The following is a 144,179-nucleotide window of genomic DNA, read 5'->3' on the forward strand; positions in this document are numbered from 1 at the left end:
GCAATGCACTGCGCCAACGCAGTGCATTGTGGTCCGCGCGCGCGTCACTCGAATTTTGACGCGAACGGCCAAAACGTTCGGAATTCGCCGAACGGACGAACAGCCAATGTTCGAGTCGAACGTACATTCGACTCGAACACGAAGCTCATCCCTATTCACCACCAGTGAATATTTAGAGTAAGTCACAGTCACTGCTTGATAAATATGCACACAAAACAAGAAATTTGATTTTGGAACAGTAACGCAGATTGTCTTATGTTTAGAGACACTAAAATGATAATGAACTCCAAACCGAAATCATGCAAATCTTCAAAGTGTTTATTTGACATAAATACATTTCTATTTTAGGATACCGAGAGGAATATTTAGTTCCCCTTCTGGTTCAGGACTTGAAAATGTGTATATACATATTATACTAAAGAGTGGAACCTCATCAGTATGATATAGTGTCAGCATTGCAAAAGACATACTCAGCAGTGTATGTTTTCATCCGTAACGAGCGTGAAATCGCCAGTCATATGTATGTACAACATTATATGTATATGATTTACATTTACATGTCCGCGTGAGATTTTTGCATAATAAATGTCTCCTCACAGCAAGCGCAAATGATTGGGATTTCACAACCGCAAGGAAAAAAAAAGTAAATTAAACTTCAACTGAATAATTTATTCATTGCGTGTTCAGAAAGCCAACTGCTACCCACCGCCACTCTAATAAACGAAGCCCTATTAAACAAAGCCCTTCTAGTTTATAAAGGAAACCTGTCAGGATAGAAATATGAGGGCTGCCACTGCTGATGTCTCCCTGAAAATGCTTGGCTTGGCCATAATTATAATAAGAGATGAGCAAAGTCTATCTAACAAATTTCGACAAAATTCTCATTTAACTCAGATTTACTCTTTTTTTCTTCATTTCTTTTTTATTTTTTTTGTTCTGTATTGAAGTCAGTTTTATTTTTACTTATTTAATTTTATTTTTTGTTTTCTATGTATTTGTGTTTTTCCCTTTATTTGCATGTACTGTTGCTTCAATTTGCTTAAAGTGGTGTTGCCACCAAAAAATTAAAAATTGTTTAAAATTCTTAAAAAAATAAAATAATTGGAACATTTTTTTTTTTTACTCACCTCTAAATACCTGTTGCTAGGGGGTCCCTCGTAGTCTGCCTTTTTCCTTGCCCGGGCTGGTGACATCACTTCCCCTCGCGTCGCACAGTCATCTGGGACCTGTCACGTGTCCCAGGTGACTGTGCGGCGTATCACGGCGCCCTGCGCCACTCGCGCATGCGCAGTGGGTTCCCGGCTGTGAAGCCACAGCCGGGTGCCCACAGTATGAATGACGGCGCTGCGAGCGGAGTGGAGAATGAGGGAGGGCTTCGTTCCCCCGCATCCCTGGACCCTGGGACAGGTAAGTGTCAGATTATTAAAAGTCAGCAGCTGCAGTATTTGTAGCTGCTGACTTTTAATTTTTTTTTTCTTTAGGGGCACCCCACTTTAATATATTTTATACTAAAAAGGTTAAATTATAACCCTATTGAGGCATCGGTTTACGGCATGAGAAGAGCTCTGGGTTAGTTGAAAGGAGCTTCAATAAACCTCAGGAGCCATTTAAAGCCCATTGTACCCTTAAAGTGGTATTAAACCCACAATCTAAAATGTAATATAATGCAGCTTACCAATCGTTAGATGTGGTGGCTGCATTAATTTACTTTTTTATGCTTTTCTGCCTCTAATTTCACCTGGTGATCTGGCAAGTAACACACTTCATGTATTAGAGTACCCCCACTCTGGATGAAGGTGCACATTGGCCGCCTTTGGACAGCAGAATTGTCAGTCTGGTAGGTGGAAGAGTTTTAGATTTAGATAAACGAACAAAATGAAGCAGAATTCTAGCTAACACTCTTTGAAGCGGAGGTTCGCCGATTTTTTTTTTTTTAAAGTCAGCAGCTACAAATACTGCATTTAAAATAAGGACACTTACCTGTCCAGGGCGCCCACGTGGCACCCAAGGCTGATCTATCCCTCGGCTGTCGGGTGCTGCCGCCTCCATCTTCAGTAAGGGAATCAGGAAGTGTGGCTTCACTTCCTGATTCCCTACTGCGCATGCACGACTTGCGCTGCGCTATCCCACTGGTCCCTGCTGTCTTCTGGGACCTGTATGTCTCCCAAAAGACAGCAGGGGGGGGGGTGAAGGAGGTGCCGGACATGGCGTAGATATTCGCGGGTGGCTCAGGTATCTATGCCCGGAAGTAGGGGTGCAACGGATCGTCACCGATCCGTGATCCGAACGGTCACCCTGCTCGGATCGGCACATGCCGCGATCCGCAGAGCGCTCTGTGGTCTCGGCCTTAGGAAAGGCCACGGCTTCGGCCTAGCTCATAAGTGGCGGCCATTTTTCTACACCCAGCCTGTTTACACTGTGATCGCTCCGACGGAGCGATCACTTGTAAACAAACTGGCGTCATGTCATGACGCCGGTTCCTCTCTCCCCTCTCTGTACTAATCTGTACAATGGAGGGGAGAGATCCTGAGATGGAAGCAGCCATCCCTCCATACCCTGCAGTACCCAGCAATACTCTAGCAATACTCTGCAATACCCCAATGCTCTAGCAATACTCTGCAATACCCCAATGCTCTAGCAATACTCTGCAATACCCCAATGCTCTAGCAATACTCTGCAATACCCTGCCAATACTCTAGCGATATTCTGCAATACCCTGCCAATACTCTAGCGATACTCTGCAATACCCTGCCAATACTCTAGCAATACTCTTGCAATACCCTGCCAATACTCTTGCGATACCCTGCCAATACTCTTGCCATACCCTGCCAATACTCTTGCCATACCCTGCCAATACTCTTGCAATACCCTGCCAATACTCTTGCAATACCCTGCCAATACTCTGTGATAACCTGCCATGCTCAGTCATACCCAGCCACACTCAGCTATGCTCAGCCAATATTACAGTGGGGGAGATTGTGGATATTACAGTGGGGACTATTTTCACAGGTTTTTGCAAATTAAATTATTATTTGCTGATCTGAAAAACGATCCGATCCTTGACTCTGATCCGAGGAACGATCCGATGCGTGATTTTTTTGATCCGTTGCACCCCTACCCGGAAGTGGGAGCAAAATACCTGTATTAGACAGGTATCTGCTCCCCCCTCCCCCCTGAAAGGTGCCAAATGTGACACTAGAGAGGGAGAGGAACACCAGAGCACAGTCCAAAGCACACTGACGCAAGAAAGCCATCTAGGGGAATGTCTTTTTTTATGATTTATTGCTAGAACTTGAACAATGAGAGAGGGTGCAGACTATAAAGTTCAATAAGAGGACATTCTCTTCTGTGCTGCACTCCTCAAATATTGATTTTCTGCGAATCCCCAGGATACAGTTCCCTGCAACAGGCTGAAGGAAAGCCAGAGATAGGTACCCTATAAATAAGAATTACTTGGCTCAGATATCCCAAAAGTGCATGACCACCAGGATCTTGTAGAACAGTCAGTACTCAGGCCAGGGAGCGGTCGTGCCCATTCAGCTGGCTCCAGATGCCGTCTAGTGAGGCTTTGCAGATCTGCCAGGTGGAGTCTTGGGGTGTTCAAGATAACTTTAGGTTTAGGCCCCCAGCTCTGCTACAGATGGGACCTTGAAGAGCATCAACCTGAGTAGAATTTTCCACTGGGGAGGGGGGTAAAAATCTCTTCAACAGGAAGACCTTGCTATTGTGGAGTTCACACTATTTATCAGCCTCTCCAGCCACCTACTGGGCCACCCCATCCCAGGGATTGGCTGGAATTCAATAGGTTTTAAACTAACTATTTGACTCTACCCTCCCTGAACCCACTAGAAAGCAGGGGGATAGTCAAACCTGCAAACTGTGAGAACCAGAACAGCCTAAATACATCAATAGCCACTCCAATGATTATAGATGAGCCAAACAAAAGAAAAAGTTTATCCAACATCCAAGCAGCCTATCTAGGAGGGTGCTACATCTGTTAACATATGTTTAAGTGTTACTAAACCCAGGACCCTGCATTCACTATATCTGGTCTCTGGTAGTACACAGAACAAGGAAATTCAATTATTTAAGTAAATATAAACTGCTAAATGCCTTTTCTGATCAGCAGTATATAGCAGTGTTGTGACTTCTATGAGTGTCTGATTAAACCTTATACTCTGACTGTCCAATAATGCTGCAGGAATCCCGACCCTTTGTCTGGGTAGTTCTGATTGGCCCTGTGCTGTTCACATACACCCTCCCAAGGAAAAAAAAACTCTTTATCAATACACACCAAACTGAGCATGTGCGAGTGACTCCAAAGGCTCTGTCTTGTAAGCAGTTGGATTGGGGACAGTGGAAGAAGGGGAGGATCAGAGAAGACCGGAACAAACAGCATTTTTTACACAATGTGGAGGATTAACCCCTCAGTTCCACAGTGAGAATAACATCCATGCTTTGCTGCATATACAGACTGATTTTGCTGTTGTGGGTTTAGTAACACTTGAAATTTCACCTTTTTTTATTGACTTCAATGCAGTTCAGCAAGATTTTTAGGTGTTATTTCTGCTACAACAAAACGGTTAATTTCTGATAGTTGTTTCCTCCTTTTCAATATGTAAATAGGCAGAATGGATGCAGAGGTCAGCTCTTATAAGGGCTTGCCCATCCTCATACCCTTAATTTGCCTGGTATAGTGTCTCCAACATTGTGAGGGTGAGGACACATACCTGCATGACTTTGATGAATAAGCTGTTGTCTCACATTGTCAATGAATTAATCGTGCGTGTGGAATGAAGGCATGCCTCCTGAAAGTGTGTCTGTGTGATTTTCATAGACAACGGGGGGTCTGACAACTAAGAGCCGCACGGAAAAAATTAGCACTGAACATCACAAGAATGACAAGATGTGGGAATCCCAGGAGAGGACGGTTCATTCTCTGACAATCACAGGATACACTTCCCTGGGCTGGAGGAAAACTATGAGGAATATTAGAAGCTGAGCATAATTGTGGATTAAGCTCCATATGCCAGCCATGGCAAAAAAAAAGTCATCTCCATTTTCACAACACAGAAGAGGGGAGAATGCAGGGAGTAAAGCTCGAAGGAAAATGAGACTAAAATGTAGTTCTTTGGCATTAACTTGACTCTTGTATTTGGAGGAAGGAAAATGCTGACTATGACCCCAAGAACACCATCCTTACAGTCAAGCATGGAGGTGAAACATTATGCTTTGGGGCTGTTCCTCTGCTAAAAGTAGAGGCCGACTTTGGCATTGGATGGAGCTGTGTATTGTACAATCTTGGGCGAGAACCTTCTTCTGTCCTCAGCCAGAATACAAAAAATGGGTCATGGATGGGTCTTCCAGCATAACAATGACCCAAAACATACTGCCAGAGCAACAAAAGAGTGGCTCAAGAAGAAGCACATTGAATTCATAGAGTGGCCTGACCAGTCTCCAGATCTTATATATATATTTGTTGCATGTACAATGTTGCATGTACAATTTTCTTCAGCTCAGATGAAGGGAGAACCTTGTAGTGTTGACCCCCCGAACACTTGATGGTAGTGGGGTTTAATGTGTTTATACATCAAAATGTGGTTCATTTAAAATGAATCTAAAACCAAAACATATTTATGTTCATTTTAAATAGAGTAGGGAATGGTTAAAACTTCTGCCTTTTTCCATCTGTATCCCATTAGAGCAGGGGTGGCCAACCCGCGGCTCTCGAGCCGCATGCGGCTCTTTGGTCGGTTTCCTGCGGCTCTTCGGGCTGGTTCGGGCTGTGTCGATCGGTTTCCTTCGGCTCTTCGGGCTGTGTCGATCGGTTTCCTTCCGCTCTTCGGGCTGGTTCGGGCTGTGTCGATCGGTTTCCTTCGGCTCTTCGGGCTGTGTCGATCGGTTTCCTTCCGCTCTTCGGGCTGGTTCGGGCTGTGTCGATCGGTTTCCTTCGGCTCTTCGGGCTGTGTCGATCGGTTTCCTTCCGCTCTTTGGGCTGTGTCGATCGGTTTCCTTCGGCTCTTCGGGCTGGTTCGGGCTGTTTCATTGCGGTGACAGGCAGCCCGAGTCTCTGCACTCCTCCGCTCCTCCCACACATCAACAGCCAATCAGCATGTAGTGTCCCCCAGCCCGCCACATTTGAATACATAGGCGCTGGAGTGAGGCTGAAGGGGGGCAGAGGAAGGAGAAACACGCTGTATCTGAAGCCGATGAGATACAAAAAGGTATGGCCACAAGTGTGCAGGTTACTGATCTGTCCTCCCTTCTCCCTCTGTCTTGCTCTGTACTTTTTTTTTTTTTTTTATAACGTTTCACCTGAACACTGATAAGATCTGCTCAGCACATTCTCGGTCTGTTGATAGTGTGACACACTGCTGGCTGTTAACCATTTCAGCTTCTTTTCACTTATTTATCCAGCATGCGTATGATGTGGCTCTTTGTGGTAACTCGGTAAAAAAATGTGGCTCTTGGTCTTCGTCTGGTTGGCCACCCCTGCATTAGAGAGATTCCCTTTCACTTTCTGTTACAAAGACACAACAGAAATTTAGAGGAAACCCCTTGAAGACAGCTGGAACTGGAACAAGTGTCCACATTGGAAGATTTCTCCTCTATTCCTGTTTTGCTAGCAACTCAAAATGTTGGCTTTGCCTCCACTTCCAGTCCTGGGGACAATGGTGACCAGAACAAAAAGAGAAAATAAATATCCATAACGGGCACAGAGACATTGTGAACCTGAGATGTGTTCAAACCCTACCCTTGTCTAGTCAACCCCCGCGACAAAAAATTGGCTTTAGATACACTTTAATATTGGAGGTTACCCTATGGGTTGTGAAGTGAACCTGGGCTTTCCCACTGTAGGGCCAAGCAACCAGTTTAGCTCAATGGCAGGCCAGAAGCTGAGAAATGTGTATACTTACCAGTTCATCTTCTAAACCAACCCCCTCCCTTCCCCCTTTTAACTCCAAGGAAGTGATGGGACATACCCAATACTCCCATATACAGGGGAACATGTAAGAGCGCACCACCTTTCCTACCACAGGACATGGCTGGTGCTTGGCCTGTATGAGTAATGTAGAGACTTACTTTAATGCAGGAATGTCCAACCTTTTGACCTTCCTGGGCCACATTGAAAGAAGAGTAATTTTCTTGGGCCGCACATAAAATACACTAACAAAAAAGAGAGCTGATGAGCAGAAAAAGACGGGAAGATGATAGGTTAACAATCACTGACATAGATAATGCACCTATCTGAATAAAAAAAACGTCATTTTTTTGTAATATTTTTTATTATAAAAGTAAAAGAGGGGAACATAAAACTAGTGCAATATCTGACACTGTTTTAAAAAACGAAAGCACCAATATCTGGTTGGATGGATTTAGAAGCAATTCTCAATAAATTCTCAAGGTGCCAATCAGATATTGTGGTTCTAATTTTGCCCTTAATCCTTGAAAATAGTTGCTCACAAATATAGGTGCTGCAGAAAAACTGATGACGTGAATAAGGCGTGATTGTGAACAGTGGGATTTATTATTTCAGGAATGGGGATGAACTCCGTGTTCAAGTGGAACCCATGTTCAAAATTACAAACAGATTCTACTTAATACAACAAACCTACACAGTCCCTGTCCTGTTTGCACCACCTGTATACTGCTGTTCTGAGTATATAGGGCCTGGGGGCCCCACGCCTTTCCTTTTTTTAATTTGGGTACGGGGTTCCCCTAAATATCCGTACAAGACCCAAAGGGGCTGGTAATAGGCAGGGGGGGCTACCCATGCCATTTTTCTCAATGATTTTCATCCATATTGCCGTAACCAGACATTACATTAAAACCGCAAGCAGTTTTAAATTACTTTTTTTTCCGTTAGAAATGTAATTTTTTGCAGGGACTGTTCTAAACATGGGAAACTTCACAGGCATACTATAGACACCCCCCAGGCACGATATTTAAAGGAATATTTCACTTTTTTTTCACTTTAAGCATCATTAAAATCAGTGCTCCCCAAAAAAATTGACGTTTTTAAAACTTTTTTTTGCATTGATCCATGTCGCCTGGGGCAGGACCCGGGTCTCCAAACACTTTTTAGGACAATAACTTGCATATTAGCCTTTAAAATTAGCACTTTTGATTTCGAACATTCGAGTCCCATAGACTTTAACGGGGTTCTAAAGTTTGCGTGCATTTTCGGTCCGTTCACAGGTTCTGGTGCGAACCGAACCGGGGGGTGTTCGGCTCATCCCTATTCAGGAAGATGAAATGTATAAAAGCCCAGTAAGGAGACACTGTAACATTTTTCTTTGGACGCATGTGTTCACAAAGTGTAAAGGCAATTTTTCTTTTTCTTTTTTTTAACAATGCAAAATTTGTACTTTATTTATTTATTTTTTTGTTTGTTTTCTGCTCAATTTAAGGGTTTTTCTATAATTTGTAGATGTATCCAGTTCTCTTGTTTGCCTGTACATTTGTCCAAAATGCAGTTGGTTGCTGGTAGTTTTCGGTTTTGTGGATTTTTATTTTATTTTGGCATGGTTACTGTTGGTGGGAGATAAGGTGTTTATAAGGCAGAAGAGGATTAGGTTAGTATTAGGGGTTACTTTAGGGGTTTAAAGCAGGGGTGTCCAACCTGCAGCCCACGATGGCTATGAATGCAGCCCAACACAAAATTGTAAATTTACTTAAAAATTTAGATTTTTTTAAAATAATTTATTGGCTTGGACACAATCATTTATAACAGACAACTGGATTACAACATTTAGAAGGCTTTCAGGATTTTTTTTTTTTTTTTTTACAATTTGTAATTTTTTTTTGTCATTTTCAATTATGTTGCAAAAGGGAGTAATGCCCCATCACTTCATTCAGTGGGCTGAACTAAGCACTTTGCGGTTACATTTAACATGTTGATGGTTTACTAAATAGGATCTAAAGACAAAGCTGTTTTTATTTTTGGATGGAGTAGGGTAGGTTAAAACCCCTGTCAAGGAGTTGGGGAGATCTTCCTTCTCTTCCTGTCCACAGAAGTGGAAGTGAGAGAAAATTTATTTTGATATCCACATAATTGAGTCCCCATTGGAAGATTCCCTCCCTATACCTATTCTGGAAACATCTCAAAACCTTCCCAGTGATCATAGCCAACAGGACAAACAGAGAGGGTGAATCTACCCAGTAAGGACACGGACAGAAATAAAAACCTGATGGGGGTTCCAACCCTTCTACACTTTATCTGAAACCAAAAAAAGTTTTGGCTTTAGATACACTTTTAGGATTACTCCAGAAAATGTAACACTGCCTTCTACCAGTAAGCTGCACTGCAGGTAAAATCTGGAATTGTGACTCCTGTTTCAGGAAAAGGGTGGAAGGATGTACATGGAAATCTCAATTTTTCAATTTGTTTTAGGGCATCAATGTTTTAGAAGTGTCTCTTTGGAAACAGGCTGCTTGACGAGGACTTTTTCCATGGATTGCACTATAACATGCTGACCCTTTATGGCTGTGACATGAACCTGGGCTTCCTGCAAGCGGTCATTGCTTTTCTGAAGAATGAGAGAGTCCACAGCAAACTTTTCGGAAGCGTTTTCAACCTGGAGCACCAACTGCCTGCAAAATATGGAAGTATCAGTTTCAGTAGATCATCACTTTAATAGTGTGTTACAACATTGAATTTAACATTAGCATTTTAGGCCCTTAAAGTAAACCTTTGCAAAGAGAAATATAGAGGCTACCATTGCCTGACTTTAATGCTGACCTGCCGGCATCAGTACTTTTTGAATCACTGACCAACCATCAATGGTATCTGATACCTTCAGATGTTTTGAGCACTGGGTCCTTCACCATGCACTGTGGTTCTGCCCCCAACCTCTCGATTAATATTGTGTCCTCTATATGTGGCGCAGTGCTGTTCATTGCGACTGATACCCCAACACATTGTACAGTAGAGACCCTAGCACTACAGTGCACCATAACTCTTACACCAAGTGCTCTGGTGTACTGCATTGCTAAAAAGGGTCATGTATATTTTCTTAACTAGTTGTGCTGCGGTGGCAGCCCATTCATAATACATGGGCTCCCTTTATGCAACACATGCTAATGCATGCCATAATGCATGCACTGCCAGCCAGGCAGCTAGCACCCTCTCACAGTCTCCATCACAGATCCACCCCATCCTTGACTCCACCATGGTGAGTTGCTACTACTGCTGGCCTGGTCCTAGAATTGACTCTCTCCAGGCTTTCTCCACCTTCTGGCTGCTCTCTGCCTGGCAGGTAAGGGGGGGACTCTGCTGGACACACATGAATGTAAGGGGGTACTCTCCTGGCAAATACGAGTGGAGGGGAACTGATGGCACACATGGATGTAAGGGGGGACACTACTGGTACACATAGGTGTAAGGGGGGGACACTGTTGGCACACGTGGATGAAACAGGGGGCACTGCTGGAACATATGGATGTAAGCGGGGACACTGCTAGCACACAAGATGTTAGAAGATGGGCACACATGAACGTAAGGGGGACTCTGCTGGCAATATGGGGGGGGGGGGGAAACTGGTGGCACACATTTATGTAAGGGGTCAACACTGCTGGCAACTAGTTGTGCTCCGGTGGCAGCCCATTCATAATAAATGGGCTCCCTTTATGCAATACATGTTAATGCGTACCATAATGCATGCACTGCCAGCCAGGCAGTCGGCACAGTCTCCAGCGCAGATCCCCCCCATCCTTGCCTCCACCATGGTCAGTTGCTAGTACTGCTGGCCTGGAGCTAGAATTGACTCTCTCCAGGCTTTCTCCACCTTCTGGCTGCTCTCTGCCTGACAGGTAAGGGGGGACTCTGTTGGGCACACGTGAATATAAGGGGGGACTCTACTGCCAAATATGGGGGGTGACCAGGGGACAACTCATGGGGCCCCGAGCAATAGGAGATTATAGGGCCCCCAGGCAATCAGAGATTATGGGGCCACACAGTATACATAAACACACACACACACACACACACACACACACACACAGCATAAAATCCCACAGGTTACACATACATGTACACACAGTATACACAGATATGTTTCTATTGGCTGAGAAGGTACTGGAGAGGTGGGGCAGCTATAATCTTGCGATTTTTAGACCAAAAGGATTTCAGCAAGGGACATTTCAGGTGGCAGATGTAAAAAAAAAAAAAACACAGATTTTTACATACTGTCCCTGGTTTTACTGAGGCTGGCAACCCTGATGCCCTCGGCAGTGCCCGAGTTGCTGAATGGTCAGTCCGCCCCTGGGGGTGACTGTTGGCACACATGGATGTAAGGGGGGTCACTGCTGGCACACATGGAATTAAGGGGGGCACTGATGGCACACATGGAAGTAAGGGGGGACACTGCTGGCACACATGGAAGTAAGGGGGGACACTGCTGGCACATATGGAAGTAAGGGGGACACTGCTGACACACATGGAAGTAAGGGGGACACTGCTGACACATATGGAAGTAAGGGGGACACTGCTGACACACATGGAAGTAAGGGGGACACTGCTGGCACACATGGGACTAAGGAGGGACACTGCTGGCACACATGGAAGGGGAGACACTGCTGACACGCATGGAAGGGGAGACACTGCTGACACACATGGATGGGGGACACTGCTGACACAAATGGAAGTAAAGGGACACTGCTGGCACACATGGGAGTAAGGGGGGACACTGCTGCCACACATGGAAGTAAGGGGGGACACTGCTGCCACACATGGAAGTAAGGGGGACACTGCTGCCACACATGGAAGGGGGACACTGCTGACACACATGGAAGGGGGACACTGCTGACACGCATGGAAGTAAGGGGGGACACTGCTGACACAAATGGAAGTAAGGGGGACACTGCTGACACAAATGGAAGTAAGGGGGGACACTGCTGCCACACATGGAAGTAAGGGGGGACACTGCTGCCACCCATGGATGTAAGGGGGACACTGCTGACACACATGGAAGTAAGGGGGACACTGCTGACATACATGGAAGTAAGGGGGACACTGCTGACACACATGAAAGTAAGGGGGATACTGCTGACACACATGAGAGTAAGGGGGGACACTGCTGGCACACATGGAAATAAGGGGACACTGCTGGCACACATGGAAGTTAAGGGGGGAGACTGCTGGCACACATAGATGTAAGGGGGGACACTGTTGGCACAAATGGATATAAATGGGGACTCTGCTGGGCACACATGGATATAAGAGGTAACTTTGCTGTGCACTCGTGAATGTCAGAGGGGACACTTAAGCCGCGTACACACGGGCGGACTGTATGGCCAACTTAGTCCGTCAGACAATCCGACGGACAGTCCGTCCTACTTTCGAATGAACGGACTTGACCACACACGGATGCAAAACAGTCCGTCGAAAGTTTGCGCGATGACGTGTACAGCACGTACGACGGGACTAGAAATAGGAAGTCCAATACACAGCAATGCAACCTTTCGCCGTGTAAATCCTTTCTGAGCATGCGCCATACTTAGTCCGTCGAACTAGCCTACTCAAGAGCGGATTGTCCGCTGAAACCAAAGTCTGACGGACAATATTACGGAAATTCCGAAATACTTAGTCCACCAGACTGCACGCTGAAAAAGTCCGCTGAAGCCCACACACGAGCGGACTGTCCGCTGAAATGTGTTTCGACGGACTAAGTTGGCCATACAGTCCGCCCGTGTGTACGCGGCTTTACGGGCACTTTTTTGAAGGTATATAAAATGTATCTTTTTAAGCTCATGAATATTTATAAAAAAAATACAATATGGCACTTATACAGAAAATGTTGGAGGCCTCTGCCTAGGTGTATTGGGGTGTCATTTAAAATGAAAAGAACTGTAGTGCAGCAACACATGCTAAGTGTTACGGCAGTGAGCGGTAATGCATACATTTCTGCAATGATGGAGTGTAAATGGGTCCTAAAATGTAAAAGTAATTTTCTGAAGAAAAATCTTTTTATTTTTTTTCTGAAAAGAAGTCCTTACACTAGCTGCAAATCTACCTTCAGACAACAATAAACAGAGAGGCAGAGACAAATGCACTGACCCCGAGTTCAAAAATAATACGTTATGCCATTATTGGTGAATGGAAGAAGTGTGTGATGTCCTATGGCCTAACAAGAAATCTTTAGGTCTAAACAGGACTATAATTGCCTTGTCGATGTTTCTAAACAGACTAATGCACATGGTCACATCTCAAGATTCCCGGTCTAGGAGTGTGGAATTGGCGAACATCATACTAGGAGAAACAATCAATTAAATAACCATATTAAGCATGATCTGCATCTATTCTGGCTATGTAACAGGAACTCAAGTCAATTTCTGGAAAAGAACAACCCTAGCGGTAAAAAATATAAAAAAAATAAAAATAAACAAAGAACAAAAAACAAAAAAAACATGCATTTAAGATGTCCCCAAGCCTCAAGCACATGTTGAAGATTTTAACAAAATTATGACTTATGTTCGACCATTCCACCATCTTAGTCTTAAGTGAGCAAATCATAATTCCCGCATTCTAAGTCTGATCTTTATTAGATGTACTCAGCTAATGGGATGAAACTATAAAAAGACTACAGTCAGATTTAAACCAGATCATCACCAATAGGCCAGTGAAAAACAAAAAAAGAAGAATCCAGCCATGAAAATGGTGGCATGGGATAGAAGGAGAGGAAAGAGTGGTGCATTAGCATGAGGGATACAGCAAAAGAGAAGGCAAGATTTGAGCTTTAAATATTTATCATCTGCGTATATAGAATACCATACTGGGGGTATAATCAGATGGGGCAGGGGTCTGCTTTAAATCTGACTGTAGTCCTTTTATAATTCCATCTGATGTCGATCAAAGTATGGAATCATGATTTTCTCACCTAAGACTAAGATGGTGGAATGGTCAAACATAGGTCATAATTTTGTTAAATTCTTCAACATGTGCTTGAGGCTTTGGTGACATCTTGAAAGCATGTTTTTTTAACTAGTTAAGGACCGGAAAGATTTTCCTCCTTAATTGCAAGGCCATTTTTTGCGATACGGCACTATGTCGCTTTAACTGACAATGCGACGTTGTACCCAAACAAAATTTAGGTAATTTTTTCCCCACAAATAGAGATTTCTTTTGGTGATATTTGATCATCTCTGCATTTTTTTTTTGTTTTTTTTGTGCTATAAACAAAAAAGACTGACAATTTTGAAAAAAAAAAAATATTTTTTTTTACTTTTTGCTACAATAAATATTCCCCAAAAATAAAAATATTTCTTCATCGATTTAGGCCAGGGATATGCAATTAGCGGACCTCCAGCTGTTACAGAACTAGCATAGCAAGACTCTGACAGCCACAAGCATGACACCCAGAGGCATGATGGGACTTGTTTTGCAACAGCTGGAGGTCCGCTAATTGCATATCCCTGATTTAGGCCAATATGTATTCTTCCACATATTTTTGGTAAAGAAAAATAGCAATAAGCGTATATTGATTGGTTTGCGCAAAAGTTATAGCATCTGCAAAATAGGGGATATATTTATGGCATTTTTATTATAATTTTTTTTTTATTAGTAATGGCGACAATCTGCAATTTTTAGTGGGACTGCGACATTGCAGTGGACAGATCGGAGACTTTTGAGTCTTTGCTAAAAATAGCCACTGATTACTATATAAATGTCACAGGCAAGGAAGGAGATAACACTAGCGGGCGATCAATGGGTTGAATGTTCCCTAGGAAGGTCTTTCTAACTGTGGGGGGAGCGTAGTGACTGGAGGAGGAGAGAGATCGCTGTTCTTAATTACTAGGAATAGCAGATCTGTCTCTCCTCCCCTGACAGAACGGAGATCTGTCTGTTTACATTGACAGATAAAAACATTCAGGGGCAACCACAATTGGAAGCGCTGAATGCCGATAACACTGAAGAACTCATTCAGCAAGATGCTCTGGCAACACTCATGGAGCTATGGGATGATGGGTTGCCTGGCAGCATTCCATGGGAAAACTATGGTATTCCTGAGGTGGCTCACACACATGGACTTAGGTTCAAAACTTCAAACTTAAATCCATGTTCTTTCCTTCAGCTTGTAAAAGTCCCTATGTTGAGACTTATTATCAGGCTACCTATAGAGATCTAATAAACTTGTGCAACACCAAGTCCTGAAGTCCCTCAAACTTGTCTAGTGCTGAACGCATAGCTCTAAGTGCCCTAAAGAATAACAACTGGTTGGTCATCAAACAGGCCAACAAGGGGGGGGGGAGCCTGGTTATCCAAGATAGAACGGATTATGAGAAAGAAGCTTATCGCTTACTATCCGATCAGAATACTTACAGTGGCTTAAGAGGAGACCCCTTGCCAGGGTTCCAAGTGGAACTGAAATTTTTGGTAGGGGGAGCTGCAGATGGGGTATTGTGTAAAAGGGAGAAACAGTTCCTCCTGCCCCACATATGCAGTACCCCCTACTTCTACCACCCACCGAAGACTCAAAAGTCCACCGTATGTCCTCCAAGCAAACCCATCGTAGCTAGTACCGATATCTTTACCTCTGGACTATCTCATTATATTGATTTCTTTTTACAACCCATAGTCTCAGGTTTAGCGCCATACATCAAAGATTCAGGTCATGTGATTGAGACCCTCCTGAAATATGAATGGGAGATAGACTACCCGTGGGCCACTTTGGATGTGATCTCCCTCTACACCTCGATTCCACACAGTGTAGGCCTAGAGGCACTCCAACTTTTTCTTTCCAAAGATCCCAATATGAATTATTATTATTATGCTATAAGTTTTTGCTTGGAGCACAACTATTTTGTGTTCCAGGACAGGTTCTATATTCAGAAGCATGGAACAGCTATGGGAGCAAACTTTGCTCCCTCATATGCCAAAATCATCATGGGCTATTGGGAAGAGTGATATATATGGACACATAACCCTTTCGCCAGACATATAATGTTCCTAGGGCTTTATATTGATAATATTTTGATTATCTGGAATGGGAGTTTTGAGTTATTTGAGTCATTTGTTACTCATTGTAATGACAATATTTTGGGTCTTAGTTTTACACATATGATAGATTCCACCAACCTATTGTTTCTATACTTGGTATTATACTGTGAAGGTGGGTCCATTTGCACTAAAAATTATTGCAAACCCACTAGTGGCAACTCGTACTTACATTATACGAGTTTCCACCATCCCTCTTGGATAAACAACATTCCAAATGGACAGTTTCAAAGGCTAAGAAGAAACTGTACCAACCATGGAGAGTATGAATCACAGAATGTGTCCCTAAAAATCAAGTTTTTGCAAAAGGGATACCAAGCAGAATTAGTGCAAATGGCTCACAATTAGTTTTTGGAAACTATACCACCTCCCAAGATTCATGAAAAGCCAGATGTTAAGACCATCAGGTTTGTCACAGAATGTAACAGAAAATATAGATCCATTCAGAGTGTCATCAAAAAACATTGGCATATTCTGCATATGGATCCGAAACTAGGACCCATTCTACCCCCAGCGCCACAGATCACATTTAAAAGAACACCTACTCTGGAGAACATTGTTGCCCCAAGCAAACTTAAAATACTGGTTACATACTGGGGGAATTAAAGTACCGTATATACTCGAGTATAAGCCGAGATTTTCAGCCTCTTTTTTGAGGCTGAAAGTGCCCCCCTCGGCTTATACTCGAGTCATCGCTGTCTGCCCGCTCGATCAGCGTGTCAAGCAGACAGACAGCGGCCATTCTGATTCAAAAGCCGCGCCTCCGGCTCCGCCTTCGCCTGTGATAGGCGGAACACTGAATTTCCCAGCAGCCTGTGTTCCGCCTATCACGGGCATCCGCTCATCCTCGTACTACGGACGAGGATGATACGACGTCCGTGATAGGCGGAACACAGGCTGCTGGGAAATTCAGTGTTCCGCCTATCACAGGCGAAGGAGGAGGCGCGGCTTTTGAATTTTACAATGGCCGCCGACGAAGAGGGCACGGGACGGAGGCAAGGCAACGCACGGCACGGGACAGGACGGGACGGGACGGGACGAAGGCAAGGCACGACACGGGACGGAGGCTCGGGACAAAGGCTCGGGACAAAGGTAGGCTGGACACACACACACACACACACACACACACACACACACACACACACGGATGGAGACACACACACACGGATGGATGGATGGATGGAGACACACACACACACAGGGATGGATGGATGGATGGATACACACACACACAGGGATGGATGGATGGATGGAGACACACACACACAGGGATGGATGGATGGATGGATGGAGACACACACACACAGGGATGGATGGATGGATGGATGGAGACACACACACACAGGGATGGATGGATGGATGGACACACACACACACAGGGATGGATGGACGGACACACAGGGATGGACGGACACACAGGGATGGACGGACACACAGGGATGGACGGACACACACACAGGGATGGACAGGCATGTCTCACCCTCGGCTTATACACGAGTCAATAAGTTTGCCAGTTTTTTTGGGGGTAAATTGGGGGCCTCGGCTTATATTCGGGTCGGCCTATACTCGAGTATATACGGTATATATATAGCACATGGCATTATGCATTGGGCACCATCTGTCCATTTCCACATGGCTTCCAATTACTTATTATCCTTTCTTTTTTTTTTTATTACATCTTATTACATCTTTACATATATCATAATTATATATATAACATCCATTAGGTTCTCATTAGGTTTTGACACTTTGAACTATGGGAACATTAATCATAAACAAATCTTATCATGAATACTATTGGGCTAGGTTTCCACTATTGCGACCCAAAAGTCACGCAATTTGCAATGCGATTTTTGATGCAATGTCATGCAACTGGTGAGAATCAAGGGAGAACAAGTCGCACTAAATAACAAATAAGTACAAAAACCTTTTTTGAGTTGCTGCGACTTGAATCACACCAACTAGAACGGGGACCATTGAAATACATGGATTTTGACTTTTCATGCAACTTCACATGTGTCAAGTTGCACAAAAACTCACAGCAGTGGAAACAGATTCACAATCTCTATTGATCATGTATCATATACAGTATAGCTTTTATTTAATACTTCCTTTTTTTCAGAATTTATTGAATACTTTCTTTTTGGGAATTATTTTTATTAATTATTTTTACTTGTAACTTATATTTATTATTATTTTTTACATGTAGTTTTACCTTTTTTTCTTTATATTTTTTATGTTACTTTACTACGTATTTTTTCTCAATTGGGACAATTGTTACATTTATTACTTTTTATTCATATTCTAACCATTTTTTTGGTCCATTACTTTTACTTTTACTGTTGCCCTTGTCTTTGTTTAAGTAGTTGCAGTGTATGTAGATTAAATAATTGTCATCAGGTTGCTTCAATAATGGAGTTATGCTGCGGTGGAGAAACCAATCATAGTTCCGTTAAATTTGTGATCCTTCCCGCGGTCCACCCCTATTTAAACCCCATTTGCTGTCTATGTCCCATGACCTGAAGAAGGGCCACGCCTCAATACGCATTGTCAAGGCGACAGCTATCCTCTCTCTCCATTCTCCTTGGCTTGCTCTCCACCCTTTGTGCTTCATGCCTCGTTTTGGATTTGTGTTCCCCGATAGTAAGATGTCACGCTCAGGTGTTTCCATCCACCAGCTCCGGCCGGTGGTTGTTCCGGCGGCCTCTCGGCCCCTTCCCTGTTCCGTGGCTGTTCCATCATCCTACCACATATCATTGGGGATTCGACCAAGGCCTCATATTGTCTATCTGGCACTGCACACGCTGGCTTGCCTCCTAGTGACATCCAAGAATACATTAAGGTTCTGCCATCGCAGCATTGCTTCACCAAGCCAGTTCACCACGACTGTTGCTCATTGTACTGTCACAGTGAGGCGCACACTTTGCAGTTGCTCCATCTATGCAAGGAGATTTTTGCATAATTGTTCTTCTAAGTATATATCATTATTAAATTGGCACATGATTTTATCTCATTGAGCTTTTTGATTGTTTGTCCTTTCAAGACAGTCCCGATCAGCGCTTCCAATTGTGGTTGCCCCTGAATGTTTTTACTTGTATTCACACCCCTCCTGGTGGTCTCGCCCACACAGCTGCTTTTTGGGCTCTTGCTGGACATTCACAAGGTTCCCAGTGCAACATATGTCCCATTTTCCTGGCGTCAGACTGTTTTTGTCCTTTTATTACATTGACAGATCCCCGTTCTGTCTCTCTCAGGAGTGACCGCGGGCGGCCAGTGGACGTTGCAGCCTGGGCTATTGCATCGGCTCTGGCGTTGCACTGAGGGTGCGCCCCTAGAGCTCTTGAAGAGGCCAATGTACAATGACGGCGATTCACCCAGGAGAGCCAACCTGCTGCAGTACTACTGTGGCGGCTGGTCTTCGAGTGGTTAATTGAGATTGGGACAGTATGTTACAGAAGAATAGCAAACGACATCTGATCATGTAAGTCACATGCACCATACGAGATCTGACACAAGCACCGTACATGATATTGGGCAATGACCTGGGAAACACTAGTATGTATTTGGCTGTCATTAGATTAGGGTGAATAAACAGAATATGTGCCCCCTTAAATCAGATATCCCTATCAGAGTCCCCCTTTACATCATTAGTACTCATCAAAGCCCCCTTTTGCACCAGGTTCCCATCAGAGCCCCCTTACATCAGGGTCCCCTTCAGAGTGCCACCTTACATCAGATGTTCCCATCAGAGTGCCCCCTTACATCAGATGTCCCCATCAGTGTGCCCCCTTACATCAGATGTCCCCATCAGTGTGCCCCCTTACATCAGATGTCCCCATCAGAGTGCCCCCTTACATCAGATGTCCCCATCAGAGTGCCCCCTTAAATCAGGTGTCCCCATAAAAACTCCGCCTGACATCAACTGTCCTCATCAGAGTGCCCTCTTACATATGATCAGTTCCTCCTTACATCATGTGTCTGAACCAGAGTGCCCGCTTACAACTGGCTCAAGGATCAGTGGATGCACTCTCAGAGACCTGGGAGGGAGCAACTGTAGCACTACCCCCATAGGAGTCACTGATATCCGGGTCCTCACTGCTGCACAGCCAGTTACATAGCATTTCTTTTATTCTCTCAAACACATAAAATCAGTCCTTGTCTTGTTTTTGTTGTTTTTATTAGGGGTTGATTACTTGGATGGGGTAGGGAATTATGGGATGCCCAACTTGAAAAATGTCCAGAACACAGAACGAGGGACAACGTCCTCCCTATTTACAAAGAATCCTCTTCTTCCTTCCTCCTGCACACTCTTAGTTACTTATGTAAAGCTCCTGCTGATCCACTCTTGAGAGAACTAACAGTTTTAGCTAGTTCAGCAAAGACCCATTAAAGACAGCCCCTTTTGGCACAGTACTACGTTGGAGTGAACAGAAACACACTTCCTCCTGCCTTCCTGTGGCCACTGATCCCAGGTCCACTTGCTTTCAGAAATGCTAACCCACCTAGCTGCCACCAGCTGCACCTGGCTGTTTTCCTTCCCAGTACTCCTGACTGGCTCTCTGTACCAGTCCTGCCTAACACATATACATGGAGATTCCCCAGGGCAAGATCAGATGAAGACTTGGTACAACACGGTCTTCAAGAGAAATCCCTTAACCCGTCCCTGCACTGTGCTGATCTACTAACTGCCTCTCCCTTCTCTCTCTCTTGCTGTCTCTCCGGCAGGAATCCCTCCAACTGCCTCCTGTGGTGAGATCCTTCCAGGCCAGCCTCCCAAGCTCCAGCCCGAAGTAAACTCCACCCCCCCGGTGGGGGTCCCTCAAGGGCCACTGACAGCCTTCCTCAGCATTGCTTCCACCCGTCTCTCTTTGCTGGCATGACCCATGTCTATTTATGGGTTATTCCAGTTCCAGTCCCATTCCTAGGCATTGGCTGAAAGCCCATAAATATTCAAGGAAGCTCCTCCTCATCTCTGCCCACTAGTTCTAGAACGTTCTCCAACTTTCCAGATATCAGGGGGAGGCACCAGAGAGTTGCCAGGATGAGTCATCCAGCCCTGGCCTCTAATAGCCCTGACCCAGATTCAGTGACTCAGGTTTATCTCTGGGCCAGAAATGCCTTTTCCTACTCTCACTTTTAGTAGCACACACTAGAGGGTGCTACACAACGAAAATCTGGTGGGGCGCAGCCCACCCCAGCACCCCCTTAGATCTAGGGTGCACCTATGCGGCTGGGGCCACAACACCATTGCCTCTGGGAAACCCGGAAGAAGAAAAAAAAATGTTTTTATACAGTATCTTTAATCCAAGGAATGACTTGTGTGATGTTTATTGATGGCCATGCAGTGATGCATGCACAATCTGTTTTTCTTTTGGGGGGGGGGGGGGGCAAAAGATTTACTTAGGGTAAATGCATTGCATGGGGGGACTCCTGCACGTGCACTCCTGAGTCCTGCTGTTGCATCCATTGACACAGACAGCAGGACTCGTCCCGCCCCCCGACTCCCATATCACTGGATTTGATTGACAGCAACGGGAGCCAAACCTTGAGGGTTTACAACCCCATTAAGGCTCCAGGCAGATATTAAAGGTAAAAATTAATACAGCTCTGTAATTATTTATTTATTTATTTTTTAATGTAAGCAGTATAAGTACTTGAAGCCCTTATATCAAGGGCCGTGGACTCCAGCTCTGTGACTGGCATGCGCGCGGGAGTCGACGGTCATGGCGCGCTGCTGAAGAAACGGCGCGATCGTGCACTTTCTTCAGTGTGCATGGGCCGATGACTTTGGCGCAATCGTATATGGGAAATATCTCCTAAACCAAGCAGGCGGCAGAGTGGCACTCCTGCGCAAACCACCGTAGCTGTAGGGTGGGCGCTAAGGAGTATAGGCAGGGCGCGCACTCCTGCACATCCTTAAGGAGCCGATGCTCGTGCCCAGCGGCCTCAGGGGAGAGAAGACAGATTGTGTGTTCCTGGTATATAGGAGCAACGATCGGTCTCCTCCCCAAGTCAGTCCCATCCTCCCACAGTTATAATACACAGCCAGGTAACACATTTAACCCCTTGATCGCCCCCTAGTGTTAATTCCTTCCCTGCCAGTGACATTTATACAGTAATCAGTGCAGTTTTATAGCACTGATCGCTGTATACATGTCAGTGGTCCCACAAATGTGTCCAAAGTGTCCGATCTGTCCTCTGCAATGTCACAGTCCCCATAAAAATCGCAGATCGCTGCCATTACTAGTAAAAAAAAAAAAAAAAAAGCCATGAATCTATCCCCTATTTTGTAGATGCTATAAGTTTTGCGCAAACCAATCAATGTACACTTATTTTTGGTAAAAAATAATCACAATATGTAGAAGAATATTGGCCTAAATTGATGAATATTTTTTTTTTGGGGGGGGGGGGGATATTTATTATAGCAAAAAGTAAAAAATATTGTTTTTCAAAATTATTTCAAAATTGTCGCTCTATTTTTGTTTATAGCGCAAAAAATAAAAATGGCAGAGCTGATCAAATATCAGCAAAAGAAAGCTCTATTTGTGGGGGGAAAAAAGGACATACATTTTCTTTTGGTTACAACGTTGCACGACCACGCAATTGGCAGTTAAAACGATGCAGTGACGTATCGCAAAAAACACCTTGGACAGGAAGGGGGTAAATCCTTCCGGGGCTGAAGTGGTTAAGGTGCTACTGAAATGCAGCAGAGGCAAACAGAGTCTCTCATCCTGCCAGACAGGACTGTGCTGTAGAGAAAGCTGTGCTGAGCTCAGTAGTGGCCCCTCCAGGCCATTCAAGCTGTGTGCATGCGCAGTGCACTCTCTCCTTATCTAGCTGAGCTCAGCCGCTCAGAAGAGAAGAGAGCGCACTGCGCGTACATGCAATTTGAACAGCCTGGAGCGCCCACTAGGGGGCGCATAACTATAGTGTTGAGTGTGCCCTGCATATCATACCTGTGTTCCTGGAGACATTTAATGAACTGTTTCTGCTTTTCCTGGTCGTCTTTTAAACCTTGCACAAATTTCATTTTCCTTTGCACTTCTTCCTGGGATCTGATTAATCGATCGTGTCTCATTAAAGTTTTTGTAACAGAAGTGTGCTGGCAGTTGAATTCCCTGGCTGATGCATTTTCTAATCTTCTGGCCTCCTTTTGATAAAGAAAATGTTTATTTCTATACTTGACGTTGTCAATAAAGTTGGCTTTATCCAGGAGGTTGTACTGTGCGCTTTGCTTTAGCTTCATGCCGTCTGTCTGATGTTGCACTATGGCTTGTTTTTTTCTTGCCTCCAAAAACTCTTCCGTGTGATATTTTGCTTGTTTTTTATCAGCCTGCATCTGAACAACCACATTTCTTTTTTGTATTAGTGTATTATATTTCTTCTGCTTCTCATAAGCCTTGTCTATAGCATGTAGAGGTAAGAGGGTGACTAGTTGGCCTTCCTGCATGGCACGCCTCTTAGACATTGGACATTTCACCGGACTCGCCGGATCCCGCTTTGCTTCTATAATTGAGTGGATTTGTTGAATGGAGGAGCGGATATCTTTTGCTGACTTTCCATTGGATAACAGAAGGTCTTTGGAAGGGTCTGATTGGTGGAAAAAAGTTTTAAGCCCGGAAAGGCTAAATTGCTTCTCATTTACTTGTTTTGCCTGCATTAAATCTATATAATAATAATAATAAAAATAGTATTAAAACATATGTAAACCCTCACTTTGTTAAAAAAAATAAAAAAATCACATTAAGTTTAAAACAGAAATAAAAGGTAAAACATGTGCGTATAAATATAAATAACATTATAAATTGTTTTTTTTATAACTTTATAAGTGATCACATACCCTCTGTTCTCAGTTGCATAAGGAGTTCAAAGAGTTGAGGGAGAAGAAACAGTAGCACACTGGTCTTCCCAGTGAATAGCTGTGTGTGTGTCTGGGTGTGTGTGTGTGTCTGCACAAGTCTGGTCATTGGAGGAGAGTAGACATGTGCATTGCCAAAAAAAGTGTTAGTTTTTGTTTAATTTGTTCAGTTTTGTTCTTTTATTGTTTTTTGTTTTTTCGTTTTTTGGGTCATGATGATTTGTTATTTCTAAAAAATTAGTAAATTCAAAAATCCGAAAATTCGAAAATTTGAAAATTCGAAAAATAAGAAAGAAAATCTGAAAATGTAAAAAATCCGAAATAATGTCTAACTAAACTAACTAATAATAGCTAACTATTAAATTATAGGTATTGGAATTTCCTTTTAAATTTGGCTTACTGAACGTAATTAGTAGGGATTTATCCAAAGTTATGAACTATCCGATATAATGATTGTTGCATCTAAACGAATGGAACGTAACAAATTAATAATAATAAATAATAATAGTAAAAAGTTTTTATTATTATTTATTATTATTAATTCGTTCCATTTCATTCGTTTAGATGCAGTTTTCGTTATTTCGGATAATTTGTAACATTGGAATAAATTTTGTATTTATTACGTTCAATAACAGACAAATTTGAAAGAAAATTCCAATACGTATAATTTAATAGTTACATAGTAGGTGAGGTCGAAAAAAGACACAAGCCCATCAAGTCCAACCTATGTGAACCTATGTGAGTTAGTAATAGGTATAATTTGTTTGTTGGTTATTATTTCTGATTTTCTCATTTTTGGGTTTTTCGAATTTTCGTTCTTATTTTTGGATTTTTGTTCTTTTGAGTTTTCGGATTCTAGAATTTTAGTATTTCCTGAGTTTTCGGATTTTTGAATTTCCGTATCTTCGAATATTCTAATTTTTGATTCCCCGAATTTTCTAAATTTCGGAAAATTTTGTTAAACAGGTTTTCGTTAATTAGAATATTTCCAAATTAACGTATTTGTCGGATTTTGTCAAAAAATTTATTTGGAATGAAACGAATTGCATATGTCTAGAGGAGAGTAGGCTGAGTTCCCAGCACAGCCAGAAAACTGACCAGGCTGTGTTCTCATGCCAAGGGTGGCCAGTTTTTTTAATAGGAAAGCAAAGGGACTTGCAAAAACACCAGGAATTGTTAACACGAACAGAGCTGCGCAAAGAGAACAGGATACTTTTTCATACAAAACATGGTACAGCAGGTACCTATCAATAATATGAAATGTTGGGATAACATATTCTTTAACACACTGGCTTTTGTATTTGGAGAAGAAAGAAGGAAGATAGAAGGAAAAAATGTGAGAAGAAGGCAAGGAAGAGAATAAAATGGTAAGGAGGGAATGGAAGAAAAAAAGCTAGGGATGAATAAAGGAAGAAGGAAGGGAAGGAAAAAGACCTCTTGCAATTGGAAGTAATAATTTAATGATGGTCAATTGGTCATGGGGAGGGTTTTGCTGGCATAAAGATTCTGGGTAAAAAACACAAGCTAAGTTCTGTAATGACCTCAGCTAAACACACTAGCACTACAAGTATGTATGTGTGTACAACTCTTCATCTTTCCCTAGAAAGGTCGTGTATCTAATTATTGCTGCACTATGGATGTTTATGGAGCTGTGTGCATTGCCCCATAGACAACAGCAGGCCTGTATTCTGATCCATAAAAAAGAAGACAAGAGAAAAACAAGGGAAGGGGAAAAAGTAATGAAGAAGGGAAGGAAGAAGAAAAGGGAAGGAAGGAAGGAAGAAGAAATGAAGAAGGGGAGGAAAAAAAGGAGGGAAGAAGAAATGAAGAAGAAGGGAAGGAAGGGAAACAGATAGGATGGAAGAAATGAAGATGAGAAGGAAGGAAAAGGTTGAAAATATGAAATGAAGAATGGAGGGAAGGGAAAATGGAGAGAAGAAACAAAGAAGGGAGGGAAGAGGTAAGGGAAAGAAGGAGAAATGAAGAAGGGAAGGAAGGGATAAGGGAGAAAATAAGAAATTAACAAGGGAAGGAATGGAAAAAGGAGAGAAGAAGCAAAGAAGGGAGGGAAGGGATAAGGGAGAAAAGAAGAAATGAAGAAGGGAAACAGGATAGAAGAAATGAAGACAAGAGGGAATGAAAAGGATAGAAAAGAGGAAATGAAGAAGGGAAGGAAGAGAAAACGGAGAGAAGAAACAAAGAAGGGAGGGAAGAGGTAAAGGAGAAAAGGAGGAATGAAGAAGGGAAGGATGGAGAAAAGAGGAGAGGAAACAGAGGAGGGAGGGAAGGGATAAGGGAGAGAAGAAGGAATGAAGAAGGGAAGGAAGGGAAAAAGGAAAGAGGAAATGAGGAATGGAAGGAAGGAAAAAGATAGGAAAGAAGAAATGAAGAAAGGGAAGGGAGAGAAAAGGGGACAGAAGAAGAGATGAAGAAGGAAAGGAGGGAAAATAGATAGAAAAGCAGAAATTAAGAAGGGAGGGAAGGGAAAAGCAAGGAAAAAGGGGACAGAAGAAGAGATAAAGACGAGAAAGAAGGAAAAAAGATAGAAAAGAAGAAATAAAGACAAGAAAGAAGGAAAAAGATAAAAAAAGAAGAGTTGAAGAGTGGAAAGAAGGAAAAAAGAAACGAAGGGAAGGAAGGAAAAAGATACAGTAGGAAAGAAGAAATTATGAAGGGAAGGAAGGGAAAAGATAGGAAAGAATAAATGAAGAAGGGAAGAAGAGGAAAAGGAATAAAGAATGGAGGGAAGGAAAATGATTGGAAAGAAAGAAGGAAAGGAAAGGCAAAAGGAAAATGAAAACATAATGTGGGTAACAGCATACCCTGATCTTTGTGGGTTTTATATTCACTCGTGTACGTCTCGTGTCCACATTCAGTCACACTTTGCGCCGGCTGCTGTTGATTTTGCTTCCTGAGATCAGGAATAGTTTCTGCTTCAGATAAGACCTGCATATTAATAGAGATATTTAAAAAAAAAGGATAATATGGGCCCCTGTGGATAAAGGGCCAACAAAGAGTCATACAATTAGGAGAGCTTGGAATGTGGGGCTCGTAGCTACCTGCTGCTTTAGGAAGACATTCTAGTTCAAAGCAGAGACCGTAATGGTTTTGTGTCAACCATAAATTTAAAAAAAAAATGTAGCCAAAACCAAAAGATTGTTTCTTTAAAGTAGCCCAGTTTTCGATCCCTTATTGAAATAAGAATGTAAATACCTACTTCTCCTGCTGCCTATGCCACTGAACAGTGCTTCGTCGTAGAGGAACTGTGCCCCAAGGTCTGCTGGGAAACCATCACTTCCGGGGAGTGTCAGTCCTGTGTTCTGCAGAGAGCTTAGTGTTTCCACCAACTTCTATGTCAGCACAGTTCCCAATCAACATGACAGCCAATCACGGTGATCACATAAGACTTGAGGTTCATTTATAAAATTTACCACTTCATTTTATAGGTGCCACTGCAGCCTAAAGATGGCAGTGTAGTTCTGCTTAATACTATAATTGTCAGATGCAATTATTGTGTTAACAAACTGAATTAAATTATTGTAGAAAAATGTATTTATAAATGAACGTTTTTTTCAATGCATTTGTCAACCTTAAATAAAGAACCTGTGAGCATGGTAATTATTAAAACAGCATATAAAGCCTTATATGTACTTACAAATCATTTAGGTAGACAAATTAGTCATAGGATTATTGTCAACCAGCACATAATAAAGCCAGCCATGGATGGATCAACTCAAATGGTTTAGCAGGAACCAGCTGAAATTCAGTTCATCTATGGGCAGGCTGGTTGCACTGAAGTGGAAGGAAAGAAAATTCCATAATCTACACCTTAACCTTAACACTAATAATTATAAGTGTAACACACCCCTTGTAAGAGCTGCTGAGTAAGGGTTCCCCACTGCTGCACAGCCAGTTACTTAGCATTTCCTTCATTCACTCTATCACAAAAAAATCAGTCCTTGGCTTGTTTTGTTGTTTTTATTACGGGATGATACCTTGGATGCGGTAGGGAATTTATGGGATGACCAACTTGAAAAATGTCCAAACACAGAACCAACAAAGAAAAGGGGGTCCCCTGGGGGTGGACTTTTAAGGCACGTACAAATTATAATAGTATACAAATTATTTTATTACATAAAACCAAACAAAAGGTAATTGAATATACAGTATATATTAAAAAGTACACCAACAGGTATATATACAACCAGTATTGATGCCATGTCGTATCATTCATTTGAACAGAAAACACCCTACGCGTTTTGGAGCTTGGAAAAGCGTGTCCTTCTTCAGGGGTGTGAGGATACAATGTTTCTATAGAATCTAATAGATGGCAAGGAACAGGGTAGCACAGTTATATAGTATCTAAACAGGCGGTGACACACGGGTACAAAAAATAGTTAGACACAATTTCAAAATACTTACAATACTGTTAACATATATGACAATAGCCGCTGGGCACCATTTGATAAAAGAACAAATAATTGTACAGGACCATATGGGTATATTTGACTCCGCCAATGCTTGAGGTATATGCCTCAGTCTATCTCTATTCAATAAAGTGTTGTAGAGATCCTGCAGGAGTGGTGTGAAAACAGGTCTGCAGTCCCCTGTTGGGGAAGAAGATTTTTTTCATATGAACTGGGACTTTTATAGTTGTTTTACCCAGAATAACACCTGGATAGAAAAAATGAGAAATAAAAAGTAATGATAGTTGCCGAATTACTATCATTACTTTTTATTTCTCTTTTTTTTTTTGTCACCACCTGTTTAGATACTATATAACTGTGCTACCCTGTTCCTTGCCATCTATTAGATTCTACAGAAACATTGTATCCACACACCCCTGAAGAAGGACACGCTTTTCCAAGCTCCGAAACGCGTAGGGTGTTTTCTGTTCAAATGAATGATACGACATAGCATCAATACTGGTTGTATATATACCTGTTGGTGTACTTTTCAAATATATACTGTATATTCAATTACCTTTTGTTTGGTAATATGTAATAAAATAATTTGTATACTATTATAATTTGTACGTGCCTTAAAAGTCCACCCCCAGGGGACCCCCTTTTCTTTGTTGTGATGTTTTAGGATGTGGCACAACAAATTTACGTGACCCTGTCATACCCTCTCTTTTGTTTAAACACAGAACCAAGGGACAACTTCCTCCCTATTTACATGATCTTCTCCTTCCTTCCTCCTGCACAAACTTGGTTCTTTTGTACAGCACATGCTGCTCACTCCTGGTGGAACTAGCAGTATATTGCTAGCTCAGAAAAGGCCCATTACAGGCAGGAACTCTCAGTCCCTTGGCAAAAGTAGCACAAATGGAGTGAACAGCATAAAATCTCTCCTTCTGCTTCCCTGTGGCCACTAATCCCAGTTCCACTTGCCTGCAGAATGTTAGCCAGTCCTGCCCGAATTTCTCTCTGCACCAGTCCTGCCCGACTGACACACAAATACATGGAGATTTACCAGGGCAAGGTTAGATAAAGACTTGGCACAACCCGATCTTCAGGAGAGCACTGTTACAGCTGACAGTCTCTCGACTTGTATTGTCCCTTCACCGTGCTGATCTACTCATTGTCTCTCCTTGTTCCTTCCCGTTGCCTCTCCGGCATGAATCCTTCCAACTGCCTCTTGTGGTAGGATCCTTCCAGGCCAGCTTTGCTGAGCTCCCAGCCTGTGGTAAAACAACTCCTTGGCAGGGATCCCTCAAGGACTATGACAGCCTCCCTTAGCACTCCTTCTCCGTCTTCCAACCGATCCCCTTGCTGGCATGGCTCATGTCTATTTAAGGGATTTTTTGGTTCTCTGCCAGGCCCCCCAATGTGGGGATTTGCCAAAGGCCTCTAAACATAAAGACAACCCCTCCTAGCCCCCTCATACTATTTTCTAGAATGTTTCCTCAACATCTTATAAACGGGGGGGGGGGGCATCAGAGAGCTTCCAGGATGAGTCATCCAGCCCCCTGGCCTCTAATAACCCTGACCCAGATTCAGTGACTCGGGTTTATCCCAGAGCCAGACTGTTTTACCTGTACTACACTTCTAGTTGCACACACCAGAGGGTGCTACATAAGGGTGTTTACACTTACTTTTCTTTTAGTCCCCCTGCAGAGTCACACAAATACTGTAGCTGTGGAGCCTGCTAGTGAAGTCCATCTAAGGCAGCTTCCTGTGATGGTGTGGCACCAATGCTGCACTGCTCTAGTGGAATGGGATGATGCTGCAGGAGGCGTGTTTATCAGCATTGTCACTGCTGATTTATAAGCCTATAGCTTGTCAGTCATCACCTGGCTACACCTAATCCTGCCCACTGCTATCTGGATTGGAAGCACTGCCTCTGTTCCTGAAACCCTCCCACTGGGAGCTGCAGTGTCTGGAAGGGGAAGCGTGTGAGACGCAAATGAAGGACACCAATTTACAAGTATCCAGCTCCACTGTCCACTGCTGTTACCAGGTAGCCTGAAATATTCCCAAACTTGGTCACCATGTGAATATGTAGTCAGTGGAGCCCTGTCCATAAGGGGCGCAGGGTTGCCACCCCCCTAATCCATGCACCAAGCCCCTAATCTACATTAAAGGGAATGCTTGTCTTGCACCTCAGGATTTACATGACTCTAATGCCACGTACACACGACCGGACTTTCTGGCAGAAAAGGTCCGACGGTCTTCCCGACGGACTTTTGGTGGAGTGCCGACGGACTTCCGAACTAACGTACTTGGCCACACACGAACGGACTAAATACGTTCGAAAGTCCGTTTGTTTTGAACGTGATGACTTAAGATGGGGCTAAAAAAGGAAGTTCAATAGCCAGAAGCCAATAGCTTCCCGTGTCGTATTTGGCATACAGACGAAAGGTTTTCTCAATAGGAATTGAGTCTGTCGGACAGATTTGAAACAGGTTCTATTTCTAGGTCCGTCTGATTTGTTTTTTGAAAAACGATCAGATTAGCCCACACACGATCGGATTGTCCGACAGACTGATTCTGTCAGACCTAGTCTGACGAAAAGTCCGGTCGTGTGTACGCGGAATAACTGGCATTATCTATTTGAACCCTATGATGTCCATATGACCCTGCAATCTATATTAAGGTTGCAATACCACCCCACTACCTTTGCCCTTTATTTCCCTTGGATATTTGATACTTTGGATGCAGTGACGGCTGCTCATTTGGGGCGCATGGGCGCCGCCCCCCCCTAATCCATACGTCTGGCCCCTAATCTACATGCAGGGTGATGGACGCATGGATTTAAATCTTTTTTTTTTTAAGCACATGATTAGAGCCCGAGGCTCTAATTGGCTTCAAAAAATGGTTGGCTCGGGGCGCAGAGCACTGCGTCCTGAACCCACCCAGTTATGTGACAGTAGCCAATTAATATTCACTATTGTCTTCCCGGTTCTCCAATCAGGAAGTGGGTCTTAAGACCTGATTGGCTGAGAGGAGAAGGGATTGTATTGGGGCTCAGAGGAGAGGAGACGCAGGGTGAAGCCACCGAGGAGGAGGAGACGCAGGAAGGAGCCGCCAAGGAGGAGGAGACGCAGGAAGGAGCCGCCAAGGAGGAGGAGACGCAGCAAGGAGCTGCTGAGGAGGAGGAGACACAGGAAGGAGCCGCCAAGGAGGAGGAAATGCAGGAAGGAGCCGAAGCTGCCCGCGTCCTAGATGGGGTAAGTGGGGGGCGGAAGAGCGAGTGAGGGAGACGACTGGGGGGGGGGTCATGGGGGTTTGACTGATCGACCGAAGGGGGGTAAATATTTCTATAACTTTATAGAGCACTGGATACATTGGCATTATATGCCAAATAAAGTAAATAAGCTGCAAATAAATAGTAAATTAAAAAAATGAAGAATGCACAACAATATAAACACTGGGGGTTTGTCTTACAGATACCCTTTAAATAAATGCACAGGATATACTGCATGTACATAAGCCTGTGTCAATATCCAGAATTACCGCATACCGCCTGAGAGGTGGAGGAAGCGATCACAGCAGATCGTTTACACATATGCAAAGGCACACATTAATTTTTCGTTTTAGTGTACAATGGAGAATTTATGAGTCTTGCTCTCATCATAGTTTTATTGTTTATAGATTGGAACCAGGTTCCGCTTGAGGAGGCGGAATGAGTATTTAAACTTAAGCTGATAAATCCAAGCAGCTTAAATAGCTTTCTTCAAATGAATTCTGTATGCTTTTAAGCCAGCCATTGCCTTATAAAACGTCTACAGATATGAGAGGAAGGGGGGAAAAAAGCTACAAGCAAATATAAATTAGTAACAAATCATTATATGGTGATGAAATACACAGAATTATGTAGATGAATGTGTAACATGACCACCATTGAAGGACAGGATGGTAGAAAAGTGCACATCCAGTATCTCACAAAAGTGAGTACACCCCTCACATTTTTTGTAAATATTTTATTATATCTTTTCATGTGACAACACTGAAGAAATGACGCTTTGCTACAATGTAAAGTAGTGAGTGTACAGCTTGTATAACAGTGTACATTTGCTGTCCCCTCAAAATAACTCAACACACAGCCATTAATGTCTAAACTGCTGGCAACAAAAGTGAGTACACCCCTAAGTGAAAATGTCCAAATTGGGCCCAATTAGCCATTTTCCCTCCCCGGTGTCATGTAACCCATTAGTGTTACAAGGTCTCAGGTGTGAATGGGGAGCAGGTGTGTTAAATTTGGTGCTATCGCTCTCACTCTCTCATACTGGTCGCTGGAAGTTCAACATGGCACCTCATGGCAAAGAACTCTCTGAGGATCTGAAAAAAGGAATTGTTTCTCTACATAAAGATGGCCTAGGCTATAAGAAGATTGCCAAGACCCTGAAACTGAGCTGCAGCACAGTGGCCAAGACCATACAGCGGTTTAACAGGACAGGTTCTACTCAGAACAGGCCTCACCATGGTTGACCAAAGAAGTTGAGTGCACGTGCCCAGTGTCATATTCAGAGGTTGTCTTTGGGAAACAGATGTATGAGTGCTGCCAGCATTGCTGCAGAGGTTGAAGGGGTGGGGGGTCAGCTTGTCAGTGCTCAGACCATACGCCGCACACTGCATCAAATTGGTCTGTATGGCTGTCATTCCAGAACGAAGCCTCTTCTAAAGATGATGCACAAGAAAGCCCTCAAACAGTTTGCTGAAGACAAGCAGAGTAAGGACATGGATTACTGGAACCATGTCCTGTGGTCTGATGAGACCAAGATAAAAAGTATTTGGTTCAGATGGTGTGAAGCGTGTGTGGGGGCAACCAGGTGAGGAGTACAAAGACAAGTGTGTCTTGCCTACAGTCAAGTATGGTGGTTGGGGTGTCATGGTTTGGTGCTGCATGAGTGCTGCCGGCACTGGGGAGCTACAGTTCATTGAGGGAACCATGAATGCCAACATGTACTGTGACCTACTGAAGCAGAGCATGGTCCCCTCCCTTCGGAGACTGGGCCGCAGGGCAGTATTCCAACATGATACTGACCCCAAACACACCTCCAAGATGACCACTGCCTTGCTAAAGAAGCGGAGGGTAAAGGTGATGGACTGGCCAAGCATGTCTCCAGACCTAAACCCTATTGATCACCTGTGGGGCATCCTCAAATGGAAGGTGGAGGAGCACAAGGTCTCTAACATCTACCAGCTCTGTGATGTCGTCATGGAGGAGTGGAAGAGGACTCCAGTGGCAACCTGTGAAGCTCTGGTGAACTCCATGCCCAAGAGGGTTAAGGCAGTGCTGGAAAATAATGGTGGCCACACAAAATATTGACACTTTGGGCCCAATTTGGACATTTTCACTTAGGGTGTACTCACTTTTGTTGCCAGCGGATTACACATTATTGGCTGTATGTTGAGTTACTTTGAGGGGACAGCAAATTTACACTATTATACAAGCTATACACTCACTACAAAGAAAATAATAATAAATAACAATAATAAAAACGTTTTATTATTTTAATTTATTTTTCATTTTTCAGGAAAATTCATAAATTCGAAAATCCGAAAGTAAGAAAGAAAATCTGGAGCATAACGAATTAATAATAATAAATAAAAATAATAAAAACGTTTTATTATTATTTTTGGGTCATCCGTTATGATTGCAATCAGTAAATACGTAAATTCGAAAATCTGAAAACAAGAAAGAAGATCTGGAACATAACGAATTAATAATAATAAATAATAATAATAAAAATGTTATTATTATTTTCATTTTTCAGGTCATCCATTATGATTGCAATTCTAAAATTAGTAAATTTGTAAATACGTAAATTCGAAAATCTGAAAGAAAATCTGGAACGTAATGAATTAATAATAATAAATAACAATAATAATACTAAAAAAAAAAAAATTTTATTATTATTATTATTATTAATTATTATTTTGTTATGTTCCATTTGTTTAGATACGACATTCGTTATTTCAGATAATTCATAACTTTGGATAAATTTGTATTCGTTACGTTCACTAACAGGCAAATTTGAAAGGAAATTCCAATACCTATAATTTAATAGTTAGTAATTTATAATTGGTTTTTAGTTATTATTTCAGATTTTCTAATTTTCGGGTTCTCATTTTCATTCTTATTTTCATTTTTTTGAGTTTTCAGATTCTCGAACTTTCGGATTTTAGGATTTCCTGAATTTTCGGATTTTTGAATTTCCGTAGCCATCAAATATTCAAATTTTTGAATTTCGCAAAAAAAAGTTAATATTAGTTAGTTATTCTTTGGAATTTTCTGATTTCCTTTATTTTTGGGATTTTCAAATTTAACTTATGATTTTACGTATTTACGAAACAAACAATAATAAAAACTTTTTACAATTTTTTTTTAGTTTTTTTGGGTCATTCATTATATGACCAGAAAAACAAAAGAAAAAAAAATAATAATAAAAAATTTTTTTTCGCCAACTTTGTCCGACCGTGTGTATGCAACAGTTTTGGACAAAATCCGACGGATTTGGTTGTGGAAATCTCCGACCGTGTGTACAGGGGCTAAGGTTGGGTTAGATTAGGTTAGGTTAGATTAGGTTAGGTTAGGTTGGGTTAGGTTGGGTTAGGTTGGGTTGGGTTAGGTTGGGTTGGGTTAGATTAGGTTGAGTTAGGTTGGGTTGGGTTAGGTTGGGTTAGGTTGGGTTGGGTTAGATTAGGTTGAGGTTGGGGAAAGGGGGGCAAAAAGGATAAATGCACTTATCCTTTAAAACATTGAAAATGCCCTCTGAAATTACATTAACGTGTTAAAGCTTATATGGTATTTAGTGATTGGGTTTTCAGATTTTCTTTCTTGCAAAACAAAAACAAACAAATTGTTTTTTGTCAGTGCACATGTCTAGTAAAGACCTGCGCTGTTTGATGCAAATAAATAGCAGCCCACAGATCAAGGCAAGTATGCATCTCTGGAGGAGGAAGGTGAGTTAGGTTGGGTTAGGTTGGGTTGGGTAAAGCTGGCCATACACCTATAGATTATCTGCAGATTTTCTATGGTTGGATGGAAAAAGTGCAACAGGTTTCTCCATGTTCGCTAAACTGTGTGGATGGAGGAATCTCCCACTTTTTCCATCTAACCATAGAAAATCTGCAGATAATCTATAGGTGTATGGCCAGCTTTAGATTAGGTTGAGGTCATGGGAAGGGGGGCAAAAAGGATAAATGCACTTATCCTTTAAAATATTGAAATTACATTAACGTGTTAAAGCTTATATGATATTTAGTGATTGGGTTTTCAGATTTTATTTCTTACAAAACAAAAACAAACACTTTTTTTTGGCAGTGCACATGTCTAGTAAAGACCTGCACTGCCTGATGCAAACAAATAGCAGCCCACAGATCAAGGCAAGTATGCATCTCTGGAGGAGGAAAGTGAGTTAGGTTAGGTTAGGTTGAGTTGGGTTGGGTTACATTAGGTTGGGTTGGGTTAGGTTGGGTTGGGTTAGATTAGATTAGGTTAGGTTGGGTTAGGTTGGGTTAGGTTGGGTTAGGTTGGGTTAGGTTGGGTTAGATTAGATTAGGTTAGGTTGGGTTAGGTTGGGTTAGATTAGATTAGGTTAGGTTGGGTTAGGTTGGGTTAGGTTGAGGTCGTGGGAAGGGGGACAAAAAGGATAAATGCACTTATCCTTTAAAACATTGAAAATGCCCTTTGAAATGACATTAACGTGTTAAAGCTTACATGATATTTAGTGATTGGGTTTTCATACACTTTCATCTTTAATGATGGAGGCCGGGCTGGATGAAGCTGTATGGAAAGTCGTTGACTTTTTTTTTTTTTTTTAGGATGAAGATAAAACACACAAGCAAGTATTGCAGCTCACCTGTCGTACGTCCCGCTGTATCTTCCACAAATCAACCGTAATACGCTTCACTGGCGTTGTATCCGGAGTGCTGTTTACTTGTCTCATGGGCTGTTAAATGTTTATGATAGAAAAAAAAGGCCTCATGAAGCAACGTCCTTACACCAGCAATGTCACAGAGTCTAATGTCCATGGCTGTACCAAGGTCAGAACACTTTACAAACTTCCATGGATGCTAAAAGCAGAACATCAGCCAAACCTGTCCGCATTTAGTGATTATTTACCTAAATTTCATTTTTGGCAATCAATATATTGCAAAATAATGATTAACTCTGATAGGTTTCTACTGAAAAAAAAAAAAAGTAGTATATACGGCTCTATTTAACCACTACAATACTGGGCACTTTCGCCCCCTTCCTTCCCAGCCCAATTTTCAGCTTTCATCTCTCTCGCACTTTCAGTGACAATTGCGCGGTCATGCTACACTGTACCCAAATGAAATTTTTATCATTTTGTTCACACAAATAGAGCTTTATTTTGGTGGTATTTATTCACGACTCCGTTTTTTATTTTTTGCGATATAAGCGCAAAAAAAGCAGAAATTTGGAAAAAAAAACAATATTTTCTTTTTTCTATTTTAAAAGAAATCCAATAAAATCTAATTTTGTCATAAATTTAAGGCAAAATGTATTCTGCTACATGTTTTTGGTAAAAAAAAATTCCGTTAAGTGTATAATTGGTTTGTGTGATCACGGACATATGTACGCAAATGATCATGTACATATGTGTGCAGATAATCATTGGAACATGTGATTTTAGTGGGACATATGTGGGGGACATGTGTTTTTTTATTTGGGGACATGTGTGTTTTGGGGACATGTGTGGTGACATAGGTTTATACTAGACTAGTGATCAGTGAGTAAAAAGCTGTAAAAACAGCTCATACTCACTGATCATCAGCCGGCTGCAGCGAACTGCTCTCCTCTCCTCAGCGAGGACTTCCGTGTGAGGGGAGGAGGAGCCGATTGCCTAGCAACCGGCTGTTTGTTTACATCATATGACGGCCGTGATTGGACACAGCCGTCATGTGATCAGAAGGGCCAATCACAGAGCCCTCCTGCCGATCCGAGATGTGCCATGTCCGGGTTACACGAGCGCATCAGGAACGTGCCACTGCGCGGGCACGCGTGCGCGATCCCCCTCCTTCTGATGGACGTTCAGGAACGTCCAGTCAGAAGGAGGCGGCTCCCACCCAGCCGTATATGTACATTGGCCGGGTGGGAAGTGGTTAAAGAGTAATTCCACTTTTATTGAGAAAAGAAAACAAACAAAAAAAAACACTCTCCTCTGGGCAATATTGACAAAAGTATTGGGACACCTGCCTTTACACGCACATGACCTTTAACCACTACAGATCCGCGCTATTGCCAAATGACGGCATTAGCGCGGACCTACATTTCCGGGACTACGTCTATTGACGTCGTCCCGGATACGAGCGGCCTGCGCGCCCCCTGAGGGGCGCGCGCGGCGCGCTCTGTGATCGGCGAGTCCGTGAGACTCGCCTGATCACCGATCCGTGCAAGGGGTCGATCCCGACCCCTTATCACGTGATCAGCTGTCAGCCAATGACAGCTGATCATGTGATAGAACGGAGCCGGTAATCGGCTATTATTCCTCCTTGCGCTGACAGCGCGAGGAGAGAAAAAAAAAGCCGATCACCGGCGGCCGTGATCGGGACATCAGTCCCGATCACGGCCAGCAATACAGCTGACCACCTGCCCCCTGCCAGTGCCCACCTGCCCACCGCCGTGCCATCCTGAATAAAAGTAAGTGCCCCCCATCAGTGCCCATAGTGCCCACAGTGCCACCTACAGTGCCACCCACAATGCCACCCACAGTGCCATCCAGCAGTGCCACCAACAGTGCCACCCACAGTGCCCACAATCTGCCTCAAAGGTGCTGCGACCCAGTGCCGCCCATCAGTGCCCAGCAGTGCCGCCCATCAGTGCCCAGCAGTGCCGCCCATCAGTGCCCAGCAGTGGCACCTATCAGAGCCACCTATCAGTGCCACCTATCAGTGCCCATCAGTCCCATCTATCAGTGGTACCTATCAGTGCCCATCCGTGCCACCCATCCGTGCCACTTATCCGTGCCACCCATCCATGCCATCTTATCTGTGCCCATCTTTGCCCATCAGTGCCGCCTTATCTGTGCCCATCGGTGCCGCCTTATCTGTGCCTATTAGTGCCGCCTTAACTATGCCTATCAGTGCAGCCTATCAGTGCCCACCAATGCAGCCCATCAGTGCCCACCAATGCAGCCCATCAGTGCCCACCAATGCAGCCATCAGTGCCATCTGCTAATCAGCGCACTTCAATGAAGGAGAAAAATTACCCGTTTGCAAAATTTTATAACAAACTATTAAAACATGATTTATTTATTTATTTTTTTTGCATCTTTTTTTGTTTGTTTAGCAAAAAATAAAACTCCGAGCTGTAACTAAATACCACCAAAAGAAAGCTCTATTTGTGGGAAAAAAATTATAAAAATTTCATTTGGGTACAGTGTTGTATGCCCGCGCAATTGTCATTCAAAGTGCATCAGCGCTGAAAGCTGAAAATTGGTCTGGGACTGAGGGGGGTTTAAGTGCCCAGTAAGCAAGTGGTTAATGTTATCCCAGTCTTAGTCCGTAGGGTTCAATATTGAGTTGGCCCACCCTTTGCAGCTATAACAGCTTCAACTCTTCCGGGAAGGCTGTCCACAAGGTTTAGGAGTGTCTATGGGAATGTTTGACCATTCTTCCAGAAGAGCATTGTGAGGTCAGGCACTGATGTTGGACGAGAAGGCCTGGCTTGCAGTCTCCACTCTAGTTCATCTCAAAGGTGTTCTATCGGGTTGAGGTCAGGACTCAGGACTGTGCAGACCAGTCAAGTTCCTTTCACCCCAAACTCATTCATCCATGTCTTTATAGACCTTGCTTTGTGTACTGGTGTTCAGTCATGTTGGAACAGGAAGGGGCCATCCCCAAACTGTTCCCACAATGTTGGGAACATAAAATTGTCCAAAATGTCTTGGTATGGTGACACCTTAAGAGTTCCCTTCACTGGAACTAAGGGCACAAGCCCAACCCCTGAAAAGCAACCCTACACCATAATCCCCCTCCACCAAATGATTTGGACCAGTGCACAAAGCAAGGTCCATAAAGACACGGATGAGCAAATTTAGGGTGGAGGAACTTGACTGGCCTGCGCAGAGTCCTGACCTTAACCTGATAGAACACCTTTGGGATGAATTAGGCTACTTTCACACTGAGGTACTTTACAGGCGTTTTAGCACTAAAAATAGTGCCTGCAAAGCGCCTGTAAAGAGCCACTCCTGTGACTCCAGTGTAAAAGCCCAAGTGCTTTCACACTGGAGCGGTGCACTTGCGGGACATTAAAATAATCCTGCAAGCAGCATCTTTGGGGCACTTTAGGAGCAATGTATATTCCACTCCTAAAGTGCCCCTGCCCATTTAAATCAATGGGCAGTGCCACCGAAGCACCTGCAAAAGTGCCTGGTAGCGGCCGAAAAGCACTGCTAAAATGACGGCAAAGTACCAACGCCCCCACCCCAGTGTGAAAGTGCCCTTAGAGTGGAGACTGCACATCAGTACCTGACTTCATAAACGCGCTTCTGGAAGAATGGTCAAACATTCCCATAGACACACTCCTAAACCTTGTGGACGGCCTTCCCAGAAGAGTTGAAGCTGTTATAGCTGCAAAGGGTGGGCCAACTCAATATTGACCCCATGATTTTTTTTTTTGTATATATAAAAAAAATCTATAAAATCAATAAATAAAAAATCAAGCAACTTTTTGGCCGATATGTTTCAGCCACCGAAATTTTGGTGCATCTCTACTTGAAAGGTTCTTTTGGGGAACGTGGCGGGGTTTGCATCCCTTTAGGCATGATTTCCTATTGGAAGAATCTCACCAAAAATAACATTTTTGTTGCAGCGGATGCCTGAAATCTGACTTGTATCTTAGTGCAGACTTCTTGTAAAATCAGGGATCCAATCACACTAGCAGGAAATGATATATCTGTGTATAGAAAGCCTCAAGGAAGCCATATTGCATTTTACAGAGAATGACAGCAATGCGGAATTGGAAAGCTGATTTTTAATAGCATTCAATTACAATATGACTTGTGTTGCAATTGTATATATTATTATTACTATATTATTGCTTTTTTATTTGCTATTTTGTCCCCACAAAAATGGAGTTACCCTTTAAACCTGTCTAAGTAGAAGGAAGCCACCATTGTTGCTTTTTTAAATTATTAAAGCCTTGTTTTTTTTTTCTTCTAAAAATAATAAGCATGTTATACAGTACTTACCTACTCTGTGTAATGGCTTTGTACAGAGCAGCCTAGATCTTCCTTTTCTCGGGTCCCAAGCCGGTGCTCCTGGCTCCTCCTTCATCCCTTCTGTTGGGTGGCCCCCACAGCAAGCAACTTGTTCTGGGGGCACCCATGCAGACGTGCTCCCAAGCCCCGGCTATGTGTGTCCATTCCCTCTGTCTCCTGATTGGCTCACTGGCTGTGATGAGAGCCAATGGATCCCACTGCTGCCAAAAGCCAATCAGGAGTGTGAGTCCCCAGGGAAGCAAGGCTCTTGTGGACTACTGGATCAAAAGGGGGGGGGGGGGTCAGGTAAGTATTAGGGGGGCTGCTGCACACAGAAGGTTTTTTACCTTTGTGCATAGAATACAACCACTTTCAGTCTAAGTAGAAGGAAGCCACCATTGTAGTTTTTTTTAAGTCTAAGTAGAAGTAAGCCACCATTTTTGGTTTTCTTAAGTCTAAGTAGAAGGAGAGCACCATTGATGGTTTTCTTAAATCTAAGTAGAAGGAAGCCACCATTGCTGGTTTTAAGTCTAAGTAGAAGGAAGCCACCATTGCTGGTTTTAAGTCTAAGTAGAAGGAAGCCACCATTGTTGGTTTTCTTAAATCTAAGTAGAAGGAAGCCACCATTGCTGGTTTTAAGTAGAAGTAGAAGGAAGCCACCATTGCTGGTTTCCTTACGTCTAATTATAATTAAGCCACCATCATCTATTTTTTTAAGTATAAGTAGAAGGAAGCCACCATTGCTGGTTTTCTTAAGTCTAAGTAGAAGGAAGCCACCACTGCTGGTCTTACGTCTAATTAGAAGTAAGCCACCATTGTCTGTTTTTTTAAAGAGTAAGTAAACCCTGATGGGTTTACTTCCTCTTTGTCTCCCTGCAAAGGTAAAGCATAATGGACTTCTATGCATCGCATAGTAGCCCATTATGTGTCACTTACCTGACCACGGCCCCCTGTAGCACAGAGTGACCATCTTCTTCTGGGTATCGCTGCTCCAGCCACTCACAACGGCGGAGCAGCGATGACGTCACTCCCACGCATGCGAACGGGAGCCGCCACTTACAGCATATCGCTGTTAGCAGCGGCATGCCCAGTGCGCCTGCACGCCGCTGTCTACAGTGCATGCGCCTTAGACAGCGCTGTCTGTCTTTTTGTAAATATCTCCTAAACCATGTAGGTTTAGGAGATATTTCTTGGACCTACAGGTAAGCCTTAATCTAGGCTTACCTGTAGGTCAAAGTGGTTTGTAAGGGTTTACAACCACTTTAAGTATAAGTAGAAGAAAGTCACCATTGTTGGTTTTCTTAAGTCTACATAGAAGGAAGCCCCCATTGTTGGTTTTCGTAAAGATAAAAAAAAAAACACACTTGCTGAGCGTTGAGGCAATGCATGCATTATTGCAACATGTCACTGAGTCACTGAGCAGGAACAAGTATACGATAATTAATTTTGACTTCACTGGCTGCATGCTTGCTCCAAATTGGCTGCTCAGGCAGCATTGAAGCATTTCAAAAGCTGGTAAGCAATGCACAGGGCTTTTTTTTTCCAGGGGGAACTTGGTGGAACTCAGTTCCACCACCTCTGACTCAGACCCTTGGGGGTGGCCTGCTCACCACAATCACTTGTAAACACAGAAGTCCGGTTTCTGTGTTTACAGCTCTGCACTCTGTGTGCAACCCCCCTGTACGCTGCATGTAATGCAATCCTTTAAGATCCTCCTACTGTTCGTTGACTGACCACACCCACTATTTGATGTGATTTGGAGGGTGTGTGTGTGGACGGGTGGACGGGGGGGGAGGGGGGTCTTGGGGGTCGGGGTTGAGTTCCAGCACCTATTGCTTGAGAAAAAAAAAGCCCTGGCAATGCATATGTTTCTTTTCCTATCTCATAACACGGAAACGAACAAAGTGCCAGGGACATGGGAAGCCCCATCTTCTGGATGCCCTACCTGCTTAATGGGAGCCATTCTTCTGCTGTTGGGGAGGTCGGAAACGTTATCCATCAATCTGGATTTTACAAGAAGTCTCTTCCCATCCTCCTCCTGACTTCTCCTCCGCTGGGAATGCAATTTTGTTCTCTGCTTCCCCGGCTGAAAAATAAGGCTACAAATATACACGCGACATATTATTTTTAGTATACCGTGCAAATATTCTAAGCCCCGGGTAATGGATGGGGGATGAAGAGTCACACTGTGACCCTCCACATCCATAAAGAAAAGTTCCGATGGCAGCCATAGCGCAGATTGGATTTTGTCTACCTTATTTTATTTTGTATATGGATACTTCATTTTTCTTTTTTATACCCCTATCACTCCTCCCGAACTCCCAGCGCTCTATTTAGCTTTGAGCTATGTCTCGGCTTCCTTCTTCTCTCTCTCCGAGCTCCTCCACCGCGCCTGCTGCTACTTACTCTTCACTCAGACAGGCGGCTCCCAGAGGAAGACTCTGGAGTATTATCCAGATCATGGGCTCAGCTGACACTACAAGGCAGGCCCAGGCTGTCAGCTAAACAACAGCAGCAAAGCGGCAAAACACCGCAGAGGTGAAAAGTGCTCGCCGAAGACCGGGGAACTTTTTTTCATTCTGCATTTAAAGAGACCCTGTCACCAGTTCTGACTTTTCTTCTTTTTTTTTTTTATAATACATATCTGTGTCAATTTTGTTTTACTTAGCTACTTTTTTTTTTTTAATAAAGGGCTTATTCTCACTACAGCTCGAATAAAACAGCTTTATCACACATTTGAGCTTTTTTTTCCCCTTTTCTTTTCCTCTAAATTCTCCTCCATGTTAGCCTAGCTGTCCATGCACACTATAGGAATTTTACGGAGTATTAACTAGGTATTTTAAATAATAAAATTATTATTAGTATATTTATGTAATTTAAAAAAAGTTATTTGTTTCATTGTTGAAAATGCAATCTATCTATCTATCTCTATAGAGATAGATAGATTCATATTCATTTAAATTCATGATATTATTTAAGAAATATATATAATACAATTTATATATATATATATATATATATATATATATATATATATACATATACATATACACACACACACACACACACACACACACACACACACATATACATACATAATACACAGTAGCGCAAAAAGTGAGTACACCCCTCACATTTTTGAAAATATTTTATTATATCTTTTCATGTGACAACACTGAAGAAATGACACTTTGCTACAATGTAAAGTAGTGAGTGTACAGCTTGTATAACAGTGTAAATTTTCTGTCCCCTCAAAATAACTCAACACACAGCCATTCATGTCTAAACCGCTGGCAACAAAAGTGAGTACACCTCTAAGTTGAAAATGTGCAAATTGGGCCCAAAGTGTCAATATTTTGTGTGGCCACCATTGTTTTCCAGCACTGCCTTAACCCTCTTGGGCATGGAGTCTAATAGAGCTTCACAGGTTGTCACTGGAGTCCTCTTCCACTCCTCCATGATGACATCACGGAGCTGGTGGATGTTAGAGATCTTGCGCTCCTCCACCTTCCGTTTGAGAATGCCCAACAGATGCTTAATAGGGTTTAGGTCTGGAGACATGCTTGGCCAGTCCATCATCTTTACCCTCAGTTTCTTTTGCAAGGAAGTGGTCATCTTGGAGATGTGTTTGGGATCATTATCATGTTGGAATACTGCCCTGCGGCCCAATGAACTGTAGCTTCCCAGTGCCGGCAGCACTCATGCAGCCGCAGACCACGACACTCCCACCACACTGCTTGACTGTAGGCAAGACACACTTGTCTTTGTACTCCTCACCTGGTTGCCACCACACATGCTTCACAACATCTGAACCAAATAAGTTTATCTTGGTCTCATCAGACCACAGGACATTGTTCCAGTAATCCATGTCCTTAGTCTGCTTGTCTTCAAACTATTTGCGGGCCTTCTTGTGCATCATCTTCAGAAGAAGATTCTTTCTGGGATGACAGCCATGCAGACCAATTTGAAGCAGTGTGCGGCGTTTGGTCTGAGCACTGACAGGCGGACCCCCCACCCCTACAACCTCTGCAGAAATGCTGACAGCACTCATATGTCTATTTCCCAAAGACAACTTCTGGATATGACACTGAGCACGTGCACTCGACTTCTTTGGTTGAACATGGCGAGGCCTGTTCTGAGTAGAACCTGTCCTGGTAAACCGCTGTATGGTCTTGGCCACTGTGCTGCAGCTCAGTTTCAGGGTCTTGGCAATCTTCTTATAGCCTAGGCCATCTTTATGTAGAGCAACAATTATTTTTTTCAGATCCTCAGAGAGTTCTTTGCCATGAGGTGCCATGTTGAACGTCCAGTGACCAGTATGAGAGAGTGAGAGCGATAACACCAAATTTAACACATCTGCTCCCCATTCACACCTGAGACCTTGTAACACTAATGAGTCACATGACACCGGGGAGGGAAAATGGGCTAATTGGGCCACATTTGGACATTTTTACTTAGGAGTGTACTCACTTTCGTTGCCGGCGGTTTAGACATTAATGGCTGTGTGTTGAGTTACTTTGAGGGGACAGCAAATTTACACTATTATACAAGCTGAACACTCACTACTTTACATTGTATTAAAGTGTCATTTCTTCAGTGTTGTCACTTGAATAGATACAAAAAAAAAAAATGACAAAAATGTGAGGGGTATACTCACTTTTGTGAGCTATACTAATATATATATATATATATATATATATATATATATATATATATATATATATATATATATATATATTTATATATAAAGAAGGCCAGTATGGTGGCCTGGATTTATGGGAGGAGACTGGGGGGTATTTAAGCAGCCCAGTGGCCCATACTCTTTGCCGGTTCCAGTGCACGATACCCTCCCACCCTCCTCTTTTTTAGGGCACTTCTCAGCACATGCTTCTCCATAACTACCCATTACTTACCGTATATACTCGAGTATAGGCCGACCCGAATATAAGCCGAGGCCCCCAATTTACCCCCAAAAAACTGGAAAAAATTATTGACTCGTGTATAAGCCGAGGGTGAGACATGCCTGTCCATCCCTGTGTGTCCGTCCATCCCTGTGGGTCCATCCATCCCTGTGTGTGTGTCCATCCATCCCTGTGTGTGTCCATGCATCCGTGTGTGTGTGTGTCCATGCATCCGTGTGTGTGTGTGTGTGTGTGTCCATGCATCCGTGTGTGTGTGTGTGTGTGTGTGTGTCCATGCATCCGTGTGTGTGTGTCCATGCATCCGTGTGTGTGTGTGTCCGTCCATCCATCCCTGTGTGTGTGTGTGTGTGTGTGTGTGTGTGTGTGTGTGTGTGTGTGTGTGTCCGTGCAGCCTACCTGTGTCCAGCCTGCCTGTGTCCGTCCAGCCTGTGTCCGTCCAGCCTGTGTCCGTCCAGCCTGTGTCCGTCCAGCCTGCGTCCGGTCCGGCCCGTCCCGTCCCGTCCCGGCCCGTCCCGTCCCGTCCCGTCCCGGCCCGTCCCGAGCCGAGCCTCCGTCCTTCAGCTCTTCGTCGGCGGCCATTCTAGGATTCAAAAGCCGCGCCTCTGTCGGTGATAGGTGGAACACTCAATTTCCCACTGACTGCTGGGAAATTGAGTGTTCCGCCTATCGGATGTCCGTGATAGGCGGAACACTCAATTTCCCAGCAGTCAGTGGTCCGCCTATCACGGACGTCCGCTCATCCTCATACTACGGACGAGGATGAGAGGATGTCCGTGATAGGCGGAACACAGACTGCTGGGAAATTCAGTGTTCCGCCTATCACCGACGGAGGCGCGGCCTTTGAATCCTAGAATGGCCGCTGTCTGTCTGCTCGACACGCTGATCGGGCAGACAGACAACGATGACTCGAGTATAAGCCGAGGGGGGCACTTTCAGCCTCAAAAAAGAGGCTGAAAATCTCGGCTTATACTCGAGTATATACGGTATCTTGGGTATGCCCTCTTTTCTTGGCATACCGACTAGACCACCAGAGCACACTTCAGGCCTATTTATGTTGTAAGTCTTGTCGTGTATTTATGTGATCCATATCTGTCTCGGTCATAGGGCCATGACCATATATAAATATCTATATATGTATATATCTCTATCTATAAAAAAATGTTTTATATATATATATATATATATATATATATATATATATATATATATATATATGTATATATATATATATATATATATATATAATCACACACACACATACACACACACACACACACACACACACACATAGTATATATACACTAATAGTTCTTTCTCCAATGTCTCATACAGTTATCATCCCGCAGATCAGATGCAGCGATTCCTTCTATAGCGCTCATGCCCTCCAGATTTGACTACTTAACAGTTTATTTCCCCCAAAAGATCGGGGCTCAGGGAGCTGTGGGCTCTTTATAGGAGGCCATTATTGTTATACGGCCGTGTGTTCATGGGACGCTAGGGCTCATATGCTTTATGGGAACATAAACCACTTTCTGAAATGTGTTTCTTATTTTCTCGGCCCGCTCCAAACAAACATAAAACTGTCGGAGAGCATTCTACGTACCCCATCCTCCGCCGCACTAAATACCCTCGTATCCATTTCTGGACAATTAGCACCGGAGAAGAGGCGGCCAGAACGCAATTGATTTTTGTAATGATTTTGCTGGTGTCTTTTGTCTCGCTTTGCACGGAGATCTCCTGCAACACAACACAAGAAGGTCATAGGAGATGGAAATTCACGCTTATTTAACCTGGACCCTTCATTAAGGCTCGCATTTCACGTGAATCAATAAAGTATATGTCGGCATTACCAAATCACATTATTATTTTGAGTAAATAAATATCTAATTCTCGCCATCAATAAAAATTGTTGTTCCCCAGCTCAAAGCCTAGGCTGCCCAGGTCACATGGTTTCTGCTTACCAATCATTACTGTTGCTTTTAAATCTAAACTCCAGAAATTCAGCTACTTTGTAAAAAGTGAAGTCACACTAAATAAAGAAGAACTATTGAAAAAGCTTTTTTTTTCCCCATTTAGGATGAAGTAAGGGAGGGTTATAACCTGTCAGATTTTTTATTTTTTGCCATTTGTGTTCCATTGTGGAGATTTCCCTTAACTTCCTGTCCCATAGCCAAACAGGAACTAACCCCAGCAAATCAAAGAAATTCACTTGGACCCCCCAGGTCACAAGAACCAGTGTCCCCATTGGAAGATTTTCCCTCTATTATTTTTCTGGGGACAACCCACAATGTGGGATTTTCTTTTACTTTCAATGATAATGATAAACAGGACAAATAGAAAGGGTGATTCTCCCTAACGGGGGCACAGACAGCAATAAAAACCTGACAGGGGTTCTAATACCTCTGCATTCTATCCAAAACTAAAGAAAAAAAAAACTTTGCCTTTAGTTATATTTTAGGTCCAAGGTGGTACTTGACATCTTCTAGGCTTATCTCTATTATTTAAATCAGACAGTTTTACTGCACTCCCAGAAGACGACTATCGCTTTATATCTGGAAGCCCAACGCTAATGGTTCAGGTTTTAGCATCTTTAGCATTTTAGCATAGCAGCTGCTATGTCTGCCCCTCACCTTCTCTCGCCCAGTCATAGAAGCCTTTGTATTATGCAAACTCATTCAGAAGGTACAAAGGCTTCTCTGAATGGGCAGCAGAGGGGAGGGGCAAGGCTTGTCTGTGTGCCTCTTTCTCCTCTGACAGCCCCAGTGTGTGCTCTGGCAGAGCCATAAACCTGTCAGATATAAATATTAGAGATCATTTCAGGAGACGTCATGGACCTCCTTGCACTTAAAGAGGGATTTCACTGTAAAAAAATATATTAAAAGCCAGCAGCTACAAATACTGCAGCTGCTGACTTTTAATAAATGGACACTCACCTGTCCCAGGGTCCAGCGATGTCGGCAGCCAAGGCCGATCAGTCGCTCGGCTGTCGGCTGCTGCCGCCGCCATTATGCTGGGACACACACGGGTCCCAGAGACAGCGGGCCGGGACAGGAAGAGGCATAGACTCCCGGCACTTAAAAATCTCCATAGGCGACTTTAAAAAAAGTAACGGTTACCAGTTTAGAGTTACAGAGGAGGTCTTTTGCTAAAATTATTGCTCTCACTCTAACGATTGCGGTGACATCTCACATGCGTAATTTGAACACCGCTTACATTTTGCGGGCTCGACTTGCGTATGCGTTTTCTTTGGTGCGCGAGCACGTGGGAACAGGGGAGGCCACAGTTCGGCCCTGCCCCCTTTGTCTCCTGATTGGCTCACTGGTTGTGATTGACAGCAACGGGAGCCAGTGGCTCCCGCTGCTGCCAAAGTCCAATCAGTAGTGTGAGTCCCCGAGAGTCAAGACTCTCGTGGACATCACTGGATCGAGAGGGGGCTCAGGTAAGTATTAGTGGGGCTGAGGGGGGAGCTGCACACAGAAGGTTTTTCACCTTCATGCATAGAATCCATGAAGGTTAAAAAACTTTGTGTCTTTACAACTACTTTAATCAACAGTGAAACAAGAGCGTCAAAGACCCCCCATGTATATACAGTCTACTGGACACGATTACAAACTATACACACAAATACAGTTTTTAATACAGTAAAACACATTTGATTGATATGATTGGCTGATAAGCAGAACTGTAAGCAAACATGTAAATTAAAAGTTGAAATGCATGAGTGAATTGATTTGTCTGCCAAAATATTAGCAATTTTGTTCAAGCTAGACCCCAGGCACAAAACAAACTCTAATTTAAATATATTCCAGTGGCCACATAAGATATAATATGCATCAAATTAATTGGCGAGCCCAGAAATTACCTTGTAAAAGTAACAGTGACATCATCAATGTGCTGAACATAGCCTGTGCAGAGAGCAGAGCTGTGGGAGGGGGGAATTAGGCTCCACCCATTACAGGCTGCCTGCAAAAAACAACTGGAGGGGGCGGAGACAAGACCAGTCACCCTGCACAAGGAGAGAGAGCAGAGCTGTGGGAGGGACCCAGCAGGCTCCACCCACTACAGACTGCCTGCAAAAAACAACAGGAGGGGGGCAGAGACAAGATCAGTTACCCTGCTTTAAAAGAGAGAGCAGCAACAACTGGTGGGAGTGACCCAGCGGGCTCCACGCACAGAAAACTACAGGAGGAGGCGGAGCAGGGCCGGGGCAAGGGATGGGTGGCCTGGGCACTGTGGTATCATGTGAGCTGGGGGGGGGGGCACCGCAAGGAGATTGAGGAGGGAGGGGATTTGTGATAGGAGGAGGAATTTGGGGGTCAGTAGGGGAAAAATAATTGTTCTAGGAGGAGAAATATGGGGGGGGGGGGTTCGGGAGAAGAGGATGTATGCTAGGGGAGAATTTTTTTGGGGAGGGGGGAGATTTGTGCTAGTAGGGATGATTGAGGGGGCGTGGGTTGGGGGATTTGTGCTAGGAGGGGTTATTTTTTTGGGGGGGAGGGTGCATCTTTGCTTGGGGGATTTGGGGGATGGAGGGGGCAAAGATTTGTGCTGGGGGGGCGATTTGTATTGGATTGGGGGGAATTTATGTTTAGGAGGTAATTATGCAGATTAGTCCCCAATTCTTTTTGGGGAGGGTTTCTGACACATCATTCTCATACTACTTGGGGGGGGGGGCGCAGTTTGGCATGTTCGTCCTGGGCTCTAGGTGACCTTGTCCCAGCACTGGGGCACAAAGAGAGAGAGCAGAGCTGTGGGAGGGATCCAGCAGGCTCCACTCACTACAGACTGCCTGCAAAAAACTAAAGGAGGGGGCGGAGACAAGACCAGTCACCCTGCACAAGGAGAGGAAGCAGAGCTGTAGGAGGGACCCAGCAGGCTCCACCCACTAGAGACCACCTGCAGAAAACTACAGGAGGGGGCGGAGACAAGACCAGTCACCCTGCACAAGGAGAGAGAGCAGCAGTGACCGGTCTTGATTACCGGAAGCCTTACACTGGATTACTGCACAGATCTGGAAGAAATACACAAAGCACACCAAGAATCAACTAGGAATATATAAGTGACGCGCGGATTTGGACAATAATCACATATTCTGGAGTTTAGCTTTAACTTCAGCCGAGAAAAGCAGGTCTTCTGCCCTGCCAGATAGGGCTTCACTGTGTAACCTAGCTGGGTAAATCTCAGGTCTGGATGGACAAAAATACAACTCCTTTGGAAGGTAAAGCAGCCCATGTAAATGTATGACAGCAGTGTTTCTAGCTGTTTGCTTTTTGGTTTAGATACAAGTTTTTTTCTGTACTAGGGAAGAAAAAGAAGGGAAAGCGAAATGTTCTTACAGATTGCACACCGAGAATATAAGATAAACAACCGTTCTGATAAAACTCCAGCGTACGTTTGCTGCATTTATCACAGAAAACGTACGGATGGAGTTATATTGTACACGACGTATGGAAAATTGTACAATAATTGCTCCTACTGCCTGAATTTTTATTTATTTTTTATTTCTAAGAAACAAAGTAATGCACAGAGCTGACAGCCTATAGTATATAGTATAGTATATAGCATAGTATATAGTATAGTATACATGCATTAAAGGAAAGCCAGCCAGGATCATGGAGAGGACAATCTATTTAATTGCCTGGGTCCCCGGGGGATTTCATAACCTTTACACATCTATAACCAGCTTACTAATGTATCATTTAGCGTCTGATTCTTAAGAGGACCGTCTGGGAGCCAAACAACACGGGAAAATAACCCGGCAGGTTTTTTACCGCACTTAAACCAGTAACAGAGTTTGTGTACAATGGTTGAATTTATATACCTTTGTCCTGTGCGTGTTAACCCCAGTGTTCATTTCATGGACTAAAACCCTCTAAAACATTTTAGTCGACTAAAATACAACTAAAACAACTGAGATGACTAAAATGCAATTTTAGTGAAAAGACTAAAGCCGCGTACACACGATCAGATTTTCCGACAGGAAATGTTGGATGTGAGCTTGTTGTCGGAAAGTCCAACTGTGTGTATGCTCAATCGAACATTTGCTGTCGGACTTTCCGTCAACAATGTTTGAGAGCAGGTTCTCAAATTTTCCGCCAACAAAACGTTGTTGTTGGAATTTCCGATCGCGTGTACACAAGTGCGACGCACAAAAGTCCACGCATACCTCAGAATCATGCAGAAGGAGCCGCACTGGCTATTGAACTTCCCTTTTTCTCAGCTCGTCGTACGTCTTGTACGTCATCGCGTTCTCACGTTCGTAATTGTTGGCCAACATTTGCGTGACCGTGTGTATGAAAGACAAGTTGGAGCCAACAACCTTCAAACAAAAAATCCACGGTTTTGTTGGCGGAAAGTCCGATCGTGTGTACGCAGCATAAGAGTAAAACTAAATTAAAATTCGACATAAAAATGAACATACCTCAATAACATTAATAAAATATTCGATGTTTCACTCCAGCAGTATATAATGAGTTTGGAAATTGTAGAGAAATGCTTAAATAATGGATTTCAACTTTAGATTTCAGATGACTAAAATGAGTTTTAGTCGACTAAAATGTCCTTGAGATTTAGTAGACTAAACACGACTAAAACTAAAATGACATTTTAGTCTTTAAGCCTCATACACACGATCGGACTTTGTACAAACTTTCCTGTGGATTTTTGTACAAAGGGCGTCGGCCGAGAACTTGTATTGCATACACACAGCAGGACTTTTTCAGCCAACTTTCATCAAATCACGTGGTTTTTCTGCTCTCTACCGCCACCTTTGGTCAACTTCTGTATTGTTGTCTGATGTTTTGCATTGGTTCTGAGCATGCGTGTTTGTACTTTGTACAAAAGTCCTATGGTTTTCTGTACACACGATCAGACTTTACTCCATCTGACTTTTGTTGCCAGAAAGTTTGTCCGTTCGCACAGCCAACAAAAGTCAGATGCAAACCGAAAAAGTTTGTCCAATGGAGTGTACACACGGTCGGATGTTGCTCCAAAACAGCTCATTTGCATGTTTGTTGTCAAAAAGTCCGATCGTGTGTACAGGCCTTAAGACTAAAGCCTCATACACACGATAGGACTTTGTAGAAACTTTCCCTTGGATTTTTGTACAAAGGGCGTCGGCCCTGAACTTGTATTGCATACACACAGCAGGACTTTTTCAGCCAACTTTCACCAAATCATGTGGTTTTTCTGCTCTTTACCGCCACCTTTGGTCAACTTCTGTATTGTTGTCTGATCTTTTGCATTGGTTCTGAGCATGCGTGTTTGTACTTTGTACAAAAGTCCTATGGTTTTCTGTACACACGATCAGACTTTGCTCCATAGGACTTTTGTTGCCAGAAAGTTTGTCCGTTCGCACAGCCAACAAAAGTCAGATGAAAACCAAAAAAGTTTGTCCGATGGAGCGTACACACGGTCGGATGTTGCTCCAAAACAGCTAATTTGCATGTTTGTTGTCAAAAAGTCTGATCGTGTGTATGGGCCTTAAGGCCCCGTACACACGAGCAGATTTTCCATCTGAAAAAACTTGGATGGTTTTTACAACGGAATTCCGCTCAAGCTTGGCTTGCATACACACAGTCACACAAAAGTTCTCTGAACTTTCGAACGTCAAGAACACGGTGACGTACAACACTACTACGAGCCGAGAAAATTAAGTTTAATGCTTCCGAGCATGCGTCAAATTGTTTTCGAGCATGCGTAGTAATTTTGCACGTCGGAATTGGTACAGACGATCGGAAATTTTTCCTGAACGAAGAATTCTGCCAGCAAAAGTCAGATGGAGCATACGCACGGTCAGAATTTCCGACCAAAAGCTCTCATCGGACTTTTGCTGGTGGAATTTCCGATCGTGTGTACGGGGCATAAGGCTAAAACTAAATCGAAAGTTGCTGCAAAAATTAACACTGGTTAACCCTTTTGCTGCCAGAGCCAATTTATTTTATTTTTTACCTATGTGTTTAAAAAAAATTTATTTGTTGTTTACAAGTTAAAAACATTTTTTTTGTTGCTATAAAATTACTTAGAGCCTCGAAACGTTATACATGTTTTTTTCTCTAACACAATAAAATGGCGGTCGTTGCAATACTTTCTGTCATACCGTATTTGCGCACTTTTTTAGAAAAAAAATACACTTTTTTGAATAAAAAAATAAGACAACAGTAAAGTTAGCCCAATTTTTTTTATAATGTGAAAGATATTGTTACGCCGAGTAAATTGATACCCAACATGTCACGCTTCAAAATTGCGCCCGCTTGTGGAATGGCAACAAATTTTTACCCTTAAAGATCTCCATAGGCGAAGTTTAAAAAATTCTACAGGTTGCATGTTTTGAGTTACAGAGGAGGTCTAGGGCTAGAAGTATTACAGTCTACAGATCCAATCTTACATCATCACGTTCAAAACGAATGGACTTATGCCCTGTACACACGGTCGGACATTCCAACCACAAAATCCGTCTGATTTTTGGGGATTTTGGGCCAAACTTGTCTTGCATTCGCACAAAGTTGACAGAAAAGCCGATCGTTCGGAACGAAGTGACGTCAAACGCGTACGTTAGGAGTATAAACAGGCCAGTAGCCAATAGCTTTCGTTTCTTAGTTTATTCTGAGCACGTGTGGCACTTTGTCAGTCGGAATTGTCTACACACGATCGGAATTTAAACGATCGGATTTTAGTGTCGGAAAATGTTAGATCCTGCTCTCAAACTTTGTGCTTCGGAAAATCCGATGGAAAAAGTCAGATGGAGCCCACACACGACTTTTTCCATCTGAATTTCTGACCGTGTGTATGGGGCATTAGTCCGTTTGTGCGTGGCCAAGTCTGTTCATTTGGAAGTCCGTCGGAACTTCGCCGAAAGTCTGTCGGGAAGGCCGCCAGACCCTTTTCTGCCGGAAAGTTTGGTCGTGTGTACATGGCATAATAGTTTATCCCATAATTCATTTTTATTACCATTATTGCATGATAAAGGTTATATAAACGACTTGGACCCATTCACTATAAAAGAAAAATCTGCTGATTTTAGCAGTTGTGATATATAAGAAAAGCATTACCTTGCTGGAAGCAGGCAACATGTTCAGTTGCAGTTCCGGGCTTAGCGCTTTGAATCTTCCTTGCAGGGTCCAGTCCTCGATAACTTCTTCATCGGAGATAACAAAGTGATCTAAGGCTTTTAGTGACCATATACTGTTGACCACAATATGGCGGTAGTTTTTCTGCAAGCTCAGTGGTGTGTCATAGAGGGTGAGACCTAAGAGTGCAGGACAGGTGGATAAGGATTCTACATTGCTCACACTTCTGATGCGATTGTTGTGCAGGTAAAGAAGTTTCATGTTCTTTAAAGGTCTCCAGAATTCCATCCCAGGAAGATTCTGTATCTAAAAGATAGATAGATAGATATTGCAGTGTGTTCAGTCCTGAAGATGCCTATGTAGCGCAGACCTTTATCAGGCTCCACTGATTTGCCCCAGGTTCTCTTCCCATGCGGGTGTACAGGTAGCCAGGCACATGACAACTCGGACAATCATACAACTCAATGAACAAACAATGGAAATTGTGGCGCAAACAAATGCCAATGCACCATCCATGTGAGTTAGCCGCTAAGACCCCTAGATAAATGTGAAGATGTGCTTGTGTAGCATAGGTAGTTCATAAAATGTTCATAAGGAGTTTGTAAAGATCCCATAGGAAGGGTGTTGTACTTCAGTAGGCAGCTTCATGTGGGACAGTAACGAATCTCTGAAGTTACAAATAAGGAACAAAAGGGGGGCGCGGGGTAAGTGCAGCATCAATGGGGTTATTACGATTAAAAAGCCAAATGCAAACTCACAGAAATATAAAATCAAAGAGCTTATCTGCAGCCATGCCACATTGCTTGGAGGCCACCCACCGGAAGAGCCACCTATGGCAGAAAACTGTTGTCAGTGAGGAAACCAAGTCCAATGTTCCAGGAAATGAGGCGAGTCAATGTGGGACACAAGGCAGGATGTGATGTCACACCTGGGGGTGGGATAGTTGCGACGGTAACGTGTTTCGGAAACCCTTTTTAGAACATTGAATTTTATTTCCTCAATGACAACATGCTGTTTGCTGTCACTAGCACCTCTTCCGCTCTTCCGGTGGACAGCTTTCATCCAACGTGGCATGGCTGCAGCTCAGCAGCTTTTGATTTTATATTTCTGTGAGTTTGCATTTGGCCTTTTAATCATTATAATGCCATGGATGCTGCTCTTAGCTGGCACCCCCTTGTGTTCCTTTTCTTTTTTTAAACTCAATGACCAAGCAAAGGATGTCTTTTTTTGTGCTTTAATGCTCATTAAGCTTGGTTGGGATGCACAATGGACTTTGGGATACTCCAAGTTTAGTGCACAAAGTAACCAAAAGGACACTCTTTGTCCTGTCTACTCTCTTGGGGTAAGCTCCCTCTTAGTAAACACCATGGGAACAAGCAAACCTGAGACTCCAAGCAAAGGGCAAGTCTCAAGTTAGCACTACTGGAGCAGTTTCTCAAGGGGTTAAAGCAGTGCACAGTTACTAGTATTCTGCATCCATGCATATACTCACAATGTTCCTGTATACTTGGATGCCTGCGCTCCGATATCAGCCAGACACATCCCCTGTGGCCAGATCCTCAGTAAACCCCCTTGAGTTGGCTCCAATTACTTCCATAAAATAGCCCCCCCCCCCAGCCCTCACTGAGCTGGGACCTTGATAATTTCCTTCAGACTTTAGATACACTGCCCAGAAGCCCCTCAGGCTGAGATCTTCTCCTCCTGAACAAGAACCCCGTTGATCCAGGCCCCAAACTATTTAGGCCCTCCACAGCCACTTACTGGGTACATAAATATTCAGGCCAAGGGTCTGCTCTTCCAACACACTACATTCTAGAATCCACTGGAAGGCAGGGAGAAGTAGTTGAGCCTGCCGGCAGTGAGACCCAGAAAAGCAAACGGTAATCACACACCGGCCCAATGTTTACAGAGGAGCCAAAGAACTAAATTTAGCTGAGCCTTTTTCTAGCAACCTATTCTAGGAGGACACTACACCTATTTTGCTGTATTTTCAAAGGTAGTATGGCCTGTATGCATGGCTGGAATCCCATCCTCTGAGGCTTGTAGACAGTCAATCTTTGGCACCCAAGCGCCACACCTCTGCTCTGACTTTTACAGAGAAAATTTTCTTTTTTACTGCTTCTAAAGCCCATTTTAACTCTCAGCAAAAAGGATCTCAATGGAGGCTGCATAAAAACAAGGCCAGTTGAAATTCTCTCCCTGTGGCTGCAGGTTTCCGAGGACCACCATTCTTTGCACGAAAGCATCGATTTCTCATCAGTTGTCTGAACCCTGCCCCCCAGGGAGTGACGACTAGAGCCGAGCAATCAGCAGGAAACATGATTGCCAAGCATCAGAGCTGTTATATGGGAGAAAGAGAAGTGATTCACATACTTTTCCGCCCAAATATCAGGTATTCACTTCACTACCATGTAGTGCCCCTAAGTGGAGCTTGATAAGTCAGTTCCCTTACTAGAGGCCAACATGAATATCTTGCAGTCAGGGGGTGGTAGAAACCTTTTTACGGGTCTCTGGCTCTATTTCCATGGTGGGAAAGCCATTGGCAAGTGGACAAAACAAATACTTTACAACAGAGTTGTGGGGGTCCCAATACTTTGGTTCCAGGCAAGGTCAGTCAGAGGTCATTTCACCCACTAGGTCTAAATGCAATACGGTCACAAGTTTTTCTGGTGCATGGTCCAGACAGGTGAACTGCCACCACCTAGGGTTGCCACCTGTCCAGGATTGACCCGGACAGTTCGGGTTTGGAACCATGTGTCCGGGTTTGAGACTGCCTGAAACCCGGACACATTATTCAGACTGGACTATGGCTTCCCAGCAGGGTTGCTGGCTGCAGTTGTCTAAGCTGAGAGTGACTGTTACACTTTTTCACGCTGCCCAAAGCCAGCACTAACACACGCACAGACAGGACAGGAGAGAGGGCTTGATCTGAACCTCTCCCCCCACCTCCTACCCCTCTGTGTCAGCCCACACTCCAATCCCCAGCACTGTACTTCAGAAAAGGAAAGTGGGGGCTGGAAATTTGAAGTCCAGCAGTCTCAGATACATCTGGATGAGAGGTGCTGATTGCCAAGTGAGTGAGCTCACCATCCATCCCAGTCTGTGACTGAAGTCTCTCCCCTTCTCTCTCCTGCCTCTGAGAGAGTACACTAAGGTATGGCAGGGTTCTCAGAGCACCCCTTACATCAGATTTCCCCTTTACACCAGAGGCAACAGTGTTTCCTCTCCATACATCAGAGTTCTCAGTGTTCCTCCTTAAATCTGGGTTCCCAGAGGATCCCTTATGTCAGAGTCCCCAGAATTCTCCTTTCCATCAGAGTCTGCAGAGTCCCCCCTTACAGTGAAAGGGAACTCTAGAAGTTCAGATGTAAAAGGGGAACTCTGCGGACTCTGATGTAAAGGGGGACTCTTGTTATTAATTGCATTTGATTAGAAATGTTATTTAATAGCAAAATATAATATATATATATATATATATATATATATATATATAGTTTATAATATATTTAAAAAAAAAATTGCTCTGCGCCGATAAAGTGTCCGCATTACTTCTTCCTCCCAAGGAAGCTACCAGAACGATGAAGCTCAGTCTGCTTCTTGATGGACCTTTATTTTTTCTTATGTAACTGGCAACATCACATTCCATATGTTGTGGTCTTTCACAATTTAATTCAATGTAACCTGCAACAGTCTATTACTTCATGGTTGCATCAAACATGGTTGGTTCTGTACAGTGCTATGCCCACTCCATGGTCTACCCACTATGCGGAACATATGTGGCATTCGCCTGGAGGGGAAGCCCATTGCATGTTGTGAATATTTTTAGAATTATTAGGCGCCATGGCACCCACAGGGGATAAACCCACACAGCAGTTCTTACCAACTACTCTTCACTGGTCTGCTGCACACTCCAACTCCCTAAACACCACCCTGCTTTGATGCTTATCTCCCAACAGGACAGGAAGTGGGGATCTGTAGTGGGGAACTACAGTGCCTTGAAAAATATTCATACCCCTTGAAATTTTTCACATTTTGTTATGTTACAAAAATGTAAATGTACTTTATTAGGATTTAATGTGATAGAACAACACAAAGTGGCACCTAATTGTGAAGTAGAAGGAAAACGATAAATGGTTTTTGAAAATATTTTACAAATAAATATGTGAAAAGTGTACATTTGTATGGCGCCCCCCGGAGTCAATACTTTGTAGAACCGCCTTTCATGGTAATTACAGCTGCAAGTCTTTTAGGGGTGTCTCTACCAGCTTTGCACATCTAAAGAGTGACATTTTTGGCCATTCTTCTCTGCAAAATATCTCAAGCTCTGTCAGATGAGCAGTAATTTTCAAGTCTGGCCACAAATTCTCATGTGGATTTAAGTCTGGAGTTTGACTGGGCCATTCTAACACATGAATATGCAATGATCTAAACCATTCCATTGTAGCTCTGGCTGTATGTTTAGGGTCGTTGTCCTGCTGGAAGGTGAACCTTCACCCAGTGTCAAGTCCTTTGCAGACTCTAAAGGTTTTCTTCTAAGATTGTCCTGTATTTGGCTCCATCCATATTCCCATCAACTCCGACCAGCTTCCCTGTCCCTGCTGAAGAAAAGCATCCCAACAACATGATGCTGTCACCACCATGTTTCACGGTGGGGATGGTGATGTGCAGTGTTAGTTTTCTGCCACACATAGCGTTTTGCTTTTAGGAGAAAAAGTTCAATTTTGGTCTCATCTGACCAGAGCACCTTCTTCCACATGTTTGCTGTGTCCCTCATATGGCTTCTCGCAATCGGCAAACTGACTTCATAGTTTCGTAGTTTCATAGTTAGTTAGGTTGAATAAAGACACCAGTCCATCCAGTTCAACCTGAGTGAGTGTCTACAATTGTCCCTATCCCTGTACATTGCTACACCCACATTGGTCTCTATCCTCAAGGAGCCCACAATCCAAGGTCCCCATTCATATACTAAGGCCAATTTTGGACAGAAGCCAATTAACCTACCTGCATGTCTTTGGATTGTGGGAGGAAACCGGAGTACCCGGAGGAAACCCACGCAGGCACAGGGAGAACATGCAAACTCCAGGCAGGTAGTGTCATGGTTGGGATTTGAACCAGTGACCTTCTTACTGCTAGGTGAGAGTGCTAACCACTACACCACTGTGCCGCCCAAGTAGGACTTCTTATGGCTTTCTTTCAAGAATGGCTTCCTTCTTGCCATTCTTCCATAAAGGCCAGATTTTTAGCGTGCACGGCTAATAGTTGTCCTGTGGATAGATTCTCTTACCTGACTTCTCTGCAGCTCCTCCAGAGTTACCATGTGCCTCTGGCTGCTTCTCTGATTAATGCTCTCCTTGCTCAGCCTTTTTTTTTTTATAACCTAACCCTACTTTAAACTTCTCCACAATATTATCCCTGACCTGGAGTGTTGCTTGGCCTTCATGGTGCAGTTTGTTCTCTAAGGTTCTCCAACAAACCTCTGAGGGCTTCATTGAACAGCTGTATTTATACTGAAATTCAATTACACACAGGTGGACTCTATTTACTAATTAGGTGACTTCTGAAGGCAATTGGTTCCACTAGATTTTATTTAGGGCTATCAGAGTAAAAGGGCTGAATACAAATGTACGCCACACTTTTTATATGTATTTGTAAAAAATTTGGAAAACCATTTATCATTTTCCTTTCACTTCACAATTATGTGCCACTTTGTGTTGGTCTATCACATAAAAGCACAATAAAATACCTTTACATTTTTGGGTTTTAACAACAAAATATGGAAATATTAAAGGGGTATGAATACTTTTTCAAGGCACTGTAAGTAGAAACTAGCCCTGTCCCCATTATGGACTACACCAGGGTCCTGCAACCAGATGCCAAACAATGGAGCATAGATAGGGATAGTGTCGGCAGGTGGAGGAGTCTAACTGCCAAATCAGAGGCTGCAGCCCTGTGTTCAGACTGCTCCTGGAATCCTGGGGCTCTAAGTTGGTGCGACTCCATTCTGAAGATTACTATGGACAATTGCAGATGTTGCTTTGCACTATGCATCACTGTTACTGCCAGCTCAACCATATTTAGTACCTGACAGGTTCACTGGAAATGCTTGCCGTTGCACCCAGTTCCTGGTCCAGTTGGCACCAAGCCACCATTCAAAATTGGCACCTCATTTGCCAACTGCAGCTTATACATTGGACTGTTGATTGGCAAGGGCAGAGTTTAGTGCTGGCTGGTGGAGGGGGGTCTAACTGGTGGAGGGGGTCTAACTGCCAACAGAAGCTGCAGCCTTGTGTTCAGGCTGCTACTGCAATCCTGGGGCTCTAAGTTGGCACAAATTTGTTTCGAAAATATCTGTGGATACTTGCAGACATTGCACTATGCATCACTGGTGTTGCCAACACAATGGCATTCATGATCTGACAGATTCACAGGAAATGCTTTCGGTTAAACCTCGGTTTAGCACCAAGCTACCATTCCCAAATGGCACCTTATTTGCTACCTGCAGCTTATGCATTGGACTGTTGATTGGCAAGAGCAGAGCATAGCGTCAAGAGGTGGAGGAGGTCTAACTGCCAACTCAGATACTGCAGCCCTCTGTTCAAGCTGCTCATGAAATCCCGGGGCTCTAAGTTGGCACAACTTTTTTATGAAGATTACAGCAGGTAATTGTGGGCATCACAATGCGTTACACTTCACCGGCACAGTCAGCTCAGCCATACTTAGGATCTGCCAGGTTCACCGAAAATGTTTTAGCTTGAACCTTCAGCTCATACACTAGATTTTGAACTCTGCCCACGTTGGCACCAAGCCACCATCCCAATACTGGCACCTCATTTGCTAGCTGCAGCTTATGCATTGGACCTTTGATTGGCAACGTGTAGAGCATAGCATTGAGAGGTGGAGGGGGAATAACTGCCAACTTAGATGTCGCAGTCCCATTCAAGCTGCTCCTGGAATCCTGGGACCCTAAGCTGGCACAACTTCATTCTGAAGATTACTGTGGATACTTGCGGATGTTGCATTGCATTATGCATCACTGGTATTGCCAGCTTAACCATATTTTGGACCTGATAGGTTCACTGGAAATACGCTGGTTCCAGATCCAGCTCATATTCTAGATTTTGATCTCTGCCCAAGTTGGCACCAAGCCACCATTCCAATACTGGCAACCCATTTGCCAACTACAGCTTATGCATTGGACTGTTGATTGGCAAGAGCAGAGCATAGCGTCAATAGGTGAAGGGAAGTCTAACTGCCAACCTCATGTTCAGTTCAGTCTGCTCCTGGAATCCAGGGGCTCTAAGTTGGCTCAACTTTTTTATGAAGAGTACAGCAGGTAATTGCGGGCATCGCAATGCTTTACGCTTCACCGGTACAGTCAACTCAGCCATACTTAGGATCTGACAGATTCACTGAAAATGTTTTAGGTTGAACCCCGGTTCCAGGGTCAGTTCATACGCTAGATACTGAACTCTGCTCAAGTTGGCACCAAGCCACCATTCCAATTCTTGCCCCTCATTTGCTAACTGCGGCTTATGCATTGGACTGCTGATTGGCAAGAATAGAGCATAGCGTTGAGAGGTGGAGGGGGTCTAACTGCCAACTTAGATTCAGCAGCCCTGCGTTCAAGCTGCTCCTGGAATCCAGGGACCCTAAGCTGGCACCACTTAATTCTGAAGATTACTGTGGACACTTGTGGATGTCACATAGCACTATGCATCACTGGCATTCACAGCTTAACCGTATTTAGGACCTGACAGGTTCACTGGAAATGCACCGGTTCCAGATCCAACTCATATTCTAGATGTTGATCTTTGCACAAGTTGGCGCCAGGGGCGGACTGACCATTGGGCCACTTGGGCACTTCCCGAGGGCCCCATGCCCCTAGGGGGCCCCATCAGGGTTGCCAGCCTCAGTAAAACCAGGGACAGCATGTAAAAATTTGTGTTGTTTTTTTACATATGTCTCTGAAATGTCCCTTACCGAAATCCTTTTGGTCTAAAAATCCAGAGATTATAGCTGCCCCACCTCTCCAGTACCTTCTCAGCCAATATAAACATGTCTGTGTATACTGTGTGATTGTATACTGTGTGTGTTTGTGTATACTGGGTGGCTCCATAATCTCTGATTGCGTGGGGGCCCAATAATCTCCTATTGCCCGGGGGCCCCATGAGTTGTCAGTCCGCCCCTGGTTGGCGCCAAGCCCCCATTCCAATACTGGCAACCCACTTGCCAACTGCAGCTTATGCATTGGACTGTTGATTGGCAAGAGCAGAGCATAGCATCAAGAGGTCGGAGGGGGGTCTAACTGCCAACCCCGTGTTCAGTTCAGTCTGCTCCTGGAATGCAGGGGCTCTAAGTTGGCATAACTTTGTTCTGAAGATTACCGCAGGTAATCACGGGTGTTGCAATGCGCTACGCTTCACTGGTACTGCCGGCTCAGCCGTACTTAGGACTTGACAGGTTCACTGGAGAAGGAAGCAGAAAAAAACAAAAAAACTGTTCTTTCTCTAGAGGAAAAAGTACATTTAAATGACTTTATGTTAAACATTCTTCATTCATGCAACAATGGACAACGCGGTCACCTGTTCGCGCTCATGGACCTGATTAAAAGTACTGTCAGCTGGGAGAAAGTTGAGAGGAGATAAATTATGCCGTTGCAATTAAATTGTTCCTATTGTACTTCCACGGGAAGCTTCTCTGCTTGGCTCACTAAAAATAAATGAGACGCTGGGAACTCTTTTCATCATCCTCCCTCTAAATGTGTCTAATGCCCAAAAAAGTTAGAGAGTCACCTTATGAGTTCTCCCACTTCCTGAGAAAAAAAGGTTCTAATTAAAGGGCGCCAATATTAAAATGATAAAAACTTTATATATAAGCCAGTTGCTTGACCTCATGAAAGAAAATTCCACTTTATTGGAATCGCACTAAAATTCATCTTCTTTCGAGACCATATAACCTCACACCCCGCTGTTTGATTGCAAAGGTTTTTTTTTTTTTTTTTCATATCATTTATTTTTTTTATTCCCGTAACGCCTACACATTGCTTGTGCATCGTTCTGTACATCGCTCTGCTCTTTGGCTGTAAAAAATCCAGATGAGACATACTGTTATAATAAAGGAGTATTAGGATAGAACATTAATTAAAGTGTATGTAATCCCAACAATTAACTTTTTGCCGCCCACGTAACACATATGTGTGGCGGCAGAGAGGGTGGGCTTTAACGCCTACACGTCCTTGGGTGGCCAAGGTTTCTGTGCTGAGGGCGCGCTTACTTACCCAGCACAATGACCAACACTCACATATAACTCCTGGTCTCTAGCAGTGATTGGGAGTCCCGATCACATGACCACTGTGTAGTGGCGGCTGGTTGTGCATTTTCTTTGCAGGGGTGGCACAAATCCATCCGCCGTCATCTCTCCCCCCCGGGAGGTCGGGTCACCCCCCCCGGTGGTTGGTCACCAGCCCTGCACTTACCCCATCTAGGTCGTGGGCAGTGCTTCCTCTGGGCGGCAGGAGGCGTCTCCTCCTCCTGGTGCTTCACGGCGGCTTCCCCTGCGTCTCCTCCCTCATACTCCTTGGCGGCCAATAGGTTCACTTCTCCTCTCAGCCAATCGAGTGACAGGTCTCAAGGACACACTTCCTGATTGCCCGGGAGGAGAATCAGGAGGACAACGGCGAATATTAATTTGCTATTGTCACACAACTGGGTGTGCCCTGCGCCCTGAGCCCACTCTTTTTTGAAGCCTAATAGAGTCTCCAGCTCAAATGACGTGCTTCTAAAAAATAAAAAATAAAAATGCCCATTGGGATCCATGTGCCCGGCGCCGCACATGTGGGTTAGGGGGTTGGATGCATGGATTAGGGGGGCCGCTGCGCACCGTATGGAGAGGCCTTCACTGCCACTGTGCCAATAGTGACAATGACAGTGGTCATGTGTTCGGGCACACCTTCTTGCCTCTAGGCATATTACATCAGTTAAAAGGGATGCCAAGGATGGGCAGAAGGGGTTAAAGTAGTATACAAGAAAAAAGAACCGCTGCTCCAGGTGTATAAAGATAAGGCTGATTGGAGTGCCAGCCCCTCTGTGGGAAACTTGGAAAGAAGAAATAAATGGCTGCACATCCAGAACTTCCGATTGTCTTTTATTTTGCTTCACAAAGATAACACCAAAGACACCAAACTGTGCTCACTTAGACGCATTTCACACATACATCTTGTGCTTAATCATGATCAAGCACAAGATGTATGTGTGAAACGCGTCTGTGACCACAGTTTGGTGTCTTTGGTGTTATCTTTGTGAAGCAAAATAAAAATAAAAATCCATACCAAACCCTTATTTGGCAGGTCAGGAAAAGGGGGGGGGCAAGCGAGTGGGGGGGCGAGCGAGTGCTCCCCCTTCTAAACCATACCAGGCCACATGCCTTCAACATGGGGGGGGGGGGGAGAAGGCATTCGGAAGGAAGCAGAGAAAGAAGACAGATTCCCATAAGCCCACTGCCCGCAGACCCCCACAACCACCGGCCAGGGTTGTTGGGAAGAGGCCCTTGTCCCCATCAACATGGTGACCTTCCAGCAGCCAGAAACAATAGATCTCCCAGCAGCCAGCAACAATAGACCCCTCCATCAAAAGCCGCTCTCTCCTGTCAACAATTGACCCCACAGCAACAACCCCCTCCCAAGGAACAATAGATCCCCCATCCAACAGCATTAGACCTCCCCAGCAAAAATAGCTCCCCCCAGGAACCAGCATAAAAAAAAAAAAAACTCCAGCGCACCCCAGCAACCCTACGCATTACATACATTCAGTGCTAGAGGTGCCGGAATTGCGCCCCCCCCCCACCGCGCTTCCGCTGAATAAAAGCCCTGTATGTACCTGATTTCCATGTAAGTCCAACTTAACAAGGTGAACACATGGTTGAAGAGCTCTGATGTCTTTGATGTAGTTATCGGCCAAAGAGCAGAACTTCAGAGACGTACAAAACTGCAGAAGGTTCACGTCCTTCAAGAGCAGCTTCACTATGTGCACCGCCACAAGTTCCTCCAGCTTCTCACCCCAACGGTTGTCCACAGACAGTCCATGTTCCAGTAGAAGACTTTCAGAGGCGGGTATCAGATAATTCTCTTCCATCTTTGATTAGTGCCCTAAAAAATACAAGATTATTAATTTTGAAAAGCAGCCATCGTATAAAATGCACACCAAAAACCAGGCTTTTATTATAGCGGAACTTCAGTCATTTATTCAGCCTTCCATCTGTTAAATCTTCTGCCCTTCTTGTTGTTTTAACTTTGGATAAGTAAAATCTACCAGTAAATTCCTTATACAGCCCACTTCCTGTTTCTTGTCTGGTCATTAGCCTAGGCTTATGACATCATGCACAGCTCTCTCTCTCCTGAATGTTTGTCAAGAAGGGAGGGGGGGGGTGAGTCATAAGAGGGCTAATGAGAGCTGGAGGTGTGCCTCTGTAAATCCAGGAAGTGAAGAGGCAGCAGCTTCAGCTGCCCACAGTTATAATGGATACAGGCAGAATCAGTGGAGGGAGATTTCTGCAGCAAGTACAGAATTGCAGTGTACATAAAATAATATGCAAAGTGGTTGGAGGGAAGCTTTAGAATGGCAAAGATGTTTTTATTACAAATTATGTCAGCAGACTGCAGTTCCTCTTTAACAAAACGTGCCAATAATGCAAAAGCGGAGCAGTTTTGATGTGTTTTTTTCAATGGACAGCTGTGTTTTTGGTGGGGTTTTGAAAAACGCAGCTAAATTGCATAGCTCCCAACTGTCCCTGATTTGGAGCAATGTCCCTCTGTCCCTTATTCCTCCTCATTTGTCCCTCATTTTGGTCCGATCTCTATAGTTGTATATAAAATGCACTTTTTATCTTTCAAAAAGTGTTTCCTGGTGCTAAACCTTTCATCTGATAAATAAATTGCTGTATTTGTAAATTCCAAAAGCCAATATAAAGGAATAGAAGTGTTAAAAAAGCACGTGTGGGTTTAGCCAGTCTTTTTTTTTTTTCTTTGTACAATTCTCCTTTAATCCCGGAAGATTTTACCCCCTTCCTGACCAGGGCACTTTTTTTTGCGATTCGCCACTGCGACGCTTTAACTGAGAATCGCGCGGCCATGCGACGTGGCTCCCAACCAAAAAACGTCAATTTTTTCCCACAAATAGAACTTTCTTTTGGTGGTATTTGATCACCTCTGCGGTTTTTATTTTTTGTGCTATAAACAAAAAAATAGCGCCAATTTTGAAAAAAAAATCAAAAAAAGCAATATTTTTTACTTTTTGCTATAATAAATATCCCCTAAAAATATATAGAAAAAATATTTTTTCCTCAGATTAGGCCGATATGTATTCTTCTACATATTTTTGGTAAAAAAAATTGCAATAAACGTTTATTGATTGGTTTTCGCAAAAGTTATAGCATTTACAAAATAGGGGATTTGGGATCTTATAGACTTCCAATCCCTCTATAAAGAGTACCTGTCATGTGCCTATTACTGTCACAAGGGATATTTACATTCCTTGTGACAGCAATAAAAGTGATTAAAAAAAAAATGTGAAAAAGGGACAAAAAAAAAAAAAAAAATAATGTAAAGCTCACGCGCAGAATCAAACACATAGTGAAGTCACGCCCACAAATGTAAACGCTGTTCAAACCACACAGGTGAGGTATCACCGCGATCGTTAGAGCAAGCGCAACAATTATAGCATTAGACCTCCTCTGTAACTCTAAACTGGTAAGCTGTAGAAATGTTTAAAACGTCACCTATGGAGATTTTTAAGCACTGTAGCTTGTTCCATTCCACGAGTGTGCGCAATTTTAAAGCATCACATGTTAGGTATCTATTTACCGTATATACTCGAGTATAAGCCGAGATTTTCAGCCTCTTTTTTGAGGCTGAAAGTGCCCCCCTCGGCTTATACTCGAGTCATCGCTGTCTGCCCGCTCGAACAGCGTGTCGAGCAGACAGACAGCGGCCATTCTATTCAAAAGCCGCGCCTCCGGCTCCGCCTTCGCCTGTGATAGGCGGAACACTGAATTTCCCAGCAGCCTGTGTTCCGCCTATCACGGACATCGTATCATCCTCGTACTACGGACGAGGATGATACGACGTCTGTGATAGGCGGAACACAGGCTGCTGGGAAATTCAGTGTTCCGCCTATCACAGGCGAAGGCGGCGGCGCAGCTTTTGAATTTTACAATGGCCGCCGACGAAGAGGGCACGGGACGGGACGGGACGGGGGCAAGGCAAGGCACGGCACGACACGGCACGGGACGGAGGCAAGGAGGCAAGGTAAATCCCCCCTTCCTTGTGTGCTGTGTGTTTTTCAGTCCTTTGCTCACAAAGAAATGATCTTTTCAGAACAAGCCAGAGAGTTTCAGAGGAACATTAATAATTCATATGCCTACAGAATGCGGCTGCTTGCTCTTATCAGCAGATAATTCTGGCCAGAACAATCCCTGATTACATGTGTTTATTGTGCCCTCGAATGCCTTCCATAACCCTGTGTACATAAAGATTCATTATTCTTCACCGGCACTATGGCTCACCCTATAGGGCATCATAACACCATAAAGAAAGTAGGATCATCCCAAATAGGGATCTGTAGTCCCTTTAAAGCCCAACTCCATGAAACAAATTGCTGGTTATTAGGAGGCTCGGGACAAAGGTAGGCTGGACACACACACACACACACACACACACACACATACACACACACACACGGATGGATGGAGACACACACAGGGATGGATGGATGGATGGAGACACACACACACAGGGATGGATGGATGGATGGATGGAGACACACACACACAGGGATGGATGGATGGATGGATGGAGACACACACACACAGGGATGGATGGATGGATGGACACACACACACACAGGGATGGATGGACGGACACACAGGGATGGACGGACACACAGGGATGGACGGACACACAGGGATGGACGGACACACAGGGATGGACGGACACACACACAGGGATGGACAGGCATGTCTCACCCTCGGCTTATACACGAGTCAATAAGTTTGCCAGTTTTTTTGGGGGTAAATTGGGGGCCTCGGCTTATATTCGGGTCGGCCTATACTCGAGTATATACGGTACTCGGCGTAACATCATCTTTCACATTAAATTAAAAAACGTAATTTTTTTTTTATTAATTTTTTTTTATTCATGAAAATGTATATCCTCCAAAAAAAATTGCATTTGAAAGGCAGCTGCGCAAATACAGTGTGACATAAAATATTGCAACGATCGCCATTTTATTCTCTAGGGTCTTCGCTAAAAAAAAAAATTATATATTTTTCATTCATTCCTGGAGTTCCCCTTTAAACTGCGGAACAGTTCAATTATAACATCATACATACAGTGCCTTGCGAAAGTATTCAGCCCCCTTGAACTTTTCAACCTTTTGCCACATTTCAGGCTTCAAACATAAAGATATAAAAAAAAATTTTTTGGTGAAAAATCACCAACAAGTGGGACACAATTGTGAAGTGGAACGAAATCTATTGGATTTTTGAAACTTTTTTAACTAATAAAAAAATGAAAAGTGGAGCGTGCAAAATTATTCGGCCCCCTTGCGTTAATACTTTGTAGAGCCACCTTTTGCTGCGATTACAGCTGCAAGTCGCTTGGGGTATGTCTCTATCAGTTTTGCACATCGAGAGACTGAAATTCTTGCCCATTGTTCCTTGCAAAACAGCTCGAGCTCAGTGAGGCTGGATGGAGAGCGTTTGTGAACAGCAGTTTTCAGCTCTTTCCACAGATTCTCGATTGGATTCAGGTCTGGACTTTGACTTGGCCATTCCAACACCTGGATATGTTTATTTGTGAACCATTCCTTTGTAGATTTTGCTGTATGTTTGGGATCATTGTCTTGTTGGAAGATAAATCTCCGTCCCAGTTTCAGGTCTTTTGCAGACTCCAACAGGTTTTCATCCAGAATGGTCCTGTATTTGGCTGCATCCACCTTCCCCTCAATTTTAACCATCTTCCCTGTCCCTGCTGAAGAAAAGCAGGCCCAAACCATGATGCTGCCACCACCATGTTTGGCAGTGGGGATGGTGTGTTGAGGGTGATGAGCTGTGTTGCTTTTACGCCAAACATATTGTTTTGCATTGTGGGCAAAAAGTTCAATTTTGGTTTCATCTGACCAGAGCACCTTCTTCCACATGTTTGGTGTGTCTCCCAGGTGGCTTGTGGCAAACTTTAGACGAGACTTTTTATGGATATCTTTGAGAAATGGCTTTCTTCTTGCCACTCTTCCATAAAGGCCAGATTTGTGCAGTGTACGACTGATTGTTGTCCTATGGACAGACTCTCCCACCTCAGCTGTAGTTCTCTGCAGTTCATCCAGAGTGATCATGGGCCTCTTGGCTGCATCTCTGATCAGTCTTCTCCTTGTCTGAGCTGAAAGTTTAGAGGGACGGCCAGGTCTTGGTAGATTTGCAGTGGTATGATACTCCTTCCATTTCAAAATGATCGCTTGCACAGTGCTCCTTGGGATGTTTAAAGCTTGGGAAATCTTTTTGTATCCAAATCCGGCTTTAAACTTCTCCACAACAGTATTACGGACCTGTCTGGTGTGTTCCTTGGTCTTCATGATGCTCTCTGTGCTTTCAACAGAACCCTGAGACTATCACAGAGCAGGTGCATTTATACAGAGACTTGATTACACACAGGTGGATTCTATTTATCACCATCAGTCATTTAGGACAACATTGGATCACTTCTGGAGTGAGTTTGCTGCACTAAAAGTAAAGGGGCCGAATAATTTTGCACGCACCACTTTTCAGTTTTTTATTTGCTAAAAAAGTTTAAAATATCCAATAGATTTTGTTCCACTTCACAATTGTATCCCACTTGTTGGTGATTCTTTACAAAAAATTTAAATTTTATATCTTTATCTTTATGCCTGAAATGTGGCAAAAGGTTGAAAAGTTCAAGGGGGCCGAATACTTTCGCAAGGCACTGTAAAAGAATAAAATAGAAAAAAACTATAGAATAGAATAGAATAAAAAGACTATAACTGTTTTTCGATAGAATAAATTGGAATTTCGAATAGAATAGAAAAGAATAGAATAGTACCAGCCAACACTACCAATCAACAGTACCAGCCAGCAGCACCAATCAACAGTACCAGCCATCAGTACCTGCCAGCAGTACCAGCCAGCTGTACCAGCCAGCTGTACCTGCAAGAAGTTCCAACCAGCAGTACAAGCCAACAGTACCCGCCAGCAATACTCACAAGCAGTACCAGCCAGCAGTACGAACCAGCTGTACCTGCAAGCAGTACCCCCAGCACTATCCACCAGCAGTACCAAACATCAGTACCCTGCCAGCAGTACCAGAAATAAGTACCCACCAGCAGTACAAACCAGCTGTACCCGCCAGCAGTATCAGCCAGCAGAACCAACCAGCAGTACCAACCAGCAGTACCTGCTAGCAATACCAGCCAGCTCTACCCAACAGCAGTACCAGCCAGCAATACCCGCCAACAGAACCCACCAGCAGTACCAGCCCTGGAGGACAGCCGGCAGCAGCCACCAGCCATACCCGCCTCAGGGACAGCAGCAGTCTGCGATACCTGCAGGAATCCTGAGGAAGAAGTGAAGACTGAGGTCAGTTGAGGTGCAGGTAAACCGCTGTGCATCAGTGTGAAAGAAGACTTAAGCCCCTTTCACATCAGAGTCCTCTCTGTACATCAGAGTTCCCAGTGTTTCCCCTTAAATCAGGGTTCCCAGAGGATCCCTTATGTCAGAGTCCCCAGAGTTCTCCTCTACATCAGAGTCTGCAGAGTCCCCCCTCACAGTGTAAATGGACTCTGCGGATTCAGAGCAAAAAAAGGGGCAACTCTGCGGATTCAGAGCAAAAAAGGGGCAACTCTGTGGATTCAGAGGTAAAAGGGGTACTCTGTGTAAATCAATTAATTGCAAAAAACATATGTATAGTTTATACTATAAAAAAATTGCTGTGCACCGCTAAAGTGTTTGCGTTTAACCTGATGGCAACCCTACTTTCACACGATCAGCTCCACCTGTCTGTCAGACAGGTGGACCCAATTGGACCCTCCATTCACCTTTATAGAGCGGCAGATGTAAACTGACTTATGTCCTTTTACACCCCCCTATGTCCAATCCAATCCACTTAAAAAAAAACAGAAGGGGATCCGTCCCCTTCTGTCTGAGCAGATGGGGGGGGGGGGATATAGAGAAGAAGTTGTGTCCGTGTTTGCTCTGCACATGCAGAGTGTATATGGACCTGTCATCTGCCCACTCTGCTCATTGTGGCCCACGACCGGTTACCAAGTCACTAATGTGGCTCTCGCTCTTCCATAGGTTTTTTTTTTTAATTCTTTATTTATAGGATTTTCCAAAATTTACAAAAAACCACGATTCATATATAAACTATTTCACATGTTAAATACAACATCATTTCTTATACAGGTTATCTTCCTATTCCCTCCCCCCCCCCCTTCCCACCCCTCCCTCACTCGATCCTACTCCATGGGACTCCTTTTAACTAGCTTTCAATCCTCTTCAGATAGCTTTCAGTTTTACCAAACAATACCCAAAGACGCCATTTATTTTGGTACCTTTCCTCCAAGTTATCCAGTTTGTACATTGACTCTTCTATGATTCGAGTCTTTTCTAACCTATCTGCCCACTCCCTCATTGAGGGCGGGTCAGCTCTTTTCCATCTAAGCGGTATCAATGATTTAGCAGCATTTAATAAAGAGGGTATCAAGGAATACGCATACTCCTTCTCTCCTTTTTCTATATCATGAAACAAACATACCCATGGATCCCTCCTAATCCTTTCCCCTGTTATTTCAAAAATAGTTTCTATTACTTTATCCCAAAATATCTGTATCTTAGGGCACAGCCACCATATGTGGGCAAAAGACCCCTCCCCCATGCAGCCTCTCCAGCATAGCCGGGGGGTCGCACTACATATTTTATTTCCTTGTTGTGGGGTTATGTACCATCTTGTTAAAAGTTTATATGACATCTCTCGTGTTTGCGAATCTACGGTAACCGAGTAGGTTCGTCTAATTATCCTATTTCTATGGCCATCATCACCTAAGGACCCGATTTCGTTTTCCCATTTTTCTAAATAGGGAGGGTAATTTTGCTCTATTCTTTCTATTAGAATTTTATAAAATTTTGAGATTCTTTTTTGAAGGCACTGTCGGTTCACTAATAGCTTCTCCAACGGTCTAAGTTGTTCCATACCCCGTAGTGGCTGTGGTAAAGACTGAATAAAATAATATAATTGAAAATATCTCCATTTGTCTAATGGTTTATGTCCCCATTTCCCTATAATTTCTTCATATGTGCACATCCTATTACCTTCCATCACCTCCTGTACTTTAATATTATCTTTCTTAACCCAACTACTATAATATAAATATTCCTCTTGACCTGGGATAAAGAATTTAGTGTCCAGTAGTGGCATTAGTGGTGAGTTGTGTTCCCAGTTATATCGTTTGTTTATTGTGTCCCATATCTGAAATAAATTTTTTGTGAGTGTGCTTGTGTTAGGGCCTAATTCTCTGTGTTTTGCAGGTATCCATACTATTTCCCCTAAATCCCTTCTACTTAACTTAATTTCTAATTCAGCCCAGTCCTTACCCTTTTTATTATAAATCCAGTCCGGTATTCGAGAGATTGCTATAGCCTCATAATACTTTTGGAGATCCGGCATTGCCAACCCTCCCCTTTCTTTACTTCTGATCAGGGTATTCCGAGCCACCCTTGCCGCTTTTTTTTTCCATATAAATCTGTTAATCAAAATTTTTAATTTATTTAAATAAACCTGTGGTAACACTATTGGGATCATTTGGCATGTATAGGAAAAGATTGGTAAAATAAACATTTTAACTACGTTTATTCTACCTGTCCATGATAGAGCTTTATATTGACACCTTTCCAAATTCTGTTTAATTTTATTTAATAAGGGTATATAATTGGCCTCAAACAGATCACTCACCTCTGCTGTCAGCCTTATTCCCAAGTAGACCAATTCCCTCCCACACCATCTAAAGGGGAATTTAGACCGAAGACGGCTCTGCTCTGTTATAGAAATATTCAGATTCAGAATTTCGGATTTAGATGTATTAACCTTGAAGTTAGAGACCTTCCCATAACTTGATAGTTCTTCCATTAATGCTGGTATGGAAGACCCAGGGTTGGAAATATAGAGCAAAAGGTCGTCGGCAAACGCCGCAACCTTGAACTCCCTGTCAGCAGCCCTTATCCCATAAATGTTTGAATTCATCCTAATGGCCCTCAACAGAGGTTCTAGTGACAGTATAAATAATAATGGGGATAGCGGGCAGCCCTGTCTTGTCCCATTGAATAACTCAAGGGGGCAGGACAGGGCCCCGTTTATTCTTATTCTAGCTTTAGGGTGGGTATAAAGGGCGTCTACCCAACCCCTCATACGGTCCCCCACTCCATACCTTTCCAGAACCTCAAACAAGAACCTCCACCCCACTCGGTCAAATGCCTTTTCCGCGTCTATTGACATGAGCACCGCAGGGGTGCCCCGTCTTACCGCTTCTTGGCATAACATAATGGTCTTTAATGTGTTATCCCGACCCTCTCTCCCCTCAATAAATCCAACCTGATCCTGCAATATCCATTCTGGCACATGTGGTCCCAATCTCTCTGCAATAATTTTTGCAAACAATTTAATGTCTGAATTTAATAAAGAAATTGGCCTATAGCTTTCTACTGCCGCCGGGTCTTTTCCCTCTTTTAAGATCAGGACCACATGTGTCAGAAGTGTTTCTTCACGAAATGCTTGACCCTTCCCCACTGCATTAAAATAGTCGCATAATCTTGGGACTAGCTGTTTTTGGAATTGTTTATAATAGGAGATCGGGAAACCATCGGGCCCCGGGCACCCTCCTTTAGCTGTATTTTTGATCGCCCTCTCAACCTCCGCCCTTGTTATTGGGGTTTCTAATGCTTCCATTTCTAATTGCCTGGCCCTGGGGATATCTAACTGATTTAGATATTCCTTTATTCCCTCCTCTACTTGATTCTCACCCTTATCCTGTTGCCCAATATTATATAGGCCCTGATAATATGTGAAGAATGTGTTAACAATATCGTCTGGCATATTTTGTAAGTCCCCCGCAGCATTTCTTACGTTTGGAATGAAAGTTCTATTTTTCTTTTCCTTCACCCTCCTAGCCAGCCATTTACCTGATTTATTCCCCCATTGGTACCTTTCTCTTCCCAAAATATGATAGATCGATCTCCTATTCTGCTCTAAGCAATCATCTAACTCACGTTTTTTTGTTATTAAATCTTGGGTGTCCTGAAGCCCCCATGGTCTCCCCAACTGTTCCAATCTCTGAATTTCCTCGTATAATAGGGATTTCTTCTTCTCCCTCTCTCTCTTTTTCCCTGCACCAATCCCTATTAATACGCCTCTTATAACTGCCTTGTGCGCTTCCCATAATACAGGGCTAGATGTTTCCGGGATGTCATTCAGACTAAAGAATTGTATAATCTCCTGCTCAATCCTTTCTGCTGTATCTTTGTCCTGTAATAGAGATTCATTCAGTCTCCAATTCGTCCTCGGTCCATGGTCCCCCCCGATCTCCAACTGAATCAGCACAGGAGCATGATCTGAAACAGTTCTTATCTTTATTTCAGCCTTCTTAAGTGCCCTTAAAAATGAATGCTCCAGGAAGATATAATCTATACGGGAAAAGGAACCATGGACCGAGGAAAAACATGTATAATCCCTATCTTTAGGGTGCAGTGTTCTCCAAGTATCATATAATTGGTATGCAGTTAATACTCTTGAAAATGACCTCAGTTTATGTTCAGATATCCTAGGCCCCACCCCTGTAGTATCTATTTTGGGGTTCATGCTCCAATTGAAATCACCTGCCAAAATTAATTTCCCTTCTTTAAAATCTTCTATTTTATTCAAAACTTTCTTCACGAATCGACCCGTATTCTTATTTGGGGCATAGATATTAACAATTGTACATTTAAAATTAAACAGCATACCTTTTAGGCATAGGTAACGACCCTCCGGATCCACCAGTCGCTCTTCTAGGTTAAATCTTATTGTTCTACTGAACCCTATTGCAACCCCTCTCGAGAAGGGGGATGGGGAATCCCCGTAGAACCACACCGGGTAATTGGCCGAATTCAGTCTAACCCCAGAAGTGCATGTTATATGCGTCTCCTGCAAACACACTATATTTGCGTCCATATATTGCAGTTCGTCATTTACCCGGAATCTTTTCCTTTTTGAATTTAAACCCCTTACATTATACGTAACAACATTAAGGACTACCATACCTCTCTACTGGGATAATTCCCCTCCCTATTTTTTTTTCTCTTTTTTTTTTCCTTTTCTTTCCTTCTCTTCTTTATTTCCCTTTCTTCTTTCTTTTTTCCTTTCCTCCTAAGCGTCTAGTGGATCCAGTGGTGCCTGTACCTGCTAGTCCCATGGGAGGACCGAGTGAGAGCCCAAAAAAGCAACCGAAAACCACCCCCCTCCCTTTCCCTCCCTCCCTCCATCTCCCCTCCCAGAACCCCCTTTGTCCTATAACGGAACGTCTCGTGAGACTGGGTAGGACACCCCCCTTCCCGTTAAGCCTATGGCATTGGTGGGCCGCTGTTTGTGTTCGCCTCACCCCCATAGTATCCCTGGAGCTTGAACCTTAATCCGCCCAAGACTCCTCTCGCCTACCCTCCCTCCCTCCCCCCAATTCCCCCCCCTCACCCCTCAACTCTCAGTGCAAATTCATCAGTTCAGCTCAATTCCAGTAATCTACTTTCGACTCCCCCTGATTGGTCGGCCCTGCCCTTTCCTCCCCCGGGTACTATTCCCTTCCGCCCCTAATACATCTTCACTACTCCATTCTATCTGAGGGGCGGGGATTATACCTAACTGTTCACAAAATTCTGGGAGGTCTTCAGGGTAGCGCAGAACTGCAGATCGTCCCTCTTTCTTTCCTATGAGGCATGCAGGAAATCCCCATTGATATGGGATGTCCGCCGCTCTCAGCAGTTCAGTAAGTGGTTTTAAGCATCTCCTCCTTCCCAATGTCTCACCCGCTAAATCAGGGTAGATCTGCAGTTCCGTGCCCTCATGGACCACCCCAGACTGTGTTCTCCCTCTTCTCATTACCTGCATTTTTTCTACTACATTGTGAAATCTCACTATAACGTCTCGAGGTGCTTCTGTTCTAATCCCCCGGGGTAGAGTCATTCTATGTATTCTATCAATTTTCAAAGGGGCTGTGACTTCCTTATCTAATAAAGGGTTAAAAATCTGTTGAGCTATCTCGCCCAGAGCCGACCCACCATATGACTCGGGGAGACCTTTTATCCGTATATTCTTTCTCCTACTTCTATTTTCTTGGTCCTCCAGCTTATATCTAAATGCTCTATTTGATTTCCGGAGGGCTGTTATCTGCTCTAAGATTCCCTCCATCTTACTCTCTTGAGACTCAACTCTGTTTTCTAACTCCTCAACTCTCCCCAATACCAAACCTATATCACTTCTTATTGTTGCGATATCTGCCCTTAGGGAGATCTCCATTCTCGAGAACATCTCAGAGAGCATCTCCCTGATTTGTGGGGGTTGGAGGGTTTCTCTATGGCTATCCGGAATCATTTCTTCTGTCTCCCTGTTAACCACCTCCCCCTCCCCCCGGGAATTATTCTGGTCTATTTCTACATTCTGTAAATTTACCCCGCTTTTTTTTTTAATCTCGCTTGACTTACTCGTGGTATTTTTTACCCCCCTTCCCTCTTCCCCCTTCTGTCTACTTGGGCCTGGGCGAATAGATGTATCTGTTCTGGGGCTGTCAGTCCCTTCATCCTCTCTTATACTAGAGTTTGCAGCTAAATATTTTTGGATCCCGACCGGACTTGTAGCCGGGGTGGCTGTCTTGTTAACTTTACTTGTCTTTCCCCTCATTTTGACAGGGTTGGAGACCCTCCTCCCTTTATCTATCGCTCTTCCATAGGTTGGGCACCCCTGCTTTAATGTGAACTTTTTTGTAAAAAAAAATACTGGGCTGTCTATTTCTATGTCTTGTCCTGTAAAATACAACGGGGGACATTTATCCATGCCGTCACAGGGCAAGTCATAGCTGTGGAGGAGCAAAGGGATAGAATGAATCCAGAATTGCAGCTTCATTTATCAATTCCTCCCTCTGCTGCTCTAAAGTAAAACTATGACAATGTGAAACCTGACCCTGACCACGTCTGCTTTGTGTGTAGCTTTTCATTAAAGATTGGACTCGTATATACTGTTGAGTCTGTCGCTGATCATAAATAGAGATGGCCCTGCAGTTCGCCCGGCGGTCGGTTCGTGCAAACTTTTCTCGTTCACGAGTCGCCAAACCGGCGCTGTTCGTTTACATTGTGAAGAACTTTGACCCATGACACATCCATCATGGGGTACAGGACAGCCAATTGAGACATTTCAGCACATGGACATACCCCCTACCTTATAAATAGACCTGATCTGGTGGCCATTTTACATTCTGTCTTTTGTCAGTGTATGGAAAGGACGCTGTGTGGAGAAGGGACAGTCAGTCTGTAATCATCACTAGCTATTACTATTAGGTCCACAAATGAGGGACTGTCCAACCTGAGTGTTCATCCAACTGCGAATGGCTATTCTCTGGATGCAGTCAAAGTACGGAACGTTTATAGACTCTGACACTGAGAGTACCTGAATTCCTTTCCAACCCTCTGATCCCAAGTTAAAGGCTGTTCAATGGTTGAAGTTTGCAAATAAAATCCATTCAAGTGGATCTATTGTCAGTCTCAAGTTACTGGGCCATCTAGCACGGGACATCCCCTAGACGTGCAACAAGGAGAACGGAAGGTAATGGTAAGCCCAAAAATAACCAGAAGCTCCTTCAGGGGTTAGAGCTACACTGTATAATAATAATAATAATAATAATAAGCAGAAAATTCAGAAAGGAGGAAACATGAAGGCAGAGAAGAAGAATGGTAGATGATCAGTAAAGATAATAAAGATAGATGAGGAAAGAGAAATAGAGGAATAGGCCCCTTTCACACTGTTCAGATCCGCCTGTCCATTTTTTCAGGCAGATCTGAACGGGCGCTCCATGCACCTCTATGGAGCAGTGGTGACATGTCCGCTGACATCCGATCTGCCCCAATCCGATCCGCAAAATCCAGACGGATGCAAACCCTATTTTTCATCCGTCTGGCGGATCAGATCGGTTGAAAACGGACAGGCGGTCTGTAATTATCAGACCCCCCCATAGGAGAGAGCGGGGCTCTGACGGGTCCGTCCCTGCACAGAGTGCAGAGGCAGGCTTGTCATTTGCCGGCTCAGCGGGGATCAGCGGAGCGATCCCTGCTGAGCAAGCGGAGCACTAAATACGGATCCATAGGTCTGAAAGGGACCATACATTGAGAGAGGGAAGAAGGAAAAGGTAAAAGTAAGAAAGATAATAAAGATGGCCAAGGAAAGAGGAAGAGAGGAATACAGTGCAAAAGAGGGAGAATGGAATGGAGAAATCAAGAAAAAGAAAAAAAAGGCGTAAATGAGAGATCGACACAAGAGAAACGAAGGAAGGAAGTGGGGAAGAAAGAAATGAAGGAAGGGGAAAAAAATAAATAGGAGAAGATCAGGAAAGAAAAAAAAGATAGATAAGGAGGAATATATTGTGAGAGATAAGAGAGATAAGGAAGGAAGGAAGGAAGGAAGGAAGGAGGGAGGGAGGAAAAGAGGAAAAATAGAATAAGACCAGGAAAGAATAAAAATGGGCAAGGGAATAGGAATACATTATGAGAGATAGAAGAAGGAAGGATAAAATCATGAAAGAGAAAGGTGAATAGAAAAGGAAAGAGAAAGAAAGGCATACACAAGACAGGGAAAAAAGAAAGAAAGAAAAAGAAAGAAAGAAAGACTAGATGGAGAGACAGAAAACAAGGAGGAAGGAAGAAGAAATAGATTAGGAAAGAGACTAAAAACTCATAGAAGAAAAAAGGAAAAGAATCAAGAATAAATTGACAAGTGGAGAGGGATAAATAGGAGGGGTGCGCAGGGAAGCAGAGACAGGAGGGGGGTAGATCAGGGGGTTGCTTTGCAGAAATTATTGTGGACTCTTCTGGTAAGAGGGAAGAGATCTCCCTGTGCTGAGCCCCCATTATATTGTAGGAAAGCTGAGCGGATATATTTCCTCTCCCAGGTGACACTTTCTGAGTGTTGTCTACAATTACCTGTGGCTCTCAGCTCCTGTACAGCCTGCTAGTCTCTCCCTGGGCTGTGCGGATCCATGATGTGTGTTGCACTCCGCTGCTATGGAAACCACCAGCCTTAAAGTGACACAACCAGCCTGACGGCGCACACCTCACCAGGGCTCACCCTGCTCTACCAGTATGCAAATAGTTAAGGTGAATTGTTCACACTTCAGAGATTATCAAATTGTAAAATCCTTTTTTTTTTTTTTTAAACAATGTCACCATCTGCTTTGATAGCAAGGCAAATGATTAGATGACAATAGAATAAATAAAATCACACTTTATTTGTATTACGCTATAACAGTTTTGCTACATTTATGTGATATGACAGGACATCAGTTTAAATGTATTTACTATCTATTGCATTTTTTTATTTATTTTTTATAGTGAGCATTGTTTACACCATCTCTGAAAAAGGTTGTTGCTTTTAAATCGGAGGTCCACCCTAAAGTGGACCTTCCGCTCATCGGAACCCTCCCCCCCTCCGGCGCCACAATTGGCACCTTTCAGGGGGGAGGGGGGTACAGATACCTGTACAGTACAGGTATCTACACCCACTTCCGGGATAGCTCTCTGCGGAAAGGGGCGTAGATTACGCCCCTTTCCGCAAGAGCCCGCCCCTTTCCGCAAGTGCCCCGCTGCCTGCTGGGAAACACACAGATCCCAGAGGCAGCGGGGACCGTCCTTATTGCGCAGCACAACTCGCGCATGCGCAGTAGGGAACCGGGAAATGAAGCCGAAAGGCTCCATTTCCTGATTCCCATACCCAAGATGGCGGCGGCAGTACCCGAGAGACGATCTAGAGATCGGCTTCGGGTGCCGACATCGCGGGCGCGCTGGACAGGTAAGTGTCACTATTTTAAAAGTCAGCAGCTGCAGTATTTGTAGCTGCTGGCTTTTAAAAAAAAAAAAAAAAAACGCGGAGTCCCGGCGGACTCCCGCTTTAAGTTTAATTTAAAATGATTGTGTAGGTCACTGGTGGATGACTTTTTAGATAAAGGGGCCCTTCAGGTATGGAGCCTGACATCACCAAAGGGCCACACATAATATTTGGTGCATGTGATGCTACAGATCACTGTAATACTACTGGGCATCCTCCATCCTCCAAACTCACCTCTATCTAAGACCCCTTTCCCACTGGAGGCATTTTTTAAGGTGCCTTAGCGCTAAAAATAGCACCTGTAAAGAGTCTGAAAAAAGCCTCATCTGGGGCGATGTGCAGGCGCTTTAATATCAATGGGCAGTGCCACCAAAGTGCCTGCAAAGCGCCTTGGCAGCAGCACTTTTAACCCTTAAATCGTCCGCTAGCGCCACAAAAACTTATTTAGACACAATGTTAGTTACTAAACATAAGCAGGTGTCCATATAAGGGCATTCAAGTCACCAGCATCCCACCTCTTTGTTTATGTGTGTTTAACTAAATATAGACACATGTGGGTACTGAGGTCACCAGCATCCCGCCCTTTTGTTTACATCCACACTGAGTGTAGTCCTTAAAGTGGTTGTAAACCCTTACAAACCACTTTGACCTACAGGTAAGCCTAGATTAAGGCTTACCTGTAGGTCCAAGAAATATCTCGGTTTAGGAGATATTTAGTAAAGGACAGTGACAGCTGTTTACGGCGCATGCGTCGTAGACAGCGGTGCGCAGGCGCACTATCGCCGTTAGCAGCATGCCGCTGCTAACGGCGATATGTCGTTAGTGGCGGCTCCCGTGCGCATTCGCAGGAGTGACGTCATCGCTGCTCCGGCGCTGTGAGTGGCCGGAGCAGCGACACCTGGAAGAAGATGGGCACTCCGGACTACAGGGGACAGCGGTGACTTCGCTGGCTCCTGTGTCAGGTAAGTGACACATAATGGGCTACTATGCGATGCATAGTAGCCCATCATGCTTTACCTTTGCAGGGAGACAAAGAGGACTTAAAGCCATCAGGGTTTACGTCCTCTTTAACCACTTGCCTACCAGGCACGAACAGCCCCTTCCTGCCCAAGCTTTCACACTCTGAATGACAATTGCACGGTCATGCTACACTGTACCCAAACAAATTTTTTATCATTTTCTTCACACAAATAGAGGTTTCTTTTGGTGGTATTTAATCACTGCTGGGTTTTTTATAAAAAAAAAAAAAAAAAAAAAAAGGGCCAAAAATTTTTTTTTTTTACTTTTTTTGTGTCAGTAAGTTTTGTAACTAAGTGATGAGCGCTGATGAGGCGGCACTGATACGCTGAACTGGTGGGTATTGGGTGGGATGAGGTACTGGTGGGATGAGGTGGCACTTATGGTCACTGATATTGCGGCACTTATGGGCACTGATGAGGAGGCACTAATATGCCACACTGATAGGTGGCACTGATGAGCACTGGTTGGTGGCACTGATGGGCACTAATAGGTGGCACTGATGGGCACTGATAGACAGCAGTGTTGGGCATGGATAGGCGGTACATAGCACTGATGGGTGGCACTGATGGACAATGATGGACAGCAGTGATGGGCATTGATGGGCAGCACTAATTGCCAGATCTGACTGACATGACTAATGGGCACTGATTTGTGGCACTTGTGGGCAGTGTGGGCACTGATTGCTGCCACTGGTGGGCTCTGATCACTATCATTGATGGGCACTGTATGCTGGCATTGGTGGGCATGGTATTTTTACACTTTATATATTGTAATCAGGGCACTGATGATCAGTGCCCTGATTAATTCCCTAGCTGTACCCCTGTGAGGAGATGCCGCTGATTGGCTCTCCTCTCCTCACACTCTGCCAGTGTGAGGCGAGGAGAGCCGATTACCGACATCTCCGTGTTTACATTTGAACGGCTATGATTGGACATAGAAGATCACATGGTTAAAGAGCCGCGGACACTCTACACAGATCGGGGTCACACCGTGTCCTAGCAACACGGTGCGGCCGCGATCGCTTCACGTCATATGATGGTGGCCCAGAACAAGAGCTGCACCGCCCCGTCGTCATTTGACAGTGGGTGGGCGGCAAGTGGGGTAAGCAAAACATTTTTTTAAAAACATTGTCAGTGCTTGTTCCACCAACAAAATTCAACATCACGTGACCTTCTGCGCCTGTCCTGTGCCTGTCCTTAAAGTGGTTGTAAACCTCATACATGAGGGGACGTGGCTGGGATGTGAGAGGAGAAACACGTGCAGAGACTGAGCTCCGCTCCTACATTTATTCTGCAGGCTATTACTTATCAGCTGAAAATCCTCACAAACTACTTTTTCACAGTCACCCTGGGGTCCAGAAGGGCACATGGCACTCCACGGGCACCTCCACTGTCTCTGGGTAAGCTGAGTTCATCCTCCACCACAGCCATCTTGCCCCCGAGGTTACCCACTCCTACAATGTCAGTCGGCACCCAAACAGCCCAGGTGCCGGAGGCCTCATCTCATGCACAAAAATCCTGGCTGCCATAAAGGTGGGCAACAACTCCGTGATGGTCAAAATAGACCACCTGGTGACGGATGTCAGCCTCATCCGTCATGACATGGACAAATTTAGGTCCTGGTTTACTGAGGCAGAAGGCCGCATCTCCCAGCTAGAGGACTCCACTAGGTCTGATTCACGAGACCTCCGGCCACTCTAAATCCAGGTCAAGGCCCTACAAAAACAAAGCCATAGACACCGAGAACTGGCTTAGAGGGAACAACGTCCGTATCTTGGGCCTACCAGAACGGACAGAGGGGGTCAGGCCTGCCGAATTTGCAGAATCCTTCCCTCACCACACTGCTGGACCTGCCTGACATGCGGCACAGAAAGAAAGAAAGAAAGAAAGAAAGAAAGGAGGATGAAGGGAGAAAAAGAAAGAAAGAACTAGGGTTGCCTCCTGTCCGGGATTCACCCAGACAGTTCGGGTTTGGAATCATGCGTTTGGGTTTCAGACTGCCTGAAACCCGGACACATGATTCAGACTGGACTATGGCTTTCCAACAGGGTTGCTGGCTGCAGTTGTGTAAGCCGAGTGTCTATTACACTCTCTTTCACACTGCCCAAAGCCAGCACTAACAATTACCCCTCCATCCACACAGATGGGAGAGGAGAAAGGGCTTGATCTGCTCCTCTTCCTCCCGCCCCTACAACTCTGTCTGCCCACACTCCAGCAGCCTCAGCTACATCTGGATATGAGGTTATGACTGACGAGGGCTGAGTGAGCTCACCATCCACCCCTGTCTGTGATTGAAGTCTCCCCCCTTCTCTCTCCTGCCTCTGAGTGAGTACAGTAAGGTAAATCAGGGTTCTCAGAGCAAACCTTACTTCAGAGTTCCCCTTTACACCAGTTCCCTGTCATCAGGAGCAGCGATCAGTGTGGTGTCACACACAGCCACGCCCAAAGACAGTTATGCCGACCATACACGGTTCGAATTTCGAAAGAATTTTCTTTCGAAAATCATATCTAAGAATTTTCGTATGAATTTCGCACCATTAGTGGGCTGCAGCAACAGCCGATTTTCATGCAATTTCAGGAATCGGACATGTTGGCAATTTTTTGAAAAACAAACGATTTTCTAATCAATGATGGGAGAATCGTGCGAGAAATGTAATAAGAAAAGAAAATGTACGGAGATAAAAGAAAATTTACTGAGAGAAAAGAAGATTCCCGGCCAAGAAAATTATTTTCTGTAGCAACATGAGGTGAAATTGAAGGCTTGGTCAGCCGAATTTCGAAAATCAATGGTGGCGCCATCAGATCACAAAAAAAAACGAATTTTCTGATTTTGAAAAGAAAATTCGTTTGAAATTCGACCGTGTATGGCCTGCATTAGAAACACACCCCTAGGATACACTTAAACCCCTCCCCGCCCCCTAGTGGTTAACTCCTTCACTGCCAGTGACATTTTTACAGTAGTCAATGCAATTTTATAACATTGATTGCTGTATTAATGCCAATGATGGTCCCAAAAATGTGTCAAAATTGTCTGATGTGTCCGCCATAATGTCGCAGTCATGATAAAAATCGTTGATCGCCGCCATTACTAGTAAAAAAAAACAAATTAATAAAAATGCCATAAAACTATCCCCTATTTTGTAGACTATAACTTTTGCGCAAACCAATCAATAAATGCTTATTGAAATTTTTTTTTTTTTTACTAAAAATATGTAGAAGAATACGTATCGGCCTAAAAACTGAGGAAATTTTTTTTTATATATATTTTTGGGGGATATTTATTATAGTAAATAGTAAAAAATAATGCGTTTTTTTAAATTGACGCTCTTTTTTTGTTTATAGCGCAAAAAATGAAAACCACAGAGGCGATCAAATACCACCAAAATAAATCTCTATTTGTAGGGGGAAAAAAAAGGCATCAATTTTGTTTGGGAGCCACGTCGCACGACCGCGCAATTGTCAGTTAAAGCGCCGCAGTGCCCGAATTGCAAAAAAAACGCTCTGGTCAGGAAGGGGGTAAACCCTCTCGGGGCTGAAGTGGTTAAGATAAATGATGGCTGCAGCAACAATACACACAAATGCCTCTTTTATTACTTGTTGGTGCAACACATAGCGAAGCAACCGCTTCTCCCAACCCAACACACATTGATCTATGGCCCCTGAATACGTGGTTTCTGGGCCCCCCCTAGGGCAACGTGAATGAGAATTTTAGGATAAAGCAATGCCTAGGCACTCAATCTCCCCTCCCCCGCCACAAAACACAAATTTGTACCAAGACACGTCGTTAGTACAAACTGTCACATTGTTGGTGCAGAGAGCGTGTTTTTATTTTGATTTCTACTACTTCTTCTTTTTTTTTTTTTTTTATTTACACTTCGTATTTGGCGTCTGTTGTGCGATTTTCTTAAATACTCTTGTGAATTTTTCGGAATTTTCCCGACACCTGTTTTCGGTGTGGATGATGTGCACAGGGAGCCTCTGCAGAATGTTTGTTTCATGTGTGAAAGCTAACTGTGAATCCCCCCCCCCTTCTCTAATCTCCCTTCTCCTGCTGTTTATCTAACCATATGTCCCCCCCCCCCCCCCCCCCGTTACACAAACTGCTCCAATCCACGTATCACTATATACAGGGGAAGGAAGGTATACAGTATACTGAGCCCAAAATCCTTGTTTTGTTTCAGCTGCAGCAGAGAGAGGTCAGAACATTTGGTTGGTTGTTGATTTTTGTTGTTTTCCTATTGGGGGCAAGTGTGATCTACTGTTGGAAAAAAGTACAGATATAAGGCAATTTTTTGTAAAAAAAAATGCCTTTAACCACTTCAGTCCCGGAAGAATTGACCCCCTTCCTGACCAGGCCATTTTTTGCGATGCAGAGCTGCGTCGTTTTAACTGACAATTGCGCGGTTGTGCGACACTGCACCCAAACAAAGTTGACATTTTTTTTTTCCCCACAAATAGAGCTTTCTTTTGATGGTATTTGATCACCCCTACATTTTTTTTGTTTAACCACTTGGGTACCGCGCTATTGCCGCATGACGGCATTAGCGCGGACCTAGATTTCCGGGACTACGTCTATTGACGTCGTCCCGGTTACGAGCGGCCTGCGCGCCCCCTGAGGGGCGCGCGCGGCGCGCTCTGTGATCGGCGAGTCTATGAGACTCGCCTGATCACCGATCCGTGCAAGGGGTCGATCCCGACCCCTTATCACGTGATCAGCTGTCAGCCAATGACAGCTGATCATGTGATAGAACGGAGCCGGTAATCGGCTATTATTCCTCCTCGTGCTGACAGCGCGAGGAGAAAAAAAAAAAGCCGATCACCGGCGGCCGTGATCGGGACATCAGTCCCGATCACGGCCAGCAATGCAAGGCACCACATGCCACCTGCCAGTGCCCACCTGCCTCCCGCAGTGCCATCCTGAAGGATAAATAAAAGTAAAAGTAAGTGCCCCCCGTCTGTGCCCATAGTGCCCACAGTGCCACCCACAGTGCCACCCACCGTGCCACCCCACAGTGCCACCCACAGTGCCACCCAATCTGCCTCAAAGGTGCTGCACCCCAGTGCCGCCCATCAGTGCCCAGCAGTGCCGCCCATCAGTGCCCAGCAGTGCCGCCCATCAGTGCCCAGCAGTGCCACCTATCAGAGCCACCTATCAGTGCCACCTATCAGTGCCCATCAGTCCCATCTATCTGTGGTACCTATCAGTGCCCATCCGTGCCACCCATCCGTGCCACTTATCCGTGCCACCCATCCGTGCCATCTTATCTGTGCCCATCAGTGCCGCCTTATCTGTGCCCATCGGTGCCGCCTTATCTGTGCCTATTAGTGTCGCCTTAACTATGCCTATCAGTGCCCACCAGTGCAGCCTATCAGTGCCCACCAATGCAGCCTATCAGTGCCCACCAATGCAGCCCATCAGTGCCCACCAATGCAGCCTATCAGTGCCGCCTTATCAGCGCACTTCAATGAAGGAGAAAAATGACCCGTTTGCAAAATTTTATAACAAACTATTAAAACATGATTTTTTTTATTTTTTTTTTGCATCTTTTTTTGTTTGTTTAGCAAAAAATAAAACTCCGAGCTGTAACTAAATACCACCAAAAGAAAGCTCTATTTGTGGGAAAAAAATGATAAAAATTTCATTTGGGTACAGTGTTGTATGCCCGCGCAATTGTCATTCAAAGTGTATCAGCGCTGAAAGCTGAAAATTGGTCTGGGACTGAGGGGGGTTTAAGTGCCCAGTAAGCAAGTGGTTAAAACAATATATTTTTTACTTTCATGCTATAATAAATATCCAAAAAACAAATTAGCCAATCAGCCAATCCCCAGTAATGGGCTGGCAGGGGGCAGAGCTTACCTCATAGATAGACCTGCACCATTTCAGCAGGGGCAGTCGGGTGGAAGATGGAGATAGAGTGCTGAGGAGGTTGTGGTGGCCCTCAGTGCCCGTTCACACTACCGCAACTTGTCAGGCGACTTAGTCGCCTGACAAGTCGCGCTTCATTCTGTACTATGGAACCGTTCTAATAGGAGCGACTCAAGTTGCTCCGACTTAGAAAAAGGTTCCTGTACTATTTTTGGGGCGACTTCAGGCGACTTGCATTGACTCCTATACAGTAGTCATTTTGCAAGTCGCTGCTGAAGTCGTGTGCAGGTCGCGTCTGTGAGTCGCGCTGCAAGTCGCGTCGCCCCTGTGTGAACGGGCACTCAGGGGTGCCCCCTGGTCTGGAGGAGGAGGAGGGGGGGCCCTGCCTTGGAGCGGGGGCTCGGGTGCTGGAAGGATCCTGCCATAACACACAGGAGTAAGCCCTTCCTGGAGGCAGGGTAGCAAAAAAGGACAGTGTAAGTAGGGCTTGTAGTTCTGCAATAGCTGGAGGACCACAGGATGAGCACCTGGCTCTTTCCTCTCCAGCCTGACAGTCCCTGAACACAGGGGCGGCCTGTCCATTGTGGGCGTACGGGCGCCAATTTCCCTATCCACTGCCCTCCCTATCTATGCGCCAGACCTCTTTCGGGACACCTGAATTCCTATGGGGGGGGGGGGGGTGAGCGGGGTGGTGTTTTTTGAAGCACCCGATTAGCGCCAGAGGCTCTAATGGGCTTCAAAATAGGGTGGGCTCGGGGCACAGAGCATTGCGTCTGAAGCCTACCCAGGTGTGTTGCAACAGCAAATGAATATTCGCTGTTGCAACACTGATCCTCCTCCCGGACATTTGGGAAAAGGGTCTGATACCGGTCACCTGATTAGCTGAAAGGACAGGAGATCCTATGGGATGCCTAGGAGGAGGGAAGGACATGCACGGTGCAAGCGAGGAGGAGAAAACACAGGAGGCGATGCCCAGTGTAGAGTGATGTTCATCAATGCCCCCAATGCCCCCCGATCCCTGACGCTGCCCGGTGTGCCTGCTGCCTAGATGGGGTAAGTGCCAGTGGACCGGAAAGCAGCGGGGGGGGGGGGGTTAAGGTGCCGCGCGTGGGGGGGGCTGAACAGCTGTTCTTGCAATCAGGGAGGCTCAGCATCACAGCGCTGTTGCTATTTGCTGGGATGGTCTGCAATGCAAGTACAGCATACCCAGAAACACCCACCCCTCCAGGCTTGCAGCAGTCCATCACGACAACATGATATTTTCATAACTCCTCCCAAGGGCCAGCCCACTGCTTGCATCTGGGCCGAGGGCAATTAAAAGACGCACTGAGGCAGGGTGGTGTTATATTTCCAGTAGGTCATGTAATATTGTGAATGTGAGGGAACTCAAACACACTATATATCACCCCTTTTTTTTTATTAATAGAATATAAAATAAGAGCTTGCTCCGGGTAAATAGATGCCAAACATGTCAAGCCTTACAGTGGGTCTAAAGGCCTTAAGTGGATGTTTTTTTAGTTTTTTTTTAACCCTTTCATGACTAAGCCTATTTTTGGCATTTGGTGTTTACAAGTTAAAATTCATATTTTTTGCTAGTAAATTACTTGGAACTCCCAAACATTATATATATTTTTTTAGAAGAGACTCTAGAGAATAAAACGCAGATTGTTGCAATATTTTATGTCACACGGTATTTGCGCAGCAGTGTTTTAAACGCAACTTTTTGGGAAAAGGGATACATTCATTAATTAAAAAAAAAAAAAAAAAAAACAGTAAAATTAGCCTAATTTTTTTGCATAATGTAAAAGATAATGTTATGACGAGTAAATAGATACCAAACATGTCACACTTTATAATTGCACGCACTCGTGGATTGACGACAAAGTACGGTACCTAAAAACCTCAAAAGGCGATGCTTTAAATTTTTTGGACGGTTACCAGGTTAGCATTACAGAGGAGGTCTAGTGCTAGAATTATTGCTCTCGCTCTGACGATCACGGTGATACCTCACATGTGTGAGTTGAACACTGTTTACATATGCGGGCGCGACTTCCGTATGCGTTTTCTTTCCTTCGCGAGCTCGCAGGGACGGTGGGCGCTTTAAAAAAAATTTTTTTATTTTTTTTATTTATTTTAAAATGACTAAATTGTTTTAAAAAAATAAATAAAAAATTGATCACTTTTATTGCTGTCACAAGGAATGTAAACATCCCTTGTGACAGTAATAAGTGGTGACAGGTACTCTTTAGGGTGGGATCGGGGTTCTAAAAGACCCCCCACCCCTCCTTTACACTTTAATGTATTCAGATCACTGAAAACGGTGATTCTGAATACTGTATATATTTTTAAAACCGGCGCCATTGACAGCCGAGTAAACGGGAAGTGATGTCATGACGTCGCTTCCGTGTTTACTATTAGGATAATGGAACGAAGCCGATTACAGCTTCGTTCCAGTTCCTCCCCAGCAGCCGGAGGCAGCGGACGTGGAATCGGTGCTCCTGATCGAGCGGGAGCACCGGTAACAGCGGCGGGGGGGGACGTCCCCTCCCGCTCCTCCGGCATAACAGCCAAGCAGCTTTTAGCCGCATCGGTTGTTATGGCTGGATAGCCAATCGTCCACTGAAAAAAACGGTACCTGGGTGATGCCTGCAGGTGCGGGCATCATCCCGGTATACCCCCCGGAAGCCAAGTAAGCAGATCTGCGTATGCTCGGCGGGAAGGGGTTAAATAGCAAACGTGTTATGCCCCATACACACGGTCGAAAATTCCGAGAGAAAAAGTCAGATCGGATTATGTTGTCGGAAATCCCATCATGTGTGGGCTCCATCTGACTTTTTCCGTTGGAATTTCCGACACACAAAGTTTGAGAGCAGGATCTAAAATTTTCCGACGACAAAATCCGATCGTTTAAATTCCGATCGTGTGTAGAGAATTCCGACGCACAAAGTGCCACACATGCTCAGAAAAAATTTGGAGACGAAAGCCATTGGCTACAAGCCTCTAGGTAGTCCCGTCGTACGTCACCTCGTTCCAAGCGATCGGATTTTCCAACAACTTTGTGCGACCGTGTGTATGCAACACAAGTTTTGGCCAAAATCTGTCTGAAAAAATCTGAGGGATTTTGTGGTCGGAATGTCCGACTGTGTGTAGTTGCTCTGTGGGTTTTGCACAGAGCGGCCCCGATCCTCCTCTTCTGGGGTGCCCCGGCGGCACTCTAGGTACCTCCTCTTCATTGGGTGCCCCCCGCGGGAAGCCGCTTTGCATGGGGGCACTCGTCCGAGTCCCGCTACTGCGTCAATTGACACAGACAGTGGGAGTCAGCCCTGCTCCCCCAGATGTTTTGCCAGTAATGTAGATGTATAAGTGATGGGTACCCCATTTTTTAAATGGCCCTGAAACTTCAAAAAAACAGAGACCAAAGGTCGCATCCTGCTAATGAGTTTACTGAAGCCTTATTTAAGGCGGACCTTCAGTCATTTTTTCATCTTTCCATTGATTAAATCTTCTGCCCTTGTTCATACAAAGCATGAACAGCGATCTGTCATCTCCCCTACACAGTCCCCTCCCCCCTTCAGTTAGAACACACACTAGGGAACACATTTAACCCCTTGATCGCCCCCTAGTGTAAACCCCTTCACTGCCAGTGACATTTACACAGTAATCAATGCATTTTTATAGCACTGATCGCTGTATAAATGACAATGGTTAGAAAAATGTGTCAAAAATGTCCGAAGTGTCCCCCATAATGTCGCAGTCTTGATAAAAAAAATAAAAAAATAAAATCGCTGATCATGACCATTACTAGTAAAAAAATTAATAATAATAATAATAATAATAATAATGAAAATGCCATAAAACTATCCCATAGTTTGTAGATGCTATAACTTTTGCGCAATCAATATATGCGTATTGCGTTTTTTTTTAACCAAAAATATGTAGAACAATACGGATCGGCCTAGACAGAGGAAAAAAAATTGTTTTCTTTATAGATTTTTGGGGGATATTTATTATAACGCTGTCCTCTCCTCTCTAGCAGCCCCTGTCCTTCTCTGACGAACAGACAAAGCCTCGGCGTGCAAGTGGTTAATTCTCCTCGCCTGTGCTCCCTAGCAACGGCTCTGCGCTCGGCTTGTTGTGCCTGAAACCGGCGCATGCGCAGTTGCAGCAGCGAGGTGTAGGTCGACGACGTGTGTGACGTGACGCATTCTTGTCAGAACTGACAGAAAAGAACATGGGTGATCAGGCGAAGTTACAGAGGGAGACTCACCGCAGGCTGGCCCAGTACAGCTCTCTGAGAGGTACACAGGGAGTATATACAGGGGAGGGGGGATGTATATACTCCAATAATGACGTGTACAGTGCTGACAATTCCTGGAGGATCGTCCTGTGTACTCACCTCTGTACCGGTCTGCAGGCGGGAAAGTCAGGACAATACCTGCAGGAGCCGGTCAAGAGTCTCCCGATCTGTGTAACTCTCCATACAATCACCATACACGGTACTATCTGATTGTACACTCACTATACAATCACCATACACGGTACTATCTGATAGTACCATGTATAGTGAGTGTACAATCTGATTGTACAATCACTATACACAGTACAATCACCATACACGATACTATCTGATTGTACAATCACCATACACAGTACAATCACCATACACGGTACTATCTGATTGTACAATCACTATACACAGTACAATCACCATACACGATACTATCTGATTGTACAATCACTATACACAGTACAATCACCATACACGATACTATCTGATTGTACAATCACCATACATGGTACTATCTGATTGTACACTCACTATATAATCACTATACACGGTACTATCTAAATGTACATTCACTATACACAGTACAATCACCATACACTGTACTATCCGACTTTCGGTTTACCAAAGCGGTGCGATCAGAGCCCCTCCCTCATCTCTCCAATCAGTCTATACAATGCAGCCGCTCCTTGCATTACATATGGAGGAAATCAGCGGGGACGGCTCCAAGCATACCTCCGGCTTTAGAAAGGAATTAGGCGGATCTCGGTACACATAGACGGAGTCGGGGATTGGAGTAAAATGAACGGTTTAAGAAAAGAACACGACTCAAAGCAATTGTACATAAATAAATAAAAAAATAACAGTTAAATAACTGTACCTGGTGAATAGAAATGGATGTGAAGGAAGAGGGGACCCCACTGGTTGTACGCCGAGCTGAGATTATGTCTTGACGCGTTTCCTCTACATCAGGGATATGCAATTAGAGGACCTCCAGCTGTTGCAGAACTACAAGTCCCATGAGGCATAGCAAGACCCTTGACAGCCACAAGCATGACACCCAGAGGCAGAGGCATGATGGGACTTGTAGTTTTGCAACAGCTGGAGGTCCGCTAATTGCATATCCCTTCACTATATTGTCAAAAGTATTGGAACACCTACCTTTACACGCACATGAACTTTAATGGCACCCCAGTCTTAGTCCGTAGGGTTCAATATTGAGTTGGCCCACCCTTTGCAGCTATAACAGCTTCAACTCTTCTGGGAAGGCTGTCCACAAGGTTTAGGAGTGTGTCTATGGGAATGTTTGACCATTCTTCCAGAAGCGCATTTGTGAGGTCAGGCACTGATGTTGGACGAGAAGGCCTGGCTTGCAGCCTCCACTCTAATTTATCCCAAAGATGTTCTATCGGGTTGAGGTCAGGATTCTGTGCAGGCCAGTCAAGTTCCTCCATGCCACACTCGCTCATCCATGTCTTTATGGACCTTGCTTTGTGCACTGGTGTACAGTCATGTTGGAACAGGAAGAGGCCGTCCCCAAACTGTTCCCACAATGTTGGGGGCATGAAATTGTCCAAAATGTCTTGGTATGCTGACGCCTTAAGAGTTCCAAGAGTGCAAAGCCCAACCCCTGAAAAACAACCCCACGCCATAACCCCCCGCCCCCTCCACCAATTGATTTGGACCAATGCACAAAGCAAGGTCCATAAAGACATGGGGGAATAACTTGACTGGCCTGCACAGAGTCCTGGCCTTAACCTGATAAGACACCTTTGGGATGAATTAGAGCGGAGTCTGGCCAGGCCTTCTCATCCATCATCAGTGCCTGACCTCACAAAGGCTCTTCTGGAAGAATGCTCAAACATTCCCACAGACACACCTTGTAGACAGCCTTCCCAGAAGAGTTGAAGCTGTTATAGCTGCAAAGGATGGCCAACTCAATATGGAACCCTACAGAATAAAGCCTCATACACACGATAGGACTTTGTACAAACTTTCCCTTGGATTTTTGTACAAAGGGCGTCGGCCGAGAACTTGTATTTCATACACACAGCAGGACTTTTTCAGCCAAATTTGCAAGTTTGTTGTCAAAAAGTCTGATCGTGTGTATGGATGGGCCTTAAGGGTTCCTTTTTTTTTTTTTTTTTTGTAAATGTCACTTCCAGGACAGATTTCCGGAATCGCCGACCGTCATTCAATCCTCTTCTCTATCATCCGATCTCCATGACAAATCACAAGTTGCCGCTCAGCTTCCATCTCCAGTAATATTTGCTGAAGAAGCAAAAATCTGACGAAGTGCCCCCCCCCCCCCCCCCCCCCCCCCCGGGGACCCGTGTGATAGAGAAAGCGTCCGGGAGCAGATTCATAAAAATCTATCAAATCGCCTGATTTCGCCGTTCCTCCTCGCCGGTATCCAGACTTGTCAGGCGATCTTCAGACGAAAAAAAAAAAGAAAAGCGTGTTCTTTTAATTGACTAAAGCAGCTGTCACTGAATATTTCAATGCGCGGAGATGAAACTTAATTACGACCTATTCTTTGCGATGTTCCTGGCGCGGCGTACATGCGAGTGTAATTGCTGAAGGGGGGACATGACAGGTACTCATTTGTTATGCACGGTGTGCGTCTTTCTCTATTGAGAAGGACCAGTCGGGTGGGATCCGTAGTTAACCCCTTACCATCCGGGTGCTGTTGCTAAAAAAAAAAAAAAAAAAAAATTGCCCACCGCCGCCCCCCCTTATATCTGCCAATTAGTTCTGTAACTGACAGCTCGGCTTGCAGGGAAGTCTGCTGCAGCCAATCAGAGCCTCTGCTGCAGCTGAGGTCATCAGGGACTTTTGTTTGGGGTCACTGATTGGTTTAGGGTTCCTGTCCATGATAGGGATGTTGCTGACTTGTCTTGTAAAAGCCCAAATCTTCATGCCAGGGAGGTGGAGGCGGAGCTCCTGAGCATGTGATCACCGATTGTCACATGACTGGGAGCCCATCCAACCAGAAACGGTGAGAGCTCAGTCAGTGTGCTGGGAGCCCCATGAATGCACATACATCATAGTGTTAAAAGTATTGGGACACCTGCCTTTACACGCACATGAACTTTAATGGCATCCCAGTCTTATGGCCCCGTACACGCGATCCGAAGATAATGCGACTTTTTCCGCCTAATAGTCGCAAGTAGAAATTGAATAGGTTACTAGAGTCACGAAGATTCTCGTATGACAGAAAAAGAATCAGAAGTGATGTCACCTGTTGTAATGTATTTGTATTTTCGGACAATAGCTGCATGCACTAAACGAAAATCCTGCGATCTGGTATCGTACGAGGAAAATTTTCCTGTTTGTCCAATCGAATAACAATCGGATGATTTGTCGTGATCGGTTCTCGAAGCTATGTACTAACGATCTGATTATCGCACAATCGTATCCAAAGCGGTATTTTTCATCCGATTTTCGGATCGTGTGTGCGGGCCCACTAGTCCGCAGGGTTCAATATTGAGTTGGCCCATCCTAGTTGCATATCCCTGCACTATGTTGTCAAAAGTATTGGGACACTTGCCTTTACACGCACACAAACTTTAATGGCATCCCAGTCTTAAGGCCCATACACACAATTGGATTTTTTAACAACAAACATGCAAATTTGCTGTTTTGGACCAACATCCGACCGTGTGTACGCTCAATCGGACAAACTTTTTTGGTTTTCATTGAACTTTTGTTGGCTGTGCGAACGGACAAACTTTCTGGCAACAAAAGTCAGATGGAGCAAAGTCTGATCGTGTGTACAGAAAACCATAGGACTTTTGTACAAAGTACAAACAGGCATGCTCAGAACCAATGGAAAAGATCAGACAACAATACAGAAGTTGACCAAAGGTGGCAGTAAAGAGCAGAAAAACCACATGATTTGGTGAAAGTTGGCTGAAAAAGTCCTGCCGTGTGTATGAAATACAAGTTCTCGGCTGATGCCCTTTGTACAAAAATCCTAAGGAAAGTTTGTACAAAGTCCGATCGTGTGTATGAGGCTTTGCAATCACTTTCAGTCTAAAATATTCTTAAAAAAAAAAAAATGCAAAAACGCTTAAGAATATTTTAGACTTAAAGTGATTGTAAGGGCCGGTTCACACTGCGGGCGAGGCAACACGACTCGCCTCGCCGCTATCTTACAAGTCGCCCCCGTTCTGTACAATGGAACCGTTCTGAGAGGAGCGACTCGAGTCGCTCCGACTCAGAAAAAAGGTTCCTGTACTACTTTCGGGCGACCTCGGGGCGACTTGCATTGACTTCTATACAGAAGTCATCTGCAAGTTGCCGCTGAGGTCGCGGCGAGGCAAGTCGGTGTCGCCTCGCATCGCCTGCAGTGTGAACCGGCTCTTAGGACTCGTGTTTGTTATTTAAAAAAAACAAAAAAAAACGAACCCTTACAATCACTTTAAGTCTATAATATTCTTAAGCATTTATACATTTTTTTTAAAGAATATTTTAGACTTAAAGTGATGGTAAGGGTTTGTTTTTATTTTATTTATTTTTTTATTTTTTTAAATAACAAACATAACAAACCCTTACAATCACTTTAAGTCTAAAATATTCTTTAAAAAAATAAATAAAAAAATAAATAAAAAATGCAAAAACCTTAAGAATATTTTAGACCTAAAGTGATTGTAAGGGTTTGTAATATTTGTTTTTTAAAAAAATAAAAAACACAAAAAAAACCCCTTACAATCACTTTAAGTCTAAAATATTCTTAAGGTTTTTGCATTTTTTATTTATTTTTTTAAAGAATATTTTAGTCTTAAAGTAATTGTAAGGGTTCGTTATGTTTGTTATTTAGAAAAAAAAACGAACCCTTGCAACAAACAAACCTCGAGAGCTTTCACACTGTAGTGGTGCTCTGGCAGGACGGTAAAAAATAGTCCTGCTTGAAGCATCTTTGGAGCGGTGAAGGAGCGCTGTGTATACCGCTCCTTCCCATTCAAATCAATGGGGCAACGCAGCTATACCGTCAGCAAAGCGCCGCTGCAGCAGCCCTTTGCGGGTGGTTTTAACCCTTTTTCGGCCGCTAGCGGGGCGCTTTTAGCCCGCGTTAGTGGCCAAAAAATAAATACCTCTGCAAATATGACGGTAAGGTGCCGCAAAAAATATCGTCCCTTTACCGCCGACGCCACTCCAGTGTGAAAGGGGCCTTAAGCTTGTCTGAGAGGTCAGAAAAAAAGGGGGCAGAGAGCTGAATTTACACACGGCAGAGTTCAGTGAGGAGAGTTCTGAGAGCTGATTGGAAGGGAAGGAAGGGACACCCCTTCCCTCTTTCCCCTTTCCTCTTTCCCTCTTCCAAACAGCACACAGGAACAGAGCTGAGGCTGTCAATCACAGGCTGCATTCTCTTGATGTCAGGAAAACTTGATAGCAGAGGAATGAAGCAGCAGACAGAAATGACACTTAGAGCCTTGGAATGAGACAAGCACACACTGTAGAGGGATGGATATGCTTTGCTTGTATTTCATGTCTGAGGTTTACTACGACTTTAATGAAATATTTTATACAAGTCACATTGCATGATATGAAGGATCACTTTATAAACTCGACAAAATTAACAGGATTACAGTAAAATAGATTTAACAACCACTTCTCGTTCCCCCGCTATCTAAAGCCCCACCGCGCCTCCCCCCTCCATTGCGAATAACATTTCTGTTTTCTAATGTCTACAGGTAGAGAAGCGCAGCCTGGGGAATTCTGGGATGTGATTGTCATTACAGCGGCCGACAAACAACAAGAGAGCACCTATCAGCAGCAGATTGCTGATAAACTAGCCAGAAAAGAACTTCCTCTCGGAGTTCGTTATCACGTTTTCTCTGATCCGCCGGGACCCAAAATAGGTGAGCTCTTCAGCTATTTTTATAATTGGAAGTCTTAAGCCTGAGCGCAGCGTGCACAAGAGCCGAGATTCCATCTGTGGGGGCTTTGTGTCTGCCGCCTTACACCCAGCTCGCCAATTAGCGTGTGATCCCAGCCTATAAATATCCCACCCTCCCCGAGCCTTATTGTTCGTTAGAGAGAAACAAACCGGCGTCCCCTCTAATCTTCCCTCCATGACACTCCACTTCCCCCCCCCCCAAATCACTGCTCTGTGTACTGTCACTTAATGAACTGTCACCGGGTCTCCTAGATGTATCAACACGTCAGGTGCGGTGTGTGTTCTTCCCTGACGTACCCCGCACACAACAATAAAGGACCTTAGCCTGTCACCGCCACTGCCAAGTACTGTGTGTGCTTATAGCCTTTACCAAGCTATTACCCTCTACACCCATCATATGTCTCTTTCATGGTATACAGCGCATCCAGAAAGTATTCACAGCGCTTCACTTTTTCCACATTTTGTTATGTTACAGCTTTATTCCAAAATTGATTCAATTCCTTAATTTCTTTAAAATTCTACAAACCATACCCCATACCGACAACGTGAAAGAAGTTTGTTTGAAATCTTCACAACTTTATTGAAAATAAAAAATGAAAAAAAATCCCATGTACATAAGTATTCGCAGCCTTTGCCAAGACCCCAAAATTTTGCTCAGGTGCATTCTGTTTCCACTGATCATCCTTGAGATGTTTCTACAACTTGATTGGAGTCCACCTTTAAATTCAATTGATTGGACATGATTTGGAAAGGCGCACACACACCAGTTAAAGTGGTTGTAAACCCTTACAAACCACTTTGACCTACAGGTAAGCCTAGATTAAGGCTTACCTGTAGGTCCAAGAAATATCTCCCAAACCTATACGGTTTAGGAGATATTTGCCCGAAGACGTGCATGCGCCGTAGACAGCGGTGCGCAGGCGCACTGAGCGTGGCATCCTCGATAACGAAGATGCCGCGCGTCTCGGCTCCCGTGCGCATGCACGGGAGCGACGTCATCGTGGCTTTGCAGAATGACAGCGGGGGAGCTGCGAGACCCACAGAGAAGATGGATGCGGCGGACTACAGGGGACAGCGGTGACTTCGCTGGCTCCTGTGTCAGGTAAGTGACACATAATGGGCTACTATGCGATGCATAGTAGTCCATTATGCTTTGCAGGGAATGAAAGAGGAAGTAAACTCATCAGGGTTCACTTCCTCTGTAACAGTGCATGTCGGAGCACAAACCAAGCCATGAAGTCCAAAGAATTGTCTGTAGACCTCCGAGACAGGATTGTATGGAGGCACAGATCTGGGGAAATGTACAGAAACATTTTTGCAGCATTGACGGTCCCAATGAGCTCAGTGGCCTCCATCATCTGGAAATGAAAGACGTTTGAACTCACCAGGACTCTTCCTAGAGCGGGCCACCCGGCCAAACTGAGCGATTGGAGGAGAAGGGTCTAAGGCTGGCCATACATGGTCGAATTTTTAAATAATTTTCTTTTGAAAATCAGAAAATTTGTGCGTTTTATGATCCAATGGTGCCATCAATGATTTAGAAATTCGGCCAACCAAACCTTCAATTTCACCTCATGTTGCTACAGAAATTTTACATTTGTTACCTAGTCCTTTAATAAAATTCCCTTTTTATTTATCCGAAGTACATTTGTTGCTGTCCAGTGCTTCAATTAAAGTCACAATTTTTCCCCGGTGTTTTTTACACTCTCCTCTTTTATTGCTACAGAAAATAATTTTTTGTGGCCGGGAATCTTCTTTTCTTTCCGGGAATTTTCTTTTCTTGCACATGCGCATTTCTTTTTCAGTTGTATTTCTCGCACAATTCTCCCATCATTGATTTGGTTAGTTTTTCCAAAAATTTCCAGCAGGTCCGATTACTCAAATTTGATTGCCGAACGAAAATCGGCTGTTTCTGCAGCCTACTAATGGAGCGGAATACGAACGAAAATTCTTAGATAAGGTTTTCTAAAGAAAATTCTTTCAAAATTCGACCCATATATGGCCTGCCTAATACCAGCCATACACGGTTCGAATTTTGAAAGAATTTTCTTTCGAAAATCTTTAAGAATTTTCCTACGGCAACAGCAGATTTTCGTGCGGCAATCAAATTTGAGGAATCGGACATGTTGGAAATTTTTTGAAAAACAAACGATTTTCTAATCAATGATGGGAGAATCATGCGAGAAATGTAATAAGAAATGAAAATTTACGGAGAGAAAAGAAGATTCCCGGCCACGAAAATTCTTTTCTGTAGCAACATGAGGTGACATTTGAAGGGTTGGTCGGCTGAATTTTGAAAATCAATGGTGGCATCATTGGATCACAAAAAAAAACGAACTTTCTGATTTTGAAAAGAAAATTTGTTCGAAATTTGACCATGTATGGCCTGCATTAGCCACGGAGGTGACCAAGAACCCAATGATTAGGTTTGACAGAGAACCGGTGTTTCTCTGTGAAGAACCTTCCAGAACAACCATCTCTTCAGCACGCCACCAATCAGGCCTGTATTGTAGGGTGGCCAGATGGAAGCCACTTCTCAGTAAAAAGGCACATGACAGCCCATCTGGAGTTTGCCAAAAGGCACCTGAAGGATTCTCTGACCATAAGAAACAAAATTCTCTGGTCTGATGAAACAAAGATTGATCTCTTTGGCCTGAATGGCAAGTGTCATGTCTGAAGGAAACCAGGCACCGCTGATCACTTGGCCAAAACTATCCCTACAATGAAGCATGGTGGTGGTAGCATCATGCTGTGGGGATTTTTTTCAGTGGCAGGAACTGGGAGACTAGTCAGGATTGAGGGAAAGATAAATGCAGCAATGTACAGAGATATCCTTGATGAAAATCTTCTCCATAGCGCTCTGGACCTCAGACTGGGTTGAAGCTTCATCTACCAACAGGACAACGACCCTAAGCACACAGCCAAGATAACAAAGGAATGGCTACAGTACAACTCTGTGAATGTCTTTGAGTGGCCCAGCCAGATCCCAAACTTGAACCCGATTGAACATCTCTGGAGAGAGCTGAAAATAGCTGTGCACCGACACTCCCCATCCAACCTGATGGAGCTTGGGAGATCCTGCAAAGAAGAATGAAAGAAACTGCCCAGAAATAGGTGTGCCAAGATTGTAGCATCATACTCCAAAAGACTTGAGGCTGTAATTGGTGCCAAAGGTGCTTCAAGTATTGAGCAAAGACTATGAATATTTATGTACATGGAATTTATTTATTTATTTTAAATGAATTTGCAGAGATTTCAAAAAAATTATTTAACGTTGTCATTATGGGGTATAGGTTTGTAGAATTTTGAGGAAAATAATACATTTAAAGTGGAGGGCCACCCTGAAAAAAAAAATACATTAAAAATTAGAAAAAAAATCTGAAAAAAAAACTAACTTTTTAACTTACCAGAAATGGCTGTTGCTAGGCACATCATCCTAATCTGCCTCTTCCTCCTCCGTGGAGATCTTCTGGTCTTCTCTCCTCCGTGCGGCGTCTTCTGGGTAATGGGTCGCGCTGTGTTCTGGGAACTGTGTGTCCCAGAACACAGCGTGCCCCATTCACAATGCGCTGCGTGACTCGCGCATGCGCAGTAGGAAACGGGCAGTGAAGCCGCAAGGCTCCGCTGCCTGTTTCCCTTAGCCAAAATGGCGGCGCCAGGACCCGAGACTGAGGGATGGGTCAGCCTCGGGCGGCCAACATCGCGGGCACCCTGGACAGGTAAGTGTGCTTATTAAAAGTCAGCAGCTACAGTGTTTGCAGCTGCTGTTTTTTACATTTTTTTTTTTTTAAGCCGGCCCTCCTCTTTAATCTATTTTGGAATAAAGATGTAACATAACAAAATGTGGAAAGAGTGAAGCTCTGTGAATACTTTCCGGATGCACTGTACATTTGTCCATATGACTATCTGTTTTTCTTGAATAATATAGATCAGGGGTATTAAATTAACATTGAAGGCCACCCAGTCAGTAAAGCTTTCTTCCAGCAGAGGCCTGTATCTCATGTTTGTGCCATGACTCCGATAAGATATATAGTATATATACAGTGGGTATAGAAAAGATTCACCCCCCTTGTTAATCACATTTTGTTGCTTTTCATCCTGAAATAAAGACACACACACTTTTTGTTTTATCCAGCTGTATTTAATAGTGCAACTTATCCAAGTGAAAGATATAACACCAACATGTCAGAAAAAAATAAATGAATAAATAAAAAACAGAATCACAGAGTTGGAAAAGGGATCATCCCCCTTATGTCAGTATCTTGTTGAACCACCTTTTGCTCTCATTACAGCCTATTGTCTGTTGGGATTTGTCTCTACTAACTTTGCACATCTAAACTTTGCAATATTTGCCCACTTTTCTTTGCATAACTGTTCAAGTTCAGTTATATTTGATGGTGACCACTTGTGGACTGCAGTTTTCAAGTCAATCCACAGATTTTCAATTGGGTTTAAGTCTGGGCTCGGACTAGTCCGTGCAAGGACATTCACCTTTTTCTTTGGGTCATGGCAAACCTTCTTCTCACTGACCACTTTCTGGCAGAGGGCAGCAGATCTTCCTCAAGAATTTGTTGGTATTTTGCCCCATTTCTTTTTCCCTTCTATCCTGAGAAGTGCTCCAGTCCCTGCTGCAGAGAAACACCCCCAGTACAGGATATTACCCCCCCCCCCATTACAGGATATTAACCCCCCCCCCCCATTACAGGATAGTAAACCCCCCCCATTACAGGATATTAAAACCCCCCCATTACAGGATATTACCACCCCCTCATTACAGGATATTACCACCCCCCCCTCATAACAGGATATAACCACCTCCCCCCATAACGGGATAGTACCACCCCCCCATAATGGGATAGTACCACCCCCCATAACGGGATATTGCCACCCCCCCCCCCCCACCCCCCATAGTGGGATTTTGCCACCCCCATAACAGGATATTACCACCTGCATGCTTTACTCTAGGAATTGTGTTATTTGGATGGGGAGCTGTATTGGATTTCCACCAGACACATTGTTTGGTGTTGAGGCCAAATTCTTCAATTTTAGTCTCATCTGACCAGAACACCCTTTTCCATGTGGCTTGAGAACCTTCAAGGTGCATTTTAAGGTGGTCAGATGAAACTAAAATTGAATTATTTGGCCTCAACACTGTGCTGTCACACGGAGTAAAGTCTGTTCATTTTGAATGTGACTCTAGGTACAACAGGACTAGCGAGGGAAGTCAATGTCGCCGCCTCCATTGGCGTGATTGACACCTCGCGGGCCCCATCTCCTGGTATGCATTTTAAGGGGAACCCCTACGCTGAAAAAAACGGCGTGAGGGTCCACTCAAATTCCATACCAGACCCTTCTCCGAGCATGCAGCCCGGCTGGTCAGGATCAGTTACCAGGCCATGTGCCCTCAACATGGGGGGGTGCTTTTGGGAAGGGGGGCCCTGCGTCCCCCCCACCCCAAAGCATCTTGTCCACATGTTGATGAGGACAAGGGCCTCTTCCCGACAACCTTGGCTGTTAGTTGTCAGAGTCTGCGAGCTTATCGGAATCTGGGAGCCCCCTTTAATAAGGGGGCCCCCAGATCCCGGCCCCCCACCTATGTGAATGGGTATGGGGTACATGGTACCCCTACCCATTCACCTGAGGGAAAAAGTGTTAATAAAAAAAGAAAAAACACAACACAGGATTTTGAAGTAGTTTATTAGACAGCTCCGGGGCCTTCTTCCGACTTAGGGGGTCTTCTCGCCGTGCTCCTCCTCTATCTTCTGCTCTTTTACTAGCGGAGGAGCCCGGCTTTCTCCGTCGTCGTCGTCCAGGGGTCTTCTTCCGACTTCGGGGGTCTTGTCCCGCTCTTTGGTTCTGCTGGGCCTCCATTATCTTCTTCCAGCTCTTTTACTAACGTTGACCCGGTCTTGTCGCTGTCGCCCCCTTCTTCTTTCTTCTTCTCTTCTTCCGATGTTGACACAACGCTCTCTCCGGCCGTAATGCCAGGGACACATGCGGCGACTTATATAGGCATAAGGGGCGGGGTCACCAGGTGATGTCACATGGTGACCCCACCCCTTATGATGTCACAGTCCCAGCATCCCCGGGCCTTTGACATCATAAGGGGCGGAGTCACCACGTGACATCACCCAGTGACCCCCGCCCCTTATGCCTATATAATTTGCAGCGCAACGTGTCCCTGCCATTACGGCCGGAGATAGCGTTGTGTCAACATCGGAAGTAGAAGGCGGCGACAGCATAAAGACCGGGCCAACGCTAGTAAAAGAGCTGGAAGAAGATAGCGGAGGCCCGGCAGAAGAACCAAAGAGCGGAAGAAGACCCCTGAAGTCAGAAGAAGACCCCCGGACGCCGGCGACGAAGGAGAAAGCTGGGCTCCTCTGCTAGTAAAAGAGCAGAAGATAGCGGAGGAGCACGGCAAGAAGACCCCCAAAGTCGGAAGAAGACCCCTGGAGCTGTCTAATAAACTACTTTAAAATCCTGTGTTGTGTTTTTTTTTATTAACACTTTTTCCCTCAGGTGAATGGATAGGGGTACTATGTACCCCATACTCATTCACATAGGGTGGGGGGCCGGGATCTGGGGGCTCCCGGATTCCGATAAGACCTTGACTTCTTTCGCTAGTCCCGTCTACCCGGAGTCACTTTCAAAATTAATGGACTTTACTCCGTGTGTGGGCAAGTCCGTTCATTTCCAAAGTCCGGCGGACCTCTGCCAAAAGTCCGTCAGATTGTCCGCCAGAAGAGTCCGGTCGTGTGTGGGTAAGTCCGCTTGTTCGGAAAGTACGGCGGACCTCCGCTGCAAAGTCTGTATAGTCTGATCGTGTGTACGCGGCATTATACTTACCTGCATTGTGTAATTGTTTTGCACAGGGCAGCCTGGGTTCTCCTCTTCTTGGTTCCCTCGTCAGCACTCCTGGCCCCTCCCTCCTGTCGATTGCCCCCACAGAAAGCAGCTTTCTATAGGGGCACTCAAGCCCCTCCCTTACCTCATTGGCTCACTGACTTTGACAACAGCGGGAGCCTATGGCCCCCCATTGCTGTGTCTCAGCCAATCATGAAGGAGAGTCCCGGACAGTCGAGTCTCTCGTGCAACATCGCTGGATCGAGATGGGGCTCAGGTAAGTATTGGGGGGACTGCTGCACCTAGAAGGTTTTTTATCTTAATGCATAGAATGTATATAAAAAAAAAACCTTTAAAGCAGCCCCAGCCAGCTTCATCCAAACCACTCCGCCCATGAGCATGATTAAGCTCACTGAGTGGGGTGAAACATGTTGAGGGAGTGGCTTTGGATGAAGCTGCCTCAGGCTGCTTTCACCTGTTTTACTAATGGCTTTGTCAGGTGTGCAGTGTTTGGGACCTTTCTCTATGCATAGCCACAGTATTTTAGGAGTTAGACAGACTCCTAGCCCAGCCAGCAGCCATTGCAGGAAGCATTGGATTGCCTTACAGCAGGAGCTTGAGCGGAGACCTCCATCCTACATTCGTGACCTGATTTTGAAGGGGGGGGGGTTGACAAGCTCTAAGGCAGAGCAGCAGTTAAAGCCCATAAGGGAACGTGTATAATATAAGATTTACCTGTAGATGCCTTTACATCCCTCATTTTAATTTCTAACATATTAAAGTTTAAACACTGTGCCAAATTGTAATTTTCCATTTTTTTTTCTGCAGGGAATGGAGGATCCACATTGTATGCCCTGCACTGCCTGCATCAGCTGTACCCCAGTGAATTGGATTCTTTTACAGTCATGCTAATCCACGCTGGTATGTTTTGTACATTTACTGATCTGGATGTTTTTTTCTGATAATTTCCTCATTAAAAGTCAGGGAAATAATTAGCTAACACAGGATACATTTGGAGGTCAATACCTTATCTTAAACAATCTTGTTTTAACAAATTAAACGTAATCGATCCGATGTCTATTGAATGGGTCTTGCATTGATTTTCAATTATCTGAACATCCTTGTCTGTCTCAGGAACTTTTTTGCTTGCCTGGTGGTGCGTGGCTCAGGCCTTTTAATAAGTGATTCATTTTTAAACTTTAATGAGGCACACCAATGGAAGGAGAAAAAGGGGGGTTTCAACTCCGTTTACTTGTAAGTGGATCTCGTATTTAACTTGGCGTTTTTATCCAGTGTAGCCGGTTGAGTTGCTTGATAACTCTCTCGGCAGCGTTTCTCAACATGGAATCTCTGAAACCTTGGGATTCCTCCTGAAATTTCAGGGGGTTCCTTGAGCAACCCGTAATAGTTTGATTTTCTGCCAATACTGACACCCAATTTAATTTCTAACATGTCCCAATATACAGCTATAGCATTTAAAAAAAAAAAAAAACCTCCACCTTTTATCGTTTAAAAATTGGCTCTAGTCAGTGACTTTGCCTAGACTGAGATGATGCCATTTTCTCAGTCTCTTCTCTTGCAGTGTTCAGCCTGACACTTTTTAACTTTGTAGCAAGTCATAAAGTGGTTATAAATGGCACTTTATGGCTTGTACCTACAGGTAAGCCTACGGCCACATCACCCTGAAAGCACCCGATCTCGTCTGAGGAGGCTAAGCAGGGTCAGGCCTGGTTAGTACCTGGATGGGAGACCATCTGGGAATGCAAGGTGCCATAGGCTAAAAAGCTCACAATGAGGCTTCACTGTAGGTACAGTTTAGGAGATATTCACATTTTAGCGGCTGGTGATGTCACTGGCGCATGTGCACTGTGCTGTGAATGGATGGCACACTCTAGTATTTTGTCCATTGAGAGCATTGTGCTGCAACTGTGACTCCCATGCGTGAGAGTGACGTCATCAAGCCTCGGCCAATCAAATGGGCGGAAGGCATGAACCTGGGCGAAAGATAGGGTGAAAATGAAAGCGGTGACAGAGCACCACTGGAGGACTTTGTTTTAAAGGGGTTGTAAAGGCTGTAGGTTTTTACGTTTATGCATTCTGTGCATGAAGGTAAAAAAACTTCAGTGTGCAGCCCCCCCCCTTCAGCCCCCCTAATATTTACCTAAACCAAATCTCGATATAACAATGTACACCAAACCTTAGGCTATCCCAGTTCTCCCTCCTGATTGGCTGAGATGCAATGGCTTCAGCTGCTGTCGATCACAGCCAGAGAGGCGGGGCTGAGCCACACTCTGTGTCTTATGGACGCAGAGAGCCGTCTTCGGGAGTGAGCACTCACGAGTGCCCCCACAGCAAGCAGCTTGCTCTGAGGGCATTCCGGAAGGTGGAGGGGCCTAGAGGACCCACGGGGAACCAGAGAAGAGGAGGATTGGTGCATCATTGCACAGAGCCGGTAAGTATGACATATTTTGTTATTTTTTTCATAAAATTGTTTCCTTTACACTAACTTTAAGGTAAGTCTGTATGTTGTGCATATTAGCGCACTATGACTTAAACTGCCCAACAAGGGTCCAATTTTTAGACTTTACTACCGCTTTTAGGTGAGAGGCTGCAGCAGGGGCTGATCTATGTCAGACATTAGAGAGCACAGACAAGAATTAGGCTCCATTCACACTTTTAGAACTCCAAAGTTGTGCCGACTTTGGAGTGCAGCGTTGATGCAACTTTGGATGGGTGCGAATCTGGCTTTGATTGGTGATAATGGGCAACTTGAAGAGCCCTTCTTTGGACTGTATACAGCTTTTGATGTCTTTTATTACAGCAGTTTAACAAAGAACACCAATTCTCTGATTACAAAAAGGCTCTGTAAAGAAAGGAGAACAAAACCAGAAAACCGTAAAATCCATCTTTGGCCTTATAACTGTTCTGATCTATTGCATATGGTATATGCTCAATTGTGGTGGTGTCTACATAAAGAAATTCCTTTAGCAATCCCTCGTGTTTTTCTATGTTGCTTCTGATGAGCTGAGCTGTTCCAGGAGAGATCGTTGGTAACCTTTTGGAGAGTGTCCAATATCCTTGGGGAGATATCAAGCTTACCTTTTATCTTTATTGCAGTGAGTGCATCACCAAAGGGGTCCTCAAGAGGTGGATTGGTGACGGTATTCAGGAAAGGAACGTTTGCTGTTTTAAAATTCTGATGGGATATGGCACCATAGACTGATTTTAAGAGGAAGTAAACCCTGATGGGTTTACTTCCTCTTTGTCTCCCTGCAAAGGTAAAGCATAATGGGTTACTATGCATCGCATAGTAGTCCATTATGTGTCACTTACCTGACACAGGAGTCAGCGATGTCACCGCTGTCCCCTGTAGTCCGGAGTGTCCATCTTCTTTTCCACTCACAGCGCCGGAGCAGCGATGACATCACTCTTGCGCATGTGCACGGGAGCCGCCACTAACGGCATATCGCCGTTGGCAGCGGCATGCTGCTAACGGCGATAGTGCACCTGCGTGCCCCTGTCTACGGCACATGCGCCTTAGACAGCTGTGACTGTCTTTTAGTAAATATCTCCTAAACCGTGTAGGTTTAGGAGATATTTCTTGGACCTACAGGTAAGCCTTAATCTAGGCTTACCTGTAGGTCAAAGTGGTTTGAAAGGGTTTACAACCACTTTAAGGACTATTGCATGGACTTTGACGTAGCTCAGCTCTCATTTGTGCAATGTTTATAGACCACTGAATGCCTTACTATTGCACTGAATATTTCTAGATATTAGTTAGCGCTGTGGTTTTCATCTTTGCATAATTTTGCTTTTATATATATTTTGTATCTGTATAATAGCTGCTGTAGTGCACGATTCTAATTTTTGATTGCTGGGATTAGTCATACTTGTTGTGACAGATATTTTGTTATGATAATGGACAACTGTTGCACACAAGTTGTATTTTATAACATTCAGGTTCGACTTTCATACAGCTTCTGAGGGTTAACATTGAAGTCCTATGGCTCTCAAGCTGCATGAAACTTTGACCAAAGTAGTGCAAGAACTACTTTGAAGTTGCTGCAACTTTAAGTCGCACATCTATGAATGGTTATCATTGGAAAACATGGGGAACGACTTGTCCTGCAACTCGGATGACCAAAGTTGCATGACAAGTCGCATAAATATGAATGGAGCCTTAATGCCACATACACACGACCGGACTTTTTCGACGGACTAGGTCCGACAGTCTTCCCGACGGACCTTTGGTGGAATTTCGGCAGACTTTCCGAATGAACGGACTTGGCCACACACAATCACACCAAAGTCCGACGGATTCGAATGTGATGAGGTCCGGATTAGAATATGGAAGTTCATAGCCAGTAGCTGCCCTAACGTCCGTTTTTTGTCCGTCTGACTAGCATACACAGGAACGGATTTCTCGGTCCGGCGGAGTTCCGGCGGGAAAATGTAAAACATGTTCTATTTATAAAGTCTGCTGGATTTTTGGCAAGTAAAGGTCTGATGGAGCCCACACACAATTGAATTGTCCGACGGACGAGTCCGTCTGACCTTTGCTGCCAAAAAGTCTGATCGTGTGTACGCGGCATTACTCAGACACTGGGATATACATGATTGTGTCCAGTTGGCATCTCAATCCAGTGACCATGGATGATGCCCATATAAAGATGGCTCTGACTTTCTGTGGAGAAAAGCAGATAATAATAATCTTGAAAATACCCCCCAACACCTATACTTACTAACTTAAGAAAGATCTGTTTACTTACCTTCTCCCAGGCTGCTCCAATCCGGTCACGTGATCACCCCTGTGTTAGCCAGCGCCAGCTGCAGGGGAGAGGAGAGAGCACTTGACAATGTCTCGAATACCTGAGATCAGTGACATTGACCATAGGCTTATTATAGCCCAGCCTCTCCCCTGCTACCACTGCTAGCTGACATGGGGGAACCAGATCATGTGACTAGAGCGACCTGAAAGTAAGTAAGTATATGAATCTTTCTTACACAGGCTAGTCAGAATGGGTGTTAGGAGGGGGAAGGGACAGTTTTAAGAGTATCTAGGTATATCCCGGAATCCTAAAGTGGTTCTAAAGGCTGCAGGCGTTTTATCTTAAAGCGGAGCTCTGTCGAAAAGGGAAGTTCTGCTTTTAGGCTAATATTGAGGCAGACACCAGTGATAAAAAAGGTTTCTTTGATAATATCTACATTATCCGCCACCTATAGTTAAGTGATCCTGTGACAATCACCTCCCCCATAGGCAAAGTGCTTGCCATGGAAGGTCAGCGACACTTGTGGCTCTAAACCCAGCCAGGGCCTTTAACCATCCCAGGAACCTCTTAGAGCATGTAGACCCTTCGTCCAGGTAAGGATATCACAGATGGTCTCCAAAATACAAAAGGCTTCTCATAGTATTAAATCCTTAAAAACTTTATTTAGGGTATAAAATATTGCACTTATAGCAAGAAGAACATGTGTTTGCATTAGGAACAAAAGAAGCCGGCCAGCTAATCGCAGCTACCCATCCTTCTGGGATTCAAGAAGCACATCACTCCACCCTGCGTGTTTCGTCAAAAAATGTCTCCTGCTGCTGTCAATCACATACAGTGAGGAGGGAGAGGGGGCGTGTCTGAACCATACTCTGTGTGTCAATGTACACCCCGAGCTGGCTTGGGAGTGAGCACAGGCAAGTTCCCTCTTAGAAAGCTGCTTGCTATGGGGGCGCTCAGCAGGTGGGGGAGGAGCCAAGATCGCTGGCTGGGGCCTGAGAAGATGAGGATCAGGGCTGCCATTACAAGGAACAGGTAAGTAGAACATGTTTATTTTTAAAAACGCCTTTACAAAAATATGGCGTTTCAATCACTTTACGATAAAATAATTGTCTGTTAGGTCTATTTGAATTTACACTGCACTATTGGTCATCTATAATTTTGCATTTCTTCTTTAGGTGGCTACAGCCAGCGGTTGCCCCATGCCAGCGCCTTGGGGAAGATCTTCACAGCCTTGCCCTTCGGCGACCCCGTTTATCAAATGATTGATTTAAAACTGGCTATTTACATCGACTTCCCCTCCAACATGAAGCCAGGCGTCCTGGTAACTTGCGCCGATGACATAGAACTGTATTCGAGCCAGGAGACGGCGGTTAAATTCGATAGGCCTGGCATCACTGCTCTAGCTCACCCATCTACGCTGGCTATAGGCACCACCCACGGGGTGTTTGTGTTGGAAAAATCTGACTACGAATTTAGCGAGCTGCAAATTAGATCCTGCAAATCGTACCTTCACAAGCCCTCCGTGGAGAAAATGCGCCAATCGAGCGCTGTTACTGTTTACCCAAGCCAGGACAAAAATGACCCCTGTTCTGAAATCGTCTATACCGACAGCCTGTTTTATATGGATCACTCGACTGCAAAACTTCTTCTCGCTTTCTTTCAAGAGTCAGGCGGCGTGCAGTGCGAGATCGACGCATACGGGGACTTTCTGCAGGCCTTGGGGCCCGACGCCACGCTAGACTACACAGAGAACACCGCCAACGTCTCGAAAATAGAATCACAGCTGACTGATGTGCGGAGGAAAATCTACTTCCTATTGAGGGCAACGGGCTTCACTGTCGTCGTTTTGAACAATTCGAAATTCTATCACATCGGGACCTTGCAGGAATACTTACATCATTTTACTTCTGACGCCCAGCTCCGGGCAGAACTAGGATTACAGGCGAACGTTTTTAGCATCGTTCCGGATCAAGACAAAAGTGTGAATAAAGAGGCCTGTGTCATTCAAAGCGTATTAGACGCTCAGTGCCAGGTTTCACCTCACACGGTGATTGAATATTCCAGGCTGGGGCCCGGCGTCTCCATAGGGGAACGCTGTATCATCAGCGGCTCATGCATAAGCATCAGATCAGCCATACCCGACAAATCTTTTGTGAGTTCATTAAGCCTGGTGATTGATGGGCGGCTAATGTATGCGACAATCCTGTTTGGGACTGAGGACGACTTGAAACGGAGCGCGGCTTCGTTGTCGGATCTGAACGCGCTTCAGATATTCGGCAAGAGTCTTCTGCAGTGCTTGGAGCTCTGGGGCATTCCAGTTTCAGAAGAGCTTTTTTCTAGCGACCAAAAGAGTTTGTGGAGCACCCGTCTCTTTTCGGTGTATGAAACTTTGCAAGAGTCTGTCGAGGCTTCTCTGGCGATGCTGACAGCCGCGTACAGCCAGTCGCGAGTGCGTCGGGGAGATGCCGAGAGGCTGTCGATTGAAGAGATGCTGAAATGCAAGAATGTTGAAGAGATGTTGAACTTTAGAAATCTCCTTTATAAGGAAATCTGCTCTGAAAAAGAAAGAGAAAATGTAGATTTTCAGAGGGGTATGTTTGGAACACGTTTATAGCAGCAATATATTTTTAAAGCTGAGTTCCACGAGTTTTTGTGTGTATTAACCACTTAAGGACCAAGGGGGTTATTTACAAAAGGCAAATCCACTTTGCACTACAAGTGCAAACTACAAGTGTAAAGTGCACTTGAAATTGCACTGAAAGTGCACATGGAAGTGCAGTCGCTGTAGATCTGAAATGAGTGGAAGCTCTGCTGATTTTATCATCCAATCATGTGCAGGCTAAAATGCTGTTTTCTATTTTCCTTGCATGTCCCCCTCAGATTTACAGCGACTGCACCTCCAAGTGCACTTTCAGTGCCATTTTGAGTGCACTTTGCACTTGTAGTGCAAAGTGGATTTGCCTTTTGTAAATAACCCCCCCCCAAGCCTCTTTTTTTTAGATGTGGTGTTTACAAGTTAAAAACAGTTTTTTTTTGCTAGAAAATGACTTAAAACCCCCCCAAACGTTACATTTTTTTTTCTAACACCCCAGAGCAGTGATGGCGAACCTTGGCACCCCAGATGTTTTGTAACTACATTTCCCATGATGCTCATGCACTCTGCAGTGTAGTTGAGCATCATGGGAAATGTCGTTTTAAAACATCTGGGGTGCCATTGTTCACCATTGCTGCCCTAGAGAATAAAATGGCGATTGTTGCAATACTTTCTGTCACACCGTATTTGCGCAGCGGTCTTACAAGTGCACTTTAAAAAATAAAATAAAAAAATACTTTTTTGAATGAAAAAATAAGACATGTAGGTTATGCCATAATGTGCTAGTATGCACAGTACATTATGGCCGACTTACCTGGCAAACGGTGATCTCCAGCGATGCGTTAGGTTCAGTCTGATGGGCCCCCTGCGCTTCCATCCTTGCCCGGTCTTCCTTCTGCATTCTGTGCCTTTAGCTGTTAGACAGGCCGGGCCGCGATGACATCACTCCCACGCATTCGCTCAGGATTCACATTGCCGTGGCACAGATCGGGGCTGTAAATGTTTGCTGAGCTGCGCATGAGAGGCTTGGTGTACAGGACAGGCAGGAGGATGCATTTATGGCAGAAGACAGATGGGGTTTCTTCTGTCATAAATACCCTGCCTGTTAGTAGATTTTTAAAAATCATAGTTTTCTTCTACTTTAACCACTTCAGCCCCCCGGAGGATTTGGCTGGCCAAAGACCAGAGCACTTTTTGTGATTTGGCACTGTGTCGCTTTAACTGACAATTGCGCGGTCGTGCCAAGTGGCTCCAAAACAAAATTGGAGTCCTTTTTTTTCCTCACAAATAGAGCTTTCTTTTGGTTGTGTTTGATCACCTCTGCAGTTTATATATATATATATATATATATATACACACACACATACATTATATATATATATATATAGAGGGACAATTTTGAAAAAAAAAATATTTTTTTTACTATAATAAATATCCCCCAAAAATACATTAAAAAAAACGTTTTTTTCCCCTCAGTTTAGGCCAATATGTATTCTTCTACATATTTTTGGTAAAAAAAAAAAATCACAATAAGCCTTTGATTGGTTTGCGCAAAAGTTATAGCGTCTACAAAATGGGATAATTTTATGGCATTTTTTTTTTTTTTTACTAGTAATGGCAGCGATCTGCGATTTTTATCATGACTGTGACATTATGACCATTCACATTTATACAGCGATCAGTGCGATTAAAATTGCATTTATTACTGTGTAAATGTGACTGGCAGTGAAGGGCTTAACACTAGGTGGCACTGTAAGGCTTAAGTTCGTCCTAGGGAGTGATTCTGACTGTAGGGGAGGGGCTGTGTGTGACATGACACTGATGACTGCTGCCGATCACAGGGAGCAGAGATCAGTGACACTGTCACTAGGCAGAATGGGGAGATGCCTGTTTACATTATCATCTCCCCATTCTTCCTCTCCGTGAGACGATCGCGGGTATCCCCACAGAGATCGAGTCCATCGGGGCACACGCGCGCCTGCTATGCAAGCCCCGCGAGATCATGTAGTATAACGTGATTTCGTGCAGCAGAGCCAACCTGATGGTCCGCAAGCGGGTTAAAGCGGGGGTGAACCCATCCATAAAACATATCCGGGACGTGCCGGAAATGTAACACTGCCATTGGTTCTGCTCTCAATTAAACTATCAAGCCATCCAATGGCTGGTGTCTAAACTGATCACATGTGCAGCACCATGGCAGTTGTAGATTAAACAGAGGCAAAGATGGCAGCTTCCTTGGCTGAAAGCCATAGGAGGGTTTACTTACACTTTAACTGCAGCAGAGAAAAATCAGGCCTGCCAGATAGGGTAAGTGATGTTCAACAGAGCTGTGTAAATCTCAAGGCTGGATGTACAAAAATTCACATTTATTGGGATTTAAAACTTCTCTCCCTATGTATATCTTCTGTTTATTTAGCAGTTAGCCTGGAGTTTTGCTTTAATTTATTGGTTCATGACCCCTGCTATATGTACCTTGGGAAGGCGGGGGGCGCTTTTGAGAAGGGATTATGCAGGCTGCTGCTTTCTTCTTCAAATGACATTTTCAGAAAATGTTAAAAAATAAAACATAGCAATCAACCCAAAGTAGATCTATTTTACTCAATGAAAACCATAGGAGGTGGCATAGAAAACTTTTATAGACATATAAGAGGTAGAGATAATTAATATTTACACTAGAGGGGGTATTGAGATAACTATCATCATATCAGCGGGTACTTGGAATCCATCTGCTGCTACAGGGGGGGGGGGGGGGCGCCGGGTATTATAATGCTGAGAAATGTTGGGTTAACTCTTTCTTGGAGGCTTTGTTGCCAAATATACTTTTTTTTAGCTGGGGTCTCTGTAAGCGGCCAGCCAATGTGCTTCCAACGCGCTTCTTTGCTAGGTGAACCATCTAGCTGCCTAGTCTATTCAGTTATTCTGTTGCTGGCGATTTGTCTCAAGTAACAGGATCATGACACGGGCATTAGTCTGTTACTCCCTGCTGATAAACGTAAGGTTAAAGCCCAACTTTTTATTGTACCAAGACATTGGGGGGGTGTCACCCAAACAACCCTCCCACTCCGTACTCCATGGGTTAGAGCCTATGTGTCAAAATCAATGCCAGCAGGCCAAATCCGGCCCACCAGGCCATTTCATGTGGTCCTCACACCTCTCCGCCAGTTGTGGCAACCCTCTCCTTCATCCCCCCAACAGTCAGCAGTAGAAAGGAGGACAGAACTCCTCTGCCAGATCCTGCACTTCTCCATGCGGGCAGGGAAGCTCGTCTCTGCGCCCGTTTTAGCAGCAGAGAGGACAGAACTCCATCTACAGATCCTGCACCAATCTGTGTAGGAAAGCAAAGCACAAAGACAGCGCTCACAACAAGGAACCCACCTCATAGATTAAGGGTGGAGTCCTTCACTGGCTCGTGCATACGCAATAGGAAACAGGCTGCGAAGCCTCAAGGCTTCACTTCCCATTTCCCTCAGTGCAGATGCCGGCGCGTGCACCCGGAGCCGATAGACAGATTGGCATGGTGTGCCGACATCGCGGGTTTCCTGGAAAGGTACGTCCTTTATATTGAAAGTCAGCAGCTGCAGTATTTGTAGCTGCTCACTTTTTTTTCTGCCCCAGGCTGGAACTATACTTTAACTATTACCCCAAGAAAAGTCAGGACTCATGACAGAGTGAAACTGAATCAGAGACGGGCACGGAATAGGCTTCTACAGGAGGCATCCTGTGGTGTTGGATATACAAAGGCAAAATTAAGTTCAGGTTCAGTAAAGGATTTATATACCTTCTGAATAAATCTTTCTGTATGTAAATTAAAATAAATAGGAGAGATCGGAGCATTGTGGAGGAAACAATTAAAGGGTGGACCCTAGATCTCTCCTCTGCCCTCAAAGCATAAAGATAAAATGCTTTACCAATTAACCCCCCCCCCCCCCCCCAATACCTAAGGTCCATCCCGGTCCAGCAATGTGCACGAGTGCCTTGGCCTCTCTCTCCTCCTCTCACTGGCTCCCGCTGCTGTCAATCAAAGTCAGTTAGCCAAACAGAAGAGAGAGGGGGTGGGGCCAAGCCGTGGATCTGTGTCTGAATAGACACACAGAGCAGCAGGTCGGGTGCCCCCATAGCAAGCTGCTTCCTGTGGGGCCAGGAGGGCCAGTGAGGGACCTGAGAAGAGGAGGATCGGGGCTGCTCTGTGCAAAACCAACTGCACAAAGGAGGTAAGTATAACACGTTTGTTATTTTTAAAGGAAAAAAAACACTAGACTTTAGGATTTGAATAAAGGCTCCTAGATACGCAGTTTGCTCATTTTTGATAGGTAGGCATTTTTAATAGCTAATGAACGTCCACACAAATAAAACCACAACTGACCCTGTTTTGGCTACACTACGCACACATTTTTGTAAACTGCAACTCTGATCCACGTGTTGAGGTATCATTCAGAATGATTGGTTTCCCAACACACTAATGGGTGCATACCATGCTACCATTCATTTCGCTACCACCAAAGGTGTGAAGGGGGCCTCTGTGCTTTGGTGTTTTTTTGGGGGAATCCTTCCAAACCACTTTTAAAGTGTTACTAATCCCAGGACCCTGCATTCACTGTATCTGGTCTCCCACAGTACACAGGACACAGAAATGCAATTATTTTAGTAAATATAAACTGCTAAACACATGTTCTCATCAGCAGTATAGAACAGTCTTGTGATCTTTTATCAGTGTCTGGTTAAAGCTTGTAGGAAGAGTTTTCATTCTCCTCTGACTGTCCTATGAGACTGCAGGACCCCTGACCCTCTGTCTGCACAGTGCTGATCAGCCGGGTGCTAATCACATGCACCCTTCCAATATAAAAAAAAAACTCTAGCAATACACACCAAACTGAGCATGTGCAGAGTGTGCCCCCATGGCTCTGTACTATCAGGAGATGGATTGGGGACAGTGGGAGAAGGGGAGGGTCAGAAAAGACAGGATCAAAACTGCCTTTTTACACAATGCAGATGATTAACCCCTTAGGTTCCACAGTGAGTATAACAAGCATGTTTTACTGTTGATGGTTTGGTAACACAGTAAGACCCCTTTCACACCAGGGCGTTTTGCAGGCGCTATAGCGTTAGAAATAGCGCCTGCAATCCGCCCTAAAGAAGCTGCACCATTGTCTGTAGTGTGAAAGCCCCGAGGGCTTTCACACTACAGCGGTGCGCTGGCAGGATGTCAGGGAAAAGTCCTGCCAGCAGCTTCTCTGGAGCGGTGAAGGAGCGGTGTGTTTACCGCTTCTCCACCGCTGCTCCCCATTGAAATCAATGGGGCAGCGCTGTAATACTGCTGTCAAAACGCAGCTATTGCGACGTATTGCCGGCGGTTTTAACCCTTTCTCTGCCGCTAGTGGGGGGTAAAAGTGCCCCGCTAGCGGCCGAGAAAGGGTTAAAACCGCCGGCAATACGCTGCTAAAAATAGCAGCGTTTTACCACCCACGCTATGGGCGGTGTGGTGTGAAAGGGGTCTAAAGCAGTGGTCATCAACCCTGTCCTCAGGGGCCACTAACAGGCCAGGTTTTATGTATTACCTTGGGGAGATGCAGACTAGAATACTGCAATCACTGAGCAGCAAATTAAATCATCTGTGATGTATTTCAGTTATCTTGCAAACCTGGCCTGTTAGTGGGCCCTGAGGACAGGTTTGATGACCACTGGTCTAAAGTACAGTCATTTTAAAAGCAGCAAAATTCCTCCTGGAATACCAATGAGACTTTGCAAGGACATTTCCTGCAGGCATCCCGGGTCAAACACAATCATAGGTCTTGTTTTGGGCAGCAGAATTAGAATTACAAGGTTACACATTTTTACAAATCGTGGTTAGTTTTTTTTTTTTGTTAACTTTTTTTTCTTTTTTAACCTTGTGTTTTTCTCTTTCTGGCTACTTCTAGACTTTCCTGGTTAAACCTGATCTCCAGGTAAATACACGGATGACATACTCTACATATGAAGGCTCTGTACCTGCCAAAGAATTTGCACTTCTGTCCATCTAATCCTGAGATTCACACAGCTCTGTCACACAGCACAGCAGTAAGCCCTTGTACACACGGTCCAAAACTGTTGCATACATGCGGTCGGACAAAGTTGTCGGAAAATCTGATTGTACATAACGTGATGACTTTATTTCGTTACGACGGGACTACGTTCAGGCTAGTAGCCAATAGCTTTGGTCTAGAAATTTGAACTGAGCAGGCGTGGCACTTTTGTCCGTCGGAGTAGGCTACACATGATCGGAGTAGGTCCGATCGGAGCATGTTGTCGGAAAATTTTATAGACAAGTTGGAAAACTTGGTCCGTCGGATATTCCTGACGGAAACAGTCCGATGGAGACCACACACAGTCGGATTATCCGTCAGTACGGTCCGATCGGACACATTCCGTCAGAATCTCCGACCGTGTGTACAAGGGCTAAAAGGAAAAGCAGCAGACTGATGAGCTCATCTTTGTCACTCTGCTCTTTCCTCCTATTAGCATTTCCAGTGTTGGCACACTACATCACAATGGACTTGTGCTGCTTTCCCATCGCCCAGTCTGAACTCTGCTGTACAGTGGACTGCAAGAAGCCAATACTAGGTCAAATGTGGTTACTTGCACTGCTTGCATTTAAAAATACATTAAAGTGGAACTACAGGTTGCCATTTTAAAGCATCGTTACATTGGTCCAGCTTGGAGCAATGTAAGTATGCATATGCCATACCTTTGGTATCACCGTGGAATCTGGAAATGGCTGTATTAGTCTCTACTACTACAGTGATCACTGCTCTCTTCTAAAACCGAAAATTCAGGATGCACTTGGCCGGAAACCGAAATCGGCAGTTTTTTCAAAATATATATTTTTATATATAATTGGATTTTATTTGACTTTTTAATACTAATCATGGTGCCTCCAGGGTGGTGATATCTGGATATTTGTACTCATAATGCCCCCAGGGTGGTTATATCTGGATATTTGTACTTATGATGCCCCCAGGGTGGTAATATCTGGATATTTGTACTCCTGGCACCCCAAGGGTGGTAATATCTGGATATTTGTACTCATAATGCCCCCAGGTTGGTAATATCTGGATATTTGTACTTATGGTGCCCCCGGGGTGTTAATATCTTGATATTTGTACTCATAATGCCCCCAGGGTGGTCATATCTGCATATTTGTACTCATAATGCCCCCAGGGTGGTAATAACTGGATATTTGTACTTGTGATGCCCCCAGGGTGGTAATATCTGGATATTTGTATCCTGGCACCCCAAGGGTGGTAATATCTGGATATTTGTACTCATAATGCCCCCAGGTTGGTAATATCTGGATATTTGTACTTATGGTGCCCCCGGGGTGTTAATATCTTGATATTTGTACTCATAATGCCCCCAGGGTGGTCATATCTGCATATTTGTACTCATAATGCCCCCAGGGTGGTAATAACTGGATATTTGTACTTGTGATGCCCCCAGGGTGGTAATATCTGGATATTTGTATCCTGGCACCCCAAGGGTGGTAATATCTGGATATTTGTACTCATAATGCCCCCATGTTGGTAATACATGGATATTTGTACTTATGGTGCCCCCGGGGTGTTAATATCTTGATATTTGTACTCATAATGCCCCCAGGGTGGTCATATCTGCATATTTGTACTCATAATGCCCCCCAGGGTGGTAATAACTGGATATTTGTACTTATGATGCCCCCAGGATGGTAATATCTGAATATTTGTACTCCTGGCACCCCAAGGGTGGTAATATATAAATATTTGTACTCGTAATGCCCGCAGGGTAGTAATATCTGGATATTTGTACTTATGATGCCCCTGGGGTGGTAATATGTAGATATTTGTACTCCTGCCACCCCGAGTGTGGAAACATCTGGATATTTGTACTCGTGTCCCCAGGGTGGCAGTGCCAGGGCATGCCGGTACTTGTAGTTCCTCTGAGGCTCTCCAGGCCCCTCAGCTTTCCGGACTCGCTGCCCTTTCCGCTGCTCTGTACATCCGATTGGCCATATCGCAGGGCAACCTCCCCCGCCCCTTGTCACATGATGATTGGACAATCACCCTGACTACCTATGGCACTCAGATTTGCGATGATGAAACAGAAAGCCGCGTTCTGATTGGATGCAAAAGCTAGTTTATTCAGCCATTATGGCCTCCTTTTTTTTTTTTATATATATTGGCAAAACGTGGATAATCATATTTTCGACACAATAGTTTCCAGTGGCCGATATATATTGGTGCATTTTTTCTCTTGTTTTTCTTCTTTGAATTTGATACCAGGGATGTGAGACTTTGTACTGGAAACTATCCAATTGCCAATATATTTATATATTGGTGCATTTCTACTTCTAAGTCGCCTCGGCTTGGCACCATTCACAGAACACCTTGCGTTTTTCTCAATTATTGTAAGGTGTTGTCGTATTGGAAAAGGTAGATCGACGGGATAGGATCTCCACATACTCCAATGAGAGAATGTCTTGCATTAATTGAGAAAAATGCAAAGTGTTCTGTGAATGAAGCTCCTGCCAAGCGGGTGACCCCTTGTGGTTACTATGCAGCAAAGCGGCTGTGGTTACTATGCAGCAGGATCCGTAGGACAATGGCTTTCCACTACTAGAGGGATTTCCAGCTCTCCCAGGGATCCCACAGGTAGGTTGCTGTATGTATACTCGCATTAATCCAAGCTGGACCATTGTAACTATGAAGTTTGGGTTTAAAAAAATGTCTTAATGATTACAGTGCTACGTTAACATTGTGCCTTTTAATATCTTCAGCCTTAAAAGTTATTATAGTTTCTTACTTTTAACGGCATAGGCAAACCATAGATCAACAGTCCAGGCGTGGCATCCCACAATACCGCAGTCAGGCCATTCTTTGTAAATAAGGAATGTAGAGAAGAGAACTGCAGGTAGAGGATTTAATGATAATTCTCATTAATTACTATTATGTTGCAAAATAAGAAACGTACAGGGGTATTTCTCGCTGTGATAATGAATCGGATTATTTTCGTAATACGATTGTTGAGTTAATTAACTCGCTGCTTGATGTGAAACCTCTACGGCATAAACTGGAAAACATCCAAAGATAATTTAATAATGCGTTACTTATTTATATTTCCAGGTTCTGATTTTTATTTTATATTTTTTACTTCATCTTCTTTAATGGAGCAAATGGAAATCAGGTAATGGCTTATAGCTGTGAATTATTGGGCTTAATTTATAAGGCATTGGGTGGAATAGAAAGTAACCCAGAGCCACCAATGAGATGCCACCTTTCTTTAGTTTAGAATAGCCAAAGCAAAATGATTGGATGCTGTGGGTTACTACTGTTTTTTTCTGATGTTTACTGCACTTTATTACTTTTTCTCTGGTTGCAATGGACTACTATACTTTGTTACTTTTTTTTTTTCCATTCTGAAACACTTTGAGTATTTCTTTTTAAATATTTGCAATTTTGATGTTTGACGGTCTAAACAATGATTTATTTTTTCAATCTGTAGTAACTATTTACTTACTTATCTATATATTATTATTATACAGGTTTTATATAGCGCCAACAGTTTGCGCAATGCTTTACAACATGAAAAAAATAAATATATATATATATATATATATACACAGGGCTATAGATCATTTTTCTTTCGGGGGGGGTTGGGTTCAGCTCACGGCTCAACTGCATTTTTTTTTTTGAAAATTCTTTTTATTCACAATTTTTATAAACCGTACACAAAATACAACCCCAACACTCTGCCCATTGAAAACAATGGGGCAGCGCTGCTATACCACTGGCAAAGCGCCACTGCGGTTGCGTTTTGTAGGTGGAGTTGACCCTTTTTCAGCTGCTAGCGGTGGTTAAAACCGCCCGCTAGTGGCTGAATAACGCCACTAAAACGACAGTAAAGCGCTGCTAAAAATAGTGCCACTTTACCGCCAATGCCTAGGCACTTTCAGTGTGAAAGCACTCTTAGGGAAAGTGGTAAATGTTTCCATGTGTCCAACTGTTTCTTAACCTTTGTGAATAGTGCCATTAGATTGAGTGATAGTCACCGACTTTGGGGGATACACGAACGCCCAGATATTTAAATTCAGAAACCCAAGCTATAGGGACCAAAGGCGATGCCTGTGCCTGAGTCCCATCATTAATGGCCATGACATTGGACTTCTCCAAAAAAAAAAATTCACCCGAAAAATTTGTGAAGGTGCCTAAAATCTCAAATGCTGCTTCCAGTGATGGTCCAGAATCCTCTAAGAAAGGAAGCATGTCATCCGCATATAGGGCAGTGCATTCACAAATTCCTCCTATCTCAAGGGCTTTGACCTCTGTGGATGCTCATAGAGCAATGGCTATGGGTTCAATGGCCAAGTCAAATAAAGCCAGGGGAAGTGGGCACCCCTGTCTCGTTCCCCTACCTACCAAAAACTGTGTGGAAACTGATGTGCCTATCTTAATGGTTGCCTTGGATTTACTATACAGCAGGGAAATCCAGGTAAGAAAAACATCTCCAAATCCCATATGCCTTAGTGCCGTGGACATATAACGCCAGTCCACGGAATCAAAGCCTTTGGCCATGTCTAAGGACACCACCACTCTGGCCCCAGGGTTAGTATGATTAATCTGTAAGTGCGCAAACAGCCTGCGGCGATTAGTGTCGGTGGATTTCTTGTGGCTAGTATTTTTGTTAGGATCTTAAGATCTTGGTTGAGCAGAGCTATGAGTCTTTAGGAGGTGCAGCTCAGGGGGTCTTTGCCTGGTTTAGACAGCAGGACCACCTGAGCCTCCATGAGAGAATCAGGTAAGATTTGTTTTCAATGCAAAAGATGAACAAAGTCCTAAAGCCCCGTACACACGATTGGAAATCCCTCCAGCAAAAGTCAGATGAGAGCTTTGGGTTTATGCTTCATCGGACTTTTGCTGGTGGAATTTGTGCCAGCAAAAGATTGAGAGCAGGTTCTCTATTTTTCCAACGGAAAAAGTTCCGATCGCCTGTAGCAATTTCGATGCGCAAAATTCCTAAGCATGCTCAGAAGCATTGAACTTCATGTTCTCGGCTCGTCGTAGTGTTGTACGTCACTGCGTTCTTGACGATCCAAAGTTCAGAGAACTTTTGTGTGACTGTGTATATGCCAAGCTTGAGTGGAATTCCGTCAGAAAAACTATCCAAGATTTTTCCAACGAAAACTCCGATCATGTGCATTAGTCTTGGTACAAGAGCCTCCAGGTGTAACCTATACCATTCTATGCAAAATCCATCTGGCCCCGGTGATTTGTGCGGTGGGAATGATCTAATGGCAGTTTCAATTTCTCTTTCAGTGATCTCTACCTCTAAACTATTATCTTCCTCAGATCATTTTGGGATGTGTCTGGAGGTAAGCAGGGATTCCAGATCCTGTTTGTTATATACTGGTATAGGTGTGTAAAGTGTGCTGTAGTAGTCTACAAAAGTGTTTAGGATGTCATTCGGGTCTGACAGAAGAGTTCCCTGAGAGTTGGTAATACAAGGAATGTTGGTCTGGACTCTTTGTTCCGCAACCAACATAGCTAGAAGTTTCCCATTTTTATCTCCTTCTTCAAAGAGGGACTCTGCCCTCCTCTCCCAAGAAGTGTGTGTCAACTTGGTGAAGTGCAAAGATGGCGCGCTTCCAGCAGTTCAGTGTAGGTGACATCTGACTGGTTGCCTGCATGCGTCAGTTCACACATCCTCTCTCCGTCCTGCAACTCTGCATTAAATTGTTTGCGTTCCTGTTTGATTGCTGAGATATACTGTCCTCTCATACACGCCTTGAAGGCATCCCACACTACAGGCAAGGGGGTTGACTGCAGGTTGTCCTCCTAGTAACCAGAAAAAACTGGTGCCACCTGGGAAGCAACCGATTCTACTTCCAACCATCCCGCGTTGCACCCCCCCAACCTGCAAGGTCAAGCCAATATGTAGCCGTAGGGGCGTGTGATCCGACAGGCCCCCCACTATATAGTTCACCCTCACCAGCTGCAGCATTGGCGAATGCCAGATCAATCCTTGAGGACGACTTATAGTTAGTAAGGTAGAATAGAGACACCAGTCCATCCAGTTCAACATGAGTAAGTGTGGGTGCGTCTACAATTCTCCCTATACCTGTACATTGTGTCTCATTAAGATGCTCTTCTATATCTAAATCTTATATTAATTTTGCTTACAAAAACACACTAGGGCTTAGTTTCAGGGAATGTCTTTATTTACAGTATGTACAATTATCCACATTTATTCAAATACAGTCATGTCATCACAACAATCTTAAAGTGGTTGTAACCCTAAAAAGGAAATATACTCCACACATAGATCACATGCTCACATCAGTCCCTAACCCCAACTCATTCATATACTAGGGCCAATTTTGAACAGAAGCCAATTTACCTACCAGCATGTCTTTGGAGTGTGGGAGGAAACCGGAGTACCCGGAGGAAACCCACGCAGGCACAGGGAGAACATGCAAACTCCAGGCAGGTAGTGTCGTGGTTGGGAATTGAACCAGCGACCCTTTTTACTGCTAGGTGAGAGTGCTAACCTCTACACCACTGTGCTGCCCACTACATCACTGACGTATGCGTTGTGGATAAGAGTGAGAAACTTCTTGTGTTGGGATTTTCCCATCTCCATATCTCCGTGAGAGCAGCCGTCTCAGCCCAAGCTGACAATTCTACAGACGCAACTCTCCTGGAGTTAGACGAGTCTAGAGTAGCATTTAAAATGGCATTGAAATTGTCTGCTACAATAAGAGGCAGATGCATGAAGGGAGCCAACCTACCCAGCAGGTCGTACAGCACCTGAATTTACAATGGTGGAGCAACATGTACATTTACTAACACCATCTTATTCATACTAATATCAGCTACAACAATCGCATATCGGCCCCCTGGATCCGTGATAACTTGATGGAACATTGCAGGGGACTGTTTTACTGATCAAAATAGCTGTGTATATGTAGCCCCCAGTGCATGCCACCACCCCACCCCCCCAATCCTAACCCTGCTAGCAGTACTTTACCAGGAAGTCATTATGCATCCATACATCAAGATGTTGGGGTGTATATGTAGCCCCCAGTGCATGCCACCACCCCCCCCCCCCAATCCTAACCCTGCTAGCAGTACAGTGGCAGGAAATCATTAAGCATTCATACATCAAGATGTTAGGGTGTATATGTAGCCCCCCAGTGCAGGCCACCACCACCCCCCCCCCCCAATCCTAACCCTGCTAGCAGTGTAGTGCCAGGAAATCATTATGCATCCATACATCAAGATGTTAGGGTGTATATGTAGCCCCCAGTGCATGACCCCCCCCCCAATCCTAACCCTGCTAGCAGTACTGTACCAGGAAGTCATTATGCATCCATACATCAAGATGTTGGGGTGTATATGCAGCCCCCAGTGCATGACCCCCCAATCCTAACCCTGCTATCAGTACAGTGGCAGGAAGTCATTATGCATCCATACATCAAGATGTTGGGGTGTATATGTAGCCCCCCCCAGTGCAGGCCACCACCCCCCCCCCCCCAATCCTAACCCTGCTAGCAGTGCAGTGCCAGGAAGTCATTGTGCATCAAGATGTTAGGGTGTATATGTAGCCCCCCCCCCCCAGTGCAGGCCACCACCCCCCCCCCAATCCTAACCCTGCTAGCAGTGCAGTGCCAGGAAATCATTATGCATCCATACATCAAGATGTTAGGGTGTATATGTAGCCCCCAGTGCTGGCCAACACTCCCCCCCCAATCCTAACCCTGCTAGCAGTGCAGTGCCAGGAAGTCATTGTGCATCAAGATGTTAGGGTGTATATGTAGCCTCCCTATTGAATGTCTTCCATCAGACACCCCAAGATGTCATTATGCATCCATACATCAAGATGTTGGGGTGTATATGTAGCCCCCCCAGTGCAGGCCACCACCCCCCCCCAATCCTAACCCTGCTAGCAGTGCAGTGCCAGGAAGTTATTGTGCATCAAGATGTTAGGGTGTATATGTAGCCCCCCCAGTGCAGGCCACCACCCCCCCCCCCCCAATCCTAACCCTGCTAGCAGTGCAGTGCCAGGAAATCATTATGCATCCATACATCAAGATGTTAGGGTGTATATGTAGCCCCCAGTGGTGGCCAACACCCCCCCCCCCAATCCTAACCCTGCTAGCAGTGCCAGGAAGTCATTGTGCATCAAGATGTTAGGGTGTATATGTAGCCTCCCTATTGAATGTCTTCCATCAGACACCCCAAGCCCCCCCCCTTAACCACATTCCTGTGTGTGTGTGTGTGTGTATGTATATGTATATATACCATATGTATCGCTGTATAACACGCCGCAGAGTGCGGCTGAGAACTACCGGGTGCGGCCAAGATACACAGGACATCTCGGCGGCGCCATTTTTAAAAATCAAAGTTGACATCACTGAGGGGACAACGATACACAAGGCTGCAATGACGGACAGGCTGCAATGACGGACAGGCTGCAATGACGGACAGGCTGCAATGACGGACAGGCTGCAATGAGGGACAGGCTGCAATGACGGACAGGCTGCAATGACGGACATGTGTATATATATATATACACACATACACACAGTATGTCATTGCATCGCTCTTGTTTGATGGTGCCGTTTCCTCATCCTGGGTGGTTTATTCTTCTTCTTCCACCATTCTTCCTTCTTCCAATAATTTTGCAATCTGTTTCTGTCGACTGTAAAGACAAAAAAATAAAAGTGTAAGAATGACATAAACAGTTTTCATAAACGAACAGAAATTAGCAGCAATAAAGGGTGACTCCACCTAAAATCTATACCTCAGTATTAGAGAAACACTCATCATTTTTTTTTTTAATAGACATGGCAGTGGGAAGATTTCCCTGTAATAATTTAGGTATCTGCCCTCTTCGGGGCCGTGACCGAAACTATTGGAAGAGCGAGACGCTATCATTTGGTGTTGTCCTGGCTATGACGTCTGTCATCAGGAACCCATTTGCTATTATTACCTGCAGCCTCATAACCATCCATCTCTATCCCACAGACATGCTATAGCTATAAAATGCCCTTATTACTAGCAAAACAGATCTATTGTTGGTGTGTGAAAGATAACTCTTGTGTTCAAAAGCTCAGCTTTTGCTGCTAAAACTTGGGGACTGAATGCAGAGGGCAAACTGCTGCTAAAGTGGAAAATAGACCTTTTTGGTGTGTTTGTTGATAAATTGCTATAGAAAGTGTAAAATCAACTTACCGTTTGCGGAATTTCCTTCCAATGATGCAAAATGTCATTACAGAAACGACGATTGCGGAAGCGGTGCCCATACCGAGAAGGCAGGCATATTTTAAGAGGAGACGAGAAAACGTCAGCTCTTTTACTTGAGTCTCTGCTGATGCCGTTGTTTTTTTGCCCACAGTTCCTGTTTCTTCTGGGGCCGTAGTCATCTGGATGGTGGTACTGACTGGTCTGTGAGCCCTGGGCTTGTGCCATGCCTTACGCCTTGTTTTGTTCTTCTTTCCATAGTTGTGTCCTTTGCCAGTCCGTCTTTGTTTTTTTTCAATTGGTGCTTCCTTTATAAGGCGAAGCATGTCCTTACACCATGCATGGACTTTATTGACTGGATGGCGAACCTTACGGTTCTTGCCATTAGTCAATTCTTCCTCCACAGGCCTCACCTGTCCTTCCTCCACAGGCGCCGTTTCTTCTTCCACCGCAACTGCCATTGGTTGCGAAAGCTGAACCATGGCCTGACGCCTTCTGCTGAATTTGCTGCCAGCAGTCATGAGTGGAGAATCTGCATAAAAACAAATGAAAAGAGAGGTCATACAAATGTACAGAGAAGCAGCAGATCAAATTTTTTTTTCCTTTCTTAGGTGTGCATTCAGTGTGCTCTCTGGGTTTTTTTTCGCACATGAAAATAAAAGCCGCTTTTTTTTTTTGTTAAACTTCTGAATGCATCTGCATGTTATCTAATGTGCCCATGCAGGCATTTTAGCACGTTTTTATGCGCAGATTTTAGGGATGGAAAGAAAAACAGCCCAGTCACGCATTCCTGAAGAAGCAGTTTTGCAGTTTTTCCGGCACAAATGCGTATAAACATTCCTATACGCAAAACGTGCACTTATGTGTGTTAATTTATTCGAATGGATAGAATATGTGACTATTCTAGCCAATAGAATGAATTTATGCTCAAACGTTTCTAAATGTGCCTTACATGCAAGTTAAAAATCGCAAGGTTAGAGGCATTTAGAGGTATTTTTCCTGCCAGCAAAAATGTCTCCAAGCATAATTTGCCCATGTGCGTGAGGCTTTAAGGCAGGGGTAGGCAACCTGGGGCCCTCCAGTTGTCGCGGAACTACATTTCCCATGAGGCATTGCAAGGCTGGCCGTTACAATTACTCCCAGAGGCATAATGGGACTTGTAGTTCTACAACAGCTGACGGGCCCCAGGCGGTTGCCTACCCTTGTTTTAAAGTTGACCTCCGCCCTAAAGTGGAAGTTCCACTCATCGGAACCCTCCCCCCCTCTGGTGCTAAAATTGGCACCTTTCAGCGGGGAGGGGGATGCAGATACCTGTAATGCAGGTATCTGCACCCACTTCCGGGAATAGCTAGCCGCAGATGCCCTGCCCCCCCCCCCCCCACTGTGTTCTGGGGAACACGCAGTTCCCAGGACACAACGGGGACCAGTGAAGATGCGCAGTGCGACTCGCGCATGCGCAGTAGGGAACCGAGCAGTGAAGCCACAACGCTTCACTTCCCGATTCCCTGACAGAGAATGGCGGCGAGGGCAGCGAGAGACAAGCGATTGCTCGTCATCTGCTTGCAACATTGCTGGACCCTGGGACAGGTAAGTGTCCATTTATTAAAAGTCAGCAGCTGCAGTATTTGTAGCTGCTGACTTTTAATATTTTTTTTAAGGTGGCGCTCCTCTTTAAGGTAACTTCCCTTCAATCCTCATCTCAGTGACCACGCAGGAAGTAAGCTTACTTTCCCAATGGAGACGCAGCAATAAATATGTGACAGAGGTTGCCATTCTTATCCGTTCTATTAAAATGAAAGAAAAAAATCTGCACTTTTAAAATTCTGCCAGTAACATGCTTCTTGTCCTAGAGTGACAACCCCCACTCGCTGCACTGTAACTATGGAGGAGCAGTGTATTTACTCTAGGATAGGAAGTATGTCAGGACTACAGAACTCCTCCCCCTCTTATCATCCATATTACATAGGGAAGAGGTATTCTAGTTTTCAGAAGATAGCTGGCAAGGGATTTTGCCTGTACTTGTTCTGAAATGTAATGCAGCCACCACTAATAAGGACCGGTAAGCATAAATAGCACGCGTTTAGTCAGGCCTAGGGCAGCACAAAACCTAAATACACTACTGGGTTACCTGCCCATAATGTCACTCTAGTCCTGGGCTATTGAAGAAAACAATATAAATAACCAATAGACCCACCGGATCTAACACTTACCTGTCACGTGAACATTGATTTTTTTACTCGGTCCACTCCGTGCACCATCCACAATGACATGGATCTCATATGTCCCACTGTCCTCCATGAGAAGAGGACTGATCACCAGAGAGCAGTCCTCTTGACTGGTATGGGTGGGATGTAGGTGCACTCTCTGGTCATGGGGCATCCCAGGATGCAGCTTGATGTCATTTTGCCGCAAGAGAGTCCTGTAACCGTCAGATCCGTCCGGTTTGAATCCCCATTCATAATCGATCTTTTCGTAGCCAGTCACTCCGTCGGTGGTGAGGTCACATGGAATGACCATTTTGGAGCCGGTTTTAACTTCCACATTATGATATGGAATGTTGATGTCAGGAAATGCTGAAGAAAGAAAGAAAAACATGTTTAATAAGGAAATATTTTAAAAAATTGAATTTATTACATCAAAATACAATGAGATAAAAAAGTTTTTGGAGATCTCAGGGGGGACATGACATTCTTCTTGATTTTCAATCCTTTAAGCCTTTTTGTGTTTTTTGCACACATTTCAAACTAATTTTAGGCCTGAAGATTTATTGAAACCCCCAAAAATGTATTTTCAGAAAGCAGACCCCCTGTAGTATAAATTGGTGGTAATTCTAATAGACCCCCCCCACCCCCAATGTCTCATCTGCCCTCCACTGAAGATAATGGAGTGCTGATTGCACTGAAAGTGACACCCAAAAACCAGAAAATATGTTAAACATGTTGCTTCCGGGTTCTTTGCAGTGAGGGGGGATCAGCGAGCGAACATTTGCTGATCCCCCCCACCCAGCGACTATCCCCATACAGGTCCTGGGATCTCTAGCTGGATGGCAGAGCCCAGGAAGCATGGGGGGGGCACTTATATGTGGGTGGAAATAAAAGGCAAAATAAGGTGCCAATGTATAGTAACATTTACATCATTTGCCACAATTGCACTAGTGTGCGTAATTTTAAAAGCGCAACATGTTTGTTATATATTTACATAATTTATATTTTACAAAAATGTGGGTTATGTATTTTTTTTGCATTAAAATGCAAAGTGAATTTTTTTCCCAAAAAAAAACTACTGCACAAATATTGTGCGACATGAAAAAAATTGCAACACCCACCAATTTATTCTCTAGGGTCTCTGCTTTAAAAAAATAAAAATAAAATATATATATATATATATATATATATATATATATATATACTGTATAATAAATATAATGTTGGGGGGTTCTAACTTTCTAGTAAAAAATGTAGATTTTTTACATGCAAACAAAAGTGCCAAAATTGCAATAAATAAATGAGAAAGTGAAGGAAATTACATAATTTCTTTTAAATGTGGTTTTGTGTCACTATGTGCTGTAAGGTGAATTCACAGAATGAACACACCAGGACATGAGTGGCTGTTTTCAAACCAACTGCTGTTTTGACAGTTAGCCCAGTGAGATAAAAAAAAAAGTTGTATTTCTAAAGATAGAATCCCCCCCCCCCCCCCCCCGCATCAAAACAGAACTAACCCAACAATTTAGACATTTCCCCAAAAAAGAGCTGAGATTAGAAATGAATAGATAAACTTACCTGCTGCCAGGTGCAGACAGCACAGAAAGATGAGCAATCCTTTAAAAAAGCTCATTTTTCCAATTTTATCACAGATTTTACTTAAATGTGATAAGGAAGCTATCAAATACAGATAACTATCGCTTTGCTCACAAAGAATCCAAATGTGGCACGAGTACTGTACTGCTGAAGTCAAAAGTTGTACTGACACTGATCTCCCAGCTGGATGCTTTTTTATAACAGCCACCTCACTGTGATGTCATAACTTCAAACCAAGCCAGCCAATCTCAGATCAAGCTAACTGACACCAGACCAAGCTAGCCGATCTCAGATCAAGCTAACTGATGTCAGACCAAACCAGCCGATCTCAGATCAAGCTAACTGATGTCAGACCAAACCAGCCGATCTCAGATCGGGCCAATTGACATCAGAGCAGGTTCAGTTCACCATTTTTTTTTTCAATAAACATCAGCTTGTTTTTTTAGTTTGAGTTCAAGGAGAACTAGAATCCCTGTTCACTGATTGATTGATAATATTTCTGTTGGCAGTGCTGCATTTTCAATGCATTGAGAATAGAACTCAAATCCCAATAATAAGGATAAATCGCCCATCTAGGAGTTTAACCTAAAAATACCCAGAAGGTTCACTTCGTAAATATTTAGCAAAAGGATAAAATCTTTTATTGATCCATGTGACTGTAATAAAAAAAAAAAATCGCATTGCGCTCAAAGCTTCCACATCAGGACAAAGGTCCTTGTTTCCAGAAGACTGGCAGTTTGTATCTCCAATGAGTTGTAAGTCTTACATAGAGAGCCAATGATTGATAATATTCACATTGGCAGCATTCCAGTGTTACTAAAGTCTTCTATACTAATAGTGATAGACCCCCCATGGAGGTATCTATCTATAAATCCATGAATCCATTATCTATCTATTTATCATATATCTAGATCAGCCTTTCTCAACCTTTTCAACACAGAGGAACCCTTGAAATAGTTCTCCGGTCTCAGGGAACCCCTGCTAAAAATGAGTAATTTACAACTCATGATACATTAGTGTGATGGTCAGTAGGAGGAATGGTCCTTACACTTGTGGTCATTGGGAAGAATTACCTCCTTACAGATACCCTGTTTCCCTGAAAATAAGACCTAAGGTGATTGTCGGTGATGGCTGCAATATAAGCCCTACCCCCAAAATAAGCCCTAATTAAAGTCCTCGTAGGTCTTATTTACAGGGTAGGTCTTATTTCCGGGGAAACAGGGTGGGGGGTAGGCTTATATTGCAGCCATCATCAACAATCATGCTAGGTCTTATATTTGGGGAAACAGGGTAGCTAAAACTATCAATGGTGTGAGTGGGAACTTATCTGAGAGGCAGAAATTGCCCAATGCTAACGGAACCCCTAGAACCTCTGACGGAACCTTAGGGTTCCACGGAACCCTGGTTGAGAATTGGTGAACTGGATAGATACATGGATTTATTGATAGATGATCGATAGATAAGGGATTGATTGAATTATTGGTGGATAGATTCATAGATAGTCCCAGGGTTGTTTTATGGGGGTTTAACCACTTCCTGCCCAGGCCAATTCTGACATTTCTCTCCTACATGTAAAATTCCTATTTTTTTTGCTAGAAAATTACATAGAACCCCCAAAAATTATATATGTTTTTTTAGCAAAGACCCTAGAGAATACAATGGCGGTCATTGCAACTTTTTATCTCGCACGGTATTTGCGCAGCAATTTTTCGAACGCGTTTTTTTCAGAAAAAAAACAGTTTCATGCTAAAAAAAAAAACAAATCAGTAAAGTTAGCCCAATTTTTTTGCATAATGTGAAAGAGGAGGATACGCCGAGTAAATAGATACCCAACATGTCACGCTTCAAAATTGCACGCGCTCGTGGAATGGCGCCAAACTTTGGTATTTAAAAATCCCCATAGGCGACGCTTTAAAAATTTTTACTGGTTACATGTTTTGGATTACAGAGGAGGTCTAGGGCTAGAATTATTGCTCTCGCTCCAACGTTCGCGGCGATACCTCACATGTGTGGTTTGAACACCGTTTTCATATGTGGGCGGGACTTACGTATGCGTTCGCTTCTGTGTGCGAGCTCACGGGGACAGGGGCGCTTAAAAAAATTTTTTTTTATTGTTAATTTTATTTTTATTTTTTTAGTTTTACACTTAAAAAAAAAAAAAAAAAAAAATTGATGACTTTTATTCCTATTACAAGGAATGTAAACATCCCTTGTAATAGGAATATGGCACGATCGGACCTATTTACAGTGAAATATGGGGTCAATAAGACCCCATATCTCACCTCTAGGCTGGGCAGAATAAAAACAAAAAAAAAAAAAAACGATCCTGGCTTCCTAGCCAGATTGGCGCCGTTAATTTGAATAACGAGGCCGGGCGTGACGTCATAACATCGCGCCCGGCCTCCGAACGATCATAGAGACTCCGGGGACAATCTAGTCCACCGGAAATCTCTATGATCACATCCTGGGGCCGGCGGATCCTGTGACCGACTCACCGATGGAAACGGTGAGTCGGTAGAAGCACCGGAGGGCGGCGGGAGGGGGGGGGCGTCCCCTCCCGCCGCCCGTAAGAACGATCAAGCGGCGGAACAGCCGCTATGATCGTTCTTATGGTGTAGGGAATCGCCGGCTGAAAACGGCAATATCTAAATGATGTCTGTGGACTCAGGCATCATTTAGATATAACCACCGAAACCCCAGGCCGTCAATAGACGTACTGCGGTTTTGAAGTGGTTAAAATGCCAGCTACACCCAGGGAGGGGGGGGCAGGCCTTTTTTTTTGCGATACGGCACTGTGCCTCTTTAACATTTGCGGTTGTATGACGTTGCACCCAAACAAAATTTACATCCCCCCCCCCCCCACAAATAGAGCTTTCTTTTGGTGGTATTTGGTCATCTCTGCGCTTTTTATTTTTTGTGCTATAAACAAGAATAGAGCGACGATTTTGAAAAAAAAAACACATTATTTTGTACTTTTTGCAATAATAAATATCACCTATTTTTTTTTTTTTTTTATGTTTTCCTCAGCTTAGGCCGATATGTATTCTTCTATGTATTTCAAACTCAAACTCAATTTTTATCATTTTCTTCACACAAATAGAGCTTTCTTTTGATGGTATTTAATCACTGCTGGATTTCTTTATTTTTTCCCCCCAAAAAAAAGACCAAAACTTTTGAAAAAAAAAATGTATTTCACTTTTTTCTGTCAGTAAATTTTGTAACTAAGTCATTTTTTTCACCTTCACTGATGTACGCTGATGAGGGAGCACTGATAGGCTGAACTGGTGGGCATTGACAAGGTGGCACTTATGGGCACTGATTAGTTGGCACTGATGAGGAGGCACTAATATGCCACACTTATGGGCACTGATAGGTGGCACTGATGTGTAGTGTTAGGCAGCCCCGATGGGCACTGATAGGCGGCACTAGTGGGCATTGATAGGAAGTATGGATAGGCGGTAATGATGGGCATTGATGGGTGGCACTGATGGGCATTGATTGACAGCACTGATTGGTGGCACTGATGGCCAGCACTGACTGGCATCACTAATGGGCACTGATTGGTGGCACTTGTGGGCAGTGGTGGGCACTGTATGGTGACACAATTTCTCACTATTGTAATCAGGGCACTGATGGTCAGTACCCTGATTTCATCCCTAAATGTCCCCCTGCATGGAGATGCTGCTGATCGGCTCTCCTCGCCACACTGTGGGGTTGAGTTACTAAGACTAGAGAGTGCAAAATCTGGTGCAGCTGTGCATGGCAGCCAATCAGCTTCTAACTTAAACTAGTTCAGTTAAGCTTTGACAAAAATAAACCTGGAAGCTGATTGGTTTCTGTGCAGAGCTGCACCAGATTTTACAATCTCCAGTTTTAGTCAATCAACCTCACTTGTCAGTATGAGGTGAGGAGAGCCGATTACCGGCACTTCCTTGTTTAGATGTGACTGGCTGTGATTGGATACAGCCCGATCATGTGTTTATAGAGCCGAGGACGGGTTCTTTCCACAGACCAGGGTTGCGCCGTATCCTAGCAACGCGGCATGGGCGCGCAAGAGCCGCACCGCCCCGCTGTCATTTGAGAGTGGGCGGGCAGCAACCAGTTAAAGGTGAATTTTTTCCTTCATTGGGGACATGATTCCAAGGTGGCAGGTCATGCTGGGTTCCTCCGATCCTTCCTGCTCATCAGTCATCACTACTGGTGGCCTAATGTCTGCTTGGAAGTTAAAGACTAGGTTAAGGCTTGTCACGTCTGTGCTCAGTATAAATCTTCTACTCAAGCCCCTGCTGGTCTCCTCATGCCCTTGCCCATTCCTAAGGAGCCCTGGTCTCATATCGCCATGGATTTTATCACTGATCTTCCACTGTCGGAGAATAATATGGCCATTTGGGTGGTAATCGATTGGTTCTGCAAGATGGCTCATTTTTTTCCTCTTCCTGGTCTTCCTTCTGCCCCTGCCTTGGTTCCCGTTTTTGAAGAGCCTTTTGCAAATCCCTCGACATTACCTTGGATTTTACTTCTTATCATCCCCAATCTAATGGCCAGACTGAGAGTTAATCAGGAGTTGGAGGTCTTTCTCTGTACCTTGGTCTCAGCTCATCATGATGATTGGGCATCACTATTACCATGGGCTGAGTACTCCCACAATAATCATGTGAACGTCAGTTCTCAGAAAACACCCTTTGTCACTGTTTATGGAAGACATCCTCAGCTCCCTCTTCCTATGACTTGTTGTTCTGACATTCCAGCATTTGGCTATTCTTCAGGAATCATTCAATTCCATGTGGGCTGACGTTCATGATTCCCTCCAGAAAGCTGCCAACAAATTCAAGAGTTTTGCTGACCGTCGCAGGCGTAAGCCACCTTCTCTTCAGCCAGGAGACAAAGTCTGGCTCTCCACCAGGAACATCAAACTCCGGGTTTATTCTCTCAAATTTGCCCCAAGATTCATTGGTCCGTACACCATAACTTCTAAACTGAATCCGGTTTGTTTCAAGCTCCAGATTCCCAAAAGCCTCAAAATCTCTAACTCCTTCTATGTTGCCCTTCTGAAGCCTTTAGTCCTCAATAAGTTCTCTCGTCCTCTCTCTACCGTAGCACCGGTCTCTGAGGATGATCAGAAGTACGAGGTTAGTCAAATTTTGGATTCCTGACTCTGTAGAGGAATTCTCCAGTACCTTGTGCACTGAAAAGGGTTTGGTCCTGAGGATAGATACATGGATTTATTGATAGATGATCGATAGATAAGGGACTGATTGAATTATTGGTGGATAGATTCATAGATAGTCCCAGGGTTGTTTTATGGGGGTTTAAAGTGCCAGCTACACCCGGGGGGGCAGGCCATTTTTTTTGTGATAGGGCACTGTGCCGCTTTAACATTTGCGGTTGTATGACGTTGCACCTAAACAAAATTTACATCCCTTTTTTCCCCCCCACAAATAGAGCTTTCTTTTGGTGGAATTTGATCATCTCTACAGTTTTTATTTTTTGTGCTATAAACAAAAATAGAGCAACGATTTTGAAAAAAAAAAACATTATTTTGTACTTTTTGCAATAATAAATATCACCTATTTTTTTTTTTATGTTTTCCTCAGCTTAGGCCGATATGTATTCTATGTATTTTTGCTAATAAAAATCACAATAAACGTATAGTGATTGGTTTATGCAAAAGTTATAGCATTTACAAAATAGGGGATAGTTTTATGGCATTTTTATTATTATTATTTTTTTTGCTAGTAATGGCGCGATCTGCAGTTTTTATTGGGACTGCGACATGGTGTACAGATCGGACGCTTTTGACACATTTTTGGGACCATTGACAAATATACAGTGCTATAAAAGCCACTTGCCTACCAGGCACTTACACCCCCTTCCTGCCCAGGCCGTTTGTTAGCTTTCAGTGCTGTCGCACTTTGAATGACGATTGCGCAGTCATGCTACGCTGTACCCAAACTCAATTTTTATCATTTTCTTCACACAAATAGAGCTTTCTTTTGGTGGTATTTAATCACTGCTGGGTTTTTTTTCCAAAAAAAAAAGACCAAAAATTTAAAAAAAAAATGTATTTCACTTTTTTCTGTCAGTACATTTTGCAACAAATTTTTTTCACCTTCACTGATGTGCACTGATGAGGGAGCACTGATGGGCTGAACTGGTGGGCATTGACAAGGTGCCACTTATGGGCACTGATTAGTTGGCACCGATGAGGAGGCACTAATATGCCACACTTATGGGCACTGATAGGTGGCACTGATGGGTAGTGTTAGGCAGCCCTGATGGGCACTGATAGGCGGCACTAGTGGGCACTGATAGGCGGTACTGATGGGCATTGATGAGTGGCACCGATGGGCATTGATTGACGGCATCTATGGGCAGCACTGATAGGTGGCACTGATGGCCAGCACTGACTGGCATCGCTAATGGGCACTGATTGGTGGCACTTGTGGGCAGTGGTGGGCACTGTATGGTGACACAATTTTTCACTATTGTAATCAGGGCACTGATGGTCAGTACCCCTGCATGGAGATGCCGCTGATCGGCTCTCCTCGCCTCACTGTGGGGTTGAGTTACTAAGACTAGAGAGTGCAAAATCTGGTGCAGCTGTGCATGGCAGCCAATCAGCTTCTATCTTAAACTAGTTCACTTAAGCTTTGACAAAAATAAACCTGGAAGCTGATTGGTTTCTGTGCAGAGCTGCACCAGATTTTGCAATCTCCAGTTTTAGTAAATCAACCTCACTTGTCAGTATGAGCTGAGGAGAGCCGATTACCGGCACTTCCTTGTTTAGATGTGACCGGCTGTGATTGGATACAGCCCGATCATATGTTTATAGAGCCGAGGACGGGTTCTTTCCACAGATCGGGGTTGCGCCATATCCTAGCAACGCGGCGTGGGCGCGCAAGAGCTGCACCGCCCTGCTGTCATTTGAGAGTGGGCAGGCAGCAACCAGTTAAAGGTGAATTTTTTCCTTCATTGGGGACATGATTCCAAGGTGGCAGGTCATGCTGGGTAACTCCGATCCTTCCTGCTCATCAGTCATCACTACTGGTGGCCTAATGTCTGCTTGGAAGTTAAAGACTAGGTTAAGGCTTGTCACGTCTGTGCTCAGTATAAATCTTCTACTCAAGCCCCTGCTGGTCTCCTCATGCCCTTGCCCATTCCTAAGGAGCCCTGGTCTCATATCGCCATGGATTTTATCACTGATCTTCCACTGTCGGAGAATAATACGCCATTTGGGTGGAAATCGATTGGTTCTGCAAGATGGCTCATTTTTTTTGTTTCAAGCTCCAGATTCCCAAAAGCCTCAAAATCTCTAACTCCTTCTATGTTGCCCTTCTGAAGCCTTTAGTCCTCAATAAGTTCTCTCGTCCTCTCTCTACCGTAGCACCGGTCTCTGAGGATGATCAGAAGTACGAGGTTAGTCAAATTTTGGATTCCTGACTCTGTAGAGGAATTCTCCAGTACCTCGTGCACTGAAAAGGGTTTGGTCCTGAGGAGAGGTCGTGGATTTTGGCTCCCAAGGTCTTTGCACCTCGTCTGTTGAGGAAGTTTCATTTGAAGTTCCCCTCTAAACCTGGTCCCAGGCGGGGAAGGGGGAGGCCTCGTAAGAGGGGGGTACTGTCATGGTTATGCAATAAAGTTTGTCTGCTTACCTGTTTCCATGTGTTCATCTCTAGAGACCAGCTGACTCTCACCTGACTGCTTTTGTAATCCATCCACTGGCATGGCTCCACCCTAGCTCCTATCAGAGAACTCTGTATTAACCTGTGTATTGCAGGCCAACCCTGCTGATCAACCTTTGTGTGTTCGGCTTCCTGTTACCTGCCGTGTGCTCTTCTGTTGTTCCGTTACCGAGTTTGGAGTGTCCTTGATTATCCCTGTTTGCCTGTGATCCTGACCTATTGGCGTGACTATTCCTGTCTGCTTGTGGCCCCGACATTGGCTTTATCCCTCACTATCCCTATCCTCCTGTTGCCTACTGTGGGTATGAGCTGGGGGACCCTGGGGGTCGCGACCTGGAGCCAGTTGCAGCCCAGTCCATCCTCACCACCCTACGGTGTGCATCTGTCACCTGTCCTCAAGGTGACCTGACAGGCAGAAATTGCCCAATGCTGAAGGAACCCCTAGCAACCTCTGGAGGAACCCTGGTTGAGAATCGGTGATCTAGATAGATAATAGATCTATAGATGGATAGATACATGGATTTATTGATAGATGATCGATAGATAAGGGATTGATTGAATTATTGGTGGATAGATTCATAGATAGTCCCAGGGTTGTTTTTTGGGGGTTTAAAGTGCCAGCTACACCCAGTGATGGGGGGAGACTAGGCCATTTTTTTGCGATACAGCACTGTGTCGCTTTAACTGACAATTGCGATTGTATGACGTTGCACCCAAACAAAATTTACATCCCCCCCACAAATACCGCTTTCTTTTAGTGACATTTGTTCATCAGCGGTTTTTATTTTTGTGCTATAAACAAAAATAGAGCGACGATTTTGAAAAAAAACACGTTATTTTGTACTTTTTGCAATAATAAATATTCCCTATTTTTTTTTTTATGTTTTCCTTAGTTTAGGCCGATATGTATTCTTCTATGTATTTTTTCTAATAAAAATCACAATAAGCGCATATTGATTGGTTTATTCAAAAGTTATAGCGTTTACAAAATAGGGGATAGTTTTTTATGGCATTTTTATTATTATTTTTTTGTTAGTAATGGCGCGATCTGCAATTTTTATTGGGACTGCGACATGGTGTACAGATCGGACGCTTTTGACACATTTTTGGGACCATTGACAATTTATTTTTGTATTCAAACATTTTATTGGAAAATAATAAACAGAAAAAAACAACACGTGGTAGAGAATAAATATCCATACAAAAGAAAAATACAATATAGCATGGTGAACTTCATGTACAATCTATAGCAATAGACATACCGTATATACTCGAGTATAAGCCGAGATTTTCAGCCTCTTTTTTGAGGCTGAAAGTGCCCCCCTCGGCTTATACTCGAGTCATCGCTGTCTGCCTGCTCGATCAGCGTGTCGAGCAGACAGACAGCGGACATTCTACCCTTCAAACGCCGCGCCTCCGCCTCCGCCTTCGCCTGTGATAGGCGGAACACTGAATTTCCCAGCAGCCTGTGTTCCGCCTATCACGGACATCGTCTCATCCTCGTACTACGGGGATGGATGGATACACACACACACAGGGATGGATGGATGGATGGAGACACACACACACAGGGATGGATGGATGGATGGACACACACACACACAGGGATGGATGGATGGATGGACACACACACACACAGGGATGGATGGATGGATGGACACACACACACACAGGGATGGATGGACGGACACACAGGGATGGACGGACACACAGGGATGGACGGACACACAGGGATGGACGGACACACACACAGGGATGGACAGGCATGTCTCACCCTCGGCTTATACACGAGTCAATAAGTTTGCCAGTTTTTTTGGGGGTAAATTGGGGGCCTCGGCTTATATTCGGGTCGGCCTATACTCGAGTATATACGGTATGCATCCGTTCCAAATTACAATACAGTTGTCCCAGTCAATAGTGTTGCAATCCAAATCCAACTCCTGTTCCCATTTGGATCTATATTTCAGCCCCTCCTTCTCCACTGCCAGTTCCAGCGTCTTATAGACACCTGAAATCAGGCCTTTTTGTCTGGGAGCAGTGAGGCAAATGTCCTCAAAGTATCCTGGAGGTAGGGAGTAAGGGCCAGGATAATGTTGCAAAAAAAAATGACGGAGTTGCAAATAGTGGAAAAATTCAATGTTAGGAATTTGGGAACTGGACTGCAACTCCCGAAAAGGTGGCAAATTGTGCGTTGATAAGAAATTTTTTCAGGGCAACCAAACCAAGCTCGATCCAAATTCATAACGCAGCTTGGGGGTTATGGGATGATGTAAATCTAGGATCCCCCAAATACGAGGCACCCCTAGGAGTCTGAGGAACCAGGCTATATTTGTTGCCGTATATGTGCCAAAGGCGCAGGCCATCCAAGACAATTACATTTTTATGAATGTGAGGGCATTTAGTTGGATTAGGGGACCATATAATGCTTGGTAGAAATTGAGGTAGTATAGACTCCTGTTCAAATTGGACCCAAGGTACCCTAGAGTTTCTGATGGACCATTGGGCTTGTTGTGAAAATCTACTAGCCAAATAGAAGAGCCAGATCTGAGGGACTCCCAGTCCCCCATTCTTTGCAGAACGATACAGAACATCCCTGGCGAATCTGGGGGGCTTATCATGCCATGTAAACCTATTAAGGCACGATTGGACATCATCAAGGTATGATTTGCAGACTTTAATTGGAAGAGACCTGAAGATATACAGGAGGCGAGGGAGAATGACCATTTTAAGAGCAGTTATGCGACCCATGAAAGAGATGTGCAGGTTTGACCATAGTTTCACGGTTTTCTTAAGTCTTGCAATTAATGGCGGGTAATTGGATGAGAACAATTTTTTGTAATTATTTGACAGGACTATACCTAAATAGGAGAGGTGGTTGGTAGACCAATGGAAGGGGAATGTCTGTGTAAGGTGTTCTGCCAAGGAAATGCCTATGGGGAGAGCTGTGGATTTGGATAGGTTGATGGATAGACCCGACAATTTATACAGTGATCAGTGATATGAAAACCACTTGCCACTTGCCTACCGGGCACTTTTTTGCTAGTAATGGCGCGATCTGCAATTTTTATTTTGACTGCGACATGGCGTACAGATCGGAAGCTTTTGACACATTTTTGGGACCATTGACAATTTATACAGTGATCAGTGCTATAAAAACCACTTGCCACTTGCCTACCAGGCACTTACACCCCCTTCCTGCCCAGGCCGTTTGTTAGCTTTAAGTGCTGTCGCACTTTAAATGACAATTGCACGGTCATGCTACGCTGTACCCAAACTCAATTTTTATCATTTTTTTCACACAAATAGAGCTTTCTTTTGGTAGTTTTGAATCACTGCTGGCGTTTTTTACTTTTTTCCCCCCAAAAAAGACCAAAAATGTAGAAAAAAAAATGTATTTAATTTTTTTCTGTAAGTAAATTTTGTAACTAAGTAATTTTTTTCACCTTCACTGATGTGTGCTGATGAGGGAGCACTGATAGGCTGAACTGGTGGGCATTGACAAGGTGGCACTGATGAGGAGGCGCTAATATGCCACACTTATGGGCACTGATAGGTGGCACTGATGGGTAATGTTAGGCATCCCCGATGGGCAGTGATAGGCGGCACTAGTGGGCATTGATAGACAGTATGGATAGGCGGTACTGATGGGCATTGATGGGTGGCACTGATGGGCATTGATTGACAGCATTGATGACAGCACTGATAGGTGGCACTGATGGCCAGCACTGACTGGCATCGCTAATGGGCACTGATTGGTGGCAGTGGTGGGCACTGTATGGTGATACTATTTTTCACTATTGTAATCGGGGCACTGATGATCAGTACCCTGATTACATTCCTAAATGTCCCCCTGCATGGAGATGCCGCTGATCGGCTCTCCTCGCCACACTGTAGGGTCAAGTTACTAGTGCATGGCAGCCAATCAGCTTCTAACTTAAACTAGTTCAGTTAAGCTTTGACAAAAATAAAGCTGGAAGCTGGTTTCTGGATTGGTTTCTGGTAGGGATGCACCGAATGGGTTTTTTGGTGCCGAAACCGATACCGAAAATGAAAAATACACTAGGCCGAAAACCGAAACCGATACCGAAACAGCACCGATACCGAAAATTACTGTTTTTAAAAAATATTTTTATACAGGAGGTGGTCAGAGACTGGTGACATGCTACAGGAGGTGGTCAGAGACTGGTGACATGCTACAGCAGGTGGTCAGAGACTGGTGACATGCTACAGCAGGTGGTCAGAGACTGGTGGCATGCTACAGCAGGTGGTCAGAGACTGGTGGCATGCTACAGCAGGTGGTCAGAGACTGGTGACATGCTACAGCAGGTGGTCAGAGACTGGTGGCATGCTACAGCAGGTGGTCAGAGACTGGTGACATGCTACAGCAGGTGGTCAGATACTGGTGACATGCTACAGCAGGTGGTCAGAGACTGTTGACATGCTACAGCAGGTGGTCAGATACTGGTGACATGCTACAGCAGGTGGTTAGAGACTGGTGACATGCTACAGCAGGTGGTCAGATACTGGTGACATGCTACAGCAGGTGGTCAGAGACTGGTGGCATGCTACAGGAGGTGGCCAGAGACTGGTGGCATGCTACAGGAGGTGGCCAGAGACTGCAGGCATGCTACAGGAGGTGGCCAGAGACTGCAGGCATGCTACAGAAGGTAGCCAGAGACTGCAGGCATGCTACAGGAGGTGGCCAGAGACTGCAGGCATGCTACAGGAGGTGGCCAGAGACTGCAGGCATGCTACAGGAGGTGGCCAGAGACTGCAGGCATGCTACAGGAGGTGGCCAGAGACTGCAGGCATGCTACAGGAGGTGGCCAGAGACTGCAGGCATGCTACAGGAGATGGCCAGAGACTGCAGGCATGCTACAGGAGGTGGCCAGAGACTGCAGGCATGCTACAGGAGATGGCCAGAGACTGCAGGCATGCTACAGGAGATCAATGCAGCCTCACTGTGCCCAGCAGCCTACCAGTGCCCGCCATGTAGCCTGCCTGTGCCTCACCAGTGCATATAAACATACACATATAAAAACACGCACACATATATAAACCTACAATACACATATAACACGTACACAAAATATATATATATATATATATATATATATATATATATATATATATGCACACACACATACAACACACAGGCATACAAACACACACACACATATATACATATATATATATATATATACATACAGTCTTTTTTTTTAAATTGGCAGCTGCAGCTCTGTACATTAATCTCCATGCTGGGTACTGCACTCTAGGGTGAGGCAGAGAGCACAGCACACACTGCTAGAGGCCTCTCCTTTGGTTTCACTTTCACAGTAAACATCGTGCCCGAACTCCTACACAGCCGATGTGTTACACATCGGCTGAGGAAACATATGCAGCCACCGCTGTGGAGAGGGGGACTTTAGAGCGAGACCCCACAGGCTGACTGCAGCATAGGTGAGGAGGGAGGGGAGGAGGAGAGCTA

At 44.3% G+C, this 144,179-nt stretch overlaps 3 protein-coding genes and 1 pseudogene across 4 annotated transcripts; 2 read left to right on the forward strand and 2 right to left on the reverse strand.

Annotated features, from left to right (window-relative positions):
* Positions 1–7,506: 7,506 nt before the first annotated feature.
* On the reverse strand, positions 7,507–79,920 carry LOC143926588 (leucine-rich repeat and IQ domain-containing protein 3-like). 2 transcript variants are annotated; one of them, XM_077450471.1, is made up of 9 exons: positions 79,784–79,920; positions 65,392–65,660; positions 54,500–54,823; positions 47,053–47,186; positions 42,473–42,626; positions 36,163–36,252; positions 26,675–26,798; positions 22,951–23,659; positions 7,507–9,594 (listed from the first exon to the last, which is right to left on the reverse strand). In XM_077450471.1, the coding sequence occupies exons 2-9, from the start codon at positions 65,644–65,646 to the stop codon at positions 9,399–9,401; spliced, it is 1,986 nt and encodes a 661-aa protein (XP_077306597.1). In that variant the 5' UTR covers positions 65,647–65,660; positions 79,784–79,920; the 3' UTR covers positions 7,507–9,398. The 2 variants fall into 2 exon arrangements, with proteins under 2 accessions (XP_077306597.1, XP_077306598.1); XM_077450472.1 differs by lacking the exons at positions 42,473–42,626; positions 47,053–47,186.
* An 11,814-nt stretch (positions 79,921–91,734) lies between these two features.
* LOC143926589 (fucose-1-phosphate guanylyltransferase-like) lies at positions 91,735–121,464 on the forward strand. Its single transcript, XM_077450473.1, has 4 exons — positions 91,735–91,867; positions 97,551–97,718; positions 105,428–105,520; positions 110,544–121,464. The coding sequence occupies exons 1-4, from the start codon at positions 91,801–91,803 to the stop codon at positions 111,980–111,982; spliced, it is 1,767 nt and encodes a 588-aa protein (XP_077306599.1). The 5' UTR covers positions 91,735–91,800; the 3' UTR covers positions 111,983–121,464.
* Positions 106,264–106,378, forward strand: LOC143929004 (5S ribosomal RNA; annotated as a pseudogene).
* A 5,425-nt stretch (positions 121,465–126,889) lies between the features above and the next one.
* Positions 126,890–129,780, reverse strand: LOC143926590 (uncharacterized). The gene is made up of 2 exons (XM_077450474.1): positions 129,420–129,780; positions 126,890–127,741 (listed from the first exon to the last, which is right to left on the reverse strand). The coding sequence occupies exons 1-2, from the start codon at positions 129,724–129,726 to the stop codon at positions 127,197–127,199; spliced, it is 852 nt and encodes a 283-aa protein (XP_077306600.1). The 5' UTR covers positions 129,727–129,780; the 3' UTR covers positions 126,890–127,196.
* Between the last annotated feature and the right edge of the window lie 14,399 nt (positions 129,781–144,179).

The sequence above is a fragment of the Lithobates pipiens genome, unplaced genomic scaffold (assembly GCF_037356315.1).
Source record: "Lithobates pipiens isolate NorthernLeopardFrog02 unplaced genomic scaffold, aLitPip1_a1.2 Scaffold_23, whole genome shotgun sequence".
Classification (NCBI taxonomy): Eukaryota; Metazoa; Chordata; class Amphibia; order Anura; family Ranidae; genus Lithobates; species Lithobates pipiens.

Excerpts from the sequence above, each read along its gene's own strand:
- LOC143926588 (XM_077450471.1), bottom strand. The coding sequence starts at position 65,646 with ATGGAAGAGAATTATCTGATACCCGCCTCTGAAAGTCTTCTACTGGAA. Across the intron at positions 42,627-47,052 it reads TTAGTGCGGCGGAGGATGGG|CCTTATTTTTCAGCCGGGGA; the intron begins GTACGTAGAATG and ends GTATATTTGTAG. Across the intron at positions 9,595-22,950 it reads AAATGTCTCCAGGAACACAG|GCAGTTGGTGCTCCAGGTTG; the intron begins GTATGATATGCA and ends CATATTTTGCAG.
- LOC143926589 (XM_077450473.1), top strand. The coding sequence starts at position 91,801 with ATGGGTGATCAGGCGAAGTTACAGAGGGAGACTCACCGCAGGCTGGCC. Across the intron at positions 91,868-97,550 it reads CCAGTACAGCTCTCTGAGAG|GTAGAGAAGCGCAGCCTGGG; the intron begins GTACACAGGGAG and ends TAATGTCTACAG. Across the intron at positions 97,719-105,427 it reads TCCGCCGGGACCCAAAATAG|GGAATGGAGGATCCACATTG; the intron begins GTGAGCTCTTCA and ends TTTTTTCTGCAG.
- LOC143926590 (XM_077450474.1), bottom strand. The coding sequence starts at position 129,726 with ATGGTCATTCCATGTGACCTCACCACCGACGGAGTGACTGGCTACGAA. Across the intron at positions 127,742-129,419 it reads AATCAATGTTCACGTGACAG|ATTCTCCACTCATGACTGCT; the intron begins GTAAGTGTTAGA and ends GTTTTTATGCAG.